We start from the raw sequence: 144,179 nt of genomic DNA on the forward strand, positions 1-144,179 counted from the left end.
ATGGATTTTATCGAAGTTTTTAAAGTGCAATAGAGAAATGTTCCTATTTTGTTTTGTCTGATTTCCCTGATTATTCCTTAAGCTAAGTATATTACCACATTGCATTTATTAGAAGTTTATTGAAACACAGAACCTCAACTCATTTTTAAATTAAATTCAAGAAATCATAGCAGAAAAGTGATTAAGACCATGTAGTTTAGAAACAGTTTATTAAATTCCCTCAAAAAAATACAGGGGTTTTGTCACAAATGCAACATCTTGAACTAAACACTGACTTAAAGAAAAGGTGACTGTCATACTGCCTACCTGCATTGGCTTGGGCAAATTGTTTGCATGACATACTCAATTCATTCACCCAGGAAGAAACCCTTGCAGTGATTACAAAAACATAAATCGTTAGAATACTTATAAAGATTACATTAAAGCCACATATCTCACATTCATAATTTTTATCAAGTTTTGAATTCTTCCCATCTTTCACTTTAAACCCTTATTGGTACATCCCATTATTCTGACCTGACCTGATTGATCCCACCCCCCCATAGACACCTTTTTTTTTTCACCCTTGCATTGCTCATGGCTATGAAAGTACCTTCTTGTGTATCAGTTTTATTCTTGGTTATTAAGGAAGCAAATATAAATAAGATCAAGGATATATTCACATTTCTGACATCATGCCAGACATGCTTCTGCTGAAATTATAGTTAACTTGATTCTTTAAAACCTCCATGGGGTGATGGCATCAGGATATTTTTTCCAAGAACTCCATAAAACAGATGAATGAAAAAGAACAAACAAATTCTACTTTAACAGCGCCTCTTGACATCATGTTTAGTGTGGTTTGTTTGTTTAAGCCAGTTAAAGGGCCTTGAGGGATCCTTACAGAGCTCATTTCACCCAATTCGTGCTTTAACTTCTGTCCTATTTGCTTAGAGCATTCCAATATATTTCAGTACTGTCAAATCCTACACAATGCATGAAAAAGTCTTGCAATCTTGCAATCTTGGTCATGATCACAAGCCTATTAGCCAGTCCCCTTCCCCCCTCTGTTGGCAGGAACTCAGAGCAGTTTTCTTTCCTGTGTGGGCACCTAGAATATCTATGGTAAAAGGCAAGTCAAGGACTACAAATGAGGAGACATATGGCAGAAAGGCTTAGTAACAGGAAGGATATGAATGCTGGAAATGGAAGAAAGTGAACAGCAGAGCCTGTATCTGAACACATACTTACATCTTGCATGCACTTTAAAGCTGCATTTTCAACTCATATCACCCACTACAAAACACAGCATTAGAAAAATCTGTGTTTTGAAACCAAGACATACATCTGTGATTTTACCTTGTAGCGGATTTAGACAGAGTTAGAACTTTGGGCTAATATCCTCTCCTCTATGATTAAAATAATTATTACCAAAGACAAATGAAACTCTCCTTTCTAATTCATAATAAGTGTCCATGGAAGTAAGAACGAGGATTTTCTTAAAGCATTACATACAAATATGGCAAAGTCATTCCTTTAAGATATGCTGCAGTAAAAACAGTTAAACAGCTATACAATGCTTTTATTTTCCTTAACACAGACTCAAGAGGAGTCCAGATAACGAAGCAACATTTTTAATTTTTAAGAAAAGAACTGTTTAATATGCTTTTAATATACCTATGTTTTATTTATTAGAACTGCAAATTCCTTAATACTTCACAATTATGTAAAAAACAAATAACTGTTTTTGAAATAACATGCCTTGGAAGTTCCATGAAGGTATTTCTTTGTTTGTGGTTTCTAAATCAAAAACATATGCTGCAAAATAACCACTTGGTATAGCAGTGTGGTTTCTTCTTGAGCAGCTTAGAACAGTGCATTACCTTATAAGCTGACTAGCCAATGCATATAGGTAGGCAATCCTAAGCAAAAGTAGCACGAAAGTAGCTATGAACGTTACATCTCATATGCCTCATATGAAATGAGAAAACCCACAATTTCATAGCAATGTTTTCAGAAGCCTGATTTGAAACCTCCAACATGTACCTGCAACAAGCCACTTTTCACGTAGTATTAATTACGCTGACCTGAACCATGAGACAAAATAATTTAGCAGCATACCTAGATTGACTGTTCAACAGTATAAACGGTAAGCTCTTTTGTACACGCACTTTCATGCAGTTCAGTTGATCCAGAAGGATGGAGAAAAAGTTTAGGTTTATTCAGGACTTTTGCTATATGGAAAGGGGAACTTGAGACAGTTGTACTTCATTGTCATAGTCCTTTCCTGATATAAAAATCCTCTCCTGAATTTCATAGTAACTTTAATTAGCCTTCTAACTTGTGCATGTTCAATGCAGTTGATTAGCAGAAGTTATTTTGGTTTAATGCAGTAGTACTCCCAAATAGTGATAGTTATCATTAGGGGCACAAGAAATTATTTCTAGCAATGATACAGAGGACCAATATTGGATATATAATTTACCTAAAGCTGGTGAGCCAAAATACAAACAGTTGGTTTCCTTTACGTAACATAAATTTTGAATTTATGATTATGTAATAACACCTTCATGTTCATAGAATGGTTCAGGTTGGAAGCAACCTTAAAGCTCATTCAGTTCCAACCTCCTGCCACGGGCAGGGACACCTTCCACTAGACCAGGTTGCTCCAAGCCCCCTGCAACCTGGCCTTGAACACTGCCAGGGATGGGGCATCCACAGCTTCTCTGGGCAACCTGTGCCAGTGCCTCACCACCCTCACAGGGAACTTTTTTTCCTAATATCTAATTGAAATCTACCCTCTTTCCATTTAAATCCATTGTCCCTTGTCCTGTCACTACATGTCCTTGCAAAAACATGATGTTATAACGGGCTTTATTTCTGAGTTTTACTTCAGCAGCCTAAGTTTACATCACTGCAGCCACATTGTTTTATGGAAACACTACAGATAGTCAGATCCAAAATTTAAAGTTTAGTACAGTTGCATACTTGGTAACTATATACTCTGATAGTACATGCAAGTGCCAAACAAACTATTGTAGATGCATACATTTGCAACTGCACCTTACATTACTTTCAAACTCTCTACCTAATCCCTATTATATTCCCTTTATTTTTTTATATTTTACACAGCAGACAGACATAGAAGATGAAAATTTATGTTTGACAATGGACAGTAAAATCAGACCCAAGACTTCTATTGACTTGAAAAAGGGGTAAATATGGAATCCCATATAGTTTTAAGTGACATGAACTCCCATTCTTCAGCCTGGGAACACACTATCCCTACAAGAGCAGTCTTTCCCTTAATCAAGGTTCTTCATTTACTTGTTATTTTTCATTCATCCAAAAGGCATAAATGAAGTGACAGCAAAATAAAGAATAATATTTTCATAGTTCTATACCACTCCTCTCAGGAATAGATTCAGGGCTCCCTGACGCAATTCAAATTATAGAAGGTTGGTTGAGTTAGCTTTGCTTTAATTCACTGTCATTTGTAAAATTCTTTGATGTGTTACATAAATTTTAATGACTGACTGATCGAGAAGATGCCATGGTCTAGGACAAAGCATGCAGTCACCTTGGAGATGTACATATACAATTCTACATACAGCACAGGTCCATATCTGACAGAAACAATCATGATTCTACTAATTCAATGGGAGCCCTGAAAGTTGTCAGCAGTTACAGATCCATCCCAAAACACTGGAAAGACTTTCTGGGATCAGATAAAAGGAACTTTGAATCGATATGGCAGTAATAAATGTAAATTAACTACTGGTCTGCTTTATAAGAAAAACAGGTGAATTTATATACCAGCAGGCATGTATTCAACTTAGCCTACTTTTTTGCCCCCTCAAGAATACTCATTCAAAGAGACATGAGCACCCCTATATGAATTTTGCCTCTTCTGAAAGCACATTTTATTTCCTAAAGAAAATTAAAAATAATAGAAAAGCTGAAGTCCATAGAAATTTAAATTGTAAAGTGTGAAGCTTATACACAAACTATTAACAAAGCTCTTAATACCAGATCATTGGTATAGTATTGTATGTATTACAGGACAGACATTCTAGGTATTGGTACTGCAATGATGAAAAGCCTACAAAGACCAAGGTGGCTTTTAAACTTTTAAACTCCTGAATAGGAGGCTGAAATAACATTGGTTCCATTCAGAAAGATTAGGGGGACTAAACTAAGACAGCCATAACAAGCAGAATTATTGTGATGATTCAGTAGCATTTAAATGAATAACTAACAAGATCAAAACCCATAAAGCTTCTAATAGGACATAGCTGAACTACTTGTGAGAGGTGCCAGGTGATCCTAGTTGTTTCTAAGTCTGTTGAATAACCCTCAGATACACTAAACGGAACTCTGATGTTTATTTTCTTTGAATTAGACATGTCGAAATTGGGAATTTTATATATATAAAAAAAAATTCTACAGGAAAGGTAAGAACTAAAGATCACATATTAGGCTTTATTACCATGTTATCTAATACCCCTTTTTTCTATGATCTTTGGATTAGAAGACTTAGATTCCTAGGCAAACTCATACACACAGCACCTTTTCCCCCCAACCATACAGGGATACAATTTTTAAACAGACATTATGTTCTAATAGACTGCAAATGTCTACAATACACAAGAAAACTAACAAGCTGAAATCGTTTTTGAGGGATTGTTGACTGCAGTTAAGCACTGACTTTTCTTAACCACTTTATTTTTACCATTATCAATATTGCGTTAAATCTAATCCATGGTGAAGTTAAATGGTTGAACCAACACTGATTCAAAAGCCCAGCATCTGCTGTTAAGCATATACCAGAGAATATTCCATCCTTCTTTCACTAGAACAGCAAAACACATGCAGTATGGACAAGCTCAGGGGAAGGGGAATCCCGTATCAAAATAAAGAGGCAGATTCCCCATTTTATTTTCCAGAGTTCCATACAGCCACATATACTTAAAGATTTCCTTGCTTAGAAATGGCACAATCCCTCATGTGCTATTTCACTCAAGAATGAACTCCATCTTAACATGAAAGCAAAGCAAACACACCCCCTGTCTTTTCAACTGACAGTCTAGGTACAGCACCACAGTATTCAACATGTTTTCTGTGGTTCACATAACACTGTCATATGACCAATACCATTGCTTGGCACTCCAGTAAAGAAACTATATAGGCCTTTTTCTGTTTTGAAACATGAGATCTTTTTAATCTTATTTAATACACTTCATGGAGAAAAGCCGTATTGCTGACTTGAACATAGCTATTTTTTTAGAGTAGTTTTATATAATAGGTCTCTTTGAAAAAAATAGTCATGACCTGAGCAGCTCTTTCATGTAATTTATGTAGGTTTGCACTAATTGACAGAATGAGGAATTAGTAATTAGCTTTTTTTAAGATTGAACAGCGATTGAAGAAAACTTAATGAAATCATTTAGGACCCATCATGATAATGCTGTATCTCTCAACAAGGAAGCAGAAATAATGCACATAATTTCAAAGGGTTGCCTGATGGGATGATTTTTATGAGCCATTATTTTTTTCACTACCAGGTGGCCACATTCCTGGTTTTGTTTAGAGCCCTCACAGTTCCTGCCAATTTAAAAGACAAGAAATAAAATACAGGCCAGATCAGGTGGCATGGAAGAACTGCATATTCAGTGATATTCAAGGCAAATTTAATGGAGCCCAAGAATGCGATGAGTGGACATGTGCAACACAAATGGTACCACCATAGGAGCATGAAGATAGCAGCTGTCTGCTGTAGAGACAAATTATTTTCATTGCATAGATTTGGCTGGGTTGCAATTACTCACTTACTCTGAGTGGAGAAAAAACCCCCCACAATTCTAACCAGTGATTCATCTTTGCCACTCTCCTTTCATCTCTCAAGCTTCACAACTTTCAAGTTTTCTCCTCACATCCAAGCTGTCAGTGATATATTTTGAAATGAGTAGCTTGAAGTGTTTGGCTACCTGGGGCCATAAACCCAGCAGGTCAGCAACAGACACTGTTGGGGGACTTTCCATGGCTTTTGCTGGAATTAAAACAAAACAATCAGGAGGAAAGTGTCACGGGTAAGACTATAACTTATTAGCTCTAACACACATATCCCTGTAGATCACAGCAACCTCAATCTGCTTAAAAAACGGCTTCCTTGGGCTAGCCAATCTTTCCATTAAATAGGTCGGCCTTCCCTGGAGCCAAGATCTGCCTTCTTCTGCATGGATTATTATAACAGCACAGGCAGTATTCTGTGTTCTGGCAATTCCCAAATAAAAATCAGTCCTACAAAAGCTCAGATTCTTTATTTTTCCTTAGGGCATCTAGTTGTTCTGATTAGGGACAGAGAGGAAGAAAAGATGGTTAGTAAAACAGCAAAGCTATTGTAAACCTGAGGTGTTATTTTTAGCTTAATTAACAATAGAGGAAGACACATAAATGAAAATAAATCACACAGCACTTAAGATATTGTTGTGGTTTAAGCCCAGCTGGCAACCCAGAACCACGCAGTTGCTCGCTCACTCCCCCGCCTTCCTCCCCCCACTCCAGGAGGGATGGGGAGGAGAATCGAAAGAATGTAACTCCCACGGGTTGAGATAAGAACAGTCCAGTAACTAAGGGATAACACAAATCACTACTGCTGGCACCAATAATAATAATGATAAGGGAAATAGCAAGGGAAGAGAATACAACTGCTCACCACCCACCGACCGATACCCAGCCTGACCTGAGCAGTGATCTAACCCTTCCAGGTAACTGCCCCCAGTTTATATACTGAGCTGTGGTATAGAATACCTCTTTGGCTACTTTGAGTCAGGTGTCCTGTCTCTGCTTCCTCCCAGTTTCCCCTCCTCCCTGGCAGAGCATGAGACTCACAAAGTCCTTGGTCAGACTAAACATTACTTAGCAACAACTAAAAACATCGGTGTTACCAGCGTTGTTCTCAGGCTGAGTCAAAACCACAGCCCTGCACCAGCTACTAGGAAGGAGAAAAATGCCTGCTACTGCTGAACCCAGGACAGATATACAGACAGGGATAGACTATGTGATCACCTCGATAAAGACACAGACATAGTAAGGAAGATATCCTGCACAGCTCCAGAGTAGGAAAATGGGGGGAAAAAGTAGTCTATTATAATTTATTACAGTATCCCTAACTTATTAACCATGTATCTTTACTCAAAAGACATATTTTAAGATATTTCAAACTTATAGCAAACTTTAGCAAAATGAAAGATGCTCTGTTCACATCCCATAGAACTCCCCATCTTACATAATTACAGAAACACTAAACGCATATGCATTTTGTTTGATACATTCGCTCATTTCACACTTATCTTTTTCCTTGAAGTTTCTGCATAGTAGAAGGAAGAAGACCTCACAATATTCATACATTCCATATCATTGGGAACTGACACAAAGAAAAGTTTTCTTTCCATACCATCATGGGTACAAGCTAACAGGTTTATACAGCATCATCTGAAGGTCACAGTTAAAACTTTTGAGCAACCATTAAACAGAAAGCCTAAGTTTCTTCCCCAAACTTAGATCACCTTGTAACTGTACTTCCACAATTTTTACCTCAAAAACCTGGTTTCTACCACAAGAACCTCCAGCTCCTTGTTATAACCTCAATAGGGTCAACTACAGCATCTGCTTCTACTACTCAGTGATAATTACCTTGCATCTGCATGCAGAGTTCAAGCACCTGATATCAGAATAACTCAAGAGGAGTCCTGTGTCCCTGGGCAGGGTCTTCAAGTCTGCCCTGTTACAAATGGCTACTGCATATTATCAAGTTTCCTATTAGATCCTAATCTTTTAGGCTAGATTAGGTAAATGTCAGAATGTCCTTGTTATGCTTATGAATTATTCAGAATATCTTAGAGTAAAGCTATTATTGGCACCACTGCGACCTTAAAGTACTTTAATTTTTGAAAACCTGAAAAGTGAATTTACCTCTATCTGGATGAATATTTCTGTGATTTTCATAAATATCACCATTCACATCTCATGAAAACAGCAACTAAGTCTGTTTTGTACTGGAAGCGTACATAAAACTGTACATTAATTACTAAACAGTCTTGATTTTTAGAACTGCATATCCAATGCTCATCCAAAAAGACCTGCAGCACCTGAAGTAATATTTAATCTCAGCCAGATTTTAATTCTGGTTCTCTGTCTTTGCTTTTTCTTTTTGTTGGTGATCTCTTTTTTGCTTTCTGGGAAATTCTGAACATACAGCTCTCTGGTTCATAGTGTTTGTCATTAAGAATAATTTATGAAAGTCCTAAATATGTTTACAGGACCAAACTGAATGAGTTCAAATAATCCACCTTTGCTAATCCCAGCACTGTTTGTAGTTGCTGTGACTATTCCCAGCTAGTCACTTGAGATTATTTCCGCTTCTAAACAGAGTGAATCCTGATCATTCAAAGAATATTCTCAATTCACTGGATATTAATATTAGCAAAATTGCTTAGCACCATAATTGATCTAGGCTCACAAGCTCAGAGAAACTTTCTGCTGTTTGATTTCAAAAACCAAGCTTTGGATGATATTAACAGCTGTGCTTAAAAGCATTATTTGAGGTGGGGAGAAGGAAGGGGCAGATGAGAAAACAACACAGAAAGAAGCAGCAGCATAGAAGAGCTAACTCCCCAAAGACAATCCAAAATAGCAGAAACTAAATTCCTATTCAGTATTATTACAAGTTCAAGCATGGAATAAGGGGGAGGGATGAAGAAGTTTTAGGCACAGATGCACAAAAAGTGACCCTTAGCACATAGTGTAAGTAGGTTTTTTCCCTAGCAGAAAAAACACTAAAACCAGCCTGCAACTCAGTTACAAACCACTTAAGGAGACCAACCTTAAATTACACCTATTAGCAAAGGAACAACAGCTAGAACACTTCCAGCCAGCTGTACGTAATCGTAAAGCAAAGACCTATAAAACAAACTGGCAGCTGTCACTTTAGCTGTTGTCAACTACTAGCTGATAGTCCACCACAAAAAAAAGGCTCTGTAGGTTTTTTTGTGGTTTTAATAGACTTTCTTTTCCATGATTAGTTGCAACTAACTGACTGAAACACTAAAACAATCTATCAGGCTAAGCAACAAAATGAAGATTAATAGACCGGCTTGTCCCTCTTTTGCCTCAGCCATTTTTCCTAGCATTTCAGAAATATATATCTCTGGAAGGTTAAATCAATTCTAGTTATTCCTAGAAATAAAGGAATTTTTGTCCATATCATAGAACTTCCCATACTGCTTCCATATTCCTAAACTGTCAAACAAGTAAGCTAGCAAATAAACCCCGCAAACCTCCAGCAACCCTACAAAACCAATTTAAACCCACAGCTATAACAACAAAACCCACTGCAGATCCTGTATATTTGTGGTCTGCATTTGTAATTCGAGAGTCACTACTACTGCTGCTGCTGATAGAACTCTTTTCTGAATCAAGAAAACAGTTTTATTGCCCAACTCTTATTTCAAGCAGAGATATGAGTAAGAAAGTCTGTATTTTTAGTTTTGGATTGTTCTGAAACTCTGTTTCCAGTAATAAGACTTTATATGTATGTATATGAATTTCTGCAGATTTAATGAAGTTGAGAAAAAGTTTTACACTTAAAGCAAACCAAACCAAACCAACCAAACAAAAAACCTCAATATGTCATGAATGAGGGAACTTCATCAGTACTAAATTAAAGGTTGCAAATTTTGAAGAGAAACCCTCAAAGCTTCTATTTGGTTCAAAGTACTTGATATTATTCGGGCAGGAAACAAGGGGACAGAGAAATGTAGTGACTTTTATGAGTCATCTTTACTGTGGTTTACAGATTCTGCCATGCAAGCAAGTAAGCAAGCAAGGAAGAAAGAGATTTTATGTGGGTGGCAGAAAAACACAAAGCAATATGAAGCCAACAGACAGATCATTAAATAAACTCATATTGTTAAATAATTGAAAACCTCTTTGAATCTAGGAGTGTCCTTCAGTTTACTGCTAATATACCACAGTTTCACTGCAGAGGAAGAGCTGAGGGACAGCTGCGTACACTAGTCATGCCTTCATTCCTGCTGTGTTACTACAGCACTTCTGTTTTCAGTACAGATCATTTGTACATACACAATAACAATGGTGACAGCCTGGTGTGGATACAGCCACAGCCCTTACTGAACCATACCAGGGAGGTGGACCCCTCTCGACCTCTGGACTAGTGAAGAAAGGAGAGTGGGAGATGGAGCTGTCATCCTCATACAGATCTTCAGCAGAAAATGAGGGTGGTGGAAGTGAGACAGAAATAAGGCATGGGTGACAACCTGAATCCATCATTAGATGGTGCCAGATGCTTTGGAGGAAGAAAACACAATTCTTACATCGAAAAATTTATTTGGGATAACCAGCACAAACAAGAAGTTCCCGAGGATTGCTCCACACCCCAGAAAAATGTTTAGTTCTGTCTGTAGGTGGGAACAACAAGTGCCTAATATTTTTTTCAATACACAGTCGTGAATTTGCAAGAGGATAGGACTGACCTACCAGACCTTTCTGCTATGAAAAATGAAACTGGAAGATATGCTACATTTCTTTAAGGAGAGCGATTGATTTTACACCTGTTACATCCCAGGTTTAATATTGGTTGGCTTAGTTATTACAGTGACAGTGAACAGGGGTTGCTCAGAGCAGCTTTTTAATACATGGCAGGAAATGTATATGGTACATCAAGCACTCTAGCTTGATAAAACAAAACAGACAGAACAGTTGGGCACTTATGGTCCTTTTACACAAGCACACTATAAAAAGAAATTTATGAACAAAAAACCACTTGGCATTGGAAGACAGCAAACGAACAAACCCACTCAGTATGAACCTGCTGAAAATTCTGTATTTAGGTTCAGTCTAAACATCATCATCAAAGTTTAGATGAGTTTTGGCAAATGAAGATTATTCTCCTAATATTTAGTCATAGGTGGTTGCCTGAACAATTCTAACTGTATGTCTCCTAGGACACATCTCATGGTAAAATCTACCTGGCTACATCTCTGTCCTGGCCTGTACCACACTTTACTGACCTGACTCAACTGTCTGCTAAACCACATACAGCCAAAATTTAGTATAGTGTGACCAGAATTACATTCTTGAACTGTTTTTCCATCAGTTTCTTATTTGTTCTGACTATGAGTATCTTCAGTTGTGAAAAGCCAGGAAAGGAGACTGGAAGATGTCTGGGACAGAATTGATGTGTACTGTAAAAGGCTGAGGTCTCTCCAGTTAGATAAAAAAAAATATCAGCTATGGTAGGAACAGCAACCACAACTAACATCAGAAAGGTAGACAGAATGGTCACCAGCATGTGGTTGGGGCAAGACTATACATCTAGAGACTGACGTGAACCAGGCAACTGCCATGTATGACATCTGGCTCTGCTTACTCTCCAAAACTGAACTGCTTTGAAATGCACTGAGGTATTAAATAACTAACGCCCTACCACCTAGCCTTTAAAGGCTTGAGTTCCTTGTGACAGAGGGCTCTCCTGCTGCCTCCTGAAGCAAAGGAGGAACATGTTCCTCCTGGCATGGATTCCAGATGCAATTGCTGATGGATGTGGCTGGGAGGCTCAGCCTGCCTTTCCACTGTGCTGCCTGGGGTCACTGGCCAGTTTTAGATGGTGACAACCAAGACACTTTCTATCAGTGCTCAGCTTCTGAAGTTAGATTCAAGATAGTATCTGAGAATGTGGGCAATGCCCACACAGCACCTGAGGAGCAGGAGATGGATGCTGTTAGGGGTGACAAAAGATCTTTCAACCTCTCTTTACCACCTGGAGAGTTTTATAGACTAAAGAAAAACCACAAACTTTAGGTGGGCAGCTTTTCATTGTTACAAGCACTAGAAGACACCCACGTTTGCCTCAGGGTTTCACAGTGGTTTTGCCTGGGCCTGGCAGGATACTCTTGTGAACTGTCACATCAAAATACCTCAGCTCCGAGTGCTGAAAATTAATCTCCTGGCTAAGTACTTCACTCTGTTCAAGTTTACTATAATTGCAAGTATTCTTAGTCATTTAAAAACAAAGACTATTAACAAAACCCAAATACATATGATGAGGTTATACCTCATATAAAGAGTTCAGTTTCATGAAAATGTAAATGTTCAATGCACAGATGATTAAAAATGGAAAAGACAGCTTGAGCATAAATAGATACAGTAACTACACAGCAGTGACTGACAATAGTGGATCTATTTTGCAGAATATTTAAATCAGCAAAAAGACACAATACAATATTCAAATGAGTCGTTATGAGAAAACGTATCTTGAAAGTTCTGTGGAAGAATAATACCAGCTAGGGTATACTTTAAAGATTGTAATTGGACTTTATCCCAGAAAAGGCTAAATAAATTGAAATATGTTTTATATCATTATGTATATTCTTTTGTGATAAAAATAGCTTTATATTTCGTAGCAGTTCAAAAAACTGTACAACAAGGGAGTAATAATAAAGGAAAAGCAGCAATCAAAATGAGAAGAGAGGGGAGATTTCTTGTATTCCTCTGTAAAAGAAGCAATAACTGACTTCTGTGAATAATTTCAAACAGTTGAATAAGCTGCGTGCATCTCCCAGATGACTCTTGGAAAAAAATAATTATCTCAAACACTTGTAGGAAGTGTACAGGATAGGGTTTTTTCATCTCAAACATAAAAATGTGCAAGTGCAATATTTACTGAACACAGTTTTATCAGATAGCCCTTTAAGAGAATCCTACAATAGCATAGTATCAAAAGTTTATAGTCCATGAAATTTCTTCAGTAAACTGAAGATCCTCCCTAACATCTACATTCCTTCAAACAGTGTTCAACAAGAAAAAGTTCTTAACAAGTTCTTAAGGATTTTGAACTGGGCAAGATTCAATACCTGTGAAAAAGATGTCATCCACCTTCCCCCATTCAAAATCATTTACCAAAAGGACCAATTTCACTACTGTATGACAGTGGCACTCTGTATTCCCAGAGAAAGATGTTTTTTCTTTTAATATACTGAACATATATGAGCAAATGAAAAACTTAATCTCAGAAGTGCTTAGAATCTTGTTAACCGTGATATTTTTTTTTAACATTTATATATATATATATAAAAGCATTTATAGCTGAAAAGGAAAAATTTAAAAAATATGATATTTTATACGCATATATTTAAAAGTTTCAGAGATATTTAGAAGTGTTTCATAAAGCACTTGAAAGTATGTTTTATATGGAGACATGCAGACACACACATATACTTCCGCCTGGACACATTCCTGTGTAACCTCATCTAGGTGTTCCTGCTCTGGCAGGGGGATTGGACTAGATGATCTTTTGAGGTCCCCTCCAATCTCTAGCATACTGTGATACTGTGATACTGTTTGCATGCTGTCTCTGGTCAAGAAAGGTAAAAGCTTTTTAGTTTTCCTATGTTATTTTGTATTAAAAAGCTATGGCAGCACAGAAAACAGTCTTCTCAAAGGCCACTGGAGCAAGATTTCCATCTTCAGTCTGGACTGGAAGTCACTTCTAAACTGTTTCTCAGAGATGATCAGTTCAAGCAGAAGGTAGGCTGCTATAAATTTTACCACGATGAGACCAGAGCTGACATTTAAGGTCATGAAATGTTTATTAGGCATGGAGGTTGATTTTTTGCTAATGTGGTCTGAATGATGTGGGTTGCCTGCAGGCAGGAGAGGGCACATGCACCCACGCACCAGTCACAGGGAAAGGCATGGAGAGTGGTACCAGGGAGGCTGGCAGAGCTACCAGTTTCTGAGTTGTGGTAGATTTTGATTTCTTTCTCTTGTTATGCTAGCAGTCTACAAAACTGGCATTTCATCTGTGCTTGTATATGGTCTGAAGAATGTAAAATCAAGCATGCATCACAAGACTTTCTAAAACGATGGGTATAGCGGCATAACTGCTACTTTTTCATACCTTTCCTTCCTCTTCCCCCCTTTCATTTGCTTCTTTTCCTCAAAACATAAACTCAACAGAACAAAGCATTCATATAAATAGCACACACAAATGCACTCGGGTATTCATTTATTACTCACGCTGCCTCGTATTTTCTCACCTCAATAGGCAATATGATAGTTATCTAGACAGCAGCCTATACTGTCTCTTCTTTTTGTCCCCCTCCAATATGTGTGCACAAAGGAATGGCACAGGTGCTGAATATTTACTTTTTCACCATATATCACTATAAATAAAAAGTTGTGCTAAATAAACTGCTGAGTGCTATTCCTCTGAGGACACATTTTTTTACAGTTATCATCATCTTGAACCTTTCCATGCCAAGATGATAGTGAAACACAGTGTTTCCCCTGCGAAAGCCAAAACTTCTGTTTTAAAATGTCCATTTTTCCAGGAAATACTATATACTGTTAGGTTACTCAAGGGGTTAATAAACCTCTGAATCACTTGTCTTGTCTACAGTGAAGTGGCATAGGACGTTAATGCTGAGGTTTTTTTCCTGTGAAGGAGGACATTAGAAAACACACAAGAGAGAAATGAATGCATGCCCTAAGCCCCTAACCAGCACTTTCAAAGCCTTTATAGTGTACCTGAAAACATATTAGGAAAATAAAGAAGAATCTTCAATTTTCTGACTTTAAATGATTTTTTCCATTTTCTCTATTGACTTTAAGATTGAATCTTGAGAACTTTAAATTATATTTTACATGCAAGGCTTAAAAACTAATTTGCCATATTCCTATCAGCCAACAGATAAAGTCAGTAGCACAGTGGTAGATAGCAGTTTCCAAGGGCAATACCTATGCCCAAGTCTTTCCAAAGGTAACATGGAAGATACAACAGGGGAATTGATATACATCAGGCTAGTTGTCCCTGGACCCATTCCTTTCAGCTTCGGGCCAGCTATGTATCTGATGAATCTGAAACTCTGTCATCCCCTCGAGAGTGTCATATGCACTAACACATATGGATTGCTGCAGCCTCCTTTCTGTGCCAGTGCAGCAGTTATCTCAGTTCAGGGACCTGAAAGAATCACAGAGGAGACAGATAACTATATTTAAGCCTTAGGAATTGCCATCTTTGTGAGGAGAAGCCTCACTTTCCTATCAGAGATAATGGGGACATGGCAACCTGTTCTGAGACAAGCAAAACTGCAAGGACCAGAATGTAAAAGCTGGAATAGCACAAAAAATCCTACAGAGATGTTTCAGAAAAGCACAAAAGTATTCAGAGCATCAATACATCCCTGATGCTGGCAGCTCTAGTTCAATGGAGCCATGCCATCCTACTCCAGCTGAGCACCAGGCCTGCGCTCTTTGCAAACAGAAATAAACACTTTATTAAATCTAACCTTCTCCATCCTGTGCTGTTACGTCTAAGAATTTTTCTCAGCAGGCAACATTGTGCCAATGCTGAATATAGAGTTTCAGAGACACATTGCCTAGGTACTTTTTGCCTGAAAGGAGAATCTTCTCTCTCCAGTATCTTGTCACTCTACGTACCTGCTGCTGCTCCACCAAGCACCTAATGCTTTCTATTTCTCTGCTTCCTGATGTATCATTTTTGTTACCTCTACTACTAGTGTATGCCTCGACTGCCTTCACAACAGTAAACAATCAAAGAGTTTGGGCTTTTTCAATAACATTAAAATCAATGCTATTAACTTAATTCCCATTTCTGCCTTTTGAATAGCAGCATGCCAGCAAACGACTGAGCTTATACATTTCAGCTTCCAGGGTGGCTAACCTCTTTCTGTCGTGTTTTGACCTACTGCAAAAAATATGACAGCACGATGAGGTGTCCCTCTGCATCTCAGCTGTAATTGCTTACAATTTTGCTAAATCAGGAAACCCTCAGTACCTGTCAGGCCAAAGTCAGGACAGGATGCTGTACCAGGTGACAAGGGTCTTCTGTTTCTCTCTGATCGCTTGATATTAAGAAAGGAGACAGTCTCATATTACTAGATGTGCTGCACTGGCAGAGAGATAATAAAAGCTTGCTATAGACTCTGGAATTCCCTTTGGGTTTCAAGTAACAGGCTTACCAAAAGTGGTTCACCTTATTTTTAAATATTTTATAGCTGCAGAAAAAGTGCCAGATGCTGTTTAGGAACTGGACTTAGAGCTAACCACTCAATCAGCAAAAAAAAGGAAATTGAAAAGGCTTTTATTTAGCAGCTGCCAATATACAGGAAAAACCCTAAATAAAACAGCTATGCACAAGATGTAATTTGGGTATAGAGCCACTGCTAAAATGACATACTCAGGACATTTTCCATCCGATTTGAGACAGCAGATATTGTATTTTACATACAGTAGACTAATTTTCAAGTCAAGACAGCTTTTCCTTGTGTCACTGGAATAGATACTTGACCACCTGTTCTCAAAATTGAAATATTCCATTAAAGAAATATGCTCATTATCTATCATGAAAATGTATGCTGTATTAGATGCAAACTTGGAAGAGGATCAGAGTGTGAAGAGAGACAGTAACATAATCAGTGACAACATGAAGACAGTGAATGTAGTATTTCTGGATTTTGCTAAACATTCGATACGGTAGTGCACAAAAACTTATTTGAAAGAAAATGAATTCAAAATTAGCTCAGAAGTGTTGTCACATTAATGGAAATCTGGCTAAATTGTCCTAAAATGTGTCATGATAAAAGACAACCTATTGACAGATTTGGAGGACAGATACTTTTGGGATACTACAGGCTTCGGTGTTTGCTTTCAAGTGTTGATAGATATTAGATATACTAAATAATTAATCTTCAGTTCAGAAAGATATTACATTGCAACATCAACATCAGTGGGAAAACATGACAAGGGGGTGACTCGAAACATACAGTTGGAAGAAAGCTAAAATTTCATTTCAAAAACATGCATGAAGGGATTAAATGAACGATAACATTAAACGCAGTTTGTTAGGTGACAGCATAGAGAGAATAATTTCACATAAACTAGAACAGCTATGGTCTACCTATAGAATAGGCATACTAGCAGTCAGATGTGGCAAAAGATGAATCTGTTATTTTGACCCACATTTATTCTGAGCACCTTAATTCCAAACTAAACAAACAAATAAATAAATAAATCTGAGTTCCTAATTTCTGAACAAGGTTTAATGTACCAAAGCCTAAATTCTATGGGGGGCGGGTGAGGAAGGGGAGGAGTGGGCATCCATCTGCAGGAGCTTAGACATCATAAAGCTCATAGAAAAGAATTATTAAGATTAGATAAAACTATTCAAAAAATATAGGCAGAAATCTATGTAAGGAAAAACAGAAACTGCATCATTTGCAATGAGATGCACCCACTGGTCAAAAAAAAAAAGGGGGGGGAATCTAAGCTTTCACTAAGAACTTTATATTCAGGGTGAATAGATTTGCACAGTGAAACCACAGAAGCCAGTGGAGTTATTATAGTTATGCTGGGACTTGATCCAACAGGTAAGGAATATTGCAATATTGTTTTGGTAGCTACAGTTCAACCAGGGAGAACCAGGGAGAAACTCAGAGCATTTAAGAATCCACAGAAAATATAAAGAACAAACTGCAATAACTTCTGTAGTTTATTTCAAACTCCCAAGGAGCATATAACTGTTGAATAACAATCTAAAATATTTTTACAGTACCACAGTACAGAAATGGAGAAGTCTTTTTGAAAATATCAAAGACTCTTTAGATGAACAAGAATTTGCTTTGACTGAGTCATAAAGTCTGGATCAAGCTGTGACCTACTCCCCCGTATGTTGAAGATAGGGTCTGGATATGTTTAGTTTTACTGTCTGTCAGTGAGGTTAGCAGCATCTGAAATATGTATGAAAAAAATGCAATCATAACCTTAACTAAACCCAGTTAAAGCTATAGCTTTAGAGTGGCCCAACTCTACTGATGTCCAAACTGCTTAAATACCAGTGTGTATATACATATATATGTATATACATATAGGACACATACTACAATATATCTTGTGGCAAGGCCAGATTGGAAATATTAAATCTGTGTTTAAAAAATTCACAAGCACATATGGCTTCCTATAGCCAGTATGTATCTTAGGTTGTAAACACTGCCTAAAAGTCAACACAACTAAAGAACATATGATAAGTAAATCAGAGTGAGGCAAAAGACAAGACTGTATTCCTTGAATGTCTAGCTATAGTTATTTGCCAATTTGTTAATATTGACAGAAATGGCTGGAAATTATTGCTGCTTCCTAATGTTTACTCACAGCCTTGTGAGGTTTAATCTACTGCAATGAATCGTTAACATCCTACAAAGTTCACAGACCTATAGAGCTTGCAAGTTCACAAGGATAGCTGAAGACTGTATGGCAGTCCCCAGAAAATATACATTTAGAGTACGCAGCAGTGAGACATAAAAGCATTTAGAAGACATTAACTTTCAAATGCTGACTTTCATGAAGTTCTTTTATTATCATTCCTGTGACTTTCTAGGGACATCAGGAGCCTAAACCTGAGCTAAGCCACTTCATCTTCTTTAAACATCTTATTGTACTGCCAGTCATGCCACTGTCAACCAAGTGAAAAGATAAAATGCAAGCCTCAAAAGGATTCTAAAAAATAAGTAAAGAGGTGAAATTGTGATATTTTTTCTTGAACTATTTCAATTTTTTCTTTAACTGTTAATTCCCACTTGGCAGCTGGATCCATTTGTTTCTTCACATGTACACACACACCCTAGTGCCTGCAGTGGGATGTTCACATGAATATCTAAGGCCTTAATTTTGAAGACATTTTATTTATTTCACTTTGATAAATGAACAAAGACATCTTTCTGACATCTTTCTTTTCAAGTAGATAACCCAGTAGAGATCTAATGCCAATATGGTAGGGCAACTTTGCAGTGATATTATTTAAGAAAGGAGATCAAAAGCTAATAACCTCTCTAGCTTGGCAAGAGTTTCCAAATGGTTTTTTTTCTAGACAATTTATCCAGAGAACTGCTGATACATTGTCTTGGTGGAGAAGAAACCAGCAGTTGGTCTTTGCAGCAAAAAAGCCTTTTAAGATCCCACTAGCAATCTTGTATGGAAGAAATTATTAAGGAAAAGCCACCTCCAGGCATGAAAAAAGATCTTCACAATAAACCAGATGGGATAAAATTAGAATCTGTTATCAAGCCTGAAAAGCTCAATGCTAATGCTGTAATTGCAGCACAGAGGACTGCCATAGAAAGAATTAATACAGCTGCCTTGAATTAAAAACAGTCAAGGAGTATACAATTTGGAAATGGAAGGGTTTAAGAGAATTAGTTCCTCCATAAAAGAAAACAAACTCTAGCATTTCACCTGATCTAATAAGCAACTCATCTAATGGATACCAATATTAAACTAATAAAGTTAAGTGAGCCCAGAGAAGACTGAAAGAAACAATGGCTCTGTCACAGCTTCAGCTTCTACCTTGCAGCAGTTTCAGGAGTAAAACCTACCTTTCAAACTATGTGTCACAGCACCATGGGCATGATCATTGCCAGAGTTTGAAGTGTTAAATAATAGATTACCCCTACATTTCACAGAGAGAGTGAGATGCAGTAGTCAAGTTTGTATGGACATTGGCAAAAAGTATTGTAAGTATGACTGACAGTGCTTCCTGCATGTGCCTGGACAGAAGCTGCACTTCAGACCCTTCTGATACAATGCTTGACACACTGACTTCTGAGTTCCCAGTGGTTTTGCTCTGCAGAGCTTAATGCAACCCTTCTCAGGACCCAGGATTTCCATCTGCACCAAGTGAATGTGCTCCACTCAAAAAGCAATGCATCTGAAAAGACAGATCTCCTCTGGATATCTCTCTAAAGCCAGACATCTTCAAATATTGCAGTGCTTCATGAGTAAAATATCTTAAATAGACCTAAAATTGTCCTGAGGTCTTATAAGCTTGAGCTGCCTTTCTATGAACTTGTATCCAAGCTCAAATTGTAATTCAATCTGCAACCAGATAACCAGTTTCCAGATAACCACATTGTACATAAGTTCTTTTGTTGTGGTGGTGGTTTGGTGGCTTTTTTATCATATAGTATATTCAGATTTGAAAACAGAAATTTGACAGGTATTTTTCCTGTTGTACTCTGCTGCCACTGATGGAATTTAACAGGGTGGTCCTATGGTCCTAGTCCATCAAAACAGAAATTATATACATTATTTAAAAAGGTCAGTTGTTTTGTGGTTAATTTTGAGGCTGAGAAAAAAGAAATGCTGCAAAGATCAATAAACAATGAAGCATCTCTACAGAAAAAGGTATTTTCCTCTTCATCTTGATGCAAGTATAGTCATAATCCATCTATATTCCACTGAGACTATTTTTCATGTATCTATCTACCCTGTGAGTTAAATTTTCATTTCAAAGTTACTAGAAGAGGTAAAAATCCAGTGGTCTCAGAGACACTGCTCTTGGCTGGAGCTAAAAAAACGAACCCCAAAATAAAATCACACATGCTACTTACAGGATGGAGGTGACCTGAGTCTCATGCCTAAAGATACCTGCTTAATCTTTTGCAACATCCCATGGAAAAGATCAATTTTCAATTGACAGGAACATTTACTGTTGCAAACCTCCCTGCTGGGATACAAAACTGAGGTCATTTATTAAAGGGAGTATAATGAATGGCAGGGCTGATCCCTGCAGTTTTATGGATACATACCAAAAAAACCTATCTAATCAAAGGCTGCAAATTAACAGTATGTTAAAGCAGGCTGGTTTAGTGGCTGTGGTTACTGACAAGTCACCAGATGCTCAAGATCAATAGATGCTTTGCATATTCTAATTATTCTTCAGGGTTTAGAACTTAATTACTCTTATGAACTTCAGGTAGTTTTGGCAGACACAGTTTACTTTGAAGCTGTGGGTTTTACTGCTGTTTCATCAGCTAAAACAAGGTGCCAGCATGCTTCTGTAGAGCCATGTTTTTATTTCCAGTAGCTCGTCTGAGTGCTGGAAGCTTGATACCACAGAGATTCCAGCGTGTCTCCCACAACACAAAGTTATGTTTAATTTGCTGGCAAATACAGGAAATCTGTTAAACAGAGAACATTATTTTATAATCCTACATTCATTTCCAGGAACAGTACTTCCAGTCCTGTGGACACTGACAGGGCCTATAAAGAAAAGTTAAGAGAAAACATTAAATGTCAGACAGATTAAATAAGGTGCGGGGGGAGCCCAACTTGCATCAGCTGTACTTGAATTCAGGGAAGGATTAAATTATATGGATGACAACAGAAAGAAAGAATCTGCTTTACAGATAAAGAGTTTAATTAATGGGTGCTATATCAATCTGTCAAATTACATGCCTCTCCTTGTCTCCTGCTCCCTGGATGTGAATCATCCCTCAGGCTGCTGCTGGGGAGTTTGTCCTCCCAGGCAACCCCTCCTGGCTGCTGATGCTGTCAGCTTCCTTTGCTTCTAAATGAAGTCATCAAACAGCAAGCACTCCTCTGTGCAAAGCCTTGCCATGAGTTGTAGAGAAGCAGCCTTGCTGCAGCCTTGTAGCCTTGCTCTGCTCCACCTTCTCTGGCCCTGGTTCCCCTGGCCTGCTTAAAAAACCACGCTTGCTTTGGTACCAAACCCAGCAATTTCACCCTATTCCAGTTCTGCTTTCTCCAAATATTTTGTTGTCAAAGGAGTGAAATATTGATTACCCCAGTAATGAGTTAACAAAAACTTGCGTTCATTTAACATCTGATGCTGGACTAAGTCATATGGGATCATACATGAAATACAGGTTACTACCAACTGACAAGAAGCAGAAAATTTACTCCTTACAAAACTGTGTAGAGAAGAGTAAATCCAAATAGAACAGGCTGACATGTTAAACAGTCTTAACCACAGAAACACAATACCAGTCTTAAAAATTATTTTCATAATTATAGTGCACTATAAATTACTGGAAATAAGGATTTAAAACTGGAAGAAAGATGCTAGAGGAAACAAATCAGATCAAAGAAGGTAAGAAAGAAAACCATAAATAAAAGCCATGGCAACTCAGGGTTAAAACACATTTCTATGTATCTCTGCATTTCCCAATAAATCCTTTAAAATGATTGAAGGCGATGGACATTCTATCAACACCTAAAATCCTTAAAATTTATAAATCAATCAATCCAGAATGTGAGCAGGACTGATGTGACATCTACTAACTGGTGGATTTTTTTTCCCTATTCTCCTTATCTAGAAATTTAGCTACTTTAAATCTTATTTATGCATTTTTGCATACTATGAACATTTATTTTACATTCCATATTATTTGTGACTAATCCTGCTGTGGCGAGCAGCCTCCTTCAACTCAAACATGACATCAGGCTTTGTCTAGGTGAATTAGTATTTTGGAGCACTTTCTGTCGGGAATTTTTGCTGCTAATAATTGATGCATCCTTTTTTGTGTCCTAATTTTTCTCAGCAATTTTTTTAAGCATTCTCTTTATTCTAGAATTTTCTGTCATCATCATGCTGATAATGAAATAAAAATCAGATGCACTTTATCTTTTTTTATATATATACCCAATATTTTTTTTTTATACATATATATATATATATATACATACACCCAATGTTAATGACTGTTCAAACAAAAAGCTTATGCCTCCACCCCGGCACCAGCCCTTGAGTGTGCTGAAATGATATGGGAGCAGCAAAATGCAGGATGGGAGATGGGACATGATGTTTCATGTGTAAATTGGCACAGCTCTCCGAGCATCTCTTCAACCACAGCCTGTCCTACTGATGATGCATGGCGCGCAGAGCTACGTGTGCACTGCCAGGGCTTCCTCGCAGCTCTCTGCAGTACTCACAGCTACGGTGCTGTGTCAGGAGCTGTATCCAGAGCAATCCAGCCCACAGTTACAGGCTGCCAAAGCTTGCAACTTTGCCTGAATGAAGAATACTCTGAGAACCCTCACTGAAGATGCAGGACCATTCAGGCTGCTATTGGAAAGAGCGGATGTCGGCAGCCTGACTGAACAGGACACAGAGATCCCTGTTCTTCCCTCTCTTCTCTCCCTTGCTTCTATAACTGTGTCCCCTCTTACGCAAACAGGGATTCATTTCAAGTTCAAAGCTCATTTCAAAGGTCTCCTTACCATCATCACCTCAGAGGTTCAGGAACCTCATGACAATGAACACCACAAGGCCAGGGACAGAGTTGAATGAACTCCCAAACAGCTATGGAGGACCTACAAACTGCCTCAAAGTTGGTGGTTTGAGATCTGTGGGCCAGATTTGCAGACGCACTGAGACATCTGAAGATGAAGGTAGGCATGCCATGAGATTTACAAAACTGCCTAACAAGGCACTGGCTAGCTGCCACTGGCTTTAAAAATTAGTTATGTGTCTTGCCTGCTCGTGTGCTTTGTTACTACTGCTATGTGCTCTTCTGCCATTTGGGGCAGTTCAATCTTCTTTTATTCTGGTCCCAGGTTATTACGTTACAAAAGTGTACTTGGATATATATCACAAAGTCATTTACATTAAGTATATAGAGCTTTAGAGAGCCAGACCTTTCTGTGTTCTTGGTTTTAGTCATGATTGCCTACTAATAGCTTTAGTATTCCTATAGCTGTGTCATCTGATGACTGCAAACCCCCCTCAAAATATTAATTAACTAAGCCACACAATGCACCTGTGAACTAGATTTTTATAATTCATTGGCAGATGGGGAAACAAAGACATAGCAAGGTTGAATGCCTTATCAAAGAGCCCAGAGGAGGCCTATTGCAGAGCTGGAAACCAAACAATTAGAACCCAGATATACCAACATTTGGTGTTGTACATTATTACACTGCATTACAGAATCACAGAATCACAGAATCCCAAGGGTTGGAAGGGACCTCAAAAGATCATCTAGTCCAACCCCCCTGCAAGAGCAGGGTAACCTAGAGTACATCACACAGGAACTTGTCCAGCCGGGCCTTGAATATCTCCAATGTAGGAGACTCCACAACCCCCCTGGGCAACCTGTTCCAGTGCTCTGTCACTCTCAGGCCTTCATTTCAGGGCTCAGACAACAATCTCTTAGTAACTCAAAACTCTTCTACTGCTATTCCTTCTTCCTCAAAACCCTTCCATTATCTTTGATCTGTGGACAACACCCTGCAAGTTATTCAGGGTGATACTTCTGACTCTAGATTCTCATGTTCTGTTGAAAACCTGCAGATAGTTCTTTACTGGTTGTTTATGACACAGCTCTCCTATCTTGCCTTCACAGGTGAAGTGCTTGTCTGAAGTTTCATCATATATCAATAGCTCCAAACCTTTCCTTTTGGCCTTGACAAATGCAATCTCACACAATCAATATTCCTCCAGAAAACATTGCTCAAGAGATCATTTCCGTAAGCCCTGTGCTTTGTCTTTGTCATCTCTTCACTGTTTCCCTTTCGTTTTATTTTACAAACATAAGCTTTTGTCTTCATTTTTTAAGTTCCTCATAGCCTGTTCCTGCATTATCTATATCAGTCATTCACTATAAAAAGGTTAAGCCCTACCACTGATGAGCCCCTATAAAGATGGCAGGATAGCAAAAAGACTGAGAGAGAAAAGATCGGGCTGTTTCTTAGAAGACTTTCACTCTGGGATTAGAAAAGTAGAGTGTTAACGATGTTTGATTTTAAAGCTCCTATAAGTGAAGCAGATTTCAAGGCCACAAAACCCTTTTGCTTGCATGCTTGCTATCTGTCTACATAGCTATCTACTCCAAACGAAATGTAACAATTTGTCATTGAGGAAAGGGAGATAGGAAGAATGAAGGTCTCTGTGCCTTTACAACAAATTTAGTGAGAAACATTTCTGCTGAAAGGAAAAGCTGCTCCACTGAATCCAGGACTGTTTTGGTATCTTACCTGATTTGAGGCTCTTGTCATTCAAATCACTGCCATATATAAATCATGAAAAAAATCAACTTTTTTGAAAGGCTATTTTGAAACAAATTTCAGGTTATGGAATAATTTGTTAAGCTGTAATTTCATAAGGAAATACAGTAAGAATAATTTAAAGCTTTTAGAAATGCCTTTCATACAAACACTAGCTGAAAAGTACTTTGATTTCAAACTGGTTTAGTGGTTGAAACAGAAGAAAATGCTTCAGGTTAGCACTATTAAATTGAATTTAGATAATCCAATACAATTCAAAAGGCTGTCCCAGAGAGCTGTTACAAGAAATTACACAGAAAGGTCTTTCCAAAGTTGGAGATTCACTGCACAAGCAAAATAAGAAACAGGATACCCAAGATAACATTTTTCTCTCCCTTCTTCATGCTATCGAGACTCACCAATTTCACTATACTTGCCAATTTAGGATGTTTTGAACACCGTGGTGGTGTGACAAAACTTGACACTTCAAATGAGTTAAGAATGGAGAATGGGTACAGAGATGAAAATGTGTCTACGTCAAAGATGACAACCAGCAGCAGAGACATTTTTACATCCTCGTCCTAGGTTCTAATAAAGAAAAAAAGGAACAAAACAATAGAAGAATTTAGCTTTCAAACAAATAAATTAATAAGCAATTACTTTACACAAGTGGAGAAGGAATATCGGGCAAAAAAGATACATTTTTAAAAGTTCAACTTGGGAATGAAATAATAATAATAATAATAATAGCTGCATTAATTCAACAATTTTCTATACATACTATAGAAAATGGAATTAAAAATATGCAACCTCCCAGCATGATCAACCTGGTGATGAACGATTTGCAATCCAGAATAATTTGTGCAACATCTACAGCAATTATCAGCTTGCTCCAGTAGCACCTCTAGGAGGCAGCAGTCTCCTTGTGCTCCTAAAAGATAGTTGAGATCAGGGAGAAGACAGCGAGGCAGCACTGCTGACAGTACGTGAAGCAGGTTTCCCCTGTGGGACACCCTTCACAGGTAGTTGTTATTCTAATGTTATTACATTACTTTTTTTGTCTGCATTCTGAAAATGGTATATTTTATATTATACCAGGAACTGACTGGATTTGTTACGTATGCATATCAGATTTATAATGCTAGATAATAGACTGTATATAAGGTAGAGTTTTTGTTTGTTTTTTATCCTGCCCTCCTTCTCCATGAATTGGTCTTTTAAGGCGTGGAAGTAGATGTAGCCAGCTAAGGAAGAAAGAGTTTGGTTCTGGGGTACATGTTGTAGCAGCTGTATCTCTGGGGAGTGCATATAAAAGAGGGAGAAATCAGCCACAAGCAAGAGAAAGGGCCTAGCAGTTATATAGACCAGAGAAGTTTTGGTTTGGTGGATAGGGTCAAAGGTCTGTGTGATCAGGCTGGGAGAACTTAAGAATAGAGCATGATAGGAAGTGGGGATTGTAAAGGAAGGATATTTGAGTCAATGGGTTTGTGATGACAGCAGAGTGGATGGGAGGGGTCTGAAGAGGCTGGAAAGAGGCCACAAATGAGGATGTGGCCACCTATGGGGAGAAGAAGACAACCTTAAAGATGGGAGAGCAGAGACTATGGAGTAGATTCAGAAGAACTGAGGGGCCTTGGATATTAGAAGCTGGTATGAAGGAGATGTAAGCTGACTCAAAGCTGGAAGAACTGAGGCATTAGATCTGTGTTTTGCTGAGGCACTTCAAACTGGTGTGGTTAGAGGAACACAAAAACACCTGATAAAAGGTACAATGCTTAACAGAAGGCAATGTAATACCCAGGAAGAGTGATGGCCAGAGATAACCCATGGAATAATATCTTAATACCAGCATTTTACCACCTCCTGAGACACCAGAATCTAATTGAAGAAGTTAAATAAGAATGAATTGCAATAATCAAAGTCCTAAAAGCATGTGATACCAGGCAGTGTTAAAAATTCTAATATTCTAGCAGTATTTCTTATCTGGCAATTTAAAGGGTACAGACTATTATTAACAGAGGCTTTTTATCACAAAACTAGTCTCCACATTCTTGGTCATATTGGATAAGATTGCTGCCAAAAATATAGCTTTAAAGTTGGAGTAGATTTTAATAAATTTAAGCCAATTTTTAACATTTTTGTATAAAAAGGCATTAATTATTAACAACTTCTGGGACATCCATGTTTGCACTTTTGCTGAACCATTGAGCTAAAAGTTATGAACATTTACCAGCAATACTTCACGTTTTTAAAGCCTTATTATTTGATGCCAAAAAAATCATGAAACTATCAGAGACGACAACTCTTGAACCAAGTACTTTTTGTAGCCTAATACTTATTTTAAGCAAGAACAAAAGATTTTGTTTTTAAAGACCTGCCATTAATGGAGCAAACAAGATCCAAAACAAGAATAAACCAAAAAAAATGTGCCAGTTACCTGATATGTGCTGAAAAGACCTTGTGATCTAAAGTCTCACAAACTAAAGACAAGTGTAATAATAGAAAACAATGCTAAAAGCAATCTATTACAGAGCCTCTGGCAGACCTCCCTCATGCATAAGGTTATTAATGGAATTGAAATCAAAGAGACATTTCCTATCCTACTGTGCTCACTGTAAGATGACTGCCACTGACTTACAGCCGGAGCTATTCCAACTTGACCCTCATGTAAAAATAGAGTATTTTAATAATGTCACAGCAAAATTTCCAGATCCTTTTAAGAACAGTATCTGTCTTTTCATGAGGTGACTCTTCCTAAAGAACACCATCAAGCGGGCTCAGTTGTGAGACACTGTTCACTAATAGGTTCCACCTTGACTTCTGTAGGATATGAAACACTGACCTGTTCACAGGCAGGGTATTTTCTTTAAGTCACATGGGCAATTATTTTGCTTCATCAAATACCTGAGGAAACTATAATAATGAAACATCTCTTCCCAATAATTTGTAAGGGGATCTTGTTAAAATGTTAAAATTACATTATATGGAGACAGAGCTACATAATTTATTGGCAGAAGCCAAGAAAAACTAGAGTATTGTTGTGGTTTAAGCCCAGCCGTAAATCAGACCACGCAGTCTCCGTCTCACTCCTCCCTTCCCCCCACCCCCACTCCCGGAGGGATGGGGAGGAGAATCAAAAGAATGCAACTCCCACGGGTTGAGATAAGAACAATCCAGTAACTAAGGTATAACACAAATCACTGCTGCTACCACCAATAATAATAATGATAAAGAAAATAGCAAGGGAAGAGAATAAACCGCTCACCACCCACCAACCGATACCCAGCCCGACCCCAGCAGTGATCTAATCCTTCCAGGTAACTGCCCCCAGTTTATATAGTGGGCATGACGTGCTGTGGTATGGAATACCTCTTTGGTTAGTTTGGGTCAGGTGTCCTGTCTCTGCTTCCTCTCAGCTTCCCCTCCTCCCTGGCAGAGCATGAGACTCAGAAAGCCCTTGGTCAGACTAAACATTACTTAGCAACAACTAAAAACATCGGTGTTATCAGCGCTGTTCCCAGGCTGAAAGTCAAAACCACAGCCCTGCACCAGCTACTAAGAAGGAGAAAAATTACTGCTACTGCTGAACCCAGGACAAGTATAATTTATGCTACTTCAGGATTAGAAGTGGAAAGATTTTTAGGTGAAATAGACTGAGTCAGGCTTCCTTCCTAAAGAAGTTGAAGAAAAAAGTTCCGGCTCTGAAAATAACAAAATATAAATATATTAAAGAATGAGTATTTTAATAAGCCATTAACCATTATAATTTGGTGTAGGAATATCTAAAAGAAATTGATGGAAGAGATATCAGGATAAATTTTGTCACTATAACACCAAGATACTGGATAACAAGATAACATACTGGAAAACAGGATAAGTCTCAAATTGCCTTAGCAGCAGCCAAATTATCTCTGGAGAATAGCATGGGTAAAAACGTGAGGGGAGAGGCTGACACCTTCAGCACCTAGAGAATGCTCATTACACATTTTGAATGTTTTGATAAGAGTTGATCAAAAGAAAAAAAAATCTTTCAAGACTTTAAAATGTATTTTAATTTCATATTGGAACAAATATATATTTAAACAGAACTGGGGCAAATTTCTGGTTTTAAACACAGAGTGATAGTGGGATGTTTCTTGCTTTCTTGGTAGCCAGGTGATTACCCAGTATATGAAAAATCTCCAATAATCAGTCACCAGACCTTTAATAGAGGCTCATCTGTTTCTTGAAACTGTAATTACAAACTACAACCACTGCTGGTTGCTGCAAACATTCTCTGCTTTGGTGATACATATGAATTACATGTTATATGATGCATGTTAATTTATGCAGTTAACAGTTATCGAGTCTAGCAGTTCATAGCTCTTCCTCCAATTCTTCTTTACCCTAAAATGGTGTACATGTCATTATAGTAGTTTGTGCTTCTGAAGGGAAATGGTTACAGGAAGACAGTTGAAAATAAGTTCAAAAGGAAAGAGATTATGTATGAATTTTTCTTTTTTCACTATACCCCATCCTAGTCACCCTGTACTAGGGGAGAAACTTGAAAACCAACTGGTTTTCTACCTGTTTTGTCCTTTCTCTATTTTAGCTTGTATATATTGCAGTGGGAACATAAGTCTTCTTTTTTCCTGTACAAGAAGGAGTATCTCAGTGGAACTCAGAGATTAGCCTTAGGAGTAGAAAATTATCATTAAAGTACTTTGAAACTATTTGTAGGGAGAGGAAAGTTCTAGTTACAGTGCACAGTCTCTTAAACAACAAGTTACTAAATTATGCTAAGACTGAATGAAGTTTGAGATCAGAGACAGTCTGCATTAGCTGATTCTGCAGCCAAATCGGAAATGAACAATGACCTACATGCAACATACATAAAACATTTTGATTCCTTCACAGAGAAAATGAATTGGCCAATTTAAGTTGAGACTTGATGTCTAATTAATTTCAAATGATGCTATATAGGATGAAGTAATCTCCTGGCTATTGCCTGTACGTGAAGATTTGTTGTATTTAAAGATGAAATGAAGAAAACTACCGAAGACATTTTTTGATGTACAAGATGTAATCAGTAAGGAAAAGGTTAACCAATATATCAGTACTTCAAGGACTGATCTTCTAAACAGGTGAAGATCCTTGGATATCCTTTGCTGTAATGTTCACTGAGAGTATGCTATATCTCAGATGAGATGCTCACAGCTGATAGGTCCAGGTCAAAGTATGTAAAAACTATTTGTCAAATGGTGAAAAGAATAGCATCTCTTCTTCTCATTCAGTGTGGTACCATTTATATGTGAAAAATAAAATTATCCTTTTAAAACAGGGATTTAAATTATTTTTCCAAGTTTCTTCAGAACTTTCAGATGGTCCAACTTTTAAAAGGATATGCTCTCCCAGTAAAATCATTGTCAAGTTTGTTGCCTCTGTTCACATTCTATCCTCCTTAGATTTACAGTACTAAAAAATTATGAGATTGTCAGGAAATGCCTAATTAAAGCACACTGAATCCATGGAGATCTATGCTTTCACTTCATTATGTAGAGACTCTCACTGCATATGCAAATATGATTAAAATAGGGACTTTCATTTCAGTTTATTAGAAATAACATTAAATATGCAGTAAAATATCTCAGAGTTCCATATCCATGATAGGGGGGAATGGGGATGTTAAACTTCCCATTTTCACTGTCCATGTAGCCACATTTGCATAAATATAAAGGCTTTACACCACAACAAAGGGATAGAAGATCATATACCCAAACACAGTCTGAGACTTAACTCTTAAGACATTAAAAAATAAAGTTAAGCTCTAATAGTAAGTCCCGCTTCTGTGATGTCTGTATTCTCATAGTATTCAGTTTCTGTGGGAAAAACACAATCATTGCATGTTGTAAATGAGGTTTGCTGACGTTTGAGGATGGACAGAATTGGATGAAAGGAACTGTCTTTCTTAACAAAGACTACATAGTTCATGGGAAATTAAAAACAGTTCTTCAATAAGCCCCTGTATTGCCTTTAGCTTGAAGTTTACATCCTTTCCTGTCTCATTCCCAGGAGACCTCTAAAGATTTACTAATTAAAACTGAATTCTCAGATTACTATTTTACTTCCAAATAGATTTTCTGTAAATGAAGTGGATCAAAGAATACAGCTTACCTATTCTGTTGCATCTTCATGGATGGAAAAAAGGTCTTTCTCTATTCTGATCAGGTAAGTAGCCTCCCAGCACTGTATAGAAGCTATGCTACATGGAAACTATAGAAACATTCTAATTTTCATTTATTTACTGTAGTGAGGACCTCCCTTGTTCTGTCTTCTTGGCGTTCCTCCTGATGTTTCCCTTTGATCCTCCAGGTCTGGAGAACAGACTGTCAGGGATCTATGTGAACATAGAACAACATAAACTGTTTTAGCAATTTCCTCCTTTTTCTCCCCCCCCCCCCCACAAAAAAATTTAAGTTAAACACAACAACTCAACAGGATTTCTCTCCAGCAGAGTTTGGCCTTCATTTCCTTCCTAGCTTCATATCAAACCTACAGGTCCTGCAGGGAAGAAGGTAAACAGAGAAGGTAAAGCAAACAGATGCAGTGGCTACACCAGTCTAACAGTGCAAAGACATGAACTAAACCTATGTAGTGGCAAAGACAGTTAGCATTTTCCAACTTGTTACCCCAGTGAACAAGTAACAACACACTGCAGCTTGGTCCTGTGACTGACAGTTGAGAAAACAAGCTTCCCAGCTGCTGGAGATACTGCTAAGGAGCTCTGCTACACCATGGTGCAAAGAGACTTCAGCCCTCTGCAAATCTTTGAATGCCATTTCTGATGAAAGAAAGATTTTGCTTTTGAAATATTCTCCGGATTTTTGTTTTTGTTTGTTGTTGTTGGTTTTTTTTTCTTTTTTTCTTTTTTGGGAGGGGGAATTTTTTTTTTGGTGTGTGCGTTTTTTTGAGGTATTTTTGTTTGTTTGTTTTTATAAATGTACAATTCTATCAAGCAAATTTGGCACTCCTCAAAATGGAGAGTATTAACAACATAGTATTTCCCTTTAGGGGACCTATTTTCACACAGAAGTAGCAGGTGCCTCTAATAAACTATCCTCTGTGTATATCTATATATTTATAACATACAGGGCTCTCTTTGTATCAGTGCAAGAGAAATAGAGCAAGTTATAAGTACCATCCAAGTTGAACCACAACACGTGTGTCTAAGAACATTTTAGAAGCAATGAAACAATAGCAAAGAAAACTTTAATTTTAAAATAACTAGAGAAAAATTTTAGGCAGGTATAAAGTTGATATAATGCTTGAGAACAATTTGATTTCCTCATGTTTACCTGAGGTCTGTTTTTGTTCACTCTGTTGACTGTCCTTGAGTAGTGCACTACAAGTGCTGAGCTTGCCTGGCTATATCTTTTCTCTTCCCTGACAGTGAACACAGTTGCTGCACCTGATACTGGAACTTATTAGGCACCCCTCCTCTTGCTGACAGAAGTCATGACAGACAGGAGAAGAGAAAATTAAGAGGTTTTTACGTTTCCTCTCTGAACCAAAATATTTATGGAGAAGATAAATAGAAAATATGCAGACATGATACCAGAGGTGGTGGTGGTGGTGGCATTTAGAATTCTGTTGAACAGCTCTGCTGCCTGTGGCTTACACATCTTCATTTTCAGAAAGTTGTTGGGTTTTTTTGGTTTCCTTGTTTTTTTACTGAATTAAGCTGTATCCCACATTAGGAGGAAAAAACTGTTAAAGGGGAGGAAGAGAAAAGGGAAACAGAACTTCCAGTCAGCTAGAGTAGATGGCAGTTTCTCTTTATGTGGCAACTCATAGCAATATTTGGATGCAAGAAAAGGAATGGATGCTTAGAAAAATAAGTATTTGCTGCTACAGTAAGTCACAATGTCAACAACAAAGCTGAGAGGCATGTCTTGGCATTGAACCAATCATTTGAAAACTTGATATAATGCTGAGAAAACAGATTTTACTACTAATGATTTTCAGGATGCTCATCAATGTAGTTAGTTTGGTCCTATGCCCAAGACAAAACAATCAATGTAGTCACTTCACAGAAAGTTGGACTGTAGTTCCTGCAAGATAAAAAACCCAAGGCAGTACACTCTAAGTCCATGCCTATTTCCTAGCCAATAAACTCACCGAGCTTTTATCTTTGTTATAATTTCAGCACATTGATCATGAACTATTACTGATCTGACACATCTTTTGCACCAGTATAAGCTAATCTGCTGAACCAGACTGCAGAAAATTCATGACATCCTCCCAACTCAGGAAACGAGAGAAATTAACTGGGTACCTAATGATAGTTTTTTGTTTAGTATCAACCAATAGCATTCAATGGAAATTCATATAAATTGGAACCTGGACAGTCTTTATTTTCTAAAAGCAGAACAAGTTTCTCACCTTTTCCTTGGTTTACTGTTCATCTAGCTAAGCTTATCTTTCACTTATTGGAGAATTAACAACATAACTGGCAGTGGGAACAGCCTTGGGAGCAGTAAAAGGAGAAGCATAAGTACTTGATGAGGAAGAACTGCTAAAATTATAAGTTTGGTGCAGTTTGCCTGTTCCTTCCATCTGCTAGAAAACTGAAAGACTCTGGTTTTGCCCTCCCAAGAGCAGAATATGCATGTATGAGGCTAGCTGGGCAAAAATAAGGTTTCTGGGAACACACAACTGTCTACAAGCACTTAGAGCTTAGACTGAGATGAGATAGATGCAGATCATAACTTCTGAATGTGAGTTTAGATTTCAAACACCAATTACATTAAACTTTAAGAGTTACAGACTTGTCACTGACCATACACAATGAGCACAGAACTTGATCTCAGCTTGATCAAGGACAGATATGGATAAATACTTTAAGTGTTTCTGAACATGAAAACTAGAGCATGGTCAACATTTTCAAGTACTAGAGGTTAGTTAGGCAACTACAGGTAACTGATTCAATTACTATACCATAGTTTAGCTGCCTTCAAGAAAGGAACACTCTGCTATCACCCAAAAGTGAAATGAAAACTGTACTGTATAAGATGTACAAGACCACTTCAGTAAATATCTTGCCATTCTATATATTATGAGAAGTTGCAGACTGTTAAGGACAAATACTGTCCTGTCTCTGCATAGTTCCGTTATGCCTTGGGGTGCCTATCATTAGATATTTAGATAGTTTTCCTAAACATCAAGAAATTCAAAAGAAATCAGAAAATCTGTCTTCTTGGTCTTAATAAATTAGAAATTATTTTTGAATGCTCCCGTTTATTTGTTCTGTTACTTCCATGCTCAGCACAAAAGTTTTATGTTTACATGTATAGCTTATGCTCCTCATCATGGCATGCGCTCAGTTTAGTTTCTTCTGCCAACTTGCTACATACCTTGGTATCCTAAAGCAAGAGCACACTGGCACACCAGTAGCCAGCCTTGGTCCTTTCTATCTACATTTTCTTCCAAAACTACCTTTAACTTAGATTAAAGGTTCATAGGAAAGATCTTAGTAAAGGATCAGACCTTAGAAACTAAATCAAAGTTTTAAGAAACCAGGCGAAATCACGTTTCTAATCTGATTTGCAGAGGGAGTACTTGAAGGGATATAAAAAGACATGGATGAAGTTTACTGCTGTCTTTCCGTTATTCATCCAATACATTTGAAATAGTTCTTGAAGTGAATATTCTAACTCATGGGTAGAAATGCACAGACTTTGCAAAATCAGGTGCAAGAGATACACAATAAATCAGGAGAAAAGTAGATCTGGAAATCTAAATCTAACCTGGAAATAGCTAAAATTAATCTGAAGCTTTCGAAATTGTTACTTTAATACTCGTAAAGTAACAGATTTCTTAGCAGTTGCCTAGTAACCCTACCATATTAGAAACTAGGGACTATTATGTCATACTTCAGCTTCACAGGCCTTAATGCATCTAATAAGATAGCCCAGTAATACATCATTGTGGATAAGGTATACACTACGAAATTCTGCCAGGGCAGTATATTTTTGTGCAAAAATGTGCCATATTCTTTACTATGCATGGATTTGATTTAAAGTGATTAAATAATTTCAATATACTATATGTGTCCACTAGGAAATTATTTCTCTAATACTTCCTATCTTCAGAAGGCATTTATGAATGTGTCTTCAGACTCTGGTTGCTACGAATGCCCCTTCAAATTTTCATTTCTATTAATGCTCATAGTTCTGCTATTCCATTTAAAATGCCCAAGGAGAGAGAGAAAAAGCTGACAATGAGTTAAAAATTGAAAATGTTGGGGAGAGGGAGTGATAGGGAACAGAACAAAGATTTCACATCTGCCATGAAATTACCACAGAATTTAGAGTTTAAAAATGTCCTACCATATACTGGGAGGAATTATTTTGTACTTGAGGTTTTCCTGCAGTTATATCGAAGGTGAAAAGCAATTGTTAGTGAAATACATGAAGCTGCTGTAGCAGTGATTGAAAAAGATAATTTTTATCATGGAGTTTATACACTACGGAAAACATGAAAAAATACTTCAAAAATAGTTCATTGATTTACTTCCTTTTTAGATACAGATGCAAAGGAAGTATATCACTATTGTAACATTCTCTGCAAAACTTTATTAGTCTAATACAGTCCCATTTAGTTTGCAAACACCAAGGAAAACAAGAAATGCTCCCATCTAATTTTAATTTCCTTCTAAATATAGACAGAAGGTATATTAAACATTCCAACTTCATATTTGTATTCATTTCTGATGAAGACATAGCAACTCAAACCTTAAACTTACCTTCTGTATGTACAAAAAGAGAAATACCCATACAACACAAAAAAAGGTGAATCGACCTATAACTTAAGTTCAGTAAGATCAGGTTTATGATAATGGCACACTTACCTAAAAGAAATCTGGGCAAGCAAGTTGCATTATAGAGTCCCAAGACCTTATGCTTTTGCCTGCATGGACTGGTGCAGCCAGCTGTGCATTTAGTTTGCTGCACTCCAAACAAGCTAGATGAGAGCTACACGCTATAGATTTACTCACTCTTCTCCAGCAACTCTCAGTGTAACAGATGATATATTCCTTACATTGTCATATACAGAAATATGCATCTACTTGTATGAAGCAAGTCCATAATTGCCACCTCCATCCCATCATTTGTTCAATGTATTAGAAAAGAGGCATAGTATTTTAGACCCCTAGTTGAACCTCACGCTGATCCTCACAGATCAGGAATGCAAACAGCCCAATTGCCCATTGCCCAGCAGATATGACATGAAACAAAAAACTTCTGGGGTGATGAACAAGACAGAAAGAATTAATCTACAGATACCATGGGGAGAGCAGGGCAATGTTAAAGTGAAGGAAAGAGGAAGAAAGCATTTTTCCACAGCTTTTGGGTATGTGTCTAACATGAATATAGTTTAGATTTACTGCTTTTTATGATTCTCAAATAGCTAAGTAGCATTAAATGCATGTTTGAGTTTAGCTGCCTTGGAGCCTGGAATGATCCATACTGCTTTGTGCTTCAGAAAAAGGAAGGCACCAGAGAGCCAGATATAGTCCATAACTTACACTGATAGCAATCATCAGTTGAGCAGGAAAAAGAAGTATCACTAAGAACACAAAGAAAAGCCTCACTTGAGAACATGCTTCTTGAGGCGTTCACTGTCTTTTCATCAAAAAGGCACCGGCAATGCAATCTGCTGTTTACACAGGAAAAAAAGTATTAGCAATTGAAAGGTGTATATATACACGGGAACATCTGTGCTAAAAAGCCACTTTAAAAATAACCGTGCAATAATGTTAGAAAGAAACATCTGCTTGGTGCCATGCAGATTCTTAGTAATATGAAGGGAGGTAATGTTAGAAAGCGCATCTAAGGATTTAATATTTTGCCATGGTGTGTTTCTGTATTTTGCTAGATGTCTACTAAACTTTCTTATTAAAAACAAAAAAAAAGGTAATTTATGTATAAGTATTTTGTGAGAACCTGAGAGCAGTGATTAACTTTTCCTATGCTAACATAGTTGCAGCCATTACAATAGTAACATAGTATAACAATACTAAATAATAAATCAGCATATTGTACTAAGTGCATTTTGAATATTTTAAAATGGTGTAATACTTTATTAAAAGCTAGTTATTCACTAGTTATGAAATAATAAAAATTGTGTTTTCTTCCTTTTAATAGTCAAAAGCATTTAATCAATAGCAAATGCTCAGTATATTCTAATAATTATTTTAAAACTAATTCACTTCCCAGAGTAGTTCTAAATCACAAGGCTATTAAAACTCAAAATACCAGTTAATATGCAAATAAATAATAAAGGTACAGTAAAATTTGCTTATTTTATTGTGATTCAAATTTAAATAATACATTACTAACAGATTAGTATGTTTAGAAAAAGGTATAATTGCTGGTTAATGAAAAATCAGCATGAATTATAATTAATTTGGAGTAATAATAGATTAAAATAGAATATTAGAGGGGGAAAAAAAAACCAACAAAAACACAAAAAAACCCCATGAGATGAACAAGATTTAACCTGAGCCTGTGATGCAGGAATCTGGACTTTTAAAGTTGACACATGAACATATGCACTTCACTTCAGACAATACAATTCCTCCCTCAAACACACAGCATCTCTGTCTACGGTGTTTTCTGGAGAAACTTCTTAGGTATGATTGCTTAATGGACAAGCAATAACTACTTGAAGATCAGCTGCTGCAAGCTGAAGACTGTGTTGGTGGAGAAATGAAGGTGTCTGAACAGTGGACAAAAGGTCAATGGTTGTGGATCATGCTGCAACCAAATTTAACTTAGCAAAAATTCTGAAGTGTTTCTCCTTAATTTGGACTACTGTGATTGTATCAAACTTTCTCGTTGTCTGCTATGAAAGAATAGATGTGAGCCTAAGGCCTTAGTACTTGTATTTATTATGACAATCATAGCCTCATCTCAGCAAATATAAACACGGAATTAAAGGTTTTAATGTAGCTTATGGTTACTCACAGCCATTCATTTTGTGGAACATAAAAGGTATTGCATCTCCATCAGGGACAAAGTGCAAGTCCTTAGTCTTTCCAGACATAAACATAATGCAAGGATGAAACAAGAAACAGCGTTGTGATCAGCATGCCCTATTCAAAAATCCCTAATAATTAACTATGCTTACAGACACTAATCATCTCTTTGCAGCAAGGGGCTTGGATATCATTCCTCCCATAGCTATCAGCACCTATGACCAGCAGGATTCCACCAGTCTCTTTGCGATAAATCGAGCAGTCATATAAACACAGAAAATAAGTAATGGTATTTGGCCCAGAGGAGTGATACCAGCCCTACTGAAGTTGCCCAGAATAGGTGAAAGAAGAAAACGCACCAGAAATGCATTGCTGAAGTAACAGAGAATTTAACTAAGACAGGTTTCCCAATTATTAAAGAGGGACAATTAAATCAGTTACAACCCCAAGTTTTACACTTTTTATCAAGTAGGCTCATATTTTCAGAACTGTGACTTATTACTTTATTACACTTTGTTGCATTCAGGCAACATTCCTTAGCACATGATGATGTGGGATTTTTTTCTGAACAAAGCACAAATAAAAGTATTGTTATAAAATGCCTCAGGAAACCTAACTGATAGTCTGCTTGGAATATCAAAACTCTCTTCACCGAAGTTAAAATATATTGCTCTTGGCGCTCCTCGCTTTACCCAAAATAAAGTATAATTATTAGTTCAGTATTCAAAAGTATCTTAAACCACTATGTTATATATGTGCTTTTACTCTTTAAAATATTTTTCTCACTTGAAAGGAATATGTATATCAATAGATTAGTAAGTTTTAACTAGCAGTTTACATTAGTTGCACTCCATTCAAGCTAAATGCTTTAAACTCTATTGCTTATCATTAAAACATTAAAAGCAAACAAAAAAACCCCAAGTCATAATATCTGAAGATCACCCATACTGTGAGAAGATCAGACTGACAGGAACAGCAGCCTGCTGCAGCTTGAAGGCTGTAAACAGGATCTCCCTACTATGGGAACTCAGCTCCTAGGAGATGCCATTCACTACAGAGCACTGATGAAACAGCCAAAATAAATATGCATGCGTGGATGGTTGAGAATGCTTTTTCAGAGGTATGGCCAGAAAAAGCACTGACACATTTGGGAGGGAAAAACATTCATACTTCCCACAGAAAGACTCCATGCATTGCCACCATCTTCAAGTCTCTTTATTTTCACACGAACTTCAAAGAATTCTGGGCCTTAAGATCAGGTGCCTGAAAAGTGAACACACACCAAGCAAAGACATACTTTTCAGCCTAAAATTCAGCAGGCACAGTGGTTTGCATATACATATACATACTGAAAAATTGCTCCCTTCTTTGCATGATTAACGTCAAAAGCTGAAGGAGAAACCCTGAAGTACTACTGGAAAGCCACTACTTCTTATTTTGCATCTTTACAGCCATACTGGCTTACCCTAAACCTTCTGTGATTTTCTAAATGACACAGAGATCTTATTTGTGCATAAGCAACATTTTGTGCTAATAAAAGCATCAAAATTATTTCTTATTTCTTCCATTCTCCCACAGGAATTCTAAGTACTTCAATATCCAGTTTTAAGCCCTAAATTTCATGTAGAAACAAAATCACAGCTCAATGCAAGGTCCCTGAGTCTAATCAACCCTGACCAAGAATGAAGATTTGTTCTTTTTTTTTTGGTTTTGATAGGTCAGAGCTAATTAATCACTGTAACTCTAACATGTAACTGTTTTACAGGTACATTAGGGGCAACAATAAAAGAATTAAGTATTCATTATTATCCTGGTTTCAGCTTGAACAGTTATTTTTTCTCCTTCCTAGCAGCAGTGCTGTGTTTTGGCTTTAGTTTGAGAGCCATGCTGATAATGCACCAGCGTTCCAGTTGTTGCTAAGTAATGTTTACCCTGACCAAGGACTTCTGTCTCGTGCTCTTCCAGCAAGGAGGGGCACAAGAAGCTGGGAGGAAGCAGGGACAGGACACCTGGCCCAAACTAGCCAAAGGGGTATTCCATACCACAGCACACCATGCCCAGTATAGAAACTGGGGAAGTTACCCAGAAGTGACCAATTGCTGCCTTGATTGGGCTGGGTATTGGTCAGCGGGTGGCGAGCAACTGTATTGTGCATCACTTGCACCTCTTTCTTTGGTCTGTATTTTCCCCCCCTTTTCCCTTTCAATTTTATATTCTCTCCTCTTGTTATTTCTCTTATCATTATTATTAGTAGTAGTAGCAGCAGTAGCATATTGTACTAATATAATAGTTAATATTAATAACTAATGTAATGGTTATTATTATTAAACTGTTCTTATCTCAACCCACAGGGTTGAGATATTATTTTGATTCTCCTCCCCATCCTGCCCGGAAGAGGGGAAAAAGGGGGAATGAATGAGTAGCTACATGGCTCTGAGTTACCAGCTGGGCTTAAACCACAACAATTATTTTGGGGTCTTTGTGGCTTTTATTTTTCCTTGCCAAAAATTAATTGATCTGGTTTTCAAGTCTGTCAATTTTGTTACTGCTCTGAGTGCAAAAAAACTCCTCTTGTTCCTTTGCTTTTTAGCAAAATGCATAAATGCACTTGTCTTGGGTTTCCATCAGTACCACATCAAACAATACCTTCCCATAGAGCAAGCTCCCACACTCAGTAAAATTTGCGTACTTCATTTGCACTGCTGTTCTCAGCCTCACCTCCTTACAGACCCTGTGGGGTTTTTTGGGTTACCTCACTGACAGATCTAGTTCAAGGAGCTGTGCCAGCCCACACTGAGACTGGCTTGAACTAAAAGTGTGCGTGCCTGACTCCAGCTAAAGGAAAATGTCTGGTCATCTGGCACTGGAAAGGGAATAAAAAGAATGCATTGGAGGGCAGAGTAGAATCACAGATAATTTCCAGGGAAGATGAAAAACCTGAGAAAACTATTCATACAGCACACTTGGGAAGGGTGGTAAAGAAAAATCCAAACACAGACCAGAGTTTATACAAACAAAAGGATTAAGGCTTGCCACAATTAAATCTTCCTAATGAATGAAATAAGAAAGCTTTTAATTCAAAAGTCACCAACAGTAAAGTGGGACAAGAAAGAAAAAGGTGTACTCTGAGACATCTGAATTTCCTTCAGATGGCCGTAGCCATGCAACCCAAAAGAGCTGTGCCAAGACTGGACACTACTGTTTACAGCACTGTGGGACACCTTTCCCTGTTCAACATTGGATGGGCTGTATCCTTTAAACAAAATGAAGTATATAGTGCAGAAAGCAGTCAGACTTACTGTTGCAGTGTAATTCAAACACCTCAAGAAATTGCCCTCTGACTCTTTCAGGGTACCAGCTCCCTGGCTGAGATTGAATAAACAAATGAAGAGTGAATGAATCAGTGAATATATGAATACTCATTGCTTGGGGTGGGGGAATACAGTAAAATAGCTTAAAACACTTTCTAAGGAAGCTTAAAATCACCGGTTCTCTAGTCAACACAGGTGGACTAGGAGTTGTTAGTTAAATCAACAATGTCCAAGGGTGGTAACCAAATCCAAGCAGTGGTAAAGTCTCAAACCTCTCAAATGCGACCACAAGAGTTTATTGTGATTAGGTCTTCAATGCTGAATTGCATATGCCTTGAGTTTTCAAGACCTTATTCTGTTACGCATCCTGTGCTTCAACTCGAGTCAAACACATTAATAGCAATGCTGTGCTTTTGCTTAAATCTTCATGTTTTTAACAAATTAATCCTCCTAACATCCCTGTTGGGTAGGTAGGCAAAAACCTTTCTTGTCTGTAAGACTGAGATAAGAAGTGCCTTGCCTAGGGATGTGCAATTAACACTGGGCAAAACAGGGTTAAACTTCACTAAACAGGGGCTCTCATTTGAGCACCAACTACTAGACTACATTAGATTGTGCCAACTACAAACCTGAAATACAAACATGAGATAGAAAAAACCCTAAGACTGATGAACCTTTCTTCATTTGTGTTCTCACTAATACTAGAGATTAAACACTTTACTTTACTATTCCCTGCATTGAAGAAAATTAATTTGGGACAAAACCCCACAATTTTGAATAAAATCAGACACTTTTTTTGAATGATGCAAAGGCACACAGTAGAAATGTCAATAACTATGCAAAAATGGGGAATAAAACTAATTATTGTTTTGTCCATTATATGTCTGCTGTTAGTTTTAATCAGAACAGTTGACACCCTTCACTTTTATAATTCATCATTACGTGGCATATAATCATTGTCAAATATGTTCATTGTAACCATATTTAAAAATATATTTTAAAAGTCATTTATTCTAGCAAGTAAATATTGCTCATCTATAATGTACATACAATTTCCCTCCAATTGTTATAACTTGAGACAGAAAGCCAGTACCTTGTACAATTTGGTACATAGTATGACTATTTTTTTTAAAGCCACTTGATTTTCGAGCATTCTGAAATATCTTCAAGTGTCATATGAATTGAGTGTTATTCTCAGGATAATTGTAGCAAAATTACATCTGTGAGTTACGTTTACAAGATGGTCTTCTAACCCTGAAATAGTGATGACAGGACAGAATTTATTATTCCTATCTCAGCCTGTCAAATCTGTAATAAAGGAAATACGAGAAGCCATACTCAAGCCTTTGTGCATAAAAAAGCATCTTATCAAACATTGACTGATACAATTTCCATTCTCATATAATCCCTGAAGACATTTTAAAAAAGAAAAAAAACCCAGAAAATACCCAATGTAGCTTTTTCACACCATGCTATAGGATTCTCCGTTTGTGCAAGTTTGCAAAGTGAACAGCTTTCACAGGCTGCACTATTTGTAGACTCCTTTCCAGAAAAAGCCTTGTTTTCAATATACCGGAAACACGTGAGACTTTATATCCATGGTCTTTCTACGTGACGAATATCTGTAACGAGCCAGACATTGGAACTTTTCCAGATACAATTTCAGGACAAGGCCCCCTATTTGGACAGAGACCAAGAAATTAATTTTACCCAGATTACTTGAACAAAATGAAGAAATGTCATTTATTTAAAGATACATGCCTCAGATCTGGACTACCAAAGAAGTTTTCTAAGTTATGACTTGATAGATAGAGTAGATTTTAAGACCCAACAGGATGCTAGTATTTCTATTAAGTTATTTTCTGGATAGCAAAAGCAAAATCATCCTCTATGATTATGCATGAGCAGACCAAGTCCCTGGCCATGCACAGCAAGCAAGATGCTCCCAGGACATACCAGAAGTATTGCATGCGTGCTGTACAGGCCGTTTGTGGATGGATACACATGTGAATCCTGGTTTCAGACCTATTGGTTTTGGTTTTGATTGTAGGATGCCCAGCAGCTCATTCAAAGCCACTTTTCTCACCTGACTGCTTTTTCTGTCTACAGAAATCTTCCTGGGAAGTAAAAAGAACACACATGGGGAAAACCAAACATATGGAAACTTTAATAACCATTTATGGTTGCAAATGCTTATGGTGCTTAACACATGGCTATTGCTTCCATAAAAGTGTGTGTCTAAGTTTGTATAGTGCTAGATTCCTGTATGCTACAATACACTGAACATAAATAACTTAAATAGCTACTGAAGTTACTGCACTTCTTAAGCAGGCAGTCTAGCAGCATGTTCAGTGTTTTCGCTAAGCAGCTGAGCAGCAATTTCCAGAGATTAAATTGCATTTGTTTATAATTGCTTTACATCGAATGTTTCTTCAAATAACTTCTAAATATTAAATAAGACTCTTTTTCTACCTAATTTTCTAAATGTCAGTTAATTCTCTACAAACATCTTTGAAATACTGTTTTCATATCTTTATTAAGCATATTATGATAATCTCAGTTTTCCACTTTGTTTTTTAGGATCACCTTGGTATGTGTTATTGTTGTAAAATGCAATAATACCTAGTATAAAACCTTGGAAAAACCCACTTTTTTATGCATCTCAGGGAAGCCACATTTGGACTTCCAGCAGTAACGTGCAAAAATTTAAATATGGCCTTGCAACAGACTCATATAGCGCTGTCCTTACATGACACCAAAATGCACCACCACATTACTTCTTAGGAACAGCTGCAAAAGTGAACCACCTCATGCATCAATATATGATGGGGGCTGATAACCTGGAAAGCAGTTTAGCAGAAAACCCTCAGATTCTCAGTCTTATTTCACCTTGAAAAACATGCATGCATTGCAGAATAATGGATGTATTTTTACTGCTTTTGCATTAATGTGGACAAATGCCCTATCATAGTATAAAAGAGCAAAAACAAGAAACACATTTGAGGGTTATGGTTTTGTTTCTTATGGTGTTGGTTTTGTAGAGTTTTTAGTTTTTCTTGGTGAACTTCTAAAGTTCAAAGGCAGAAGGTTCTCTAAAAAGGTTTTTATGAAGTACTTGCTTATTCAAGCACTTTACTGTGAAATCACTTAATACCTGAGAAAGATGTGCTTGTACTATAATGCACCAAATGAAAAAGCAACTGGAGATGTAAAGAAGATTAGAAGAGCAGATTAATTTCACAGTTTCTTAGAGTCAGCTTCCAGCCAATAAGTTAAAAAATTCTTCTAAATTTTTGGCATCAGCTGATAAAGAAAAAACATGAAAATAGAGGATGGATTATATTGCTATACATACTACCTTATAAATACAAAGGTGTCCACTTTATAAATCTAGAATAGCATACAGATTACATCTGTATGCAGTGCTGGCAAAGAAATTAAATTTCACTCTTTCTAATTACTGGGTATTTTAGAAAGGGTCATATAAAAATAGGAAAGAAAAGACATAGCACTGCAGACAAGATTTAGGAATGTAATCTGTGGTATCATTTTACTCCCGTTTCCCTACTGTTTTCCTTAATTAAATGCTATTTTCTATTTAAAAAACAAAACGAAACTGCAAACTTCATAGACAAAACAAACAAACAAAACCACTAAAAAGCAACCAACACTGTGGAAGTGCTGAAAAAAAAAGATTTTTAACAGTCTTTCCATTAAAAAAAAAAAATTACTAAGTAAAATTTGAAAGATATCTGATGAACAGAAGTTGAAGCTTGCAGAAAGAAAGAAAAAGAAGTATCTTTCCTTGCATTACCATGATTCCACACAAATGCAAAAGTACAACCTCAAGACCTGCAAATGGCATTGGAGAAAGGACCTATTTCATGTCAGTATTCTACAGAAAAATATGCATTTTTTCAACAACATTTTGCTAAGAATTTTCCTGGGAAGTGCTGAGATAAGAAGTTTCCTTGGAATAATCTCTATGTCCAAACACTTCATTAGTGAAAATCTTCTTCTGATTAAACAGTTATTCTTTAAGCAGACCTGACGTCTCCCAAGCTAGGAAGCCTTAGAAGGTCACAGATTCTGTCTCCATAGGAGGCCAAGCTGTTTAGCAGAAAGTATGACCTACTGTGGAATCCAATGACCTAGTAAAAAAATAAACAGGACTGTGCTGTAAAGTGATGGAGCCAGCTGAGAAGTAGAGAGCTCAGTAATGAACTGCCTTCTTCCTACAGAGATCAAATCATGTTAAGTGATGCTATTAAAATAAATCACATTTTAGAAGTCTTTACGTGAGACACTAACAACTTAAATCAGTAAACCACAAAAATATCTATTTTTGAACATATATGAACACAGCTATTCGTTCCTTGCAATAGACTGAAGTCCAAACACTTAGATAACACCCACTCAGGAAAATACGTGTATAAAGCAAAGGAGCTAAAGAATGAGTTTTAACATTTTTCCCCATAAATAAAACATTCAGAGCATTATCCACTGATTTCAGTGTACTCTGAATCATGACGTCAACTTGATAGTTACATTTTTTATTAGCATTGTCCAATAGTAGGCAGTTCAAAAAACTGAAAAGACAATGCCAATGGAAAACACACATTTTTTTCTATCATTCTGTTGGGTAGGAATTTCTAGAATGTTCTCATTAGAAGTTACAAAACCCCAAAGCAATCATTTAACACTATTTTACAAGGTCATATTTTGCATATGATTTCATAAAATTCTGTACATAGGTTTATGAAATAATTTGAGCACATAAACCAAGAGTATTTACTTATCTAAATTTAAAGTCTGTTTATCATTATGGTAATTGGAGACTACTCTTTTGCATATAATACATGAGGTTAATTCTCAGAGTAAATCCTTGCAGCACCCTTGCTATCACACCTGCACTACTAACAGCCCCTTAAAATAGGTATATATAATCACAGAATCACAGCATGCCTTGTTTAAATTTCTGAGAGGTGGACAATGTTTTATGGCATGATTTTAAAAATAAATCTGATCATCATCATTCTCAAAAAGAAACCAGAAAGCTATAGGAAATAGAAGTCATTAAGTGACACTGACTACATTTCAACACTCTCTCACCAAAGCAAGTTCATCTGGCTGTGGCTTTAAAAAGAGGAACAAAAATAACATACCAACAAGGTACAGTAGCTATCACTCACCAAGAAATTAGGGTATTTATGCAACCGTTACATTCACATGTAATTACTGACAAAGGTAGAAATACTAGTCAACATAGCAGGTGCCACACCATGGGGTGCTGCAGGGAGTAGTGATGTGCTGCTGTGAAAGAGTCAGATATGATGGATTAAAAGAAAGGCCTTGGAATGGCACTCAGCCCATAAAGCCAAACGTAATTGAATCAAATTATTTTTAGAAGAATGAATCTTCTACTTTAGGCTGAACTCAGGACTTCCTTTAAAAACAAAGTTCCAGAGCTGAAGTTGAGGTGTTTCTAGGAAAAATTACAAATATGTTGTTTATTCAGTAACTGATCCTTCCTGTACTGGTGGACTAGCAATAAAATTCAGTAGAACAGCATCTGCAAGGCTATCATACTGTTGAAAAATATCAGAAAAAGCCATCTTTCAAAAGCTTCTTATAAGGCTGGAAATAAAGTACAAAGTAAACATTTCCTGCTACAAACACAGTTCTGCATTTGGGCTTCATATTGATTTTTGGCTTCTAGGAAAATATGTATATGAGTTAAAAGAGCAGATGTCCCAAAGCTCAGCAGGAGGAGGAAATTTTAGTCAGACAGCTTTTTAACAGATTCTAATAAACGTTTTCACAGATCATATTTCACAATCATTTCTAACCACATATACCTACAAAAAAAAGCAGGCAGGCGGTGTTCTCCTGCAAGGCTAACCACCTGAGAGAAAAAGTGTTCTGATTATTTTGTTATGTTTTATTTCAAAGCAATTCCATAGATCAGGATTTCAAACTGTTTGTGACATCCTGATTCTTCCAAGCAGAGAAACTACTGTATTTTCTTACTGATGTTACAAGAGAATTTCTACAAGGGTTTGTGTTTGCAATAGGTAGTTTCTGCCCAGTTATTTGATTTATAGCTATACAATCTAATCCTCTTCTGATTTGAGCCAGTGTATATTTCCCAGACTAAATCAAAAGTTACACTCACATGGAAGACTAAGACCTACTAATGAATTAAACCTCACAGCAGCCTAGTAGGATAGCTAATTATTATTATCACCAAGCTTGTCAGATCTAATACTTCCTTCAGGAAAATCAACTCAATCAGGTTTGGCGCTTGCTCCTTTCAGGCATTTTCAGTGCAGCTCCTCTGCGTGGCTGCTCTTGGTGAGCACCAAGTCATCCACTGACCAGCTCTGCATGGCACACGGAAACCTGAAGAAATACTGACATGTCCTTGTGATGAAAAAAGACTCATTAGAAGTCACAGTCCCCAGCTACAGATTTACATGACAGGTTAAAAACACTCTTGATCACGTAAATCAGCTGTCTGCCAAACAAATGAGCTATACACAGGCATGAAGCAACATGATCCAAGCCAAGTTCAGCATCTCTGTTTAATGGAAGTGATGCATAATAAATACAGATAACTTTCCAAAGGATACAAAGAATAAAATTCTCAATTGCGACTCAATCTTTCAGTTAAGCATAGGAGTCTCCTTCCTAATTTACACAAAATCTACAATAAAAGCGAAAATAAACTGCAAGATGATATAGAAAATACTCCAATGTTCCTTGGCTCATTGCTAGCTGGGGACTAGATTTTTTAATGACAAATTTACTATGCTTCCCCGTTATAGGAAAACTACTTGTTAGGCCATGTATCACAAACTTAGAAAGGTAACTAGGAAAAAAATCAAGAAATCAATTTCTAGTCCCTGAGGTGATGTTTTCTAAGTGTGAACTGTCTTATGCCTGGGGAGCACAGATTTTCTCTTTAAATAGAAAATTTCTGGCTTGTCTTAGCTCTTTGGAATGTCTTTTTAGTTCAGACTTTCTTCTGAGAATATGTCATACCACGAGAATATCAGGGTTCCATTTGTATTACCAAATATGAAATCCATCTCTCATGCAGAAAATTATTATTATTATTAGTTCTTACAGGAGCAGACAGAAATTCATAAAGTTTGAAAGGATGGAAAAACTCCCTTACCTTTTCTTTCAGCAACTCAAAGTTTTAAAAGTAGCAAGACCTGTAAACTATAATTTTTTTATTACAACTACAGAAAACTCCAAATAGACTATTTTAAGTGTTCAATAACTTGAGATACCTTAGACTTTTGGAATCAATAAAAAAGTGAATTAGGATTAGATGAAGGACATCTGCTATCAGCTTCTCTCCAAATACTGCACAATATAAAGAGAAAGCGAGATGAATTTGTGCTGTTGTATTTCAGTGTCCGCATGTCATACCCTATCGATTTGGTTCCTTGAGGGCTAGCAGAAAAACAAAGTCAACCCAAGTATGAAGAAGCAAAAGTATATTTTGTGTATATATATATATATATGTATTTTTACATAGCTTAGGCACAGCCTTTGTAGGTATAGACCAATATTCCACCTAAACATTAAGTAGCCATGGTGACAACATGTTTAAAGACAACAGATGACATTCATAGCTGCCAGAAAAGAGGACTTTTGCCAGAGCTGTCAGAGTAGCTCAGAGCTGACAGCTCCAAGCGAGTCAGTCTGCCCTCGCCACCCTAGTGTAATAGATATTGGGGGAAGTGTTTGACAAGTCCCACTTAGTCATACAGGATGCACAAACAGCTAGTATAAATTGGAGAATACACAGCATCTGTAATTTATCCCACAGATTGAGCAATTTTGAGTAAAAGGAACTATACTGAGCCCATAATATTTTTAACAATCAGGTTGACCCTACATTTAAAAATATACAAGCAAGCCACCACCACCACCAGAAGCAAAATATCCTCATTATTTAATCACATTTGAGTAGTTGGATCTCCCAAAGTCATCTTTTCCCTAAACAAAACTAAGTAACACAGGTAATAAAGAGCAGAGCATTTTAAGATCTGAGATTTTTGGACTGAGAAATGTCATTATTGCTTCTTGAAGAGAAGCTCACAGAACCTGGTCTTTCTGCTTCCAGTTTTGGAAGCTGGGAAACTGGCAGGATACCTGAGGAAAATGTCTTCAGTTGTTTCCAGCTGGCAGAAACACTCCAGGCAGGTTGAGATATAAAGAAAATGAAGAGATTCAATTTCAAGAAGTTGACAAAGATAAAAAAATCATGACATCATCTACGAGAAAAAACCCTCCTCGTTTCTAATGAGATTAGGAAAATATGACTGTAAGATTTTTTAGTAAATAAAACCATATATGATGTATATTTAGGACGCAAGATCAGCTGTAGTATTGATGTAATCGAAAACATCCTTACATCGCTGGGGTCTTGAACCTCTCTCCAATCTGCTACCAAAAATGTAAATGTCTGTGTGACCTGTAACATTGCTATGACTAATTAGCTGTAATCCTTCTGCACACCAGATAGAAGTCATGATAATGAGAAGGTCAAGGACAGCGGCTGAAGAATTGGTGTAACTTTTGTTGACTCCACGCAGGCATGGCCATTAGAGACTTTGATGCTGATATACTGCTATAACACAATAAATATGCCAGTCATTGAGAGGGAACAAGATTTCTGTCACTTTGACTCTTTCCCATTCCCAGAGTATTAGACTTCTGACTTGCAGAAAAGCCATAAGGCTTATCATCTCCTAGTACAGCTGTAAAATCAAAGCCAAAAGAGTTCAGCAGATATTTATATAGAAGTCACATACATTTATGTAAGTTCCGTGGTTTTAAATTCATAGGACAGGAGCAGTAAAGTTCTGGGACACTCACTGATGAACATATTAAAGGGAAAACAGTTATGGTAGTTCAAAATTACAATTATTCAGAAAATCTAGATTTTGTTTCTCATGGTTAGAGATGCTAACACCACTATAACCTAACTTAGACCCTCTTCTATGCCTCACAGCCCTGTTTGTATCATGGAGATTATACCTAAATCCCAAAGGAATTCATGATTTAACTTACTGTATGTCTGGAAATGATCAAAAAGAAGATACTGTGACTCAGAATTGTTATGATAAAAAGGAAAAAAAAGAAATGCAAAATACTTCAGACAAAGGTAAGTAATGATGGAATTCTGATATGTGAAATAATCACAGCACATACTAACATCCTACACCAATTAATGCATTAGAAATACTTTATGGTTTGACACTTAAGACTATTTAGATAAATAGTTAATTGAGATTAAAACCATATTTCAAATTTATTCCCAAATTCTCAGCTTCATATTGTGCTTATTATATATAGTTGAGCTGACAGTCTTTTCAGAGGTACTTTATCCCAAAGACTGTAATCAATTACATTCATCACAAAAAGACTTAAGCCTGTTCAGCTAGGAACACTAGCTTAGTTTATATTAGATAATACAAACTGTGAGCATGGTTTCCAAATAAACTTTGTAAGGATTATAGATGAGAACTAGGAAAGGGTACTATCACTAGTTGTGCTGCAGAGACAAGGAGAAGGGCAGCAATTATGACATTCAACTGAAACTGGAATTTGTCAAGGCATCACCAGTAAAATACGGGCTAAAACAGACATCCCATAGGCGGGAGATTGTGGCACATGTACAGCAAAACCATTTTGTTTCAAATGAAACAAAACAAAACCCCCACTGACATAAACAATAAACATTGTAATTATGCTCACTCAGAAATTCTTAATCTTAAAAAGTTAGACAGTCTTTCATTATTCCAAACTGGCAATTATTGTGGAAAAGTGTCTAGAGAGAAATTTTATATCATCTGTTGAAAGTAAGAAGTTGAAATTATTGAAAGAACTAGACTGATCTTCCCTTCTCTTCCTGAAAATACTGGGATGGGTGGTTTTTGTTTTGGTTTTTTAAAGGCTTTTATTCTTTTTTCTTATTGTTATTCATTAGGCCAAAATAGAGATCTTTCAAGGTTTCTTTAACAGGAGAGCATTCACAAAACAAAAAGCAACCACTAACTTAATGGCTATGAGAACTTCATGGGATATTCATGTTGAAGTCACTGCTGTGAGTCACACTAATCACTAAAACTGTGGCTGTTCCATTGCTGTGGCAAACAGACTCAGCTGCTGGCTGTATTGTTATGCCATCCCCCCCTATACCATTAAGACGGGGGTTTGACATGGAAATAAACGAATATACCTCAAAACAACACCATGAATCTAGGGCCTGATAGATCTTAGACCTCAACCTCTAGTCGAATTCATGCTGGACCTGAGAAATAATGCAAAAATATTTTTTACAGGCATTTTCTCCACCAAATTTTCATTTACTGTAAAATAAATCTCTTAAAATGAAAAAAAAAAAAAAAACCCCACAAAAAAACCCCCCACAAACCAAACCCCAAACCAATAAACAAACTCAAGTCAGTCCTTAACTGAATAAGACAAAAGAGGTATATGTAAGTCAGTCATCAGAATAATTGTATCACAGACAATATCCTAAAGAAGCATATAATTTTGTTTATGGTAGTTTGATGGTTACCTATTATTTTTATACAGTGCTAAGTGCAACATCCTCCAGTTTAATTATTACTTACAAATATCTACAAAGCTAATTATCTTTTGATCATTAACCCGGCTTCTCTGCACACTTATTTGTTTCCAGAGACAGTTACCCACATTAGAAGAGTCAAACACCTGAGATAGTATGGCATAGTGGTTTTCAGATTTTTCCAGTGTATGGCTACTTCCTGCAGACACATCAGACATATCCGTAGCACTTTATGCTGCGATAAAATATGAATATCCAGCTAGAAGCTTTGCATACAATGCTGATTTTGAAGTCAAAGTCATAAAGATAGTCATAATCATATTAAGTCCTAAAAATATTTTGTTTGCTCTTCAGCTTTAACTCCAGTGTTTAAATTTATATTTATTCAGCATTCATGTTTAACTGTTTTGCTTAACTGGATCACATTCAAGGCCTTTGTGTACATATGTGAGAGACAATGAGAGAATAGAGGTGAGATCATTCTTTCAATTTGTAGGATTTGCCATTATTTCCCTCCTTAACATCCTTAAAACCTCAGAAAATAAGAAAACATGGTGAAAAAAGGAAAAACAGATTCACTGAGTTCTATAATGAAGAAGATATTTTAGGGTCAGGCTGTCTCTAGACAAATGAGATAACTCAACATACCTTCAACTGACTAGTGAGCCCTGAGTAGGTACTACAGAAACCTGTTTCATATCTATAGGTAAGAAACTAAAGTATCTTTTTTCCTGTGAAAATTCTGATGCAAATCTATCTAAGCACACATCTCATTTGAACCCAGCATTTTGTTTGCCATCTTGATGAACTATAATGCTCTATTCAACTGAGTAAAACGAAGCATCGTGTATTCACTTAAAATGACTATTTATAAATGTCCTTCTTAAGCTTAGGCTGTCACAGTGTTGCATCTGAAATGACTCTTTGAAAACAAACAAAATCTTGAATAATGTTAATAATCAGAAGATGGAAGAGCGTTAGTGGAATGCTTTTAGCAAAAGAGCGACAGATAAGTACCACTTGATTTCCACCCTTTTCCACAGTAAAAGCGCCATGGCCATCTTAAGTAACTCACCATCTGATCAGTGATCAGTGAACATAAAGCCAGGCGAAACAAACTGCACAAAAAAAGTTCCCTCACAGTTAATCTCCTGCCACATCTTTCCATACACCACTGATATTTACCTTGGCTGTACAGCCTATGTGAAATGTTTCAAACTCGTATCTCTATTAACATTGACTCAAAATAAAAGAGCCATCAATAGCGCTAAATAGTGACATAACAGACACAACCCATAAAATCCATTCATGTATGAGTGGGACACCACTTTCAACATACTTAATTTATATGTTGATGACTAGGGTCTGTGGGCCATAAGCAAAATAAAATGTCAGTGCTATCTCCTTTTATACAGCCTTCTTTACGCACAAACAATTTTACGGATGGAAGATTTTTTTGAGCACACCTACAGTATGCTCTCCAAGCTACAAAAGGAGCACTTATCTGAATGAGTCTTTTAAATAGCACAAATATCTCACAGTAGCTGTGGTATTTTTCAGAGGAATTTCTTAAAGCACGCTGAGAATTTTGTATTAAACTATTACATATGTTCACCTCCCATGCGCAGCCAATTTTAAAATTCTAGTTTTCTTAGCACCTTCTTCTTTGTTATGATCATCTTAGAAAATGAGTGAAGCAAAAACCATGTTCAGGAATCAGGATCTGCACTTGTATAAGATCTGGATTTTAGGAACCACAAGGCAGTCTCGGGGAATGTTTCAGCAGCTCCTTCTCTTTTGTTCTTACTAGCAGCAATGTCAATATGAGATCATCAAGTCCAATGGAATAATTCTATCACCACCTTACAGCCTTCTGCATGTGTCTAATTATGCAGATTCTTCTGAAACAGCACTTAACTTGAAAATAGCTTTTAATATACTATATTTTGAAAATGTTTTACTGAACATTACTCTTTATGTTCTTTGTAGTTGTATTTATTCCAATGTATTCAATAAATATTTCAAAGTATTTATCTTAGATAAACTTTCAGGTTTTTCATTTGTATTCTTTCTAGAATGTTTACATACATTCATGAATACACTAACAATATTAGCATTTAAGAATGTCCTGTTGTTATGGTTTCGAGTTCATAATAGAACACTCTTTGGAAAATGATACTTTACAACGCAGAACAAAGCAAAATTGTGAAATATTCCTGTAACATAGGAATTGCATATTTCAGCAGGGTCCATGACTTCTCTGGCAGAATTATGGAGCACCCAGAAAGACCTAAATGCACCATTAGCTGTGATCATTGTAATGGGAAGTGCTGGTAGAAACTTGCAATGATTCATTCTACTCCATCCCTCTTCTACCCCTGTTAAAAAGCGCGATGAATGAGAAGCCCAGCCTTTACAGTGAAGAGGCAATAATGGCTACATGCAGTTGAAAATTTATTATCCTACCCTCAGTTTTCCCTTAAACAGACATCTTTAACAGATTTTACTTTCTGGGCATCCCACTGTCACGTAATCTGTAGTTTTAACAGTCTAAATAAGCAACTACTTTATTAACAAGACATTTCAATATTTGTGATGCATAGCAAGATGACTAAGAGCAAGTGAAATGATCGGTAGCTCAGCATCTAGATGCTAAATCTACGTAATTCACAAAATACATAATAAATGAGTACAGGAGGTGCTAAACCTCAAAGAAATCCAGAAGTGAGAGAGAGACAATGAACATCTTTTGGTGATGTTACAGAGTATTCTGCCTTCTGGACATGCTCAGGGACACCCTAGCATTCAGTGAGCAGGACATTTCAGTTGTAATTTCACCACACATACTCACATCATTTTAACTTGATATGAACACTTTGGCATGCAGGAGTTCATAACATTTTACAGCTATTATATCAATAAACACCACTAGTCTGGAACTACACTTTCTTATTTAGGCATGCTTATCCTTATGCTTAATTTAGAACTGAGAGTCAAAGTAGATCAAAATCCAGTGTTAACTTTCTTTACATAAGCACAAATAACATTCAACTGCATTGCCACCTAATTACCCCAAAGTGACTTACATTAAGGAAACAGCTGCTTATGTTAACCTGCAAGGAAAGTGTTTGTTTCTTCCCTTAACATTCTACATTGCTTTGATGACACTGTCTTTGGAGTTGGATCCACCATCAGGGAAACCACTTTTTCCATCTCTTTACTTCATGTGTAGCAATATTACCTATTTAATGCATGAAGAAAGCCATAGGCAGTAGTTTATCAGTAAAAGAAAACACAAAGCAAAGGTTTTCATAGCTTTTTGTTTGTTTTTTTGTTATTTTTGAGGAGGATGTAAACATATCCCTTGTTGAGATAAATCAATTGATTCTTCTGCTATAAAGAAATGGATAGCATTCTCTCAGGTCTGGATCTTTTTCTCTTTTGCAAAAGATTTTAATACTGCGGAAAGAGAAAATAATCATATTCAGTTTAGCATGATTTCCAGTCTTTAGCACAAAATCAATCATTACAAGAACAAAATGAGAAATACATTGAATGTGCAACAAATGAAATTGAATTACATCTTCAGGGAATACCTGCAGGTACACAGCCAAATCATTGTGCCTAAGCCCACTATTTTACTAGGATAAATTTTATTATTTTAAATTCATAATTTTACAGTTCAGCAAAATGCTCCAAGCTGAGACATTCATATACTACTTAAGGATGTTTCTAAAGCTGTTGCTTTTAGAGATCAGGGAAGACAACTGGATACTGACAAAAGCTTCTCTGCTCAAGCTTGCTGTGCTTCAGAGGGGATGTAGCTATATTAGAGTAATACTGAACTTGAGCTGTTAAGATCACCATTTCAGTCAGTATGAACTGAGCCTACAAAGATGCTGAACAGAAGCTTCCTCACACCCTTGTAGTCAGATACTAGGTAAAGGAGCTTACTCTGCTGTGCAGACATGCCTTGTCTCACTGACTTTTTTCCTTTTTTGTTTTGTCCTTCAGCTTTTTTGCCCAAGACATTCATCACCAAATCCACTCATACATTTCTACTTCTTAGTATTATTTCCTTCCTTGCCACTGTGCTATACAAAGGGCTAATTATACACCAATTTCTGCTATTGTAATGTAGGAAATATAGCCACTTGCAATTTCTCGATGACTGTACTAAGCTAAATTTGGAGATGCATCTAGTAATTATTATCACACAATGATGCCAACTGTATATAAAAAAAAAAAAAAGAACCTGAAGAGAAATTGGATAGCTCAGAAATGGCAATGGGCTACAGAACTATGCACACCTAATTAACTGTTTTAAATCTAGAGAAACATAATACTGATGAAGCTAACAACTTTGTGAGGACTATTACAATGGTGTTGAGGAAAAGTTAGTTATCCCAACTTGATTTCTAGTGGACACAGGTAGAAATTATAATCATGTAACTATTTTGCAAATCTGTTCTTTAATAAAACAGGCCAGGACCATTCTGTATTTCTGAGGGCAAGCTAGGCACAGAGCTTACCTCTTGCTTTCACACACTCAGCTGCCTTCCTCCCCCAAACCAGTTGCCTCATCCCAGCAGTGTTGGGAGCTGTCACTACCAGATGCTGGGTGCCCCGCACTGGCAACAGCAGTGTTGGGGGCTCCACTAACAAACAGGTGACCCCTGTTTGTCACGGCAGTCATATACTGGTGCACATTCCCATACCCTCTTTAGCTGGCTAGGCCAAATATATCCATGGAGGTCAATGATGGAAGAGGTTTTGGCACAGCTTGTGCAGGTAGTGGGAATGATCAGTCAATAAATCTTCTCCCCCCTCCTCAAAGCTTTCTGCCCACATCCAACTACTTCTCTCCATGCATACCTATCCCACGTAAACCTATTCATGACCAGCTTCCATCCTAGTTATTTTAGTAGGTTGTTGCCAGTGGATAGGTCATATTTCAGAAGGCTGGAAGAAACTTGCTTGACAGACTACTGGAGAAGTTTGCTATTTTCTGCTTGCCCTACAACAGCTCAGAAAGCGCTAGCAAGAGGTGTGAAAGTATATGCACAATGCCCAATGTGGAAGGTGTTTCTACAGAGAACAACAGCTCAGCATTTTTCACTCTAAGGCTCACAGAAAACCTACTGCCCCAGTGCCAGCTCACATTAAAATGGCAGACGATCTGAGAAAAAGTGCAGGTTGCCCACAGTAAATTAGTAAGTATTGGTGCTGGTGGTGTAGTAATGACTGAAAAGCATCACCATAGCAGGGCAATGCAATGGACTAGGGTTAGAGTAAAATATCCTGTAACAATCCATCAGTTCCTTTTCCTGGTAGTTAAAACACAAGTGATCAAAATTTGCCTCTAGAGCTACAGTTTCTGAAGAAGAGAAACATTTGTTGATCTTTGGTACAGATTAAAATAAGAACAAGCACTTGACAATCGCAATGATGGACAACTCCTTGATGAATTACACTAATAAAAAAATCTTGTTTTCTTTTAGTGCCTGTTCACAGAACGGACTTGAGCAGCACTGATATGATGAAGCTATCTTTATGGTAGCTTTATCACAGACAAACAGAGGTCTTCAGTCTTCAAAACTATCATTTCAGCTTCTTTCATGAACAGCAGATTAAACAGAATTGCTTTTAACAGTGCTTATTTGTATTGCAAACTGAGGTATTTATTACTTCCAGTAAACCAAACTGAATCAGCCATTCTGCAACATTTTCTATAACACATTTATTTTTTTCCAGAGAGACGGATATTCCAATCTCATTTTAGAAAACCCAGACTTGTAATGTAAACCTAAACTTGTTAAAGGGAAAAGTTGAAGGTCAGCTCTCAGTAATTGTTTAGGAGAGGATTAGTGTCATGTTAAAAGGCCTAGTTTGCTGTTTTCCTGAAAACACTGATTGCAGCTCCAGGCACCATTTTGAATGAACTGTCTTGTCTTTGGCACATGTCATGATCTGACCAGGACAGCACACAAGATAATTATCCCAGTCCCACCCATAGAACTAAGCTTGTACCAGCAAGGACAGCTGAGCTGTAAATGAAACAAATGCCACGTTGAAATTTAAGATATCGTATCATGTTTCCAGTAAGATCGTTTTGAGTTTTCTGTTACATTAAAATGTTACAGAGGGTGTCATGTGCCAATGACCTACAAGCAGTGAATGAGAAGGGTAATACTAGACATTATTATCTAGTTAACAGTGTAAATGAGACTTTTAAAGAAGTCTCATTCAAATTCAATGTGCTTCATTGTGTACGTCCTCCATCCTTTCAGAACTTGTCCTGACTGCCGATTATCAAGATAAAGGCTTTTTAAGAAAGCTCCTGGTCAAGAGTTAAAAGTTAATTCCAGTAAATATACAATAATAAACAAAAGTAAAAAAACAATTTCAAAGTAACTGCGTCACTATGCAACTTACTTCTTATGGAAAACTTTAACCTAGCCCAATGGAGAGGAAACCAGAATGTCAAGCTCTAACGACTGCTTAGACCAGTCCCATTTTTAAAAGAAGTGATATTTTGGCGATTTTCCTTTTTAGCTAACTCATTGTCAAGGTAACAACCTTTATTAGGGACTCATTTAAAATGGAATCAATGTGAAGTTTAATTTAGAAACTCATCAAAAGTCAAGCCTGAACATGAAAACTAGATTCACACATCCAACACTTAGCATTTGCAGAGATAATTTCATTTTTTTTCCAATGAGGTTATTTATTTGTATGCAAGGAGTCTTTTCAAATTTCAAAGAAAATATTAAACTGTTCTGTATAAAAGTTAACCAAGCAAACAAAAATGTGCCTGGGTTGGACATCCATATAGGAACAAACAGATTCACAAAGTCTACTAAGGTTTCATACTACAAACTGTGAAATGAAGAACTACAAAGAATAAGGAAGTTATTGAAATTGTGAAGGACAGACAAAAGAGCACATACTTGCAGTAGGCTACATTAAAACTACATTATTAGAGGACCAGGTCATATGCATACCACTTCTAAGAAGATTTTATAAAGTTGAGAAAAAGCTGGATAAATACTGAGGCAAGGAGGCACAAAAGCACAATGTAATCAGTTCTAAGTATCGTTAAGTTTGATGGCTTTGTAATGGAAAATAACTGTGGTGCTTGAAGGTAGTTGGCATCCTTTTAGGTCCTTAGGACCTTAGTACAAAAAGTGTAAGAAAAGCAGGACCTGGGGATGGGGAGTATCTGGGACTAGCAGATGTCCAGCATGGGAGCAGTTAAACTAACTGATAAGTAGAAGGACAGGATGATTGCCATGTCTGTAATGTTAATTAAGTTGGTGCTTCAAAGACTGCCAGAAGTTATGAAGATCGTTGGGAGAAGTAAACGACCCTTAAAGACCACCATCACATTTTTGTATGCATGTGAGAAACTTTCAGGAAAATGATGTAACCATGTGTAGCCTCAGGGATGTGTATGTGTGCCCAGTGACTATGTAAGAATGGCCTGTAGAGCAATACGGGGACACACGTTAGGAGGAGCTATCCCCCTTGCCTCCCGGCGCCCCAATAAAGAATACCTGCTTGTCAACTTGAAACCCTGTTGGCGAGTTTGTTCCTGGAGTTTTCTCTGAATCAATACCAAGGCAGGAGAAGGTTTAAAATCAAGAAGTCAGCTTTCAAGTAGTGAAGATTTGTGCAAATGAGAAAGATAGAAGGGATCATAACCTTTACCACCTATCAGCAGGCCAAACATGAGCTTTAAGAAAAACTTTCAAAAGACCTGAAGCCAGACAGTAAATATTCAAATATGTTCAAGTTTTCAAACACATAAAAGTTAAGAAGCTTGTCAAAAGGACCACAGAAAAAATAAAACATTAAAGTACAGTAGGAGTATGCAGAGTAGGTAAGCCAATCTATGCATTTGCCAAGGATATGGTGACAGAAGATACTGAGATGGCAGAGTTATTGAATGCCGCCTTTGTCTCAGTCTACTCTGCCGGAGGCAGTCCTGAAGAGCACTGTACTCCTGAGACCTCAGATGAAGTCAGGTCACTGGAGCAGTTTGCCTTAGTCCATGAGGAATGGGTTAGGGACCAGTTGAGCAATCTGGACATCCATAAATCCATGGGTCCAGATGGGATGCACCCGCGGGTGCTGAGGGAACTGGCGGAAGTCATTGCTAGGCCACTCTCCATCATCTTTACCAAGTCTTGGGAAACGGGAGAGGTGCCTGAGGACTGGAGGAAAGCAAATGTCACTCCAGTCTTCAAAAAGGGCAAGAAGGAGGACCCGGGTAACTATAGACCGGTCAGCCTCACCTCCATCCCTGGGAAAGTGATGGAACACCTTATCCTTGATGCCATCTTAAGGCATGTCAAGGATAAGAGGGTTATGAGGGGCAGTCAACATGGCTTTACCAAAGGGAAGTCATGCTTGACCAACCTCCTAGCCTTTTATGAGGAAATAACATTGTGGATGGATGATGGCAGAGCGGTGGATGTGGTCTACCTTGACTTCTGCAAAGCATTTGACACAGTCTCCCACAGCATCCTCATAGCTAAATTGAGGAAGTGTGGCCTGGATGATCAGGTAGTGAGGTGGACTGCAAACTGGCTGAAGGAGAGAAGCCAGAGAGTTGTAGTCTATGGGGCGGAGTCTAGTTGGAGGCCTGTATCTAGTGGAGTGCCTCAAGGGTCAGTACTGGGACCAGTATTATTTAATATATTCATCAATGATTTAGATGAGGGAATTGAGTGTACTGTCAGCAAGTTTGCTGATGACACTAAGCTGGGAGGAGTGGCTGACACGCCAGAAGGCTGTGCTGCCATCCAGCGGGACCTGGACAGGCTGGAGAGTTGGGCAGGGAGAAACTTGATGAAATATAACAAGGGAAAGTGCAGAGTCCTGCATCTGGGCAGGAACAACCCCAGGTTCCAGTATAGGTTGGGGAACGACCTGTTAGAGAGCAGTGTAGGGGAGAGGGACCTGGGGGTCCTAGTAGATGGCAGGATGACCATGAGCCAACACTGTGCCCTTGTGGCCAAGAAGGCCAATGGCATCCTGGGGTGTATTAGAAGGGGGGTGGTCAGTAGGTCGAGAGAGGTCCTCCTTCCCCTCTACTCTGCCCTGGTGAGACCGCATCTGGAATATTGTGTCCAGTTCTGGGCCCCTCAGTTCAAGAAGGACAGGGACCTGCTGGAGAGAGTCCAGCGCAGGGCGACTAAGATGATTAAGGGAGTGGAGCATCTCCCTTATGAGGAAAGGCTGAGGGAGCTGGGTCTCTATAGTTTGGAGAAGAGGAGACTGCGGGGGGACCTTATTAGTGTATATAAATATATAAAGGGGGAGTGTCATGAGGATGGAGCCAGGCTCTTCTCAGTGGCAAACAATGATAGGACAAGGGGTAATGGGTATAAACTGGAACACAAGAGGTTCCACTTAAACTTGAGAAGAAACTTCTTCTCAGTGAGGGTGACAGAACACTGGAACAGGCTGCCCAGGGAGGTTGTGGAGTCTCCTTCTCTGGAGACATTCAAAACCCGCCTGGACACATTCCTGTGTAACCTTATCTAGGTGTTCCTGCTCTGGCAGGGGGATTGGACTAGATGATCTTTTGAGGTCCCTTCCAATCTCTAACATACTGTGATACTGTGATACTGTGATATCCATTTAAGCGCATATTCTGAAATACCTTTCTTTGCAAGGAAAATCATAGAATCATAGAATAGTTAGGGTTGGAAAGAACCTTAAGATCATCTAGTTCCAACCCCCCTGCCATGAGCAGGGACACCCCACAATAAACCATGTCACCAAAGGCTCTGTACAACGTGGCCTTGAACACTGCCAAGGATGGAGCATTCACAACTTCCCTGGGAAACCCATTCCAGTGCCTCACCACCCTCACAGCAAAGAACTTAATCCTTATATCCAATCTAAACTTCCTCCGTTTAAGTTTGAACCAATTACCCCTTGTCCTGTCACTACAGTCCCTAATGAAGAGTTCATCCCCAGCATCCCTATAGCCCCCCTTCAGATACTGGAAGGCTGCTATGAGGTCTCCACGCAGCCTTCTCTTCTCCAAGCTGAACAGCCCCAACTTTCTCAGCCTATCTTCATACGCAAGGTGCTCCAGTCCCCTGATCATCCTCATGGCCCTCCTCTGGACTTGTTCCAACAGTTCCATGTCCTTTTGATGTTGAGGACACCAGAACTGTACACAATGCTCCTAGTGAGGTCTCACGAGAGCAGAGTAGAGGGGCAGGATCACCTCCTTTGACCTGCTGGTCATGTTCCTTTTGAAGCAGCCCAGGATGCGGTTGGCTTTCTGGGCTGCGAGCGCACACTGAAGCCGGCTCATGTTCCTTTTCTCATCGACCAACACCCCCAAGTCCTTCTCCACAGGGCTGCTCTGAATCTCTTCTCTGCCCAATCTGTAGCCGTGCCTGGGATTGCTCCGACCCAGGTGTAGGACCTTGCACTTGGCATGGTTAAACTTCATAAGGTTGGCATCAGCCCACCTCACAAGCGTGTTGAGGTCCCTCTGGATGGCATCCCTTCCCTCCAGCGTATCAACTGAACCACACAGTTTGGTGTCATCGGCAAACTTGCCAAACAATCCCACTGTCCATGTCACCGACCAAGATGTCGAACAAGATCGGTCCCAACACCGATCCCTGAGGGACATCACTCGTACTGATCTCCAGCCGGGCACTGAGCCATTGACCACAACTGTTTGCGTGCGGCCATCCAGCCAGTTCTTTATCCACCGAGTGGTCCACCCATCAAATTGATGTCTCTCCAATTTAGAGACAAGGATGTTATGTGGGACAGTGTCGAACGCTTTTTACAAGTCCAGGTAGATGACGTCAACTGCTCTACCCCTGTCCATCAGTTCCGTAGCCCCATCATAGAAGGCCACCAAATTGGTCAGGCAGGATTTCCCCTGAGTGAAGCCATGCTGGCTTTCACCAACCACCTCCTTGTTTTTCATGTGCCTTAGCATGCCTTCCAGGAGAACCTGCTCCAAGATTTTGCCAGGCACAGAGGTGAGACTGACTGGTCTGTAATTCCCCGGGTCATCCATTTTCCCCTTCTTGAAAACGGGGGTTATATTTCCCTTTTTCCAGTCTGTGGGAACTTCACCTGACTGCCATGATTTTTCAAATATGATGGTCAGTGGCTTAGCAGCTTCATTTGCCAGCTCTTTCAGGACCCACGGATGGATTTCGTCAGGTCCCATGGACTTGTGTAAGTTTAGGTTTTTAAGATGGTCTCGAACCAGATCCTCTCCTAAAATACCAGTGATGCATCTCAAGCTGAAATACTGGTAGAAAAAGTTGACAAAACAGTGATTCTTCAGTTATAGATTATACTCACCATAGAGATCAAAGAGAAATCAAGGGTGAAACAGACGATCTGTTGTTCAAAATAAAGAATAGAATTAGTGAACAGTGGAATAAAATACATTGGGAAGGTTCAATATAGCTCTTTTAAGGAGACATTGCTTCCCAAGTTATTGGGGTTTCCTGAAGGATTGAACAATTATAGCGATAAATCAGATTTGCATACATTTTGCACTTGGAATGCCAAAAGATGTCTTCTAAGATCACAAAAAGAACACTCTTAACAAAATTAGGCATAGGATGATGATGAAGGTCCTCACATGGTTGGAAAACAGAAAAGTGTATGAACAATGAAGTGCCATAGTGTGCTGGTGATAGTAACTTATTCATGGTAGCAAAACAGATGGCTGCTTTCAAAGAACAGAGAAACTCTAGGAGACTAGGTGATGGCCAGATGAAAGTCATCATAGATAAATGTAAAGTTAAGCATTCATAGAAACAACAATTCCAACTCTACATATACACTGAGAGGCTACAGCTAACCAAAACCATCAATATAATGATCAATAGAAATAAAAACAAATATATGTTTGGGAATAAATAAGAAAGAAACAAAAAATAAATCAGAAATTATCATTACGACTACGTAGACAATTATTCTGCACCTTCTGGTTAAATACTGTAAGTTACAGCATTCCTACACCAAAAAAGGTACAGCAACAATTGTGCAGTTTCAGAGGAGAATGACAGTGATTATCAAGGTAATAAATGTTTTCTGCACAAGTACTGACAAAACAGACTAGGACTCTTCAGCCTGGAAAAGATATGGCAGAATTAGGGGGACATGGCATAAATGCATAGAGTCATGAGCATAATACAGAGTCTGAGTAATGACCTTGCCCTATAAAGAACTACAGCTCATAAAAGTTGGTATACATATAAAAGAAAAGTTCCAGTCCTTTGAAGGTGATACAATGCAAAGCATTACTACTGTCTAGGAAAGCCCCTCACCAAAGGACATGTTGGGATAGTCCAGGAAACACCATTACATTTTTTGCCGTGTTCTGGACATCCACTGCTGGCCTTTGTCAGACATAAGAGTTTGTCAGAAAAGGTCTGAACTGATCTGGTCTCTCTCATGTTCCTCATGTAACATTGAGACAATTCACTACTGCCAGACTGAATGCAATCTTGTGACTGTAGTCTCCATGAGTGTTTTTATTCGTATATTAAATGTACTCAGAAAAATGACAGCACTAGATATGGTACTGGTATGTTCGAATAAATACATAAGAACTGACTGGAACAACACTTCATGTCAGTTTGCACAAAGAGCACTATGCATTTAATAAAAATCCCTTCCTGTAGGTTTTTCTTTCTAATCATGCAGATATTGCCCAATCACTTCAAAAGAGGTGATAGCATCAAATGGACTTCCAGCTGTGTCTTATCTGAAACCAGGAAATAATGTGTAAGCTTGCTCATGAAATAATGAGCAAGCAATTAACAGGATCAGGATACTTTCCAAGCAGACCCTCCCTCTCCCCATACAAAGCTTCCCATATGTCAATGGTGCACTTCAAAAAACTTGTAGATATTTCATTTACTCTCTAGTCTCTCCAGGGCTGGCTTTTTTTACTTTTGAACAGATGAGCATCATTTTACCTGATAGCTAAACAGCCAGAGGATGAAGCAGGCAGATCTGCATGTCCTTTTCCTGGCCTGTAGATGGTATGAGGTTTTTGGAGCCTAGGAATTCCTTCCAGAGTCCTTCTAGATGAAACATGGCTAGCCTGGTTTGCCGGTGTAAATACTCTACTATATCTGAGGTTCGGAAATGCCCAAGGAATCAGCTATTGGCTCAGAATTGCTATGTCCTTGCTGGGACATGGAGCACCTAGGATGACAGCTCCCAACTTTGTTTCCTCCAAAACAGACTTAGTTCATGCACACCAAAACTACAGGAGTTAATAAAATTCACAATAAATAGAAATATTCAGGTGATCCACTCTGTAACCACATGATGCTATAAACAAAAACTCTAATGCAGATGCTTCCATATATGTAAATGCTCCTGCAAAGGTAGGCTGCAGATAAGTATTATTACTGCTTAGAAAGAGTATCATAATGCACTAACTACAAGGGGGAACAGGAAACAAAAGTTTTAATAGAAGGCACTCAAGATGCGTCCGGTGAAAAAAATCATCCTTCCTAACAAACTTTTATTTCAATTTCTTTTCTTTAAAAAATATTCAGTAGTTTTTGTGGAATATTGCTAAAAATAACTGAAACAGTTAACTAAAAATAATTATTTTAATTATTACACAAATGTATTTCAACAGCTAGAAAAGATGTATTACAAATAATGAACAAAGCATACAGCCTTGGAAACAATACAGCTGTCAGTAATTTAGAAGTTAAGTTCGCCATCTCTGATCTCTCCTCTTCCTCTCAATTGAACAACTTCTACCCTATAAATCTCCCAGAAGTAAGAAACAGACAAAAGAAGAGATATTTTAAAGTCTAGTACCTTCTTTGAAACTTTAACTTTAAAATTCCTTTTCAGTACAAAATCCTGGAAGGGTAAGGAACAAAATAACTAATTTAGCGAAGAGATTGTATCAGTTACCTTGGAGTAATTGCCGATTTTGGCTGTTTCTATGTGATTTAGTAGGCGTGCTGGAGGTCTCAGGGAAGGGAAAAAACCCAACAGGATCACTATGAAATAATTCTAAACCCATCAGTTTTAATATGATTTCCTCTTAGCTTGTTTTCTATTCCTGCTGTATATTATGCTTCCACAACATCTTGGTTGATTTGAACCTTTTGATACCATGCCACATTGTAATAAGAAAAGATGCATTTCTTGGTGAGGAAATGACAAAACTGTGGCATTTTCATATACAGTTGTTAAAACACAGTTGATGAAACATTGTTTGTTGTTTGGTAGCTTAGCTACTTCATCAAGCATTCTGCTTATTTCCCCTCATTACTGGAATTATGCCTTTCAGCTACGGAGGCCAAAAACATTAATATGTGATTTAGGCAACAAGAATATTGAAAGTGTGTGTGAATGAAATACTGACTACGCTAAAAAGAAAATGGGAAATTAGACTTTTAATACTGAGCATTCACATTCCCCTGGATCATCACGCAGATCTTACACATGATTTTAAAGGTACATATTCAAAACAAAGAATTAGGCTCATTCTTCTGTATTAGCGAAATCTGTACATTACCTTTCCACCTGGTAAATAAATAAATAAATAAATGAGGTCTGAATTTTTCAATCTCTCCAATGACCTAAAGAATTAAACTTTGTGTCAGACTTGCTGATGCTGGCACCCCCAAATCTAAGACACAACAAAAACTGCAACCTCCACTCCAAAGCCATGAACATTTACATTTCAAAGCATCTGGGAGTATCATTCCACTATGAGCTCAAAGACGACTGTATGTTTAAATATAGAGGTACAGCTCTTGAAAATTGCTAATATAGGACTTGAATTGCAAAAATAAGAAAACTCAAGAAATACCTCAAATGACTCAAAACATCCCCTTCATCCCATGCAATCTAACAAAAAATTGGTTGACTTTCAATTTTAAAAGTCAAAGCATTAAGTTAAAACTTTGAAATGAATAATTTTACCTTTTTTGATTTTTTTTTCCCTTAAAGGCTAGAAGTCTAAACAGTAAATTAAATTATTTCTGTCTTATTGACACTTGTATTTCAGGTTAGGTATCCATACTCAGGACAATAAGCCAGTCTCAAAAGTGCCAGGCAAGAATTTACAAGAAATTCTTAAGCATTCAAAATTCAAAGCTTGGATTAGTAAAATGATTCAGAATTGTTCTCACTGCTCCTGCTAAAGGTAATGGTAAACTCCCCACGATCCTTAATGAGAGAAAATTAGGTCAATGCTGAGAGCTTCTACTCTCATGAAGCAAAAAAGCAAGACACTACCAAGATTCATGTCATAAATCCAGGGTAGATAAAAGGAACCTGCTATATTTTTCTTGGTATATTCAGACACAGAAAAGCAAACAAGCTGGGACCAGGACAAATATCACCTTCTTCACAATCAGCATGGAGTGACTGTGGAATGACAGTACTCCAAGGATCTGAGGAAAGTGTGGATCCTCCAGTCCTTTCAGACTTTGATTAAAGAAAAATATACAAGTCTGGCAAAGTGGCAAAACACGCGGGATGCATAGATTATAAGCATTATTTTCCTCCTGTTCCTTTTGTGTAGTTATGATTAGACGTATGGATGGAGAACACAGTGTTAAAACATAATGAATTACAGTGAGCTTTAATTGAGGTTAGAAAATGGAGATTGCCTGACAAGAATGGAATATTATTACAAGAGCATCAATTTCATTATTTATTAGATTGCTGTTTCATCCAGAAGGCTATTCTTGGCCTAAATAGCACTCTCCAACAAATATATGCAGGAGTACATATACATGTGCGTGCATGTGTTAATGTATAAATTACTTCCTTTTTCCTTCTACATAATAATATTATCCTCCCCATTGTCTCTAGATACTCTTAACTCTGATTTCTTACAAGCCTCATGGTAGAAATTTGCCTCGAAAGCAGACTTAGAAAACAGAAATCCTGAAGTTTAACATCTGTTTTGGAAACGGCGTGAACAAAGCTGTGATAGGGATGGACAGACAGGTAGCAAAAAGTGTCTCACTGCAGAGAGGAAGCTGTGGAGAAGGAAATAGAGAGAGGACAAGCCAGACAGGCGATGAGTATCATAACTTTGGAGGATCTTAAAAATAAGGAAAAGCAATCTGAATTTGAATTACTGTGAAATTGGGAGCCAGACGATGGATTCAAGGAAATGCAAATGATACTATTGAAGAGGCAGTAAAATTAAATGAGATTAGCACCAAATCACTGTGGGTGCTAAAGAAAAAAATAATTAAAGGAATGAATGAAGAGGACCAGGGAAGTTGTGGTACCATGCTGTTTGTGATTGACAGGTTAGGAAGGTGCTATCCCCATCACTGTGAGAAAAGAAATGTGAAGTTGGAAGGGTAAAGAAGAAAATTGAATTTTGGATGGATAGACAAACTTAAGGAAATGAGATGCTATAAGGGCTGTAGGGATGAAGAATAAATTGGCTCTGGAAGTATAATTTTCAGATTACTACATAGCTTGCAAATGTTTCCAGGAATCAGTGCTATGTAGATAGATACATTGCTCAAATAAGGCTTACTGTATTGTCCTATCTTGCTTGATTTGCTGCGGAACAGTAACAAGTCTATTTATCCCAGAATAAATATCCTTCTTTTAAATTGTACCTGGATATCCTAAGAAACAAAGCTCATTCAGGCATGCTGCCTACCTTCCCTCTTAAAAATTTCTCAATAAATCACCTAATTCCAACCATGTTTGATATTAGAATAGTTGCATCAGAAACACTAAGCCCAAGAAAATCAGCTGCTGAGTAGAAAAAGCAGATCAAATTTGTATCCCTACAGAATGAGCAACAATTCGAGCTCTCATTCATCAGCTGGTCAACCAAACAGCATATTTATTCTTTTCAATAAAGTAGCTCAGTAGTAGCTTGAAAACAGTCATAGAGCACACTTTTTTACCCATCTGGGAATTTGGAGGCCTGAGAAGGTCAAGGAACTGTGGAAGAGCATAGGGAGCAGTGTGGAATTGTAAGTAACTGCTACTGGGGGGAAAGAAAAAAAAGCCTACCAGACAAAAAAAACCACAGAAACACAGCATCACATTCACAAACCAACTTCTTCCATTAGAAGATTCTCCCTTTGAGGTATGTAGAAAAGAGGAAACAAAGTAAAATATTTGCTAGGTTCTTTATGAGCCATTTTTTGTTTTCAATGACAATGACTTAGAACAATTACATCAGAGAGAGTACACATTAGCTTACTCTGTATCCAGCATATTTGTACTGTGCAGTTTACTACTTGAAGTTTCCTTTTGCCCTGAATGTTTCATGTAGTGCACGAGAGAAGGGTCCAGTCTAGATATTTCATGTAGGTGTAGCCAAAAATTCCGGTTTCCTCATGGTCAGTCTGAGAACCTGAGAAGAAGGAAGGTCCAGTTGTCATCCCACCCATATAACCTTGTTGCTCTTCCGTCACCCATTAAAAGAACCTGTTACGAGTTAGGCATAAATTAAAACATATTTTAGAAGCTAAGAAATATGTTACTCTGTGAGCTAGGATGGCATTGCCAAAATACATGTGCTGATTCAGTTCTTTTGTAAAAGGCCTCTGTAAAGTTCAGTAACATATCTGTCTAGTTAAACCAAATTTTGACAAGCATTACTTCAAAAGCAGCTTCAAGTTCCTGTTTCAGGAAAACGAACAGCAAAATCCACATATTGCACATTTACATGCATGATCTTCAACGCATACATAATTCAGTGACCAGGAGCAAAATTCACTGCAAAGTAATGAATTAGCAATCCAAAGGTTAGGAATCAATGTAGTTAAAATGACTGAACATATACTTAATGACATTCACATGATCCAGATGTGGTATTGGGAGACAGAGAAAAATTCTGGAAAGGCTTTGATAGAGTTTAAGATATTTACAGATCAGTAAATGAGGACTGTGCTCAACTTCAGCTAAGCAGATACTTCTTTCCAGCTAGAAACAAAGATTAGTGTTGTGGAGTGAACTTTGTTTCAGTCCAACAGATGCATATTTACACTAAAGCAAACACTCTGCATCCTCGCTGATTTTACTGAGACTTGGCAAAGTAGGCTTTTGATTTATACTTAGATTCTAATGAAGTTAATCAGATACTGTTGTGCACATTACTGTGGAAGGAAACCACAAAGATATTCTGTCATGTTCCCAAAATCCCCTCCCACAGCATGCACTCAACGTGCTATTTTAGAGGTCTTCCTTTGTGGTGGGGAAACTATTTGGAGTTAAAAGATAAAAGAAGGTAAGGCTGGACCTCTTTTAGCCTTTGTGTTCTACAGAGGCAATAAGTTTAACATTCACATCACTGTGGGGTACAAGAATAAGATACCATCTTTAAAAGTTTTGTGACATCTCTTGGAGCAACCAGTTGTCGTCAAATTTCTATGCAGATGTGTCCTGCATCAATCTTGAAAATATTAAATTTACTTCTTATTCTAGATAAAGGATCTGGATCAATATATTTTCCCTGTCTTCCAGCAATTTCTTTATTCACAATTTATATTGCCTCTGTTTCACTCTATCAACTGGGCTTTGCTATGCCGCAGAAAAGTCTGTTTCCTCTAAGGAGTCCTTTTTCATTAATACTTCACGATTTGTAATTTTGGAGATTTTTATTTTATTTTAATTCATTTTAATAAATGCATCTTAAAATAAAGCCCATTGTCTGACATCTGCAGTTTCCATCCTAAACTAACTCAGACTCTGAAGTTGTGAATCCCTGGCGGTGTTCAAGGCCAGAGTGGACAGAGCCTTGGGTGACATGGTTTAGTGTGAGGTGTCCCTGCCCATGGCAGGGAGGTTGGAACTGGATGATCTTAAGGTCCTTGCCAACCCTAACTGTTCTGTGATTCTATGATTCTATAGTCATTCTTAAATACACCTAATTGTGAAATATATTCCCTGTCATAAAGCCACAGCTGAGAAAAAATAATCCTGTATTGTCAGATCATGCTATACACAAGGTTGAGGGTTGCAATCTTGGAAAGCCTTTAGTAGCTTCTAAACTACAGAAAACACAATTCATTTTCTACACATTACATCTTTTTGTGTCTGACTTTTACAAGATGGTAATGTGATGGTGCCCAGTGATATGGTTTCATAGTTTCTTGCTGATATCTAGATTTGCAAAGATGTAAGCTAAGATTTAGTTAGTGTCAGATATAGCTGTTAATGGTGATAACGCACTTGCTGGCACTTCTGGGCAAGACAGGGCGCCTTGACACAAAACCCAGTGCTTTTTTATGCATTTAAAGTTATTTAGAACTACCACTAAGCTAGCACTTAGTGCTCCTTTCCCTTCTCTGCCATGCTGTTCTCTTCCTCCACAAGATGCACCAGTCTCGCCTCCTTCCAGTGCCTTCCTGTGCTAACAAGCACACTGAGTAAACAGGGGCAAAGATCTAAAGCCGGCTACTTAAACTCAGTCTGGAGCAATCAAATCTTTGCTTCAGGAGAAAGTATCACATCAAACAGACCTTCACCTTGCCCTGTGGTGCACAGGATGTGAAAAGAAGAACTTTCCTTGTTCATAAACCAGTTTCATTGTTCTCATATATCTGTTGTTAAATATTTAATTATTGTAGGAAACATGAAATGATGATATGGAAGTTCTAATGGATTACTCAGTTTGAATACTCTGGACAGCAATTCACATTTATTTAAACCTGTGATGCATTACATAAAAATAACCATTAACTTTCTTACCTAAAGTGCAGAGTTTTGAGATGGTGTTACAATAATATATTCACTGGAGGACTCCTTGAGTACTATAACCAGGCTAATGTATACAGTGTTATAGAAATGCTTAATTCACTGGTTAGTCCCCAGTAATCTGGCACTTCAATTTCAATATTACATCTATAAGACTTTACAGGTTGAACCCTTCTCACATTGTAGGTACTTTAGTTTTGCATCCTCCTCCTCATATGCTGCATATATTTAATGCAAGATTTCCTGTTATGATCAACAGTCTAAGCATGAGTCTTTTGGGGTAAAGAATCTACATTTTTCACACTGATAAATGAATTTAACAGCAAGGATTCACTGACATTATAGAATGAGGCCAAGAGCAGAATTTGTCCTTTCGTCTAAGAACCTTTAAAAGCTGGAACTCTTTGTGATTTTAATCAGACAGCAAAAGTATTAACTAAGATCTTACCCATTTTTTTTTTTTGTAAGGAACTTGGGATTTGAGTCTGAAGTGTTTGAAGCTACAAAAGCTTCATGCAAATTAAACTACTGTGAAAAAAAAACATGGGAAAACCAGACTTCTCTTTTTTATTTTTACCTTTGTCCCCCAAAAAATATCTACTGATTTAACCAGCTTTGTAAATGTTTATTATCTCATCTTGGCTTATAATGGGAAAAATAAGTCATAGACACCAAGGGTCAGTTATATAAGTTAACCCTAATTTAAGAAGGTGATTGTTCATAACCCATCCTAACCTGAAAAGAAGTTAGACTCATACAAGGAGGTTCAAAGAATGGGTACAATACACAAAGGATGAAGAACAGTATTTAGGGAGACAGCAAAAGAATTAACATACAGCAGATACCAGCAATATACTAATTACTGATATCCTTCTAATAGGTCTTGATGATGACGTGAGTATAGGCTTGGAAGTTTATTTTCAGTTTGCTTCTCTTCTACATGTACCATTTTGTACATACACTAAAAAAGGGGAAAAAAACAAACCATCCCTTCACCAGTAAAATTACATCTTACAGTTAAAGAGAAGTTTCACATAAAGTTTTTCCTTATAGTAAAACTTACAGAGACAAAGAACTACTGATAAGGTGAGGCTGGATACGGTTCTAGAAGAAGAGCAAATTCCAGTAATCAGTCACTGTTTTCTAAACTAAACCAATAATAAACTAAATGGACTCCTTGATTAAGTGAGTAAAACTCTCTACTGGGAGATACAAATGTGAAGGCTGATGTCACATATCCTCCTCTCTTTTTGCACTCTTGCTAAACCAGGAAATATCCAGAAAGCCCTATCCATTCCTTTTTAAAGAACTGCATTATTATTATAATAAAGCCAAAATAAAACCACAGGCTTAAGTCTATTAGGAAATGTATATAATTAATACTTTCTACACTGCATGACCAACTGGGCTGCTTGGGAAAGGAAGGGAAGAAAAAGAGAAATGGAGACATTATGATCTTGTTTATCACAAAGTTTTTCATACATTTCTGCTCACTGCATTAATTCTATTCCCCAAAGGCCTTGCATTACTTTTTAGTTGAAATTACAGATGTGGCCATGCTAACACGTTTCATAGCCATTTATTTCAATGTTTCCAAATTTCCATCATCTATAAATTTTCCCTTTTTATGAAGATGAGATGACACAGGAACTTCATGTTTCATCATTCTATAAAGACGAGGGTTTAGTCATAGATAGAAGCCTTTTTTTAGTTTTAACTGATGAAAACGGTATTGCTGCCAGTGGTTTTTTGTAAAGAATTCCAATCTACCACATTTGAAAATCTCAATGTATCAGCTCTTATTCACAGTAAAATGGCAGTGGGCAAATGAAAAGTTCCCATGGAGTAGTGACTGCATATTTTTTAACATTCATTTTGAATACACTGTAATGAAAACAATATCCATATCCCAAAAGCAACTTCATGTTACACAAACACAGGACAACTATTGCCATAGATATTAACAAAAGAATCTGGGGGGATGACTGTGAAAAGAGAAAGCAATACGATAACGACTAATGTCTATACTTCTAAGTAGAAAAGACATAAAGGGTAAAAATAATTTTTTTAAAAATCATTGTAGTAAAGTTCCCCCTGTTTTTTACCTGGGGTTCCAAATGACAACTGAGCACCCTGCTGACCTGGATAAATGCCAGCATGTGAAACTGGGCTCTCACAAGGGACTGATTTGAGTCTAATAACTGACTAAATGTTTTCAGATTAAAATACAGGTATTTTGATATTAGTAGTCAAATATGTTTGTAAATACTTTTAGTAGTTAATTAGTTTTATAAATACCAGTGATAAGTAACCTCTCTTATGCCCCTCATTTCAAAAGTAACCAGAATCACAAAAGCAAACACTTGGGTTTTTTCTCCCTCATCCTTCCCTTTTTGTGTTCACTAAGGTAATGACAGATACACACAGGGATGATTTGTAATTAAATTAAATTCAGCAACAAAAGGTATGTAAAATTCATTTACTTCAGAACAATAAACAAGTACATGATTAATTGCTTGCAATATGCCTACCTTTGATGTGTGAAAATAAAGATGATGTAGCAGCTGAGTACCTTTGAATCAATTCAGCATCCACCTGGTAGAAAAGCGCATCATTTACTGCAGACTTAGACAGGTTCCATGAAAGAATTTCCAAGATCTCTAGTGGAAAATCACCAGAACAATGTATATGCATTTAATTCTTCCTCCTCTACCACCATGACTTTGACCAATTCCCAGAGCAAAACCAAATCCCCCCAAAGGTCTATAAATCACACTATGTGATAAGGAAAAACTAGAAAACATAACTACCTATTTTCAGACACCCTGATAACAGAGCAATGTAATAATCATTTGCACATGGTTTATCTTTTGTCGTAATTTGTCACAATTTCCTATGTTGTAGAGATTATACTCATACAAACCACAAAAAAATAAAATGAGAAAAAAAAAATCTACCTTTAGTAGTGGCATCTAATTTCGTTCACAGCCATTGTGTTTTGAATCCCTGAGCAGTACGCTGTATTACACTGCAGCACAGTAACACTTATTACACCAATACAGCGAATATACAATTATACACACAATGAAAAGAAAGAGGAAAAGATATGGTAATAACAAAGACCATTCCTTTTGTGTGCAGAATTCTACTACTTTGACTATAATTTCAAGCCTTTAAGAGAGTTCCCCCTACTTGCTGTTTTTCAGTATCTGTAGTATTTCTGGAGACATCTTGGATTACTGCTGATTTCTTTTATTGGAGAAGCAGTTCCATTTCAATGGTGAGCAATGATAAATCAGATTATGTGAAGGCTTGTTTAGGGTTAATTCTTTATGGTACTTATCTAGAAACTGTTGCTGTCAAAGCAATAGTTTACGCTGGATTTCAGCAGGGATGCAAGTCAAAATATGTGCTGGGTGGGTTTGGGAAAATAATTTTTCAAAAAAAACCCAACCCGTATAGATAAATCTAGAATGCCAGAAAGTTGAGATTTTGAGATCTGAACAACTGAATGTGAAGAAATATAACAGTTCAATTCACTGCAAATTGAATAAACAAGGGTTTGTAGCAGTGCTACAGTATTTGCACTCACATCCCCCCCCAAATCTGCACTCTCTCACTATACATCTCAGACTCAGATGCTAAACCCTTTTTTAAGTTGTTGTAGAGAATAAAGAAGAAAAGGGAAGCTAAGTCACTAACTCGAGTTTTATTTCTCTCTGGTAGCTGTGGGCTATTAACAGTTTAATAACAAAAAGATAAACCTGTGACTGTTTATGTAATAGAATGGCACCTTCAATCCTGCTTATGGTCACGTGATTTAGGAACTACCTGTATTTATGGTTTCTTATTATGATTTCACGAATTCAGGAAAAAGGACATTTATATAAATAGACCTAATACTTAAACCCCCCACATTTTACCAGATATGGAAATACCTGAGTTAAGGACTAACAAAAGTAGCAATCCTTTTATTCCTAAACAGAACATGAGAAGCTCGGCCAAACGCAGGGAGATAAATAACACTATGACTACAAGCAACTGGTATTGCTAATATCTGCTTAGCTCCTTGGAGACTGGTTGCATTCATTTCCTATCAGATGACCACTCGAGCTTCACAGCCTGCCCTACAGCTCTTTTTACAATAGGGAGCATTCTGCCCAAGCCCTGGCAAGTTGTCATTGATTGTTTCAAATGTTCTGTATTCAGCTATTCACAGAATGATTCACTGGCTTTTCAAACCGTAAGCTAGCCTAGTGTGTCAAATATGCTTCTGAAGATAAAGGCATTTGTAAATGTAAAGGCATCTGTAAATGCAAAAGGTGCTTAACTATGTATGTAGCCTTTACAAAGCACAGGCAGCAAGCTGAGACTGCTCCCAGTGAGAAAGAAAATAATTCAGCATCATTCTTCCCCTTTCTGAATTCAGATACCAAAATAAAGATTTAGTAGACTCACACGTAATGAAGTTAGGAATTTTAACAATACATCAGCTCTGGCCTACCGCTAGTTCTCTATTTTCTGCACCACAGTAATGTTAGCACTACGTTTCCCAAGGAGCTATGATCCCTTTACGGTGTGCAAAGTATATAAATACAGGGGCTGGGAGGCCTCAGTGGGCAAACTTACTGGCATCAAAACAATAAACACTCTGGCATATAGTTACAGACGCAAAAACCTGGCATGCATCTGCATACACTTACTCAGAATAAAGAAAAGAATCAAAGGTCTGAGTGAAGGAAAAAGGCAGCGAGACCCTAACATTTCAATACTCAATTACTTCCTAAGTGTTCTCTCAGACCATGATTCTGTTATCTTCTCACTTCCTATTTCCAGATCTCTTTTACCACAACTCTATTCCTTTTAGAAATGGAGAAGGAAATCCATATAATCATGGAATCAGTTAGGTTGGAAAACACTTTTAAGATCATTGAGACCAAGTGTTACCCCAGCACTGCCAACTGCACCACTAAACCATGTCCCTAAGTGCCACATCTACAGATCTTCAAAACACCTCCACAGATGGTGACTCCACCTCGTGACTCCACGGATGGTGACTTCCCTGGGCAGCCTGTTTCAAGGCTTGACAACTCTTTCAGTGAAGAAAGGCCTGGTTATTTGTTGTTTGCTTGGTTTGGATTTTGGGGCTAGGGTGGGCGTTTAGGGTTGCAATGAACAGCATGAGAGTTAAGAAAGAACCAGCTATTTCATGTATCGAGGAGCAAACTGTCTGCCCTAATGTAGGCCAGCTAATGTGGTTCACTCTGCTTGTGGGAGTAGGAGGATAGAGAAAACCAGGCAATGAAACAAGGTAAGGGCTGGCCAGTCAGGAAGGTCTGAATTTTGTACTTAGCTGAGAAACAGGCTTAAGTAAGTCATTCAGCTATTCGTGCCTTGGATTTCCTGACCATAAAATGACCATCATTAGGTTACTGAGTTCTTCAGCTAAGACAAATGGTGTCTGTAAGAACTGCTGTGATAATTTTCCTGAATAAAAACTCATCTAGTGAACTCCTGAAAGGACTTGGACCCTGCTGGTTCATATAGATCCACAGGTTTGTCCCGGCAGTACTGTGGCTCAGCTGTAGAGAGCTGTCGGCATCAGCTCCATCAGAACTTCATTCATGGGACAGTGCTCTGCACATGGCTTGCCTGAATGGGATTCTCACTCTGTAAGAAACCTAATATACTCTGCATCTTCATCTTTTCTAAGCCGTGTCTAGAGTACTACAGAAAGGTCATATTTCATGTTATTCTCTAATCAACTTCTGAACAGACTATGCGCTCAGACTTGCCAACCCTACTGAAATGGGCGACAGATTATACCTTCTCTTGGTAATTTGCCACTCTGAGCAAATGATGTGCCAGATATTCAGATTTCCAGGCTTCTGGGATCAAGAGATGTACCTCTGTCCTGAAAAGCATGCTTGGACTTGCTCTCATTCATACCCAGCAAGTTCAGGACATGACTCACTGGACAAATCACTTTTAGATCTGCATGTGCTACGCAGACAAACTTCTGCATGACTGAAAGAAGAAAGGAAACTAAACATAAGAGAAATAAGAATGTGCATATTCCTGCCTGGATTTGAAAAATGGAAGGAAAGGAATCTACTTTTTAAGAATTTTCTCTTTATTTTTTTTTCTCTAAAGACAGTTGAAGCCTTTCCTCTTTAATTCATCTACAGCAAATTAATCTCTTTTCACTGATCATGTTGATCAGGAAACCGTATGCATCCAAAATTTTAATGAAAATTAAATAAATTTTATAATACTGATTTCTCAATTTCAGTTTCTAAAGTGCTGCATGTAAGGGATTATGACCTTATTACCTGAGAAGCTGAAACAGGTTAGTTTGATTGTAATACTCTGCCCATAGAGTTGCTTTCCAAGTACCTGCATGTAAAACTGGGATGTATGCTTCTGCAGAAGAGATGGGAGACATGGCAGCCATACTAACTTTGGTAGCATCTCTCTTATATTTGTTCCTTTCTTCCCTCCCTTACTATATTTGGCACTGCTGCAAGGATCACATAAACACTCTTTTGAAAAATCTCCTAAAAAAACAAACCCCACAAAAAAGACCCCTAAGCTGGTGGTTTGTGACTCAAAACTTCAATCACTCCAAGACCCATTTCAGAAATACTTACAGAATAACCAATCTTAAAACAGGTCAGTACCTTTTCATTTATGGCGAGCCAGAGAGTTCTCTGCAAAGAAAAGGTTGCAAACCTGGGGTCCAGCCTTGGCTTTTAGCTGGGCTTCTGGCACACTGCCTTCCTTGTGGCGACTGGGTTCTCCTGCCACCTACTGCAAAGCAAATCAGATGACACGTGCTGTTCCCTTCCCACTATCTGAAAGGAGGTTACAGATTGCCCTAAACCAAAAGCTGGCAACCAATGAAAGATGGTGTACCAGACCATATGTTTCTTTCCCAAATTGGAGTTTCAGCATACTGGCAGAGATATAAAACATTCAGCCTCTCAAAAAGGATATGTTACCTATTAGTTGATTTTTATTCCAATGTGAGCTCAGAGACATTCCTTTCCTGAAGTGGCATGATTAAACCATATTAATGATGAAATCTTGCTCCTATGTTAAGGAACAGCTCCTGATTCCCAAAGGCCTGGGGGCAAACACCTATATTTAAAGTGACCTAGCAATACTTTGCATTCCCTGTGCCATATGCTGATTTCATTATGGAGGTAAGACCTACAATGCCAGTTCCCCACTCCTCTCCATCTTCCCATGGACAGCAGTCTACATGGAAAAATAACACTTTTGCTAGCTTCCTTGGAGACATGACAATCCAAGAAGTCCCCAGTCCAAACAAACGTAGGACTTTCATGTATCTGGAGGCAAATTTGCATGTAGCCAGGATCAGTCACAAGGTAGGAGGCACTGCAGTTTTCAATCATCTCTCTCAAGAAAGTGTAACTTCCAGCTGTCTGGGCAAACCTTGCCATGTATCTTTCAAAATCTGTTCACACCTTCAGCACCTTTACTCTAAGCTGTCTGTCCCCATTCTATTGAACTTCAGCAGTCTGAAAATCTGGCCTTTCTTGCAGGTAGTCATTTACACTCTTACAGTGGGGACAGTTGGGCAGTTATAGAGGTAAACTTTTTCCACGCTTTTTAGTCACCTACCACAGGAGAGAATGGAAAACACATTTCATTATAAAGGGAACATAGAGTAAATGCCTAAAATAGAACAGCTAAATTCAAGTTAACATATTTAGCAAGATAAAAGATTTCCCTCTGCCAAGTAGTTTAATTCAAAAAATTGGTTCATCTTCCTTTAGGATTAATGCAGGTAAAGTGAGTGTGCAATGTGGTAGGCCTTCGAGTCAAGAAGGAGCATGAATATGCCCAAAGCAGCTCTAAGTTTAAATAAAACATGATGTTAGCATGTTAGCTGTTCAGAAATCCACTGTGATCTTTCACGGTTTTATAAGTCTCCCTGAATTTGTAAGTAAGTGATGTGTAAAAAAGCAGACCATCTGGAGATGAGAAAGGTAAGTGCAACAGGGAAGGTACCAAAAGGTATGCAGTGCCTATTTGAAGCTTGGCGGTACCTCTTTTGATAAAAAATAAGATTTGTGATGCTGAGAGGACATATAAAGCGTATACATATATAACATGTGTAAGCACTCAAAATAGAATTCTCATGAAGTAGAACAAGTTGTAGAATTTCCGCATACTCCAAGAAAAGACACAAATGCTGTTATATAGGAAATCATTAAACTGAAAGATCGAGAAATACCACAAGCACAAAACAGAGGGAGTTCAAGGCAAGCAGTAGTTGATGTGTACAAATGATAAGGCAGAACAGATTTTGCCTACAGTGAGGAACTGTTATACCCACACCTACTTCCAAACTTCACTAGAAAAACAACGGCATTCCAGCAGTGTGCGACTGGATTATGGAGAGGTTGCAATTACTTGCTGAGCCAAACGGGTAATGCCGGTGAGACTCCAGTTTATTTTGACACACCACCCCGTTACACCATTGAAGAAATAGGCACAGAATTTGTCATCATAAAAAACTTTGAAGAATGAAAAAATGCACATTACAGTCATGTTGGCAGTGCTAGCAGATGGTATGAAATTGCCACCATATGCGATTCCAAAGCATAAAACAATGCCGAAGGAACAGCTGCCTACTGGAATAATTGTTAGGTGTCAAAACCAGGATGGATGCCTAAAGACTTAATGAAGGATTGGCTGAACGTTGTTCAGAATAGGTGACCAGGTGTGCTATTAACAAAAAGGAGGAATGCTTGTCCTAGATGCATTTAGAGGGCACCTACCACTAGCAAAAAAATATTATCAGGCAAGTTAATATCGTTCTCTGGCCATAACCAAAGGAGGGCATTCATACCTGCAGGTACCTGGATATACTAGCTAACAATAGCTCTGAAGACTATTTGAAGTCTGTATGTTCAAAACAGTTTTAAAGAGGGGATCATGCTATAATTCCTACAGAAAAGAATAGTGGGGCCAGGTACAACAATGGATTTAAACAACAAAGTAGCAGATAAATCCAGGAGATGCAGTTAAAGTTTTAAGAAACTCTGTATTTCATAATCCATGGAAGGAACCAAAGCCAATTTGTTTTCAGTTCAAAGATGCTGAGAGCAGGGAAGACACTGAAAATGACCAAGAAAGTGTATATGAGCAGGAAAGGGACAGTGATGGAAATGAAGAGAGATGGAATGTGCAATAAACATTCAAAATATTTGTATGTGTTTGTCATGTGTCCTCTGGGATTTTGGCAGTGCACTCCTGTCCACTTTTTTCCCCTGAATACGAGATTGCACTAGTGACAAGATGACTTTGAAATGCCTTGGGTTTTAAATTAATGACCGGAGGCAGCATCAGAATATAATTTAGTGCTACACCTGTATGACTATATCGACTATATCTAGATAAGTGGTTATAAACACACAAAACTTCAAAGCCTACTCAATCTCCTGAGTCGGTTTTACCTATTGCATGATTTAGACACATATCAGTTTAAACATTCTGATATGATAGTAGGCATTTCTGCATTAAAAAGCTTCAGCATGAGGAAGAACTGCCTAACAAGAACATAATCAAGTCTGTATAAAGAGATCAACTGCTCCCTGCCACACTTAATGTAGCTTACATTTTCCTAATGACAGTTTCTCCCAGAAGCATCCAAACTTTCTGGATTTAAAAACAATTGCATTGGAGATTTTCAGACCTGAGGAGACTGACACAGTTCTTGTCCATTTCTATTGAAGTAGCACTAGGAGCTGGTTCCTCATTGCTACTTATAGAGCACATTTTTAATAGTTTAACTGGTTATTTGTGTGTTTCCTTCTCCTAGTGGCTATACTATTTTGGGACCTAATCTTTCTTGAACAGTGGTACTTCATCTTCAGCTGCATCCTCCATCCTCCTTCACCAGCACTAGCACTTCTTTTGGGAATGAAAAGCAGAGTTAGTGCCCAGGCAGCCACCTGAGTACAGAAATATACAGGTACGTTAAAGCCACCTTTGTTCACACATGATCTTGCTGTGGTTTTTGTTCCTTGACATCGCATCCTAAACTCGGTCTGCATTATTTTAGGAGCAGTTTGTATATCTGAAACATAAAATTAAATTAATTGGGACAATTTTTTAGTCTGAGCTGAATAACTTCAGCTTTTGCACAATCTTGAGAAATATGAAGTTGGTATATTGAAATTAATTTAAATCTATCCTCAATATAGCTGATATTTATCACTTTTTATGACATGTCTCTGTGAAGGAATGGTACCTTGGCTTCTTAAATATTACAAAGTCAAGATGTTTAAATTTACAGTTCCAACAGAAGATTTAATTCTATTCCCCTGTGTGTATACTTTTCAAGAAGACCTTTCACTAAATGATCACAAGCATTACTTACGGGGAAAACAAGCTGCTAGCTACTGTACATCATTAGATTTACTGGAAATGGGCTGGGAATAAGTGTTGCTTAGAAGGTGGTACGCACCAGTTATTTAAAGATGCAAGGATATACTCCATTTCTTGAGAAATGATCTCCCATATAGGATCAATTTTCTATTAAAATAAACAATGGTACTGAAATCAAGCTTCAGGCAAGATAAACAGGTTCTTGCCATTTAAATTTGTGGAATACATGGAAGACATAAAATTACCTGTTTAAAAAAAAAAAAGGTGCCTCAGCACTCTAGCAAGATAAAAAGCAGTCCTGCCCAACATCTGAAAGTTACTTGCACATACATTATTAGCCCCATCCGTAACTCTGTAACTTTCTTGGCCAAAAAGTGTTAAATACTCTGTTCATCATAAAAAGATATTTATTTTTCTCTGACAGAACTGCAGGAAAAATACATACTAGAAAGCCTCCCTGAGAGCAATGTGAGATCACCATGAGATAGAGAGTGATGTGTGTGTCTGACAAAAGAATAGAAGTAGCAGCTAGTGACAGTGGGACATAAAAGGTATTTCTAATTGATTTCTTCTGCTTTTATGTGCAGCTACTGTTCTGGGGTCAAAGTTTCACTTTTCTTTTATTAAAATACTTCTAAGTGAGAAAAACGTTCATCCTTCCAAATATGCATTCATCCACCTCACTTACAGTGGTTTACGCAAAATGAAATGTAGGTCTCAGTCTGGTTTCCAGTATCTGCAAAATCCATTGCAACTGACATTCACTGTCCCAGTTAAATAGCCAAGAAGTGAATTGGCATGGAGGCAATGGATGGCTCTGTGTATTAAGTTAATAACAGATTTCTTGCAAAATAAATAAGTATACGGTAGATCAGAATAACAGAAGCTTCAGTGCTGTATCACAGTAGACCCGTGCAACTTAAGGAGATTCCTAAAAGACTTAGCAATGAATGAAGGCTTATTCTCAGAGAAAATAAAACAGTCAAGATCTCAAGTTCTCTTTACAAAATAATTCATTAATGCCAATTAAAAACATGAATTACAAGATACATGTCTTTGTTGTTTCAAAATTAAACATCAAAACATCCATGTGAGAAAGATGAAACCAAATGTTCCACTTCGCAGGGAAAAAAATAAAACACTTTTTTCAGCTTGAACTAGTGAACAGATTCAAGACAAATTACTTTCCTTAACCTTTTTTTAAGCAATTATTTATCCCCAAATCCTGCTTAATTTTAGCCGTAAGCATTACAGAAACTGGTCATTCCAGCCAGGTTGGAGAGGAGTATCGAAAAGGGGAGCTGTAACTACAGGAATTTGTTCAGACACAGTTTATATCAAACGACAAGCCAGCCACAAACCCAAGGTAAAACTGCCACTATGGGAGCCTAGACCTGCAGGCTTCACAATTTCATCCATAACCCAGCTGGTCCCTGAACATGCCAGCCTAGTCCCTGACCTCCTGCGCTGGTGCAGGAACAAGCCCCCTGTGTTATGAAACAAAGTCTGAACATGTGGAGGTGAAGCTTGTGTTGGAAGGTACAGTGTTATAGCCCAGATTTACAGAAGTAGGTATGTGAGGAATGAAAGCAGTGAAAATACATGATCCCAACTTGTGACTGTGCAGTAGAAGAGAGTGAAAGCTAGAAGGTGAGTCACAGAAGACTGTATTTGTGAAGAATGTAGCAGCATTGGGAAGGCAGCAGATCCCAACAGAGATAAGCAGCTATAGCCTGCAAGGATGAGGCATGCAGCATTCCTAGTTTTCAGGAGTGAGGGACTGTGCTTGGGGAAGGGAGAGGAAGGGATTAAAGCACACCACCTCCTCTGTGTGACAGGCCTGGTGCAGACCTGGGAGTTCCTATCAACAGCAGCAGCCATGCCAACTGAGTTTGGAAAGTCTTGTTGAAGGGAGACAGTAGCCTGCGTTTTATGCACAAACTCTGGAAGTCAGTATTAGCTGCAACAGAGTTTGGACTTTGTGACCTTGAGATCGAGCTGTAAAGCTCCCACAAATATCAGAAGCAGAGAAATATATTGCTTATCAGTATTGCAGATGATGTTTCTCTGTCAATTGTCACTGAGCTATTGCCTCAGAGAAGAACACTGAAGTGTCAGTGCTGTCTGCAAGCCTCAGTGAAAACATCAGTCACTCTAATTAAGGAGCATCTAGTAATTGTTTTCCCTTATATACTGTTCATCATGAAAGAATACATTGGGAAAAGATCACAGCCTGTTGTTGGGATGTTGCTTTTAAAAATCTGAAACTGTCAGATATTGACATCTTATGCTTCCTGACAGAAGTTATTGTTCCAAATTCAACCAAATATTAAATATTTATCCATATAGCTAAAGAAGAAACAAGAGTCTCAGGACAGCATTGACGAAACAACATGGAAGTAAAAGCCCAGGTAAAGGGAAGCTACTTTTAAAAAGAAGATCCTGCTGAGGATTTCTCTCAGACGACAATACTACCAAGACATCCATAGTAGAAAGAGCCAATATTTGGGATACAGCTTAATACTTATTATTCTATGCCTTGGTCTCCATCCTCAGGTTTTTAATACCCAGTGACAGTGGCAGCTTGGTTTTGTCTCTTCCTCAGTAACACTACTGGATCAAATGCATGTTTAGTCTTTCCCACCACCTTCTGTGCATATGTTATCTAACAGAAGCATGGTGAATACATGAGAATGACAGCATTGAACTTACATTTACAGGAAAAAGAAAATCTCCAACTCTAGCAACAAGTGATATAATAGTAACAATGACGTTAAACGACTAATTGTCCAAGCTAAAGGAACAGGGGTTTTGGGAAAGCATGCATAATATTATCCCACTTGACTGAAACTTGCTAGTCTAAAAATACAAGGCAACACTTGCTGTTACAGAAAATCTAAATCCAACTCAGCAACCTAAAAGGCTCTCAAATCCCCAAATCAGTGGAATATATGAATTGGATAATTATATGCTGTTAATTTTTCTTGATCCATTTGTTTGTATGACTATTTCTCTAAAATGCTTGCACTGGACACCTAACTTCCCTTCTTTCTCTGAATATTTTCTCAGGTTAGCTAAATTATATGATGTTGAACACCCACAAAAAAAAACCCAACCAAATAAACCCAAAGGCCTGAGAGAAGGCAAAACGCTTTGTTCTCCAGAAGTATGCAAGCAAATTACCAGTGAGAGATTCAGTTCTGGCAGCATGAGTTATAGCTTGCATCAATCCACAAATCATTGCACATGTTTGCTGCTTTATTCAGGGTGAAGAGGAAGGATGATGAACAGAGAGGTAAACAGGTGAAAGGACAAAAGTATATTAAGTAATGTAACCTCTTAGATTACATTTCAGCCTTAGTTAGCAGTAGTACTTCTGGATCATAAAATCAAATAGTTTAGATATTAATTTCAACAGTTTAGATATTAATTTCAAACAATTTTGCCTGCCTACGTAGGATTTTAAGGAATAATATATACGTAGTTGTATATTTCAGTTATTTTTATAGCTAATAATTTTTCAGGTTCATTCTTTTTTAAAAATGCAGGCTCAGGACTGAATTTATGTATTACATTAGAGAACAAACCAGCAATGTCTGTAACACCTAATGATGCCCCATAGTTCCCCCATTATCCTGTGTTCTTAACTAATACAGACTCTTCGGCTAAATTCTCCCAGTGGGATTCCACTGAACTTTTTGTTATATTTGCTTTTCCTTTTGCTTGCTAGAAATTTTCAGGTAGGCAAGGGTACTCACGCTACCTTTCAAGCTGAAAACTGAGAGCAAAAGATAAAAATAACTTCATTATCTGGTCTTTGAATTACTTGAAGCTCCATAGGCTTTTGCTCCCCAAACCTTGATTTTATACGTAAAAAAGCCTCTCCTGGGCTTCTATTTACTGTTTAAATAATCTAAACCATCACCCTTCAGAGAAGAAAAACCAAGCAGGACTACTTCTGCAACTTACCACCACTACTAGTAAAGAAGCAGACTGGCTATGAATGTCATCACCACTTTTTACAGGGTGGCCATGTTTTCTAATTACATTCTCTGCTTCTACTAATGTTGGAGTCAGTCCTACTAGATCATACTGTGTTATTTCCATTGATTACAATGGACTTTAGATCCAGCTGACTGAAAAAGAACCAACAGTCTTAGGCCAGCATGCTGAGTTAGTATGTTTCAGAATATTCCATGTAGAAATAGAAATCTCCAAAGAAGTCATTGTCACTTTTGCAACCACACAGAATAGGAGGAAAGGAACCAAAGAAAGAGACTAAAAGCCAGGAAGAGACAGTAACAGTAACAGTGCAAAAAAGAAGATAAACAAGAGAACAGAAGAAATTAAACTCTGTTGAGCTTGAAAGGGACACAACAGGCAGGTGGATTTGTCTCATTACCTTTCAAACAGTTGCCAACTGACGCTCTTGGTGGGGAAGGGAAGCCATTTCTTATTAAACATAGAGAGGAAAGATAGAATGCAAAAACAAACTATAATTATACCACTTCCTGAACTTACACAGTCAATGAAGATGATGTCAACAAAGAACCAAAGAAATTGTATTTTCTTAATGTATACACAGACATATATGTATTGGAAAGGGTTAGACCAAGCTTAACCCAAAGGAATTGTGTCCTGAATGAAATGAAATAGTTTTTGAAATAATTTTTCATTTGGCAATACTAAACTTGTTAAGAGCAATATTTAGAAAACATTAACTTTATCAAGAAATGTAAAATGAAGATTAAAATTAATCTGACCTTCCTTCTTGAGAAAATAGAGTACTTTGGAGATGTATTTCACAGCTTTGCACTTTTACAAGAGTTTTAGAACCCAGCAGTGAGGTGCACAGTCTCCTTCTCCTGTGCTTAATATGCATCAGAAATATTATAGCAAGTTTACGAAACCGTAACGAGTATTGAGATTATCTTGTATGTACAAAACAGTGGATACAATGGTTGTATCTCAAAACGACTATGGAACTTGGAATAGCCAGAGGTTTCTCTTTTTATAAATCTAATGGAGGTGAATCTGCTCCCATCTTAGTGATAATAGTCAAACAGGGATTTTGCCAAAGGGATGAGGAAGGTAAAGGATACTAATAAAAAAGTGTATAACACTACTACTACTAAAATACTCTACCTCTGCTGAGGTACAGAGTACCGTTTATAATACAGTACAAAAAGTCAAAGGATCTCCCATTAATGTGGTAAGTTGGCCTAAGACTAGATCCATTTGGGAATTTCCAGTGCTTGGCAAGACAGCTGGAAGAAAATGCATTTTCCAGGGTTGTAACCCTGATCACCACATTGCTGACTTCTGTGCCTGATGGCCATCTCCAGCATAGGTCTTGAAAGAACATTGTAAGCAAGCTTCTGATTAATTAGATAGAGCATAGAGGCCAGGTTCACTTGTTGCAGAAGCAGCTCTTTTTGAAGGTTATCACCCTGATTTCTAAGGCTTTGACCTATGACCAGTATTTGCCTTTACTGCTCACAACAGACGCTTTTATTATGCACTTGCAAAAGAACTCTTCTGAAGCATGACTATCTAGTCCTACATGCCATAGAGCATATAGAGTCTAGAAGTAATCTTGCGGTATCCAAACTTGACAGTTATCTGCTGAATATTACATCAGATCTGTCAAACCAAACTATTATCAGGTAGGTATATTTTTAATGTTCCTTCCCTGTCACATAAAGTTACCTTTTTGGTGATGTAAGGCAGCTCTGGCTTTCTTTTTCAAAATTAATTTCATGTAACACAACACTATGAGGTAGCCTTGTCACAGATATAAACTGGTCTGCTTACATATATATATACACACAATACATATACAAACATTCTGAGTTCAGTGTATAGATTAATCTGGCTGGTCTAGGCCGGCAGACAGGATTTCAAACACCTTCCTTACTTCAGCATTGCTTCTTGACAGGTGTGAGCATTAGTGTGATGGATACTGTGGCTCTCAGCCAAATACATTTAGTTTTCTTTATTCACTGTATATGCATGCGAAATGCTTAGTCTGGCTTGGTAAGTGTATAGGTCTGGGTCCCTATGTTGCTGTGCTTAGTCTAACAATGCCCAAGTTTCTTGTTAATCTGGGTGTAAATAATTTCTTTCCCAACACATAAATTAGAATACATTTAGAAGCCATCCACCCTGAATAATGATTTAGTTAAGTAGAAAAGAAAATACTACTCTGCAATTGAGTTGGCGAGGTAAACGAACATCCCACTACATGAGCAGAAAATAAGGAAACTGGATCCAAAATGGAGAGAGTACTTCTGTTCATACACAGCTGTAGCAATGCATCAGAAATTGAGTATTGGAAATCCCTGTAATAATTTGAAAAAGGGTTCTCTGCAGTAGGAAGTATATTTTCCAAATGGATATCTGCTTCGTTGGCATTTCAAGCACATGAGTCTGAAGTGCTGGACCTTGAACAAAACTTAGTAAACCCAGGCCTCCACCCTATGCCCAAGAGTCTAACAACTGATGCCCTGGGAAGAACATAAAAGAACATAAATAACATAAACATGTTGACATGTGGACAAGCACATAACAGTATTTCCTCAGAATACTTCTTCAACCTCCAGTGTTCCATGAGTCTGATACTTAAAGACCAATTGGTCAAATAACTCTACCAACCAAATAAGGAAAACTACAGTTAAAAATAGATCTAGCAAACACAGAGAGAAAACACACAAAACCAGTTGATGTAACTATAATTGTTTATAAACACAGTGTGCACTCACCATTTTGAGTACCACTAGTTTAGCCAGCTCAATATGAGCTGGCAGTGTACAGCTGCAGCCCAGAAAGCCAAACATATTTGTTATGATAAAGGTGGTTAAGACACTGGAGCAGATTGCCCAGAGTTGAGGAAGCCATGTCATTAGATGTGTCTATGGTCAAGGTGGACAGGGCTTTGAGAAACCTGATTAGTGAAAGATATCCCTGCACATGGGAGGAGGTTGGGCTAGATGATCTTTAAAGGTCCCTTTGAACGCCAGACGTTCTATGGTTCTAAGCTAATATCAGCATGCAGAAATATTTATTAATTCACAGTTGCCTGGACACCTGTGCAAAAATGTCACTAAAATGAAGAAAAAAAAGACTATCTGCAAGACAATCATTACTTTCACTAATAGTTATGTACTAGGGGACCTTGTTTCCTAAGCAGAGTGTGTGAGGGGGTAGTCTAATGACTCCTTGTTTTAAAATAACCACTCAGCAAAATACCAGCTTTGTGGAGCTTTGTGAAGCAGGATGGGAATGCTGAAGCTCTTAATTTAAACATTGTTTCTCTTTTGATTACAGACAAACAATGATGAAATTAAAAATGTAATGTGGGTTGGGTTTTTTTTTCTGCCTCGTGACAAACAAGGGAGAAAAATAACATCTTTGTTTTCAATATTATCTAGTGTGGGGAAGTAAAATAAATTGAACAGATGCCTTCATTCTCCTGTAGATTCTTTTTCAAATGACAATTTCTATAATTCTGTAAGAGCATTACAATCCAGCTTTCTGAATTACAAAAAAAAGCAGGTTTACTTGGGAGAATGGTTACTGTATACTTTTTACTTGTGATACCTGCTTTAAGGTGCTGCATTATGGACAATACACTAGTAGCATTCAGCAGTTACTTTAAATCCCTTTGGATTTTCAATGAAATCTGAAAAAATCCCAAGTAAATCCATTTTACCCAAAGGAGCATAATGGGATTATCAAAAGATATTATTACGATACTTTAGAGAAAGAGTGGTATATGATTCTTCTCAATAACAATTTTAGTTATATGCACAACCAGCTACTACAGGTAGACCACCATCACAGTGTCAGGGAACAACAGGAGAGGGAATTAAGAGGTTAATGTTAAGTGAGAGGCTTCAGACTGCTGTTCAGATACTTCACATGTTTGAAACCAAGAAGCCAAGCTGTCAGTAGCTTCATTTTAGCCAGATGGCTGATGCTTAGGAAAGAATATGAGATTTGGGTACCCAGACCCACCTGGTTTTAGGCTCTGACACACACAGTTGAGTTCCTCACTCCCTGTACAGTCAGCAGAGAAAACTTCACGAAGTAATTCAGTACCTGAGTGGTTGCATGTGCTGATTTCTCTCTCTACTCAGTATAGAAGCAACTGTAGGTAAGTACAAAGGATCAGAAAAGCTCATTGAGCTCTGTCTCTCATGACTGAGAAACATCCATTTTAAAGACTCCACAAAACATCTGCACCATCATACCCAGTTCAATATGAATAATTTAACAGTGTATAATACCTCAACACGCACATCACAGTTTTAATAAAGGTCACAAGTCCACAGCTATAATTTGACACAGATGGCAGCAAAAGGCAGCCACACTTTCACTAATTGGGGATTTTTTTTACTTAAAACTTCCAGAAGACCCTAAGCACACATGCTACCAAAAACGACAGCCTTGCCTTGCTTACCAAACTGATCCGAGGGGAAAACCCACACTCCTGAAGTAGGCAGCTCTGCTCAGTTATGTTCTATAATTGTCATAGCATTTGCAGGCAGACCAGACTTTCAAAAAATTACTGCAGTACAGTAAAATGCTTTTTTAGAATAAAAATATTCTAAAGAATTTTATATTCTATAGAATAAAAATAATTTTATTTTTTAGAATAAAGCAGCATCCATAATACAATCTCATAAATTTTTCTAATAGTATCTAGAGATACCATAAAATTACCCTGTCACAATATACTCCCTCTGCACCACTCTGACAGCAGGAAGACCTGGATACCTAACAAAAGTACTTCTGGCATGGAAAGGCCAGCACCAGCTGACAGAAAGGACATACACATACATAACACCATCATACAAGCTTTGCCAAAGGACAAATAGGGCCTAGTCAGAGCACACGGCTCTCCAACAGTTCTTGGCTGCAAAGCCTCTCCCTCGTTCCACCACAGCAAAGCACAATTTAGAAATGTGATTGAGCTGTTCTAACTTATCCAGGAATCTTTGTTCAGGGACAAACATAAAAACTGCCCTAAAGTCATCCTCCCCATACACACCTCTTCCTGGAAAAAGGATAATGCAGGGGGAATGTAAAAAATGCTGATCTGAAATACAGCGAGGTCCAGGAATCAGTAAGTAAAAGGATTTTGCTTTAGGAAATTTTCTGGACTTTCTGAGGACATGCAAAAAGAATGGACCGGTTATGCTGGAAATGTAAGAAAACAAAAGTGCAGAAAGTATGAGATGAGTCACATACTGGAATTTAATCAATCCACCTTTAATTAAAAGTACAATTATTTATGAAAAAAAGAATGTTTTCACTCATACATCCCAGTATAGGGGAATTTACATGTTTAACTCTTCCTAGTATTCTGAAGTTACACATGCAAATTTGCGTATCTCACAGTGACAACGCTTCCCATAAATTCAAATAGATGATTATCCTCAGCTGATGCATCAGGGCAAGCATTTCAAACCGTTTCAGACAAGTGTAAAAATTCACAGAGATTAATGAGTTTAAGCTTCAAAACTAGCAGTGCACCTTTGAATAAAATGCATTTGCAGTTTTCCTTACAAAAATGGGTTAATTTATTAGGCTTCTATATAAACTGATACTTTCCCTTAAAAAATTTATTGCTCTAACTGGCAGAACCTTTCCTTTTTAATTAGTTCCTCCCCACTCATATTGAATCAAGGTTGGAACAAAAAGTGCTCCTTAACAAGGTTGTGACACCTAATGTCACAGCATACTAGTCCAGAAATGTACTTAATTTCTGGTTAGACTTACCGGATAAATAATTCAAGTTCTTTTCAAATTTTATAGAAGCAGGTGACTACTTTAGAATAACATAATATTCTCTTTCTCTGAAGCTTGCTACCAGACTTGGCGATAAATACACGGAAGCCAGCAGTAGGCATTTCCATGCTCAAACTTTACTGCAACTTTTTGGTTTTGACACAATGTTTCGTCCTAATGGGCTTTTTGCCCCCTGCATACCTCTTAATTAAACAATAAATAACCATCAGCAGAACATGGATAACTACTGTAGTTACATTTAGAAAGGAAAATCTCATGCTATAACTGTCTCCCTGTCAATGAAAACATTTGTTATAACAGTGTACCTTACTGGAGATTTCAATTGCTTATACTTATACTTTTCATCAGTGGCAATGCAACAGTCACTAATGGGCAGAATCTCTAGATGTAAGAAACTTAAGTCACAAAGGCAGTTTAAGAGCTTGTGTTCATAAAAATTTACCCTTCTTTTTTAATATAAAGACTTCTGGGCTTCTTCATTTGTTACAGTCCTTTTAGAGAGAATGTTGCAGCTTCAATGCATTTACTACTGCTGAAGGAAACATAAACCCATCCACTATTCTTGCTACCATAACAGCAGAAGCATAGAAGCAAAACATCCCCCACTCCCAGCCTTTCCAGAGTGAGAGAAGTGTATTGACTTTGTGATTTGTGGATCATTGTAGCTTTTACCCAACAATACAAAAAGAAAACAAGTGTTTTGGGGTCTGTCTGTTTGGGGTTTTCTGATCTTCACAGTTCAACACAATGTTCTTTGACACCAGCATAGTTAGTTGTTTATGGGGTCCTTCCTCTGTTAATAAAAAGATGAGCCACACCTATTCATCTTTTAGCAATACTACTCAGAATTGCCTAAAGCTAAAAACCTGTTTCTTCCTATCTGCCTTTCCTTTTCCTGGCCAGGGAGTACGCAGCTGATATTAACCTATGGTTTCTTCCCTCTCCAAATATGCTTGGCATTTTGACACTGCCAGCCCAGCTCCTCCTGAGCCCTAGCAGAAAGTGTTTCTGGGGCAAGTCTTCAGTACATCACTCATCTTTCGGAGGGCAGCACCTTGCCATACTGTCTGAGAAAGCATTTTTTGATGCTGTGAAAATGTGGGTCAAAGTTCTTCACTGCTTAGGAAATGTTTCCAACCTAGTTCATTCAATATAGAGGCAAAAATACATATGAAAGATATAGGAGACAGAAAAATTCTATGGACTGTGTAAGCTATTCTACTGAGAGCAGATCTGGTCTTTCAAAAAATAATGGAGGTGAACATCATGATCGATGTCAAAAGTTTCTAAATTCCTCTTTGCGTAAAGTTCCCAAGATCCCAGCTAATACTCCCCTAGTAACAATGGACGGGATGCTTCCTTGTCAGCGTTCTTCAAGCATTTTCAGCCTGGGTGTGTAATGCAGATATGTCCGATGCTGCCTTAGAGCCTTCCTGTGTTTGGAAAGGCTTTTATTTTGAGAAATTGACTCTCAGCATGGATGTAGAATACAATTTAACTTCTATCTGACACCAGCAGAATTTAATTTCAAAGGAAAGACAACTCTATAGGAGTTCCAGGAAGCATCCAACACTTGACAAGAAGAAAAATTGCATAGACAAAAATCCAAATTTTCTCTGGAAAATTGAACGGAAAATTTTCAAGCAAATTAAGACACAGGATGGCCAGTTTTCTAGAAAATGACTTATTTATTCTTCTCTACACAATTTTTTTTTGCCTTCAGTATGATATCTTCACAATCAGCTATGAAATTTAGGTCTTAAGAGTCCCTAGCACCTGTCCATGCTGTTGAAATCACCATCCAAGTCTTAAGATAAAACATATAAAACCTCATTCTTTAAATATTTCTTTTGGTTCTTTTCCTTTCAACAACCTCAACCTGACAGAGGACCCTATATTTCACACAGTGGAAATTAGGCAATGCATTGACAGCATTTTTCTGAACAGTTAAAATGGATTCCCATCATAGCTCTCAAAATGAGTCATCAAGTCACAGTTTCAGATTAAATAAAGAGCCTTTCAAAGAAAATGAGCATGAACTGGCAATTAATACATTTAGACTGTAAATTTGAAGGTTTCCAATTATAAGAATAGCCAGAATCTGAAGCAATCTTCTGAGTAATGGTAACGAAGGCAACAATCTACCTACTGCTGAGGTGAAACTTGATGACTTTTGTATTCAGACTGGCTGTAATAGCAAGAATACACTTCCTGGATTCAGTGATCCAGGGGATCGCTCTCAATGCTTATCTTCTAAAAGTTGATTCATTTCTTAAAATTTATCATTCTCAAAATATTCTGGGAAGGATGACGAGACAGGAAGGAAGGGAGATGAATCCCGCTTTACAACATTTGGAAATTAATAAGGGGTCATTATAAACCTTTTTTAGATTACATTTTTGACTACTGCAGTGACCTTTACAAAAATAGAGAATCTATACTTTTCCAAAACCAGAAAACACTGCTCAGGGCTTTTCTGTAAGAAATATCAGATTTCCAAATTCTTATACAGGATTAATTATACCCCCCCTTATTATTTAGAGAAGATAATTTCTAAAACCGACATGACTCTGAGGTTGAACACCAAATGTTTTCTGAAGTAGTCCAACTACATTGCCAGTAACCAGTTGCTTGTCTTTTAATTAGTTCTCATAATCAGTTTTAATTAAAATTAATAATTCAAATATTATTCATTACAATCTCAAACATTAATTTTCTCAAGAAAGGCAGAGAAACTTAAAAGGCTATGATTTTATTATTCCCTTTGACCCCCCAAAACATTCACCTCATGGCACCTCCAACTTGATGTAATCGTTACGGAAGTTTCTGCAAGCAGAAATGTACATTATTGACATACTAATTTTGACTCAAGTTACAAAGCGAATCCTTTTTGCACTAGCCTTGCACAAGCTGAAAACTTAGAAATCTGTTTTGCAAAAGGACAGTAAAAAGAGTTTGAAGTATTTACCTAAACAGAATGAAGAACCAGAAGCATGCAGTTGTTCTCCCTAAATATGAAGGAGGAAAATGAACAGTTTCACCCCAGCAACAGTCTTAGCAACACTGGCATGAGAACAAATACATGTGAACTGTCCGAGAATCAATTCAGGCTGGATGTTGAAAGAAGGCTTATCAGGAAAGAAAGACCCTAAGACTACTATCTATTAGAAACAGTAAAAACAAAGGGGGAAATGGTAATTATTAAGACTTGGCAAACTTATGATTAAAAAATGACATGACTGATCTGGGACTGACAGGCTGGAAAGTAGGAGTAAATAATGCAGTATTTTTTTCTTCTTAGGACTACAGGATATAAGATAGCCAAGGACTATTAACACAGCAGCTATTTTTGTATGCTAGGGGGACATACTGCTGTTAATAAGAAAAAATGAGTCAAATGTATAGCAAATATTAATTAACTGAATAGCAAACAATAAGCATTCTTTTTGGCAGATGAATACTGTTGTTTGCCCAAGAAAATGAATATTTATATGAGCACCAGAATTTCTTCAAATTCAGGAAAAGATTGTTCATATGCTCATAAAAAAAATAAAAAAATATAATTATGCATAATTCTAATGAGTAATTAAACTTTGAAATTGTGTTCACAACTATTTGCCAATTATTCAAACAAGCTGCAAACTAAATACAGTGCTTCATTAAAAAGAGCATTAAACCAGCAAATTCAAGGACTAAAACATGACAAAATCACCACACTTCAGTTGCTTATTCACCTTCATTTCTAACCCCTTGTCCATAGTGAAGTTTGGCAACATGATAGAATATTCTAATACCTACAGAACTTTCATCGCATTTAACACAGAGAATGAGTGATATTCAGAGAACGGCATTTTTGTTCAGTTTAATTTCTCTGTTAGTATGGTGTGGCCTAATTCCTAATCTACCCCATGTTGTTGCAGTATGGTTTTTAACAGTATTTTACATCCGTTTATAGAATATTTTATCACCTTAAAGGGCTTCTCTTACTATTTGCTAAAAATCTGCAGCATGTCTTTGAAGTGAGGAAGCTCTCTGTGAATATTTCACAGATGGGAAACTGAGTCATGTATAAATGTAACATTTGGGAAATCTAATTTTGGATGATATAGCTTGATGCCAAGATATATATTATTCGTATCACAGAAGCTCCCATCTTTGAACAAAATTCTAAGTTGTCAGCATTTCTAAGAATTAGGATTCAGGATAGGATTCATTCCACTTAAATACATCTGATCTAGAGAGGAATGCACGGGGAGTCACTTAGAGGGAAGTAGAAGAACCAAGATAAGCATAACTCATGCCTGAAAAGTAACTAGTTCTCTCTATCAGCAAACACAGGTAGTGAAAGCATCAAATTCACATGTAAACATCTAGAATTAGGTGAGATGAACTCAGCCCAGAGCTCTTCAGTTTTTTGACCCTTGACATTAAACATCCAAGAATTTCTATTAAATAGTGAAACAAGTTTGACAGAGGGAGTTGTTCTCATAAATCTTTGCTCTCTGTCTTAGCTTTGTCTCTGTCTTCAGTGGTACCAGCCATTAGAAAAGACTGGTAGATTTAGAAATTATACTAATGCCCCTCTTCATTCAGCAACTTAAGACTTACTCAGTGAGAAACGGAAGAAAAGTTGTACTCTTCTCCAAAAGCATAAATGTGCCCAGTGAGAAGCCAAGCCCCCTCATATTTATGGTGCAACTGATGGCATAGACAGTTCGATGAGTGAAAGCTTACTCGTTTATCTCCTAAAAGTTCCAAAACATCTTGTTCTCTCTTTTTTTTTTTTTTTTTTTTGCCTTACTGAAGACAAAGTCCTACAAACATTGGCTGCCAAATCTGTCAGCAGGCAAATAGAACACCCTTCTGGACTGCGGTTTGTTTCCAGTGAAAGCCTTGTGGGGATGGGGGAGAAGTAAAGGAAAACAAAATCCTGTTCTGGTTCTAAAGTAGAAAAGCAATGTTCCATAAAAATCTCCAGCAACATTCACTTGCCACTGGGAATTTTACAAGCCAAGTAGATGATTGTTGCCTTGGCTGCAGATGAAGCCCAGACCTCCCATATGGCAGTGATAATTCAGCCACCAAACAACCAGTGATACAGGGAGAGGTCATCTACCCCCCAGTAGCATGACCAGAGAAAGCCTGTCTTTTCACTCAAGGTATTCTGCTTGCAGGATTAGCTGTCCTGTAATTTTTATTTTGAGTTTGTGTTCCGAACATGCTCAAATACCAAAAACCCCCAAAAGTTTGAAGCTCTATGACACAGGGATCCATACACACAGATAACACACTGTCTTTCTTCCACAGCTTACAAAGCTAAAAAAGGCAAGTCAAACATACAGCAGTGGAAAATCCAAAGTGAACAATTTTTACATAGTATCTTCAGTACTTAAGACTACAGCTATTATTGCTGTTTTGCCAACTGTTTATAAAAAGCAGGTTTGGATTCTTTGTTTTTTAGACAATTATAAAGCCAATGTCTGTGCTAAGTACAACATTCTCAGTATGGCCATAATAAAAAATAACGCTCCTTTTCCTGCAAGGTAGCAGGAATCGACAGAAGCCCCCATCCCATACACTGTAGCATCAGGCAAGGCTACATCAGAAGTGTGAGGTGAGAAGGGCTTGATAGCTGCAGAGACTAAAGGAATTTTGGGAGGTCTCTGAATGTTTCAGCCACGTACTCAGTCAGCATTGATCCCATTCCTTTTTTCCTCTCACAGCCGATTTTACATTTCATAGCCTTTCCTGTTACACAGTTTAGCAGCAGTGCATTCTGCTTTCCACAGTGCTTAAGGTGTCACTCTTCCCTTCATCTGCATCCTAATTTAATTTCTGTGAATAATCTCCCTTCCCCTCCTTCCCCCCCTGCTTTTCTCACATCTTCACAAATCATTGTTTTTAAGGGAGCTCAGCAATTTTTCAAGGAAAAATTAAAAAAGGAGCAGGAGTTCTCTGTACAACTGAGCTCTCTTCATCTTCCCTTCTCACTTTGTTTCCTCAGAGCTACAGTTAAAGATTATGGGCCTTCTCTTGGTGGAGGAAGGTGGTGGCCTCTTGTTCTCATACTGGGCTGGAAAGAGCTCAATCTCTTGTTATAGGCATAAATGTTTAATACTCATGCAAGCAGAACTGTCTCAGGATGGTTTTCTAATTACCCACTGTAACACACTCTGGATCTGATGCCCTTAGATTATTCTCCTTATTGGCTATGCTTTAAAAAATAATTACTCATCGTATAGTCAGAAAAATCAAACAGTATGTTTCCACAGCAAAAGCTCTACTAGCAATGGGGAGGATACTAAAAACATACTAAGAGAGGCCAGACGTTTCATTGATTCATTGGCACTGCTTCTAGCTCTGCAGACTGCGGTGTGTGACCAGATTTTGTACAAAGAGCAGACCTCCACTGAAGATGAGATCTTCCTCACATCCAAAGCTGTGTGCGTTACTACTGTTGAATGAGTAATTAGGTCAGCAGATATTTTTAATGAGAAAAGTCATTTGTATCTAGGATTGCTATTTTATATACAGCAGATTTGGTGGCATAGAAATCCGATGTTTAACTCAGGATTACAATTACACTATTCACTAAGCACTGACTTGTGTCCCTAAAACACAGAACTGAAGTAAGAACGAGTGTATAATTCAATATCAGACAAGCTGAAACAGACAATTATACAAAAGGATAACAGGGTTTTTTAGATCTCAAGATTTTGCTTTACCAAACCTGACTAAACATCTGGAATTTCAGATAATTTACTTTATCACAATCAAAGTGCATAGACAACCAGTGGAAAGACACTAAATGTAGAAGTTTTGACTGGTCAGTTGCTAAAATAAATGAAATTTAAAGCTACAATGAAGCCTATCTAGGAGAAAATATAGTAAGATTGCAAGAAGGGTAGAAGAACAAAAGGGGACTTGGACACCAAACTTACTGTCAGCGTATTTGTGTAAGAGGCAATACAGAGGCCAAAAGCAGAATCTACCAGTACGAAAGAGGCTGTCAAACTTGCCTAAGCAAGTCTGGAACCTCAAAATATTGAAAACAGCAGCAAAATGGAAGGAATAGGATGCTAATGAGTTCATACGTACAATGGCAGTAATTTGACATATGGTTTGAAAGTCAACATTATAGAACAACAACTAACAAAGAAACATTTGTCTATGGAAAAATGGACATCTTCCCCAAGAAACACTTTTCAGGAGCACACAGATATGCCTGTAGCAAGGTTGCATCAAGTAGATGCAAAAATGTAGGTTCATTTCATATTTCTGCAAAAGTGCTACAGATTATACAAACAAAAAATGCTTGTCAATACTTAGTGTAAGAATATTCAGCTACACTAATCATTAGAATTATGCATTAAACAAAGCAACTTCCAAAGGTAAAACTCATTCTATTAACAGGTTTTACTGTTTTTAGAAGTTTATCCTTCTTCAAAATCCTCTAAACTACACATTTGTAAAGTGTTAACATTTTCAATTTATCTTCAAGAAAGAAAACTGAAACTGAACTTCTTTTTGCTTTCAAAACATGAGCAGCCCCAAACAAGATTAAACTTGTTGATGCCTTCTCTTTCTTGCAGCCAGGTAGGATGCTGGAAGAAAAATAGGTTCTTGGTACTCTCCTTAAGCAAGTGAAAACAAACCAACTTTCTCCATGTCCCTTAATAGTCCAGAAACAGACAGAAATACAAACATGAGCTGATGTATTCAGGAGAGTGAAATCAATGAAACAGTGACATACCATAAAAGACTACAGTCAATGTATCTAGGGTGAATTCAGAACCAAGTAAATATTCCATCTTAGCAAAATTCTTCAGCTATATTTTCTCCATGACATCGTAGGATTGGCTTTGTTAGGCCACAAAGCACGCAATGGCTAAGTATTATTCTGGGGAGTATATAATATTTTTCTTTTACAGGAAATTATCTTAAGTCCTTATTTTAAATGCAGAACATAAGTGGCAATTGAATACGCAGCTAAATTCAGTCTATATACTACTGGTAGAGCATTGGCTCAAGTACAATACCTGTTTTCAAGGATCATGTCCTGAATATCATTAAGAACTGGTATAACTGATACACAGTTTAATCATGGAATCATTACTGATTCATACAAGCTAAAGCACTGTCAGCAGTTACCGTGTAGGCATCACATCCACAGATGGAGAAGACATATGAAGAACTGTATCCAAATATATATACATATTCATGTACACATACATATACTTTCTGTTGGGGAAAAGAAAAAAACAATCCACAACCCAAAACAAAACAAAAAACTAAAACCCCAAAATAAAACCCCCTAAAACAAACCAAATGGAAATGATAAAATCCATTTGGACTGCAGTAAAGCTGATTTTTGCTCCAAAGCCATTGGGGTACTTGTGGTATTTTTTCCTGGGTCTTCAATCACTTAGCCATTAGGCTTCCCAGTAGCTGATTCTACACTGTTATGTTGAACTGTTTTTGAACATGCCCATCAGACGAAGTCTCCCATTGGTACAAATAGCTTGAAAGAAACTGCAACCATGGTAGCCATGCCTGAAACTACTCAATGTCCCAAACCACCAGGGAAAATTGTTCAACAGCTCTGATTTTTATTTTTAGTAAATTAACTTTTTATCCTAGCAAAAAAGTCTCAACACCTCTCTGAACATCTCCCGCAGTGCAGATTTTATTTGTATTTTCCTCATGCAGGAGCCATTTCTGTGCTGTTGTATCACAAGTCAAGTACCTTATGACAAGTCATTTATAAACTTTCTTAATACTTTCAAACTCATTCCCTATTATTTTTTCTGCAGCTTGAACAATCTCTACAGAATAGCAAATTAATACAGGATATAACTGCTGTACATGTGACCTGAATTTCTATAGATAATTACTAGTCTGGGTTATCTATGGGAGGTTCTTGCACATCCACGGGCAGTTTAGACCAGGTAATTTCACCTGTTTCCCCAAAAGGTCTGCATTTGGAGCATGTGTTGATTTTTGCAGACCAGTTTATATAGTGGTAAATACAAGCTTTTGATAAGCTAGGGTACTATTATAATCAAACACTGCCTGCATTTTAAATTACTACTATTTCTTATGCAGTGTATAATGAAGGATAATGCATGTAGCTTTAGAGCTCATTTTGAGTTTCAAAACAAGTTACAATGCAATCACCTATTAACCTTCTCATCCCAAGGGATTTTTTACAAAAAGCTAATACCCCTGACAGCTCCTTGTTTATTTTCAGATCCATGCACTGTTTGCCACTAGTGACCTTGCAAGCAGTTTCACACCTTGCAAAGTCCCTGACCTTGTAGTCATTAAAATCCAATCACACACTGGGCAGGCTTCCATATTCATTAGGACAGCAAGAAGATAGATTTGAACATGCCTCTGAAGTGACCAATACATTCATCAGCCAATTTCCATCTTCTTCAACAATTTCAGCTTGCTTAGGGATATTACCAGATTAATTGATACAGAAAATCTTTTGCAACAAAACAGTAGCAATGTTAAACAGATGCAATATGTTTCTAATTAAAAAGACTGTGATTAAACGCAATTCATAAATTATACATTGTCCTATGAATACCCATATGAAATTCCTAGAACAGTTCTTTCTGCTTATGCTTTTGATGTAGGGGTCAGAATGGTCTTTCAAAACATGTCATAGTGAAACTAGCATCTAAGAATAAGAAAAGCCATGAATCCATGTCTACAACTAAAGAAAACTTCATATAGGATATTTTTTTTTTAAATTAAACCTACTGTTGTAATGCACTAAATAACTCCTATGTATCTATTTCATGAACACATTAGGAAGGTAAAATTTTAACTCATTGTCGTGGTTTAAGTCCAGTCAGTAACTCAGAATCACGCAGTCTCTCTCTCACTTCCCCCCCTTCCCCCCACCCCCACTCCCGGCGGGACGCGGAGGAGAATCGAAAGAATGTTAACTCTCACGGGCTGAAATAAGAACAGTCCAGTAACTAAGGTATAACACAAACCACTATTGCTACCACCAATAATAATAATGATAAGGGAAATAACAAGGGGAGAAAATACAACCGCTCATCACCCGCCGATCGATACCCAGCCCGACCAAGCAGTGATCCACCCCTTCCGGGTAACTGCCCCCAGTTTATATAGTGGGCATGACGTGTTGTGGTATGGAATACCTCTTTGGCTAGTTTGGGTCAGGTGTCCTGTCTGTGCTTCCTCCTGGCTCTCCCTCCTCCCTGGCAGAGCATGAGACTGAGAAAGTTGTTGGTCAGAGTAAACATGACTTAGCAACAACTAAAAACATCGGTGTTATCAGTGCTGTTCCTAGGCTGAAAGTCAAAAACACAGCACTGCACCAGCTACTAAGAAGGAGAAAGATGACTGCTGCTGCTGAACCCAGGACACTCATAAATAAAAGTAAAATTAATGATGACAAAAAAAGAACAACAAAACTTGGAAGTAGCAAACTAAGACCTAGGTGTAACATTTTCTCCATCCTACTTTGATGTACACTTGCCTTTGTCTACCCAGATTGTTCTCAAGGAAAGCTGAAATTTATATAAGTATACTTTGAGGGGAAAAGATTTTTCACCTTGGGAATATTTAGGCATGTCTTCTTCTGAATTTAAAGCGAGAAGGATTTGAAAAAGGGTAGGATAAAGAAAGAAGTTGCAAATACATAATGAGCAAGCTTCAAATGAATCACTGCCTGTGAAACAGGTTGCTTAGAAATCTGTGTTTGCTCTCACCACAAAGCACACTTACAGAAATACTGCTCAAAAAACATTTACATTTACCTAGCAAAGGCCATAGCTGTATCAAAACATTTTCAAGGGGAGCGAGCTTCAATAGTTTGGTCAAAGGTCTCTTTGCACTGAAGGCACCTGAGGGCAGGTTGTAAGCTCCTCTTGAATTTTTAGGCTTCTTGTTATATTGGGCATGTGGAATCCATCCACACAAGTTTTCACCAAAGCACAGACAAGAAGCTTTACACACGCAGGTTTCTTATTCCTCGTCTTAAAGTGGTAAATACCATTGCTAAATAGCCTACCAATTTTATCCTGTCAGCCATTTTAATTTATTTTTTTATTAGGATCTGTCTGAGGCACATCAGTGACAACAAATCAAACCAAGGACCTCTTGGTGAGAATTTTTGATTCAGAAGGTTTGTGCCTTTTGAGTAACATGTGAAACAAATCACCTCTTTTTACAGATTCTTCCACCTGTCTGACAGCAGAAGTTAGAAAAGGTATGTGTCCTGCAAGGGGCTGACCCACAAAGATACTGTCCTTCCGTGCTCATAAGCAAGCATACCACTTACAATATCTTCAATGAATACAAGTTTGTTAAGAGAGAGAGACTAAGCACATTAATGTCTTAAAAGACAATCAATTTTAAGGACCAAAGATAATTCTAAAACTGGGTTCTTAAGGACAGGAGAGAAGAATGGTAGAAAAATCAATATTGCTTTGAAAATGCATTCCCCTAGATAGGAAAAGAGCTGTTATCTTGAGAACGTAGTGTATAATAAGCAACTGGTTATTTCTTCATGTTTGTTCAAGACCGTGTGATGAATCTCCTGCAACAGCATCTGTAACTATAAAACTAGTATAATAGGCTTTCCATACTACTGCACACTAAACAACTGGATACAGAACAACACTGTCTCTAGCCTTTGTGTAATGGTCAGGTATTTTTTATTTATACTGCCCTTTCATAACCTGTATTGTGCTCACATTGAGCCAAAGCTCAAAGGCTCTGGCACCCAGTTACACCATAAATTGAGATAATGTGAATGATTTTATATACCTCTACAAAATGTGTCAAGGGTGTTGTAATGTGAACAATTTTGCAGCCAATACTTTTGCTGTGGAGAAAAGTAAGACCCTGAGCTTTCCTCTGCTTCTGGAGAAAGCAGGGATATTTATGGCAATAAATACACTGTGTTGAAAGCAACTAATTTTAACAGGCCCATTAGTCTTTATTGAATTAATATAAAGAATTTTCTCTGAAGAAAATTAGGTTCATAAGCATAAATGAAATTATCTGGCATTACCTTTGCTCACAAGAGAGACATTTCAAGTCGTTACATCATCCGTCCTAGATATTCAGGAAATTAAAGACACCCCTGACACTTCAGGAACACAGTGGGTGAGAAAGTGTCTAAATCAGTATATAGCAATTTATTCATAAATTAAATACAGGGGTTTAAAACAATAATATTGTTGAAACACAAACCACATATACTATAGTTTGTTGAATACTTACTTTCAGGAATAAAATTATGGAAAACTCTGGTGCTCACCCATTGTTTACAGAGGAAATTTCTCTTTTTAATATTTAGAATTTTATTTTGTAAGCTATTATCAAAGTATTGCAGTATAGTTATGAACAGTTATTACTTGAATGCTACTATGAAGTTTAAAGAAATAAATTAATAAAAAATAAAGAGCCATACATTCTGACTTAAAAAGAAAAAAGAACTATAGAAAGGTATAGTAATTACATGAATTTGGAACTGTTCATTCTCGAAATTGGCACTTTGTGTTTATACACCCTGCATCTTTTGCTGCTGGCATTGGCACTCAAATTCCAGTTTTAAACACAGTTAAGTTCACAAAGGAGTTAAGGATCATTAAGATTTTGATTTGTTGAGGGGCTTAGAGTCTACATGGCCTGTTGCCTTCAAATGACTCCATGACCTCCTCTGCATCTTTGAAAAACTAAAATCAGTTTCTAAGACTTCACCCCATGCATAACCAGTCCTACAGCTATGCAGCTCCTATATATGATCGTGAAAACATCAGATGAATGAGAGGCCATAAAAAGTAGAAAAAAACCCCAAAACAAACAAATCCAAAAATCATGGAAACAGCCAAAATGAGCACAAGAGAGTATCAACCCCCATCATTTACAAGCAGAAAAGCATCAGGTGGAGGACTATTGCATTGCACAGACTGCTATTATTCTATTTCATTTGATTGGTGACAACATTGATCCGTCTCTAGGTTGTGTTATGCATATTTGGACTGTATTCAGTATCATTCAATGTCACTGTTATACTTCTAATTATTTTAATGAATCGTCCCTTATTCACTTCAATTATATAATTATTTGACTATTTGACATAGTTTTCTATGTCACAGTTAGACTCACTCTCACTGTTGTTTCAGAAGAATTTTGCTGCTCAGCTTACAGACTTCTTTAACAGTTTCAGATGGCTCCATCCCAAAGCCCCATTTAAGATACCACTAGTCTTGTGTTTTCAGTGGACATAACTATTATATCAAATAACATATTTTCATATTAAAATATTATGTTAATAACTAATTCCCCAAAACTCATTTTCTTTAAACAAGGATAAGGCAATTGGGCATGGATTTCCTGGACATGGCTCCAGCTGTAATTCAAAATTACTATGTGTGGGTTTACTAAGCTTAGTACAGAGATGGCAGGTCCTTGGAAAACCATGCAATAAAGCTCAACTTAAGAAAGCAATAATGGTTCCACTTAAATGGCAGAATTTAACAAACGTTCATTGTTTTCCAAGTCACAGAAGTAAAAGGATGCTTAAAATAACTGTGACTGTAGGAAAAAAAGTAATCAAAACACTAACCTGACACAAAAGAAGTAAACCATGCATCCCAGGAAACAGAGGATCTGCTCAAGGGAGAAATATATCACATAAACTTTTATTCTTTGTCATGGATACTTGATCATTTACTTGGTTGCATCCCTGAACTCTCGAGAGTGACAGAAGATGCGGGTGTTCCCAATGTCTTCTATCTGTGCACGCCCTCCAAGAGAGAAGAATCAAAAATTCCACACAATGTATAAGTAATTGGGAAAAGAACACGTTTTCTGGTGATGTCCCTCACCCTGGCCGCAGGGAGGCACCAGACTTCCCTGTGAGTCTGGTCAGGTCAACATAAGGGGCCCTCCACCCTTTAGGGTGGAGTCATCAATCACAACCACTCTTTTTTCTAGTACAGCTGGTCATATAATATATGGTGTTCTCCAACTCTGCTATGGGAACTCTTCTGACCTGGATGATCCCTTATCATCTTCCTCACTTTCCTGATCCTGAAGTATCAGCCTTAAATCTGTTGTAAAGAGATACTTGGGAAGCTGACATGAGCTGGGGGATAATAAGCCATCTCCTCCAAGAAGTAACTTGTCCAACCTCTTCTGTGTCATAGGTCCTTTCCATCTGTCTGATGGCAAGATTACAGTGATTGCAGTGAATAAGATGCCAAAAATAATAAGGCAGATTAGAGTATTGTTTAGAACTAAATCTATGTTGCCACAGCTAGCACATGACAAATTTTCGACAAGATGGTAGCCAGATCTTTGGATTTAAGGGCTCAGTGCTCAAGTGGCATAAGAAATTAAGACCATCCATCCTGTATCTCACATTAATAGGCCAAGCAAAAACTTCAACAGAAAAGAAATGTGATCGCCACAATAACTGTGTCAGACTAGAATTATCAGTACCTCATATTGGACATCCAGGGGTTACAGAAACAACACTTAGATAGCAAAAGAGAGGTAATAATGAAATGCTGGTTTTACAGACATGTATATAAATACATGGTAACTTGATCTCACAAAGGATACACATCACTAGAACTGCAACCATGCTTCAAATTCAACAAGTGCTTAAGTGTTTTGCTGAACTACAGCATTAACGCCAGCTAGGACAGGCATCTTGCGAGTTCCTGAGGAAACTGGATTTATGTATCTTACTATTCAAAACGTTCACTGGACATCTCACTTTGATGCTTAAGCATCAAAATCTGCAGCTGGCAAAGCCTGAAGCTGCAATTATATAGTTTTGATTATTTTCCAGGCTAAATTTACTGAGATTTAACAGACAGAGCTCCTAGGACAAACATATTCAAAGCAAAGCCAAGGCAAGGACAGATTCTGTCTCTTCTCCCTTGTTTTCCCATCAGTTTAGTTCTACTTTTCCTCTCTTTTATGAAATGAGGCCACTTTCACCTCTTCACTGTTTTCCCTGAAGCAAACACTGCAGCCTTTCCCCACACTGCTAGCAGGCTTAAATTGTCATCTAGTCTGACTGCGTCATTTTAGCTACTACTGGCCTCTCCTGCTCATTTTCTCCTGGAGTCTCACTTGCTTTTACTCTCATCCCTGGAGACTCTACTTCCTCGATATGACCAAAAAGAAGAATCAGGAACAGTCACGGAAGCAGGTACATGACCTGTACAAGACAGAGCCAAAGTGAATACTGCATAAAAGAAAAAATAGCCAGCAGGAAGACACTTATGTTCTGGTGGACAGAAACACTGAAGAAAACCACCACATCACCCCCTCAAAAAACCTCCAAAACATAAAAATCCCCAAGCCCCCCACAATAAAAAACCTTATAAAGTAGTACTATAGCAAATCCACAGTGCTAGAGCTAGGATACTTGTAAAAGCTGACTCACAAAACATATGCAGAGAGAGATGCATTTTTAAAGAAGAACTGAGCAACAAGGATATTAGGATAAACTAAATAAATGGGAGTTCATGATAAAATTACATTGTAGGAGAAACTTTTTTTTAGTGGCATATTTACAAGTGCTCTATTTAGATGGTACTAGTGAATTTGTGGAGTACTGTAAAGGCAGAAAAAGGCAAAGAAAGTTGAAACAGCAAAGTAGTAGCAGCTCTTGAACATATGGCTCACAAAACAAAATCAAAAATATTTGTATTCTCCCTGAGGAAATTGAATTTAAAAGTGAGCACAGCTCTGCATAAATACATGGGATCAATGAGTAGGCAAGTTAAGTGCTTAACTGAAAATTAGCAACAAAGTGCAATGGGTACAAACTACAAAATATGGTACAGTTAATTTGGCTCAAACTTTTTCAGAGGTATGCAGTCTGAGCATTAATCTGAAATATATATATTCCAAGAGCCTCTTAGCACTCAGAGATAGTAGTATAATAATGGTAGATGTATATGTATGTATAACACTCATGTGTTTATACATGTACACACATGTACGCACACAAGTATCTGAATTTACAGATAAATCATTTCATCCAGGTAATTTGGACCACAGATTGCAAACAGGCAAAAATATTAGGGAAGGAAAAATCCATACTCATTCAGATTTCCAACAGCCATTTATGAGAACTTCCAAAAAGCATGCCAAAAAAAATATGGATAGCACACTATCTGCATTGAACTTGAAAAATTTGAACTATCAGACAGTTTTTAGTACTTCTGAAGAAGTCAATAATAGGTTTATGAATGATTCACAAATTGCGAAATCCACATCTGTTTATTAGAAATTAGACAATAATATAAGGTCCTGTAAAAATGAATTAGTAGTGAATTATACAGAATTGGAAGCAATTGGGTCAACTCTATCAAATCAAAGAACGCTGCACCCCGCTGCAGGAAGAGTCACTTGAAAACTAGCGGAAGCTTTAGCTCCCTGGAGATCTACTTTGTGCGTGCTTGAGGGGCTCTTGCAATAAAAGAAAGTATTTTATAACTCCTAATTATTTGGGAAACACAAGATTGGAAAATTCCATCCTAATTCAGTGCTACTTCCTGCACCTACTTCAAACAAGTTTTACATTTCCTAAGAGGATTAGTTTGGTGGAAGCAAGGACAGGCAGCCCGGGAAGAATACAGGGATGTTGCCTTGGAAGCTAGGGACCAAGTTAGGAAAGCTAAGGACCAGCTAGAATTAAACTTAGCTAGGGATGTGAAAGATAACAGGAAGGGATTCTATAGGTACACTGCGAATAAAACACAGACTAGGGACAACGTGAGCCCTCTCCAGAAGCTATCAGAACTGGCTACCCTGGATTTGGAGAAGGCTGAGGTTCTTAATGACTTCTTTGCCTCAGTCTTCACTGGCAAATGCTCTGACCACACCACCCAAGTCTTGGAAGGCAGACGCAGGGACTGTGAGAATGAAGACCTTAGGCCCACTGTAGGAGAGGATCTGGTTTGAGACCATCTTAAGAACCTGAACGTGCACAAGTCTATGGGACCTGACGAAATCCATCCGTGGGTCCTGAAGGAGCTGGCAAATGAAGCTGCTAAGCCACTGACCATCATATTTGAAAAATCATGGCAGTCGGGTGAAGTTCCCAATGACTGGAAAAAGGGAAATATAACCCCCATTTTCAAGAAGGGGAAAATGGATGACCCGGGGAACTACAGACCAGTCAGTATCACCTCTGTGCCTGGCAAAATCTTGGAGCAGATTCTCCTGGAAGGCATGCTAAGGCACATGAAAAACAAGGAGGTGGTTGGTGACAGCCAGCATGGCTTCACTAAGGGGGAATCCTGCCTGATCAACTTGGTGGCCTTCTATGATGGGGCTACAGAACTGAGGGACAGGGGCAGAGCAGTTGATGTCATCTACCTGGACTTGTGCAAAGCGGTCAACACTGTCCCACACAACATCCTTGTCTCTAAATTGGAGAGACATCAATTTGATGGGTGGACCACTCGGTGGATAAAGAACTGGCTGGATGGCCGCACGCAAACAGTTGTGGTCAATGGCTCAATGTCCAGCTGGAGACCAGGAACGAGTGGTGTCCCTCAGGGATCGGTGTTGGGACCGGTCTTATTCAACATCTTTGTCGGTGACATGGACAGTGGGATTGAGTGCGCCCTCAGCAAGTTTGCCGATGACACCAATCTGTGTGGTTCGGTTGATACGCTGGAGGGAAGGAATGCCATCCAGAGGGACCTTGACACACTTGTGAGGTGGGCTGATGCCAACCTTATGAAGTTTAACCATGCCAAGTGCAAGGTCCTGCACCTGGGTCGGAGCAATCCCAGGCACGGCTACAGATTGGGCAGAGAAGAGATTCAGAGCAGCCCTGCGGAGAAGGACTTGGGGGCGTTGGTCGATGAGAAAATGAACATGAGCCGGCTTCAGTGTGCGCTCGCAGCCCAGAAAGCCAACCGCATCCTGGGCAGCATCAAAAGGAACGTGACCAGCAGGTCGAAGGAGGTGATCCTGCCCCTCTACTCTGCTCTCGTGAGACCTCACTTGGAGCATTGTGTGCGGTTCTGGTGTCCTCAACATCAAAAGGACATGGAACTGTTGGAACAAGTCCAGAGGAGGGCCACGAGGATGATCAGGGGACTGGAGCACCTCCTGTTTGAAGACAGGCCGAGAAAGTTGGGGCTGTTCAGCCTGGAGAAGAGAAGGCTGTGTGGAGACCTCATAGCAGCCTTCCAGTATCTGAAGGGGGCTTGTAAAGATGCTGGGGAGGGACTCTTCACTAGGGACTGTAGTGACAGGACAAGGAGTAATGGGTTAAAACTTAAACAGGGGAATGTTAGGTTAGATATAAGGAAGAGGTTCTTTACTGTGAGGGTGGTGAGGCACTGGAATGGGTTGCCCAGGGAAGTTGTGAATGCTCCAGCCCTGACAGTGTTCAAGGCCAGGTTGGACAGAGCCTTGGGTAACATGGTTTAGTGTGAGGTGTCCCTGCCCATGGCAGGGGGGTTGGAACTGGATGATCTTAAGGTCCTTTCCAACCCTATTATATGATTCTATGAAAATAAGTTTCATACAATACAGTTCAGACACTTTGCTAAAGTACTTCAAATGACTGGTCCCTATCCTTTAGTGGTCTTTTTAATGGCACCTGCAGACCTCTTAAAGTCTGTAGAAAACTTCCCCCCTTCTTCTGATGGCAATTCTGACCCTAGATGTTCAATGTGCCAATATACAGGCCACAGTTCAATACGAAAAGATTTTCAGTACCAGTTCTGGCCAGGAGTGCCTGCCTCCTGCCCCTCATCTCCTCCAACTCTGCACCCTGCTTGTGCTAACACAGCCATCGGCACAGCTCCCAAGCCAGGGAATGAAATGGGATAAAGAAAATAAAGGTGAGGAGGAGGCTTTAATTTTAATCTAAATCAGTTCCTGATCTGATTTGATGCACTTCACACCCTCACAAGCAATTTTCAGGGACTAGGCAATAGAAGATATGGTCAGGGAAAGAAACTTCTTACACTGCCATTGCAGTATCAGGAAACTATATTCTTGTTTTGTGCTTTAAGCAGCTGACAGCTGAACAACAGAGTGAGTATGATAGTAGATACAGACGGATAACTTACTCCATCCCAGTATGTTGTCAGTTTGGTTAAATTCCCCTAAAACGCCCTCTGTATTTTTTACCTCTGACCATCCTAAGCATCCTAAGCTTTTAAAGTTATCAGTGTCAGATGGATTCAAAATCAAATTAGAATATTCAGTACATTCTTAATCACTCATTTAGGTAAGACAGCTAGCAAACATCCAGTACTCACTTTGCCAGTGATGTAGTGCATAAACAAACTCATTTGCAAACTGTCTTACAACCGAGGGATGCAGTTCCCCCTCCACAGAATTCAGTCTCTTTCCTGTGCTGTAAAAGTGAAAAACAGCACTCTGTAATAAAGGGTTTATATTTTGTTACCACCCTTTTAAGCTGTTAAAAATTAGATGATACCTCTGACTGTCCCTGCTCATTGCAGGGGGTGGACTAGATGACCTTCGAAGGTCCTTCCAACCTAAACCATTCTATGATTCTATAACTAAAATAAAATTAATCTTAGATACCATCTATTAACTCAATTACACAAAGCAAAAGTATTTGCAACATCTGATCAATCTACTGTTATTCTAATAATCTCCAAGAACATCTTTCTCCCAGTACAATACTTCATGGAAAATTGCACTTGAACATGCATTCTGAAAGGTCCATCCTCCTGGGCTGTAGGTATTTGGCTGCTTTTCTGTAAATGCTGGCACTAGTGTTTTGGTGGCGCCCAAAGCAAGGCAGATTGTGACTCCGTGGATTAGCTCTAATTAACTTTCAGAGTTGCAGCAATGTGGCCTGGCATGAGGCAATGTAATAACTTGGGCATGCAGGCTGAACACCTGCAAGAACGAATTTCTTGAGCAAGGCATTAGTATTTTCAGAGTAGGAAGGCTCTGAGCACAACCAACCACCTGAGCAATCCCTGTGACTTAAAAACGATGGCCATCACTAAGCCTCTATTTCTGAAACATCTTTTTTTTTAGGTTATCCTTAAAAGTCAGATTTTAGGTCATCTCTAATCTTCTGAATGAGCATTGGTAATAATAAACTCTATAGAAGTAATAACCCTTTATATTCCTATCTATTTTTACCCATAGATACAATGGACTAGAATTTCCTTACATTATACTTTCAGCTAACCTACACCACTGTCAAGGCAAACATATTTTATCCATTGTAAAGCTCCAGAAAATCTTTTTTAGCCACAAAATCTTTGTTCAATGGCATCTGTGTGAGTGTTAAGTCATCAAAAAATGGACTCTGCTAACACTTTTATTGTTGTTGTGTGTGTTAATGGAATGTAAATGGAAACTGAAGAAATCTTTCTGCTTCATTTTGATATAGCAATGTCAAACGTCGTTCATAAACCCTGTATTTTAACTTTGCTGTACGTAATTCTCCATTCCCCCACTATAGTTTCCTGGCAATATTAGTAACACAAATTACACAATCTTATCAGTAAGTCTGCTACACAACCTGACCTATGCAGTTATGGCAGTGCGGGCAATAGGGAGTCAAGAGTTCCTGGCTGCTTACATGTCAGTGCTTATTCTGGCCAATCAAAATTTAGCCATCAGTGTATTCAAAAGCAGTGTCAAAACAGCCATCATTAAAATTAGAGATTTTAACATGGGCATTCCAAACAACCAGAATCATTCTGCATTTTGGAAGTTACATTTTACTTCCACAGAACCTTAAGGAATACCTTCTAGAAGTGAGAAAAAGCAATACCATATAAATTTTATACTAATTATCCACCTGGACTTTTGTTTTCTATCACAACAATTTGAGAAAATAATTTCCTGTACCAAAGTTTAGCACAGGAGATATTTGGCCTTTAGCATGATTAGGCTATTCTATCTGAGTAATGGTCCTTGAAACTAGAATGTTGTGTACTACTGAGGGCCAAATCTTCAAATGGCATAACCTGGCATAACTCCATTGATTCAGTAATACGGATCATAAACTGTCTGAGTGAAAAATGTATAATTTTATGCTTGGAATGTGCCACTTACATTGTGGGTGTTATTGTAATTCAGCTGGCTAAAACCTGCTAATAGCTTAAAACTGAGTCCTTCCAGGAAAACATGAAACCAGCTTCTAAAGTAAAGAAGAACCCAATATTACATCACCAGAAAAAACAAACAACTTATAGATTATTACAACAATTTCAGCAAATTCAGAAGTGACATTTTTCTATGAAATTTTTTCACTCTATGATAGTGTTCACTGGTAATAGAACACCACACATGTAGAACTATATGCTAGTGTAGGTATTTTCATATGACAGAAGATAATAATCAGGAATCATGCACTGGGCCACCAAAAAGAAGAGGAAGAAATAAGGAAATAAGGAAGAAATAAGAAAAAATAAGAAGAAATAAGGAAGAAATTCTTTACTGTGAGGGTGGTGAGGCACTGGAATGGGTTGCCCAGGGAGGTTGTGAATGCTCCATCCTTGGCGGTGTTCAAGGCCAGGCTGGATGAGGCCTTAGGTGACATGGTTTAGTGGAGGTGTCCCTGCCCACGGCAGGGGGGTTGGAACTAGATGATCTTAAGGTCCTTTCCAAACCTAACTATTCTATGATTCTATGAAAAGGGGAGAAAGTTGAGCAGAAGTCCAACTATAGGAACTTTATTAGCAGTACAAGGACAGATTTTGACTTTCACAGAGTTAAAGAATAGGTGGGAAAGGAAAAAAAGATGCACTGCAAGAAGATAATCCAGAAGGCCAAATCTGTTCAGTAAAACTGAATAATTGCTCATCTAATTCAAAACTGAGCAAGCTGTAAATTGATCCTGCAGTAGTAAACTGATCAAGTGGCTAAAAAAAGCAGGAGGGGGAAAGGTTTCACAATTGCAACTGGATGCTTTCTCATTTTCCCATTTGCAGGAAAACAGGAGAATTTTAAACGGAGTAAATGCTACCATTTGCTCTCTAAGCAGATTCAGTTCTGACTGCCTGCTTTTATTAACCAGCTTGTCACCAGAAAATGTTCCTTATTAAGTTGTCCAAGTAAGAAATCATTATTATAATAATGTTTCTCTGTTTCTCTTCATATAAAATTATTGTATCCAGACTGGCATTGTATTTGCTACACTTTACACTTTAAGTGTAAATATTATCAGGTATTTTCATTACAAAACTGTTGTACTGACGTTCATGTCGTTAAGTCAGTTTTCCTAACACCAGCTTTGCTCTTTATCAGTGAACATCCAACACCCTCTTCATGACCAGACTCTGGTCATGTTGGAGTTAATACAAGCTTCACACAAGAAAGTCAAATGGAGAGGCAATAGGAGAGCATTTGATGGCAACAGAATTCAGAGTTTACTACTACAATTTCAGAACATACAGAGGGAAATGGTCTATCTTGCTAGAGCTAGCAATGTTTATCGTAAGCACTTTGAGATTAGTTATATTAACGATCTGTAACACATTTTCAACTCTCTACAAGGAAAGATAGCAAACCATGAAAAGAGAATGGAGGCACGGGAACGTGCCACCCAAAGCCAGAACAGAACTAAAAGATCTAAAGAAAGAAACTGAATCAAATTTAGCAATGAAGGTATCAAAACTGAGACAAGACTATAAAGGTATTTGCTATGGCTTCATCCTTTACTCTTATATACTAATGCTGACAGATTTAAAAGAGTACTTCAGTGTCTATTTCAAAACAATATTCTCACTTATTGTATTACTCTTCTACTTACATTGGAAGTTATACCTTTTAATGGCGACTGAGCTGTGTACTTCTATGGTACTCCCATACTAGATGAAATGTTTTATGATTAAGAGAGGGAACACTGACAGAATAGCAATTTCAGGAGGCATTACATTCTCTAAAAGACAATGTGATTCCTAAGAGAGAGGAGGAGGGGGGAAACATGAAGCACATTTTGTTGCAATTTCAGGAACTAGCATTCTCCTTGGAAAACAGCTTCTGTAGCACATTCAGAGATAATCCTTCTTTCTATCATCTGTCCAGAAGTACTCATTCTCTTTCCTGGTGACTTCTTTAAATACTGTTCCTGCTTAATAAATTTATAGCACCTAAACAACCTTAACTTTCCCTTAGATAGCATCTATCAAATACAAACTCTGTATGATAACAGATGGGGAAATGCATGAAAATAGTTTATTTTTATGGCTTGTTTAAAAAAATGTCATATCTTTTCCATCTTTCCTAACCCCCATCATATAAATACACAGTAAGATAAAGAATATTTAAACATCGTAACAGATCCCTTTCAGATCTGTGTTCTGAATGTTCAGGAGTGTTTGGGTTGAGGCTGGTTCCAATACTCCTGAAATTATCTACATCTTAGACACAACCATGTAACTGCAAACAAAGCTAGAAAATTGCCTTTTAAAAAGACATGGAGACATGCAGCAAGAAAAATCCCCAAACCGTATTACCACACATTTTTTCTCATGATTTGATGGTGTGTAATATTAGGCAAATACACTAAAAATATGTCGAGACGCATGGATATTGGACTATTTTTACTCTATTTAAGGAAATCTCAAACCAGAGAATTATTTTAGTAAGAAAAAGCAATAAGAAAAAAGTAAAAACATTGGGAATGTATTTATTTCACTAAGATTGATTTTACAGAATATTCAAAAACTTCAGATCAATTGCACAAAAAATAATCTTTTTAAACTAGTACATTTCTCAAAGAATAACTTAAGTGCTTTTAACTCCTAATTACTAAGCTTATGATTTATCCATACTGTATCATATCTTACTATATTCAGAAGACTATAGGACATTTTTGATTCCTCTAAAATAATAAGCAGCAGAATCTCAATTTAAAACTGTTTTCTTTATGCCCATTTCGTATTTTGTAATGTTTGACTTCTACTTTGTACAATGCTGTATAGAACCAAGGCCAGAGAAAAGTTCCTAATCCAAGGAAATCAAAATGCTTTACTAAAGTAGGGAAGTAAAACATCATCATTCACATTCCACAGAAGGGAAGCCACTGTGAGAGAGAGATTTAAAATCAATAGCCTGAGGTCATAACTCAAGTCACTTGCACAATCCTTCTTTAAAATTATGACCAAATCCCTCATTACTGTCATTTGAATGAGCAAGCATCCTTAGCATACTTTAGGGGCAAAATATGTCTTAAAATACTAGAGGCATTATTTGCAATACACCTGAAAAATGACTGTAGGTCTTAAAAGGACAGAATAAATTGTACTTCCATGAGTGTCACGCTAAGACACAATCTGGACCAACGCTTTTCTTGTGAATTTAAATGGGAAGACACACATTTGTACCAATGCTCTAATGACTCCGCAGAACAAGCAGTTCACTACTTCACAATCTGCCTCCTGTAACAATTCTGCTCAAATCTGCCAGAGTTCCCAGCACAAGTTCTCTGTGGCAGACTTAAGGAGGTGCAGGGGACTCAGCTCTCACAAAAACAGAACGGCTTTTCCTTCTGGTGCCTTTGTCCTTCAGACCTCACAGCACTGCATGTTTCTTATGTACCAACTTTTCAAGTTCTAAAGGGGCATCTGTTGATTATGCATTGGACTTTTTTGTTTTAAAAATGGTGTTGTAAATGAAGACAGCAACTTCGAGCCACTGCATCTGTCAAAAAAACCCACCATACATCCCATCCTTCTCTGTGAAGGTTTAGGCTGTAGGAAGGTAGCAGCCAAGAAACCAGTCATTTTTCATGCAACAGATCTTCTTAACACTGTTATTTACATACTATTGATTTGTTATGTTTGGCCATCTGTTTGTGGGTGAAATACTGTAGGCATATTTCATTTTCTTTTGACTTTGCTTAAAAAGCTTACCAAAATCTTCTCTTTTTTTCCCTTAGAAATACTCTATGTTCTTTTTATCCCATTGGAAAAATGCTATATAATGATAATCCAAGACACTGACATTAGCCTCAGTGAAGTATCATCTGTGAGGTTTTTTTACAACCTGAAGACCAAAAGGATGATTCTAAGTAGTTCTTTCACTCTAGAGACTTTATTTTTCCTCTTTTACAATTAAATGGAAAGCATGGTTTCACATAGTTTAACTCCCTGTTACTCTATTTAAAATCCTCTAAACAACACTAATAATTTTAAACCAGTTCATACCTTTAAACAGCAGATCAAGATTGCCCAAAAAAAACCCAAACACATAAGACAAGGACAATATAAAATCTACATTCCACTTCAAATTCAGCTAGGAGAAGACCTGCTATACTAATATCCTGGAAGCAATACTGAGTATAAATCCTTTAACAGCAGCAGCTTTGAACACAGTAGCTGATCTGAAATGCCCTGTGATTTAAATCCAAGTCATACACAAAGTAATCCTCAAACAACTGAATCCTATTTAACTTCTCAAAACGTCTGAATGTGCATGCAAGAAAAGCAAGTGTTTCTAAAATCCCAATTTAAATACATTTAACCTTAATCTCTTTTTCTGACTCTTTCTTGAAGTATGCCACCTGTACATCCATCTCAATTAATGTTCATGTGTATACATATATTTAAATGCATACTGTATGCAGCTTACTAAGAACAGACTTGAGTAAGAATTTTCCTCAGTTCCAAGACTACTGCTACAATTAGCAATGCCTGATCACAGTTTGGAAAGCAATATGCCATATCGACGCTCTATGCTTTTTTGAGCTGCTAGTAGGAAATATTAATTTGATATCCTTATTTTCCTTTCCCAATCAAAGAAAATTACCCCAAAAAAGCAAACAAACCCATGTAACTCCCATTCCCCACCAAGCACAAACCAAGCTGCTTGAAAAGTCATTATGAGAGAAAACTGGGCAGTCACACAAGAACAGATAATTTCTAGTAATACTTATACCAGTACTATATCAACACATAGGCCTACTGTTATGGTACTCATTTACAAACAAGTGCTGGGTTGGTGCAGAAAACCTGTGTGTGAAAGACAAAAGTCCTGACTCAGATTACTTCTCTCTGGACTGACATGAAGAGAAATTTATTCTCTATGTTAATCTATTACCACTCCAAATCTAAGATGGTACAACCCCATGATATGCATTCCTTGATCTGAGTATTAAGAACACAACTCAAGAAACTCACTTTTAGATCTTGGCTTTCTTCCAGTGGCTGTATTTTCCCCATCAATCTAAAGCAATGACTCGGTGAGATGTTCTCACCTACCTCACATCATGTCAGGAGAGGAGCCGGTAAAGCTGCCAACTCTAACTCAGAGAATTTATTAATTTGATAGTTTAAGACACTCAGAGGTATTGATTGTAACCCCTGAATCCCACAATCCCACAAAAACTGGTGTTTCTCCAGCTTCTTAACTCTCACCCCTTTGCTTGAAGCTACTACCCACGGCAGAGTTGCTAAAAATAACCATTTCTATGCCTCAGCCATTCCAGTTCAAAGCCGAGTGTCTATACTGAGCCACATGAAAAAGCAGCAAAAGTAGAGGCAAGGTCCACTTCTGCCAGCTTTTCTACAGCTTACTACACAGAAAGTAACTTCCACAAAGGACGAGGATGAAAGGTTGGAAATGACATCTTTTAAGAGTTCGCAGCGAGATTCACCATCACCTATCTATCCGTTAGACAGCTCAGTGCCTCTAGAAGTTAACATCTATGCTCATGATCTCCATATTTTTTACAGGGAACTTGCAACTGAAAAAAGTGGAAAAAGTTTATAAAAGGCATGGGACTTGTACACATATTCAGTCATTTAACAAATACGCATGGCTGTATTGTTACTTCTAACAGTAACAAACTACACTCATTTTAGCTTTCCATCTTCTCACCTCTTTTTCAGTCTGATCAGTGGCATTCTGCTGTTCTCCTGAGTAGGAATAAAAGCAGTAATTCATCCACCGTTTGGTTTTCAAAGACTGCAACGCTTAAGTTCCTTTAAAAAGGTTTGGTGATATTGATAACTTTGCAGTGTGATGATACAACAGCAGTTGTATCATTTTTATTTGTATCCTACTGATGTCTATTCAAGCCCTAGGAAAATCAGTTGTGCACAGTGCAAGGTTATTTCTATGGAACAACATTTTAGATAAAATCAATAAGTAATGTGACCTGAAGGTACAGTGTGCTGCTCACATTGCCTATGAATTGCTAGGACAAGACTCACCTAGGCTTATAAACTTCCTGTTGTCTGTCTGGTAGGCTTCAACACAAATTTGAATGATTCAGCTGGACACACTAGGACAAGTGAACCTGAAAGAAAACAGTGAAAATCATAATAGGAATTCTGAATTTTTCAAGTATAGGCGCCATCAAAACAGCCAAAATGAAAGTGACATTCAGAACCAGAGCACAATGTATTTCTACATGTGATTTTAAAATGCTTCAGAAGATGTCTTCCTTCCCTTCTGACAGGTCCTATGTTTAGTTCAGTCTCTCCATTTTCATGAGATTTTGCTCTTTCTTCTGTATACCAGGCTATTAAACTATCCCATAGCATGTGGAGTATGTGGTTTGGCATATGCATGCTTCATGGGGCAAAACAGAAAGGAAGACCTGGAATTCAGCTAATTCAAGTAGGAAAATATCGCTATATTCCCATGACTGCACTGACCCAACAGAACCCTGTTAATTTTTTGCCATTTAAAAGTGTACACACAATGCAATTATTCTCTAAAGTAACTACGCCAGCACAACTGTTCATGTGGATTTAGTTAATTTTGAAAAGGTAGCCTGTAACAATACAGCTTATACATCTTCCTGGATGAGTTACAGCCGTGTGTATTTGTCAAATGACTGAACATGTGTACCCCAGCTGCCCACGATCCAGATGTGCAGACCCTTTAAACGATACCAGTTACCATTTACAGGTAAAGTGGTAATGTTTGTGGGTAGAAAAAGCCTTAGGCTAGAGCCACATAAAAAAAACATTTTGGATAATACAGCTGTCTGTTAGGGTAATGTTTGTATACTGATAATGTACCTGATGTACTCCAAGGTACCAGATGCCATACCAGTAACAACTGTATTAATAAGTTGCCTTCTGGATTGGCATAAGTAATATTGAGGTAACATTTTTTTGTCTGTTGGTGTTAACTTTATCAGCTAAATAGTGGCCTCTCTTCCTGATATAGTCTACATACTACAAACACATGAGGACTAAATATTTTAATACATACAAAAATAAAACACATTTATCTGAAAATATGGCAGATAATCAGAGTAGCACGGCTGTCACTTCCTCCTGTTTCCTTGCCTTTCATCAGCTATGAAGCAAATTGCATTTGAAATCAATGGAGGGAAAAGAAAACCAAAACAACTCCTCACTGAAATGGCTACTGCATTCTTTTGCTTGTCCTTAGTCCTATGCTTACACCTGGACAAGAACACCACTAAACACAGTACACTTTTAGTCATGTATATTGCACAGCTATGAGGAATTGGGAAAAGGAGAGAGACAGAGAGAGGAATGAAAGGTTATTAACTAAGTTTAGGACCTTCTAATTAATACAGTGATGTCTCAGCACCATCATTGAGCTGATCAATATCATAATCAATATTCTCATTTGCAACTTGATGGGTACTTAAGGGGAACAAGGCATCACATCTTTCAAAAAAAAATAACCTCCATGTATAAATCATGCTTATCACAGAAGGCAGACAATAAATGCTTATCTGACCAACTTTTCTAATGTTTACCTAAAGGAAACTAGCTTCCCTCAGTTAGAGTAATTCAACATCAGAAAAAAAACCCCTATCTTACAGTCCTCCTGAATAACAAAAAAGATAAGGAAGCTTACAACTTCAAGAGCTATAGTTTCATAAGCAGAATAACTCTTTCCTCCAATTCTTATTTGAAAGCTTCCTCAAATTCTTAACTCATACATCCAAGGAAAAACTAATCTCAGGTTTTTTCCAGAGTGACCATTTAGCAAACTCCACAGACTGATAAGTAAATCACTGAAGCAGTATCTGAATATTAATCCTTGCATGCCTATGAGCCAACAGATGCCAAAGCAGCAGTAGATGATACACTCTCCTCTCTCTCTGAAGACTGCCACTTATTTCATTAACAGTCATTATTATAATCCCCATCAGCTTATATTTCTATATGCAAAACTGTTTCACTTTTCTCGAAAAGCAAGTGAACACTAACAAACTTTACTGAAATGATCTTGTATTTTCATGTTTCTGCATCCATTGAGAAGCTGGGTTTGAGGGGAGTCTGATGTACAAATGGCAGAAAAAGTTCTGTTGTAAAATTGGTCACTTGCATGCTTTAATATTCACTTTTATCACTACATACACTTGAAAAAAAAAGAACAGCTACAACTTAACCTCCTGCCTGTGAAAATCCAGCTTCCTACCACTTGAAGCAAAACACAGTCTTCAGCTATTTTAGTATAAGGCATATGTTGCACAACTGATTCAACTGCAGGGACAGTGGAATTGTTGTATGCTAGTCAATTTACTGCAATACTCTATTGCTTTCCTCCTTGACCCATAGATATCGAGACTCATAAAAAAAGAAACTACATTTGAAAGAAGAAAGCAGTTCCTTGAAAGGTCAAGAGTGTGTTACATAGAGCATAGATCATAAAGCAACACAAAACCACACTTGTTCTTTCAACTGTACTTGAAACTATTCATTTGTTTTCTTGTTATAAACAAAATATTGCAGACATATCTGAACATTTTTATGACATTCAATATTTACCATGTGAGTGTGACATGGCAAGAGGATAGGCAGTTATCTCCCCTATGTATCCATATGGACATTTGTTTTATCATGAAAAATTGATATAATGTGTAACTTCTGTTGAACAAGCTCCTAGCTTGTTTTTAAGCATATTTATATAGGAATACAGACATATATAAATATTAGGCACTTCACATTACTCTCGAATAGACTGATAAAACATTCTTTGGTTAATAACATTTGTTGAAGAACAAATCGGCAATTAGACCAGATACAAATACATTCAGCTAAAAAAAACACTGGGAAGGGTTAGAATTTTTTGTTTGTTGGTTTTGTTTTGTTTTTTGTTTTTTTTTTTTCCTTTTCTCCCAACAAAATGTTTTGTGGAATTTTGTACAAAATGCTTAAAAATATACTAGAGCAAAAACTGAAAGGAACAGGTATGGTGGATGACAACAATCAGCCCTAGCATTTGCTGGACTTTGTAAGAATCATCTGTCTCCCCTCATTAGTCTAGTTTTACACTTTTATTAAAATGCCCAGAAGAAATTTGTAAGTTTCTTCACAAACCCTGAAAAGCATTGGTTTCAGTCTGACCCAATCAATTTGTCTTCAGGTGGGCTTCTTAACTGAGAAAAGATCAGTTATTATACCCCTAATGTAAAATCACATTAGTCCCTACAAGAGAAGTATCGAGTTCCCCTATTCAACAGTCAAAACTTTAAGAGTACTAACAAGAAAGTGTGAGGAAAACTTAAAACACAAGGAGGTCAAAGAGAGGTGAGAGGAATATGAAAAGGCAAGAAAATAAAAAGAAAACATGTGAATGCACAATAAAACCAAACATTAATACTGACTAGAACAAAGTAAGACTCTGGAAGTTTCTGTTCTCCCTTATTTACAATTCAGGAATGCTTACTGATAAAATTAATACTAGTTTAAAACTTACAATCTGAGTTTCTCCTCATCCCCATGCCATACCTCCTAATAGAATGCATTGCTAAAGGATATTATTAAAAAAGGAGACTTTCACACATTCAGAAACACTCTGTAATTGAACACCAACAGTTAATGGTAAGAAATCACTCTAGAAGTCTTGCAAATTCAAATAAAGAACTTAAAACATTAGATCCCAAATTCTGTTACTCATTCACTGATTTATATTTCTAGTTCCAAGTAGAAATACAAATGAAGAAAAGGATGGCAACAACAAAGCTTGGAAGCCACAGCCTAAAACCAAACATTATTAAATGTAATAATAAATAAAGTTACATAAAGATTATTGTGGAAAAACAAAGTACTGCATGTTATAAATTTTCTGGTTCTTCTCTGAAGATGGTTATATCCCAAGATAACTACACAGATCAGGGTATGAACCAGTATTACTCTGAAATAAGTTTAGAGATTAATCATTCTATCACCTGCTTAGTCTACTCCATATTTTGTACTGGCTCTGCAAGTGCACAGCTAGACAAACAATCTATACACACACTTAAGCGTAGCTTTGGATCATGGACACACAAGAGTAGCTTTTAACAATTCTTTTAATAGCTTGTAAACAACAGGTATTATAAAGGGTGACAAGAGGAAAGTATTTGTCGCAAGACATATTACTGAATATTAATCACTAGACATGGAATGAAAAGAAGTACTGATGTTCTTCTAGCTCTGCTGACTCTGAATACCAAACTGTAGCTCTAATCAGTATGTCTATATGTTAAAAGTAGTACCACTGCTATGTTCTGACAAACTTGACTTAATATACTGGAATATTACCTTTTTTTGTTTGTGTCTTCCTGGGTTTATCAGAACAGAATACCAGGCTTCATTCTTCTGAGAATCCTGGGCCTTGTTTCTCCCTAGAGAAGCAAATTAGCGGTCTGTCTTTCCTAATGGTCAAATCTTCTGTCATCTCCTGTGTGACAACAAAGAAGTTACTCCCTGCAGATATACTCCCTTTGTATTGTAATCAGATGTCTTTTTGCTTCTAGCTGTTGCTGAGTTAGAACCAGTGATGTATATTTTTAGGTGTCATCATTTGGTAGCCAGATGAATAGAGCATTGAAATGAATAGGTTATTAAAATACACAAAGGTTGTGGTTTTCAGGCTTTACTGATGAAGCCTATCAAAGTACATCACTCCCCATCTGGTTCATGCTTTCAAGATATTCTTTGCATTCTTATCAAGCAGAAAGTTACCTTCCCATTAAATGAATGCTGAGATTCTGGTGCGCAATGCATCTGACTTAAGAAACAATTTTTTTCTTTCTACTGCATAATCCTTCCTGTTCATGCCCTGCTGGCAGCTTTCAAGAACCCATTCTTCCATTGTTTTGTCAGTGTTGCTTTTAATATTGCTTGTATAACACTACTCTTCTGCATTTGTCTGCAAAACCAGGAAATTTTGTATACCAGTTTCAGTTCTATCATGTAAGCCCTGATTCAACAGAGACTATACTCATAAGCTTTCAAACTTAAGAACACAGATAGTCTGTATATTATGTGCACAGACTTTTTGCTGACCTGGAATCAGTGCTCAAAACACAGAGTTGGATAAATTAATTAGAAGGGAGATATCACTGCACTATCAACTGCACAGTCAGCATAATCTGCAGTCTCATCTGTCCTGCAAAGTTGCCTCACTTCAGCTAGGTTGGGGCAGCCAGTATAGCATAACCTGCATTGTTAATCTCTCATACCTAGAAGTCTGACTGAAATCTGCTTTACTTAGTACGCCTGTTGTACCTGAGGACCGCTGTGCTGAACATGATCTTCTGCACAGCAGATAACTCTCTTAGAGTAGATGCAAACAAAACCATCTTCATATGGATAAAGTTATTCCTATTAAAGATGAGGAATTAAATATTCTGGTACCTTTGCACAGAGGTTCCCCTACGTTCCCAAAGAGGGTCATGCCTGTACAATGGGTATCAATGCATAAACGATAGTATCTCCTATTCTGGCACCCCTTGACAAGTTCAACAATGACTGTGAAGGAACAATCAAGTTGCACTCTCTCTTGCTTATGAAAATGCACAACTGCTGCTTTTTAATTCAACTGCCTCACTGAGACTGCCCATTCATTACCAAATCTAAGTCACACGTGTTTTTGTTTTGAAAAACAGATTTGGGATTTAATTTATACTTTACTTGTTGCCACCTGCCAATTGCCCCCAGAATAGGTTTTACTTTGACCTTATTGAAAATCTTTAAAGCCACTTATTATGTTACGCATTGTACTATTTATAAAACATCTGTACTACATTTGACTGAAAGACCTAGAAAATTGCTTGAAGTTTTGTTAATTCAAAACTAATCTTTTAACTCAAAGCCTGTCAGCAAGGTATATCCCCTGATAGTTTTGTTTGTGTGCTATTTGGCAAAATGATCATGATACTTTTTGACACCAAACAAAGGAAACATTTTGAATCTCATGTCTTCAAGTGTCTAGCAAAACAAAAGCCATCCTTCCAGTCTCCGCAGAGTATTACTAAATATTCATCTGTGCTATAACTAAATGCCATCTATGTTAGACTGGACATATTTTTGATAGCTTAGAATCAGCCTAGAGAACTAATGCTATTTATTTTTTATCTTCCTGACAGAACATCTTATTTGATTTTCCTGCACAGGATACAGTATCCAAATCTTGCCTTTGCAATAAAAACAAACCCTACTTATTCACCTTTTCTCTGTAATATCATAGACACTCATGCATAGAAAATTAAATATTTTCATTTCCACTCAGAGAACTTTCCCTTATGAATTAGAAAATTTATTGCATTTTCACCCAAAATACACAGGGTAACATTTTATTGACTATTTCAGTATTCTATGTTTCACATAACAGCAGTCAATTTTCTTATGTATATCATGTTCATCAGGCATTTTAGCTACACTGAACAGCAGCAGAATAGTTATCTACGTTTCAGATGTTTTGTTAGTTTCACAAAATGTAATAAAATCAACAAGTTTTAATTCAGTTTAGTACTTTAGGAAACTAGTCCATACGCTGCTGTTTCCCTCTACTTGGTCCATTCCACCAGATGAATATTACCACATTTACAGGTTTCTGCACAGGTGAAGGCAGGTGGTAACTGCTGCAGAGAAAGGGAAGAGAAAAAATTGGAGGCTGCTACCAAGATCTCCTTGTTTTTTTAGCACTGAGTGCTTCTGCTGCCTGATTGCTTTAGAGACTCCTAAGAAGGAGCTGTTATTAGCATCTGTGGGCAGGCAGAAGCAGAACGGAGAAAAGCATCTCTAGATAAAATGAAGATTTCTGTTCCAAGGGAAGGAAGGATGAAAGGGCTGGTGGTGGTAGCAACAAAACCAAGAAAAAAAGGAGGATGAACAACTGAAGAAAAAGAATTAATTTGACAAAAGTGGTGCACATGGAGAGCCAGATGGCAAATCCTGACACTCCTTCAGGCTTAATGGGATGGCAGAATGTCATAGTCTGTCTATTAGCATTTTCTAATGCAGTACATGCTCCCTGCCACATGAAGAGGCCTCACAGAATTGCAGGCTCTGATCAATGCCATATCCTATTTTTCCCACGTTCCCAAAGGAGATGCTTTCTACATAAGCCACTGATCAGTTAATATTTATGGGTTATTTTGCAAAAAATAACAAGGGTTCAAAATTCTGACTCAGAAAAACTAAATTTGCAATAATTAAGAACTGTGTTCTCCAAAACTGCTGCTACTGTAAGCTGCCCGGTATTTGAACCGGTTTTAATCACTGCTATTTTACACTGCCTTCACATTACAAATTGCATAGAGTTAACAGAACATACCGATAACCTGATTCATGGCTGGATCTCCTAGACAATACCATATACCAGCCAAAACATTTAATATTACTTATTTCTTTTAATGAATAAAATAATAAGGAAAACCAACCAACCAACCAACCAAACACTACAAAAAAACCCCAAAACAATCAAAAAAACCAGCCCCAACTGCTTACTAAATCTTCTTTCTAACACATAATTCATAGTCACTTCTCCTATGTTCCTGTGTTGCATATACAGGGGTAGGCACTTTGCTGGTACACATGAAATACAAACACTTGGGAAATAATAAATAAATATGTATTCCAGCAAAAGCTCAAAGATAGCAGTACATAAAAGTATGGCTGCTGTAATTCAAAGCCCAAAATGTTCATAGATTTTCATACAATAGTACAAAGAGGGAGGGGAGTTGCCTTTTTTCCTATTTCTGTAGCTTTCATCTGAAATCAAATTAATGAAGTTTTGAGGATGACCTTTTTGCATGTGTGCAGTTTTCCAGATGCCCTGGAAGAATTCCCGCACTACAGAAAATAATAGGATTTCTGTGGCTACCGAAATCTGTGCTACTGCCTGTAACATGAGGCATTCAGATAAAAAAACCAGAATACAAATCTGGTTATGCTTCACTACTTTGTGGTACAATCCAGAATAACAAGCAAGTTGTTTTGCAAATCATTTCACATTTTGAGATTTCTGTTGATTTAAATTTAGAACATCAATAGCGCTTTTATTATCTGCGGTTTTGTACCTTGTATGTAGCATTTTCCAAGTTGTCTACCCTAAAGAGACTTCTGTTTTCAATTCAGCAGTGGTCAGAAGCACCCACCACGCCAGGAATTCACATACATGCAGTTCTGTAAAGATATAAAGATTTTTTTAACCACCTCTGAAAGGCTGCCAAAGGGTCAGTAAAAAATTAAATCAGAAACATACACGTCTGTACTGAATATACTGATAACGTTAACAGAAAATGATACAGGTGTGTGTTTGCAGCCTGTTTTTGACTAAGAATAGCTCTGAATGAATGATTATGTCCACTCATATTTCTCTTAAATGGAACAACTAAGCCCTAATAAGAAAGATGTCTAATACATTACAGGAAATACTATCCAGGAAGAGTGCTTTCTTATTACCTGAACTAAAACCAGTAGTATCATACTTTTGTTTATGGCATTTTTCAGGAACATTCTTATTTTTAATTTGTATTTCATATCATCTAGATTTAAGCGCATTTTCAAAGCATACTTTATCTTCTGGTAAATTAAACAGTAAATCCTCAGCTGGTAATGGGAATTTAATTTTACAGAGATTTTGTAAAGTGCACTCTTTTGTAGTCATAATAGTGAATGTCTCACGTATCTTCAGGATTTTTTTCCCCTTATAAGGTTGTAAAGAGGGCAGCATTGTTAGGTAAAACATTTTTCCTTGAAATATTTTGTCTAATTCTAAAAACCATCCTTTACTCTGGTTCTAAAAACCTAATGGCAAGAATATGCTTGACTGCATTCAAATCAAGTTTGGAAATCATGAGAAAATGCAATTCACTTTGAACTGCTCTGTAATAAGAAACAATTCAATCTGCTCAATTTTGTACTGTTTCCTTTCTTAATGTTGACAAATTTCAAATGACTTGGGCTTTCTCCTTCTTAGACAGCATGCTGCTTTATAAGTTTATTCTCACTGACATTAGAGAATTTCAAGATTTCCAGGGGCATTAATAAGTTTGAATGACACCTAGGCACAGGTAATGAGCTCGGTATTCATAGCAACTAAGGTCATTATAGGCTACACTGCACTAGTTTATATAATAAAAGTAAGATCAGATACAATGTACGACGTTCTGGATTTTTATTTATATATACACACACGTATATACATACAGACTCATCTTTCTGCACTTGTATAGTAGCCGTCAGAAGACAGACTACAAGAGCTGTCAGATGTAGCTGGAATTTTGTACTTCAAACAATTTGAAATATTAATACCTGAGGGTTTTTCAACAACAAAGACTCAGCCCCACCTTTTATACTATTTGAGTTGTGCAATGCACCGAGTTTTCTATTTAACAGGAGCTGAAGTTGTGGAATATGTGAATGTTAATGATACTCCAGAGCTTGCATTTTCAAAGTTTTATAAAGCAGCAATGTTAGATTTTTCCAATACACATGCCATACGTGCGACATATCCCTCATTATTCACTGTATATTCCAACATTAGTAGATTTATTCTTTCTTTTTTAACATAGAGGGCTCTGTCGTCTCACCTACATACTACAGGCCAGAGAACCTTACTTGGAAAACTTTCTGAAAACACAGACCGCCTGCCAGAGCTCACACAAATATTTCAGAAAGATGTCCATGGTAGATACGTTAAAAGTGCTTAATGCTTATGTGTCTATGGATTATTCATTTATTCACAGTATATACGTTATACTTCAACGGACCTTTAAAAATGCATGATGAGAGCATATCAGAAGAGAAGCCACATAAGCCAGCAAATGAAAAGAACCTCCTCATCTAGACAGTAGAAAGTCTAGTTGGCAGAATGGGTCTGAATATGGATGCTTTTTCTTTCCGGGTGTCTGGGAAGTATCAGCCAGGATTCATGGCTCCTTCCCTCAGTCATGGAGAAAGTGAATCCTTTTCAAAGTCTGAACAGGGCTGAAGGTTGGTCAGGGCAAAGGAAAGCTCTGTGCTCTGATTTGAGAGCTGGAGGAGTGTTTCTCATGCTCCTGGATAAGTGCTCTTACCATAAAGTAACACTCAGTCTGTTGCTCTTCCTCTAGCCCAATAAATACTTATTATTCTATGTTAAGAGAGGCTCTAAGTTTCCATTTATTGCATTTAGATACTCATAAACCAGACACACTGTTTTAGTCCTTTTCTCCATTCCTTTCACCCATTTTGTTTCAAAACTGCAGAGTGATGACAGATCCAATGTGTTACTAGGTAAACTGTTCTAGTAATTTATTTCCTAAAGCATTAGGAATTTGAGCTTTCTCTCTATCTTAAATTGGCTTTGCTTCCATATGCTGGCTTTGGTTTAGGGAAGGACATGCACACTAGAATTTGTTCTTGTTGGAAATGATAATACAACTTTTGTTTTAAAAATGAAGGGTAAGAAATGTGAACTTATGTAACACAAACAAAACTTTTTAGTCAGTTTGACATTGAATCTGCATCTGCTAAAAACAGCACTCTCACATCAGCCTATAGATTATGCAGCAGTGTCAGAATAAAGCACTGAAATTCGGTTGTACGAATTCTGTTGCCACACAGAAATTTTCATTTGAATGGCAGCAGGAAGAAACGAAAACATTTGGCATTCCAGCAGGGGAAAAAAAAAAAAAATCATTATTCTCAGAACTATTCTCTTTACTTATATAATGGTTTTATTCTAGAATATGTACCTTACTTTAATATACATATAACTTAATTGAGAAATAACTACTAAATGAAGCAATGGATAAGTAAAATACAATTAGGCTATCCTTAGCACAAAGCTGCAGAGGTTTTTCCAACTGATTACTGTAATTATAGATTATGTCCTCAAACCTCAGAATTGATCCTTGTTATTGAAACTTTCTTTTTTTGTATTTCCTAATTTTGAGAGATGACTAAGCTTATGTGAATATTGCAACACAGGGTTTTATTACTAGATTTTATTTAAGCCAGTTTTTCTATCCCAATTATAATTAGGAATAACAGCTAGACACAGTAGCTCAGATGAATTCCAGTAGAACTGTTCTTTGTTGGTTTCTACTAATTTATCATGTGAATTCGATAAATTCTAGCAGTGAGGAAAATGAAAAACTACCCCCATTGGCTAAAGCCAAAAGCAGTTCAGATGTGCTAAATCAGGTTCTCCAAACAGCTGTGCCAGTATTCTTCTGTCCAAAACTGCTAGTTGAGTCTTGGGTCTCTACTGAACAGGCTGCCAGCTGCATGAAGTAATGCCAGATTCTATGGAATATAAACAAACATCTACTTGGACTTCTATTTAGACCAGCAAACATGATGCATGTGTGTCCCAGGGTCAGATTTAAGCCTAGACCAGCAGGAATATATCCTACTGTATTGACCAACTGTGCTGTCCAGCTCTTTTTTAAGGTAATCCTATTATGTAATGAATTATTATGAGAGATTTTAGCAATGCATTTGAGTTAAATAATCCCTCTAAGCAGTTGGAGACTAAATTAAAATATTTCTGCTGTACCTGGGCCAAGTCTGAAAACATCACAGTATCTCTCCACTGGTTTTTTTTACACAGATTAATTCAATATCATTACCTAATTTTTACTGGGCAAGTATTTATGCAAGAGGCTAAATCTTATATATTTTCAATAAAATCCTGTAAATAAATTCACTCAGGTTTCAAAAACATTATTAAAACTGAAAAGCACACTTGGGCTAATGGAGGATGTTGAGGAAAACCAGGCTTATCTCAAACCTTTTAAACTGCAAAGTCAAGTCTAGCATTTAGATTCTTATCAGCTAATGGTCATTTAAACACACGGGCTTCCACTAACAACCCATCGCATGTGACGCCAGAACAAAGATTGAGCACCAAAACTGATTCAACAGCCACCTGATTTTAGCACCTGGAAAAAAACCAAACCAAAACTAAACAAGAAAAAACCTCCCAGCTTATTTAACAGGAAACGCTTCTAACAGCCTTGAAACCAATTCATCAAACCAACCAGAAAAGGAGAAAATTACAGCATTAGCATGAAAATACTGCAACTGCAAGATGTACAATTATGGTAATTTAAGAAATAAAAGAACTTGAGGTTCCTTCTGAGACAAGGACTTGGAGGTGAATCTTTCACACAGCCAGGAGGCTTGCACTTGATAAGTAGTCCCTACTGGAGGCTCTAGATTAGGTGTTCCCTTAGAACTGTTTATTGATTAAAAAAGGAAGAAATATTAATGTCAAAACATAGCTTATTACATGAGGTGAAGAAAGACTCCGCATGAAATGACCAGTCTCTGGGAGATGGATCCTGTGCAAGATTGTAAGATTTATAACAGCCACCAGGGACAGGACAAGGGCTAATGACTTTAAGCTGAAAGAGGGGAGATTTAGATTAAATATAAGGAAGAAGTTCTTTACAATGAAGGTGGCAAAACACTGGAAGAGGTTGCCCTGGAAGAGTTCAAGGCCAAGTTGGAGCAAGCTGCTCTAGTGGAAGGTGTCCCTGCCCATGGCAGGGAGTTGGAACTGGATGAGCTTTAAGGTCCCTTTAAACAATTCTAGGATTCCAGTCTTAGCCAAAGTACTACAAATTGTAAGATGATGCCCTTTTCGCAGCAAGGAAGTCATACCCCACGGAATGACAGCTGCCAGAAGGTGGGAACACCTGACCAGCCAGCACTACAGAGATATACACACATGCTCAAAAGTAGAGTGGATCATCAGGTTCTTCCATTAAAACTGAGGATAACAGCTTAATGGGTTTGTGAGCCCAAGCTGGTAGGTTTTCTTGCATCAGGAGACATAAATACTGACGCATGCCTGTGCACGTATGCATAAACACACTCATAAAAATTAGAATGTAGAATTGTATTCAATTGTATTGTAACTCAAAATTACATATAAACCACACTATTTGTCTGATTTCTGCTCTTTTTCCTGTGTTTAAGCAATTTAGGTGTATAAGAGAAACACTAAGCATTGATCCTGCTGCTTTCAAAGTGTTCTTTTCCAGACAGCAAATCCTGAAGTGTAATCAGACTAAATACCCAACAACAGGTTCTAACTGCCAACGACATCAAGAGGAATTATGGCTCAGGGTTGTAGGACTTTAAAACTTTAACAGGTCTCTCATTTATAAATCCAAGTGAAAAAGGGGATTCAGAAGTGACTGTGTAGTTCTGGGAGGCTAACGAGGAAAAATTAAGCTACAGTGAGCTTTTGGCCACTCACCAACCCTGTCTAGTTAATGCACTGCAGTCTCAGTGCAAGTGTGCTAATTAGGAGCCACTAGCAAGTCATGGTGCTCCTGCCATGCGCTTTTTCACCTATCTTAAATAAGCTGAGAAAAGCTTCGCTGGTTTTCATGTCACTCAAGGGTTTCCCTCGTACCAGCAGAATCTCAGCTGGAGAGCTAAGGTAATTATTTCAGCAACCCTTGAAGCAGCACAAACAGTGAGCATGCCCAAGTATCCAAAGTGTTCAGAAGAATATCAGCCCAGTCTCTACAATAAAATGTTCTAAGAGAAGGAGCCAGAACATTAAGAAGTGGCTAAAGCCTCAGGGTATTATACACAATGTTAAGTTAGAAATGCAGTTGAATGCTGACCGTCATTTGCATTGACTGAATTTTTCCCTTAGATGACCTCAAGGAAGAAAGTGGAAGCCTATAATGTAACCATAAGATATCCACATCAAAGGCTTGACTAAATTTTGAGCAAACAGGGGAATCAGAGAGGTAACCTCTTTGTAGTTTGGCAACATGTGTGCCAAATTAAATGTAAACTGTGATAAAAATACTGAGCAAGCTAAATTCAGGCTACATGGCTGAATAACAGAAATATAGGGAGACAACACAAAAGCTACTGTATGTTTTCAGCAATATTTCATATTTTTCATGGGCCTCAGGCAAACTGCCCTTCTATTGCTGTGTTATTTCAATGTGAATTACTTCCTTTCTGCAAGAGCAGAGGAGGGAAGGGTGATACTGGTCTATGAACATTTTGCAAGAACCAAAGACATCCACAATCCAACATCAGAGGCACTGATCTATTAGTTTCCTTATGTGCTCTTGTGTGAAATGAGAATAGCTCACATTTAAGGCAACCTACAGTGAAGGATCCTCACGCCACTCTGCCCTGCCATACTGCAACCTACCGAGTATTTTGTATGTGTGTTAAATAAGTGAACAAGAAATATTTTTCTCATGTTGAAACACCTTCCAAAAGGATAGCAGAAATGTGTCTGAGACAAACAATCCAGAAGTTTTGAGAAGGAAATATATAATGAACAGAATTGGTAGCAAACAATTCTTCTTAATAATTTCACATTATAGCTTTCCTAAAACTTTTGTCAGGAAGATTAAATTGACAACTGAAGTTAAGAGACAGTTACAAATGTTTTGACTGATGGGAAGCAGAAAAATTAACTGTGAATTTCACATTATTACAATATTGAAAATTGGAACTTATAATGTATTTTCTTCTAGGTCAAAATCAGTTCAAATCTGCTTAATTTTAGGTGTATTTTTGTGCCTACTCTCCCTTGACCCCATATGAAATGGGAATAGTATCTTGTTTCTGCACCAATCATAAACTGAGGATAAAAATACATGTGATCATAAAATATTATGCTTCTTTCAAGGGAAAAAAATTACAGCAAAATGATTTTAAAATGTGTTTTAGAAGCACAGTCATAAAAATAAATTAAATATACACACAACAAAGGAAATCTCTCTCATGGGACCATTATTTTATATCTTAGAAGGAGGAAAAACATGATGTAAGATGCTGAAAACAGTAATCTATTTACCAAAATATGACAAAAGTTGTCTAGGCACATTTAGTTGTGGACAGTTTGCTATGGGCTTGACCCAAAGTGCAAAGAAAGCAACTGCCTTTATTACATCACGCTTAGTCCGGTAACTCATTAATCTCTTGCACAAGAAGGACAGAAAATCTGTTATAGATTGTAGTCATTTAAACACAAATAAAATCTAGAGACTGAATATTCAGAGTGAACAGGAAATATTTTACAGGAAAATGTACTCAATCCATAATATAGATGATATTTTTAAACAATGCTAAGTCTAGTCAATAGTACCTTCCTCCAAAACAAGAGCAATAGGAGCTATGCTGATGTGGAATTCCAGCTTTCAAATATCTACCCTTCTACTAGTTGGCAAAATCTCCCTGTCCCAAAATCTCTGTAAATATGTGTGCAAACTGTGATTTTTGTTTTCTAATTGTATTAGGGTTGAAAGTCACGTATTTTGATAAAAATAACCTACACAGAAATTAAGTAAAATTCCACCTTGCTATGTTTCAAAAATTATGTGCAACTAGAGGAAGAGAGTAACAAAGTAAGGTAAAACCTGGATGTCCCTCGTCTATCTAAATAAAACATAACAAAAGCACAATACACATACAAAACCAAAAAATATTTCTTTAAAATTTTGATTTAATCATTCAAATTATTTGAGTTTATGAAATTTGACAAAAAAATATCATCACTTAGTAAAAAAGCTAAATCCAAATGAGAGACAGAGTGTATTTAATTAACACAGTCGAAGAAGAGAAAACATTAGTATTCGCTCTTCCTTTATGTAACACAGAGAGGAAATAAACCCAAGATTTTTAAGGACTAGAGACATAGGTCAGATAATGCAGGAAATCAATGAAACTGAACAACAAAAATTAATATTTTTTTTTAAATCAGTTCAGCACATACAGACATTAATTCATTAACGGTGTATTCCTGGTATGAATGATTTCTAAATCACTGCTCAGGGAATAACCTGAATTTTATGACATACACTTTCCTACTTTACCTGAAGTCATCCAGAATTTCCTCCACCAATAAGAGGCATGTGAATAACTCAGATAAATTACTGAAATTAGACAACAAACAAAAGAAGAATTATAACGTCCAGACTGCTTGAAAAACATTCAACATTCACTTTCCCTTCCACTTTGAAATTTACACTTGCCTGAAGCCCAGAAATGGCAACATGCAATCCAGCACCTCTAACAAGTCTAAGACTGATATCTTTTTACCTGTCAGAATAGAAATGGAGGATAGAAAAGGAAGCTTGAGAGCTATCTAATAGAAATAGGCCTAATTTTCTCTGTTCAAAATAGTAGCTTTCAATGGTACTATAGTACTCATTATGAAAACAGGATTTTACAATTTTAAAGGATTTTTGGGGTACCATTAATAACCTTAATTTCTCTGTGACTTTCACATCACAACTGAGAACATGCCTACAAACAACAGAGGGAATAAAAAAATAAAACCTAGATTACCTTCTAAAATTCTTAGGGCCCAGGTCTGCACTATGTATACTTAATGGCATAAACTCCACTCACTGTGCCAAATCAGACCCTACAGTGCTTCTACACTAACTGGGACTGAGTTATTTGTTTATTTATTTGCCTTTCATGAGCATGACACAGTAAGATATGGGAAGTGGTTTGTTGGCTCCTGCTTGTAATGACACATACAACTCACTTCCAGCTGAGCACTCCCAGGACTTAGCTCCTTACTTAGTGTATAAGTTGACAAGCACAAAGCTAAATCCTAAGTGGAACACAGTACAGAAACCCATATACTGTAAGCGTGCATACAGAGGAGCAAAAGACGGCTTAAAAACACGGAATGTTAAGCAATCCATGGAGCAGCCATTGTATGCATCTAGCTTCATACCTTATTGAGGAGCCATGCAGCACAAGGAAGGTAAGATAACACTTTCTGCTGCTTCTTTTACATTGGAAGCAGAAGTTAACATCCAGGTTTGATAAAAGCAATAATAAAATGTTTGTTCACTCCCAAACACACACCTGATGACTGATCAATCCATCAACACATAGGTTTTAGTAACTAATAAACAACATGAACAGAGAGACAAGCACAGTATTTAAGCATTTCAGTGAATGTTCAATTATTACTTACTTTTCCGGGTAAATTTACAGATCAAACAATGAATTGGCATGTGAATGTGTATGTAATAGCAAATGTTATTAAGGGTTTTTTCTAGGGCGATGGGAAGTTAATGATATTTATTTGATTGCTAAAAGATAGCTGAAGAATGTTAGTTGTTGTCATGTGGCGATGGTTCCATTCCTAATTTTTCCTTTTTCTTTTTCTGCCTCTTCAGCAAGTACCTACAGTGTTCATTCTTTATATTTCACTTCAGTCCCTAGCAAATAGGTTGCAGTACTGTCTATACAAGATAGTTGTACAGCTTAATTCATTATTTATAAGGTACTTTGAGGTGTTCAGAAGAACAGCACATAGCAAATGAAAAGGAAGTGGAAAGCATCCAAGGATACAAGTCCTTTGAAGAACTGCAGTCTTCTAAAGGGTTGCAAGAACTCTTAATAGATGGCAACATTTTATTTCCAAGGATTCTGAAGATATAGCCCGTATTTTGATCTAGAAATGTCTCTGATCTAGATGTAGTCTTGTTTCCTGATTCCTTGGCATCTGTTAAACTCCAGTTTCACTAAACATGTAAGACCAGGTGTTCCAGACCAGAATGCTAAAAAGAAAGCTTTCATAATACACTATTTGTACGCTCAACGTCAATTCTTTACTACTGCAGTAGAAAATCATGTCACAACTTTTTTTTTTGCCCCCATTTTCTCTCTGTGAAAACAGCTATTTAAAATTCCTAACATTTTTCCAATTTCTTATACAACATTGTTTGCTTACTGTGATTTAGTGACATTTCTGAAGCTCTAAACCATTTTTGTATCATTATGTAAAGCAGACAGAACTGAGATACTAAGTAATCTGTAAAAACAAAAGACTTCACTTTCATCAATCCATTCCAAAAATTGTCAACTGTAACAAGAAATTGTAAGAGGGAGGAGGAGAGTTGAATTAGAGATGATCACCAAGATGGAAAAATTTAAACTGTTTTCTCAATCTATATAATTAAGATGTATAAAGTTGCATGAATATGACTTGTAAATTGTTTTTGAAAATGGAACCTAGACAAACTTGACGTTTCTGTCATAAATATTTTCAATCCTTTCCTCTTTTGGTATTACCTTCAAGTGATACTTAGTATGCATATTAAAAGAAACCCACCACAGGCAAGGCATTTCAAAATAGTACAGTTCCAGTTAGTTCTTAGTTCTAAACTAATTTAGGCTGCCACTAACTTGCTAGGCAAGGAGTGCAGATCGGACCACAGGTTCTTAATCCATGCAGTTAATTTCCAGTTCCAGTCCACAATTCCTAAGACACTGCAATGCTGTATCTTCAGTAAGAAATTGCTCTAATTCATTTGCATGATCTAAAAAACTTTCAAACAGGATACAAAATCATGTGATTTTTTTTCTTTTCTCTTTTGAGATGGCAACAGTTCGTAGCAATCAGTTGCCAATACCTTGATTGTGTCCTATTCTTTTGCAAATAAAAGACGTTTTTAATAAAGTTTGAGAAAGGAAAGAACAAGTGATTTTATACCAATCAGTTGTCAAGAACTCAACTTTTCTTTATTTTTCCTTATATACATATAAACTAAACTTGACTGTTATTAAGACACAAAGTGATTTCTCATAGCAATCACCTGTCAGTATTTTCATTATTTCTAGTACTTACAAAGCTTTTCTATTTTCCTTACTTTGCAGCTCAACATTTAAAGGAAAACCTTGCTCAGAACTGGCTAGTGCCTGAATGCAACATGGCTTCACACAGTCCTTCACCTTTGTTCACTAACAGCAAGGCCAGGCACCACTGTCATTCTCCTGAGCTGAGGGGCTGCTTGCTCTTTGTTCCCACAACAAGCGAGCCCTAGGTCTTGTTCACTCTCGGCATACTACAGTGCTTTGTTGTTTGGATAAAAATGAAAGGCTGAAAGCAAGGAGGCAAATTGCTCCAAGAACGTGAAAACCCTTGGAGGAAGAAGGATTTTCTCCTCTTATCTGGGAGTAACTGATCACACAGGGCTGGGAAATCTGGAAGGCCCATGAAAGCTTGCAAAGCGGGGAGTTAGTGGCAGAGATGGACACTAGGAGTCTACAAAGAGGAGCTGGGAATAGACCCATGGGCTAGACCTCAAAGTTAAGTGAAGCAAAAAATCCTTCTCCTCAGGGCCCTGGGGGGTTTGTCATAGCTCTGAGCTACCAAAAATTATTGCTGGTCTGAGAGCAAAACGCCTCAGTCCCGCATGAACACAGGCACAGAGCAGGCACAATTTCAAAATGGATTCCAAACAGGTCTGTGTCACTCCAAATTTTTTCTGTGTAAAATATTACCATGTCACAGTTTGATTTCTACTAAAAGCATTACAGACTCAAAGCCATCACGATGTTCTGGGGATTCTCACTGTAAAGAGAAGAAGTAGAATGATCTACCTGAAAGCTCTGGTTTATTGAATTATTCCTCTAAAAGGGAGTGCAGAGGAGTCAGGGACAGTTATCCACATCCTCACTAGCTCCAGATGAGATCTAAGTTAAAAAATACCTTTACCACTCTCTTTTTCCACAGATAACCTTCACATCAGCATCAAAAATATCTGCTCTGAAATTTGAAAACAGTATTTGTATGCATATACATATTTGATTGTATTATATTTTGCTCCCATGGCAATCATACAGAAGAAGGTCTAGTAGACAAGCTGGAGAGAAAGCATAACCTGCCACATTCTTACTCACAGGGACAAAATACATGACAAGAGGATATGACTAACTCTAAGAACTGTCACTGCTGTGTGATGCACTAGTCCCAAATTGTTAACTTGGAGTAATATAAGGCAAAACTCCTATGACAGATCATATGAGGTCTGTGACTAGGATGTAGGGCACTATAGCAATTATTTGAAGAGTACACGAGATTGACTATATAGCCATTCCACAACATTCTTCTTTCTCCAGATGCAGTTCCAGTTAAAGCAAATCACAGTGATTTAACTAATGATTTTATATCTTAATCTGCTGACAATTTTTGTGGAGAAGATGCCAAAAACATGGCAATCACATAAAATTAAAGGCATTGTCTAACTGCTGCCTATTCCACCCAGATATTAATCTTGATTCCAAAACCAGAAACTTCATTGCACTGACCTACTGAAAAAAAATGCTTAATAAGATTACATTGCACACTTCTGCTTCCTTCCCTTCATAGTCATGGAAGTTGTCAGCCCTATCATTTTGTAATTTTTGCTCTTAAAGTCTGTATTGTTATTAGACAGTTTCTGAGATATTCTTTTTTTAAATACGATTGATGTCACACCCAACCCATCTGCTCTTACTGTTTCCATTCCTTAGCGTGCAATTCTTAACCATTCAGTAATCTCAGTCATTCCTATTTGAAATTCCTACATGACTATTTGCCATGGTGTACAGGTTTGCTGTCATGATAATGACAAATGCTGAGGACTTTCAGTATCTCCTTATTTTCACCCCTATCTTCAAAATGTTTGCTGACATACACAGTTCAGTGGCTATACAAGCATCAATAATTTATATACAAATGATCCTTTTGTGCACAGTCACTGGACTGCAGTTTCAGCACACTTCACATTTCGTAGAGAATTCCTAAAATGCTTGTAGGTTCTGTTCCTCCTGTATAAATGTGTGTTTATCATCAGTTCATCCACTGTGTACCTTTTTGAATTACAAAATTCAACGTACAAATCCTGAAGTTCACTGCTACAATTATAAAAAGCTGAACGTAAGACTTGAACACTTAAAGAAGGAAAGGGTACCTTCCAAGACGAATTAAAATCTGTATACCTTTAGGACTAATAACACCCTCAGAACTGCAATGGCTTTTTCTAGTGCATGTGTCATAGTACTGTAAAGTTCCAATCCTACATGCTGATTCTTCAGCCCATTCAGATAACAGTTCACTTTGCAGGAGATTGGCAATCAAACAAAAACAATTCTCTATTCTATGTCTTATGAAGAAAACTATTAAAATAACATTCATAAGGAACTTATTACTTATGAAAGCAAGCAGTATTATTTCCTGAAATTAATAGGAACTGTTCCAGTTCATACAAATAAAAACAAGGTATACAAACGATATACTGGTCCATGATTGCAGTATACCTTTCAGTGATGACTAGATCACTTTCTGCTTGCCTCAACAGACACCAGTATTGAAGTACAGGCAATTTTAATTAATTCATATCACATATACAGACACTTTATACCGACACTTCATCAAGCTGGGTGAGAACTATCCATTTTCTAGGAATTTGAAATTTTTCCATAAAAATCTAATTTTACCTTCTTCTTTAAATAGATTTCCTTTTAAAAATATATGTATCTGAAATAATAACACAAACTGTAACATCACAACAGAAGTGTTGCTAATATGGGCAAGCAGAACATACTTGAAGTACCATGAAACAGCATTACTTTGAGGAGTGTTTTGAGGATGCATTTCTCTCTATATTAAAATGTTTACGCAGTACAAGGTGTTATTTCTTATACAGCAAGTTGTGGAGGATATGCACCTTCATCTGAGTTATACAGCACGCTATTTCATACCATGCCCACTGATTAGTTTTAAAACAATGTCTTCTAAAAACATTTTGATTTGATTCAGTCCTTTGCTGACTGGCTTCAAACTTGTTTTAAATTCTACTGCCCACACAGCATCTGCATCTTGGACTCACTTAAAGTTCCCAATTCCCTTTTTGTGAACTTCTTATTTTTATTTCACCTTTTTCATTTTCCACTACCTTACTTTTCCAATTTCTGCTCTCAAGATTACTACACTACATGTAGGTACTGCACTGCGTGTGCAGTACATCCTTCTCCACTACATTAAATATGCCATGTGTGTTTTCATTGTAAAATTCTAAGGCTATCCTAAATTATCTGGGTGTAGCCAGTGACGGGTTGGAACAGAAGAAATTGATGACAGGATCTCTTCAGATGTCTACCAGCTATATTGGCTATTATTTTAGGTGGGGGCCTTTTGTCATTAAATTTCCTTTATTTAATCTTTACTGTACTGAAGAAAGGCCTTAGAAAGTATATATATGTATATATATGAATCTTTATAACTGAAATAACATTAAGAAAAAGTTATAAATGAATACACTTTGAATATTGTTTTGCTTATCCCTCACAGCTTTGGAGTTTAGAAAAATAGTGAGGTGGTATTTTGTTTGAGTTTTAATCACCCAGTCCTGAATAAGTTTGTATCTCTCATATGAGTCGGTCCTTCTATTCATTACCCCAGTGTAAGAAATAAAGTTATAGATCTAACCTGGATCTAAATGCATTGTAAATCAACACTTATTTTAATACTACTAAAATGGTAGCAAATGGACATATTAAGTCATACAGCATCTCACTTCTTCACTTTTCAGTAGCTTTCGGATACATGTCATAAACACTATACGAGAATCATGTGCCTTCCTTTTATATGAAAAATATGCAGAACTGTCTAAAACCTTCAACAATGCATTACCAAATTGTGCTGCCTAAGTAAATCCGTATTATACTATCTGGCTATAAGAAAAAATGTTAGGCATAATAAGTCATTGAAATGACTACAAATATCTACTGAAGAGAACAATGTTAACTCTAGCTGCTTTATACCGGAAAGTTAGAACACTAATATACATCAAAGTTGACTGTGAAGAATCAGTATTTTCATTTCTGAATTTAAGAGGTGCTGCTTTTTAATAAAATTGACAATTCAAACAATTTCATCTGGGAAAAATAATCACATTCTCACTAAAAATAAAAGCAATGTTACAGCACTGAAAATTGACATGGTGAAAACAAATACTCAAAACCTTTTGGCTGCTGATCAAGCTTTCTGACAGGTATGGACCAATCTCTGATTACTGATTGCAGTGTGAAGAATAAGAGAAAGCTAGGGTCCATAGCTTCCTCTGTAATAGCAGCCTCTACACTGCCAGGTACCCAACTTCCCACTGCATATTGAACCTCCTCAAAACCAGTGCTACATGCTTTTTTTCTACTGGATTGTTTTACTACTCTTTTTTAAGCCCACATAAACTCATCACCTCACCCACATGAAGCACATACCCTGTATGTTCAGTCTCTTCCCATGGTCTGTTCCCAACTTATAAAACCTAGACTGCCACTGATGTTTGATGATGTGGGCAGGAAATTAAATACCTACAGGATAGCATGGATTAACTGTAAAAAGCTAATTTGCAAATAAAAGAGTAATACTCCATGAACTCTGAACACAAAGAAAACCAAAAAGAAACCTCTGAAACAAGAAGAAAATTGTAGTCAGAAAATAAACACTGGGCAGAGAAGGATTATTAACATCCAAATAAGACCCAGTATTACTCACCAAACAGTAGCAAATTATACCAGGATAAAGGTTTACATTTCCATTTATATGTGATGATAAACGAGGAAGCATAGGGCAGCATGATCTGAGTTTAGACTCCAGCCTCTGCCAAGGATACAGTCCCCAGCGTGCTTTAGCTGGGATAATGCATTCTCCTCCCTTCAGCTTCCTCTTTTCTTCTCACGCTCTCTTTGGGATGCTAGATTTATTTTACAGGCTTTTAACAGTGTTTGGACTGAGTCACTCTAGACACCTCTCTAGGGTGTCTTGTAATTTCAAGCAAAGCCAATGGTGAAAGAGGACACAGATGTGTCTCACCCCACACATCTTCTCCTTTCCCCAAACACTGATGTGATCCCGTACCACGGCCAGGCACAGCCTACCCGAAACACCTCAGATTCTCAGAGCATGTCAGCAGTGCCAGCCAGGTGTCAACCGATATTTTTGTGCCCCATTAAAGAGGAACCAAATCTCCCTCAAGCCAAAGACAGTAATTAATCACAGAAAACATCTACTTACTGGTACAGGAAACAAAGTTATTTCCTCCCTCCTCTCCATAAAAATCGAAAGAAATATCAGTTACGCTCAAGTAATTAATGTTATTGCATGGAAAAACAACATTTAAAGATAAAAGAGAAATATGGACATAGGAGCCAAGACAGCCCCACAGCTGCAGACCTTGACAACATCTCCAGATGTACCTCTGTTCCCTGCCAGTAGAGAAACTGCAAAAGGAGCCAGCAGAGGTGACACCAAGGAGTTAGAAACAGATCTGCATGCTGCTGCTAGAACAAGCATTGCAGAGTTTGGCATCTGGTCCCTACTTTTGCCAAGTATGCCCTGTTTGTTTCCACAGCTGTTAAATGTGTTTGCTCAAGAAGGGAAAAGCACAAAGAGCAAGCAGCTAGAGATATACTAGTGACTGCAGGAAGAAGCATGAAGCCAACATGCAATTTACTCCCAGATAACAATTTGCTTGAGAAAATGTACTGCTAGTTATTAGGACAAGTCTGAGATATTCTTAGATGAAATTCATGCATAAATTCATATGGCATATTTATGTTTATATCTTCAAAACACTGTAGGCAATTATCACAGGGTTAACAAATACATTTGCTGTAAACAACTTTTCCCCACTTTCCATATATATTTTAAATTACTTTGTAATAATCTGCTCCATCCAGCAGAGAAAATTATTTTAGGCAAACTGAAATCTGCACCAATTTACCTGAAGGTAAAAGGATACAAAATTAAACAATACTATTAAGTTAGGTAACTTGTTATAAACCCTTGTGATGCATTGAGTAGAAAACAAAGCAGCAATTAAAAATAATAAAATCACAATTAACACTTGAATAAATTAGAAAGAATCTTGTTTTGAAATAACATCTCCCTTTTAAGTACAGCTTAAAAAGAAGTTACACTTAAGAAAATAAAGATTTGCATTTAAGTGAATTCAGGAACTCTAAATATTTAGACTTCAAGAACAGGTAAGGTAAACAAATCATTTCAGGATGTAACAAACATGCTGTATTCAGTTTCTGGCAAAATCTTATCAATTTCTTTGCTTCTAGCAATGTTTTGGTCTTCACAGGGGAGTAATTTCTGGTTTGATTAGCATAACTGACCCTGCTTTACACCTGTGAAGGGAAGCCTTATTAATATGGCTAAACAGAATGCATATTCAGTTAAAATGTGGCCTCTAGATATATGTGAAACATTGATTTACTCAAATTCCGTTACCCTCTCCTAGGTGAGATACACAGATCCTTTGAAAACACAGATATGAGCTAAACCCAAGTAAGTCTCTGTTCTTCCACTAATTTAGAGTTTAAACAGAATCAACTACATAGAGGGTTTTTTTGTGTAAAACAGTCTTTGATAAACTGAAGTC

The sequence above is a fragment of the Psittacula echo genome (assembly GCF_963264785.1).
Source record: "Psittacula echo genome assembly, chromosome: 3".
Taxonomy (NCBI): domain Eukaryota; kingdom Metazoa; phylum Chordata; class Aves; order Psittaciformes; family Psittacidae; genus Psittacula; species Psittacula echo.